The 117,235-nt window shown below is 41.7% G+C and overlaps 5 protein-coding genes across 6 annotated transcripts; 2 read left to right on the top strand and 3 right to left on the bottom strand.

The window, feature by feature from the left end:
* Nucleotides 1–3,583: 3,583 nt before the first annotated feature.
* Nucleotides 3,584–17,765, top strand: plpp1a (phospholipid phosphatase 1a). Of its 2 annotated transcripts, none has more exons than XM_083983494.1 (6): nucleotides 3,584–4,257; nucleotides 9,274–9,425; nucleotides 10,624–10,904; nucleotides 13,903–13,960; nucleotides 15,636–15,812; nucleotides 16,551–17,765. In XM_083983494.1, exons 1-6 carry the CDS (start codon nucleotides 4,200–4,202, stop codon nucleotides 16,668–16,670), a joined length of 846 nt encoding a protein of 281 aa, XP_083839620.1. In that variant the 5' UTR covers nucleotides 3,584–4,199; the 3' UTR covers nucleotides 16,671–17,765. The 2 variants fall into 2 exon arrangements, with proteins under 2 accessions (XP_083839620.1, XP_083839619.1); XM_083983493.1 differs by lacking the exon at nucleotides 9,274–9,425 and adding an exon at nucleotides 7,568–7,722 and having other exon boundaries at nucleotides 3,589–4,257.
* A 316-nt stretch (nucleotides 17,766–18,081) lies between these two features.
* On the bottom strand, nucleotides 18,082–41,170 carry mtrex (Mtr4 exosome RNA helicase). The gene is made up of 27 exons (XM_083983490.1): nucleotides 41,048–41,170; nucleotides 39,837–39,977; nucleotides 39,512–39,578; nucleotides 39,361–39,423; nucleotides 38,864–38,976; nucleotides 38,576–38,750; nucleotides 38,378–38,468; nucleotides 38,127–38,251; nucleotides 36,869–36,967; nucleotides 36,559–36,679; nucleotides 36,192–36,323; nucleotides 32,917–32,996; nucleotides 31,148–31,258; nucleotides 30,164–30,265; nucleotides 28,543–28,668; nucleotides 27,769–27,919; nucleotides 26,667–26,839; nucleotides 26,509–26,577; nucleotides 26,303–26,428; nucleotides 26,001–26,111; nucleotides 25,711–25,899; nucleotides 23,731–23,894; nucleotides 22,709–22,814; nucleotides 21,214–21,270; nucleotides 20,962–21,124; nucleotides 19,195–19,299; nucleotides 18,082–18,337 (listed from the first exon to the last, which is right to left on the bottom strand). The coding sequence occupies exons 1-27, from the start codon at nucleotides 41,146–41,148 to the stop codon at nucleotides 18,285–18,287; spliced, it is 3,114 nt and encodes a 1,037-aa protein (XP_083839616.1). The 5' UTR covers nucleotides 41,149–41,170; the 3' UTR covers nucleotides 18,082–18,284.
* Nucleotides 41,171–41,464: 294 nt separating this feature from the next.
* On the top strand, nucleotides 41,465–55,395 carry dhx29 (DEAH (Asp-Glu-Ala-His) box polypeptide 29). Its single transcript, XM_083983489.1, has 28 exons — nucleotides 41,465–41,806; nucleotides 42,440–42,513; nucleotides 42,634–42,747; nucleotides 42,848–42,977; nucleotides 43,075–43,214; nucleotides 43,303–43,446; nucleotides 43,556–43,682; nucleotides 43,815–43,973; nucleotides 44,086–44,254; nucleotides 44,806–44,926; nucleotides 45,025–45,417; nucleotides 46,017–46,283; nucleotides 46,895–47,038; nucleotides 47,143–47,319; nucleotides 47,501–47,641; nucleotides 48,425–48,569; nucleotides 48,668–48,788; nucleotides 48,901–48,985; nucleotides 49,186–49,274; nucleotides 49,819–49,947; nucleotides 50,056–50,131; nucleotides 50,789–51,013; nucleotides 51,522–51,658; nucleotides 52,156–52,246; nucleotides 52,346–52,642; nucleotides 53,812–53,943; nucleotides 54,107–54,203; nucleotides 55,088–55,395. Exons 1-28 carry the CDS (start codon nucleotides 41,626–41,628, stop codon nucleotides 55,141–55,143), a joined length of 4,161 nt encoding a protein of 1,386 aa, XP_083839615.1. The 5' UTR covers nucleotides 41,465–41,625; the 3' UTR covers nucleotides 55,144–55,395.
* Nucleotides 55,396–56,475: 1,080 nt separating this feature from the next.
* pstpip2 (proline-serine-threonine phosphatase interacting protein 2) lies at nucleotides 56,476–64,773 on the bottom strand. Its single transcript, XM_083983142.1, has 14 exons — nucleotides 64,692–64,773; nucleotides 63,391–63,491; nucleotides 61,332–61,406; nucleotides 60,452–60,486; nucleotides 60,247–60,353; nucleotides 60,090–60,152; nucleotides 59,410–59,508; nucleotides 58,969–59,014; nucleotides 58,593–58,672; nucleotides 58,406–58,504; nucleotides 57,578–57,674; nucleotides 57,375–57,459; nucleotides 57,244–57,281; nucleotides 56,476–56,662 (listed from the first exon to the last, which is right to left on the bottom strand). The coding sequence occupies exons 1-14, from the start codon at nucleotides 64,722–64,724 to the stop codon at nucleotides 56,607–56,609; spliced, it is 1,014 nt and encodes a 337-aa protein (XP_083839268.1). The 5' UTR covers nucleotides 64,725–64,773; the 3' UTR covers nucleotides 56,476–56,606.
* A 7,029-nt stretch (nucleotides 64,774–71,802) lies between these two features.
* On the bottom strand, nucleotides 71,803–78,473 carry LOC310994727 (Golgi phosphoprotein 3-like). The gene is made up of 5 exons (XM_083983525.1): nucleotides 78,018–78,473; nucleotides 77,368–77,499; nucleotides 75,867–75,981; nucleotides 75,170–75,330; nucleotides 71,803–74,456 (listed from the first exon to the last, which is right to left on the bottom strand). Exons 1-5 carry the CDS (start codon nucleotides 78,234–78,236, stop codon nucleotides 74,193–74,195), a joined length of 891 nt encoding a protein of 296 aa, XP_083839651.1. The 5' UTR covers nucleotides 78,237–78,473; the 3' UTR covers nucleotides 71,803–74,192.
* Between the last annotated feature and the right edge of the window lie 38,762 nt (nucleotides 78,474–117,235).

The following is a 117,235-nucleotide window of genomic DNA, read 5'->3' as shown; positions in this document are numbered from 1 at the left end:
TGGTATGAGAGGGAAATGCTCAAGTAAAATAAAAAGTGATTTAAATGAGTATTGAAGTGCAACAGTTGAGTAAAGTCTACCATTGCCATTGTCTACAAAGCAAACCACCAGCTGCTGGACTGTGTTTTCATATTTTGCATACAGACGTGAGAGAGGTGCCAATCTGCTCCCGTAGCTCTCAGAAGGAAATCAAACACACATATTTCCCAAAATGTCAAACAACTACTCCCTTAATGAAAAATGTGAAGACTCTTTTACCAACTTTTCAAGGATCCAGAGCTTATTGTTGCTCTAATGTCGCTGAAGAAAGGACGATATGTAACGTTTCACTTACATGAACCAACTGCAGTGGACTTTGAATCTGTCTGATACATCCATGTGTCATGTAGTGTGTCAGTGTGTGTGTTCGTCTATTAGCAGATAGAAGACATGAGGCCTAATGTTGAGCTGCACCATGTGCCTTGTGTGGATTAAACCTGAACACTTTTCATTTCATGATGGCCAGTGAAAATTCAGCCAACCTACAGATTTTTTATATGTAGGGAAACAGAGCCACCTAGTGGACAGACATTTAAATATGTAGATGAATAAACAATGAAGGACTCTCTCAAAGCCTGAAATGGCCTTGTAAAACATTTTATAAATTATTGATTAGTGTCTGTATTTTTTTTTCTTTTTTAATTTATGTGAAATTTTGTAAATGCCACCATTTATACGTTTTATTTTTCTTATTTCAAAGTGCAGTATTGTGTGTCTGTGTGGGCCGTTCACCTCGTTAATGAAGTGAGAATTAGTGTTGAGTTAAAGAAAACCATGCCAGGAGTTGCTCTCTATGTATTTGTAAGATAAATGACTCTTTCTCAAATGCCTTCTTTGCTTAATATGTATGTACTGTATGTATGAGCACATTCTAGTTACTAAATATAGGAGTATTTTTCTAAATATTTAAACAAAAGACAAAACACAATGTAGAAAATTAGTTTTTTTGTTGGTCACATGATTAATATGTGGACACATAATGGATAGATAAAGGATAAATTATTGATTGACGATGACTTAACAAGTCAGAATGACCTTTTATGATTTTAATATTTTGTTTTCCCATCAATTAAATGTGACAGTGGATTCATAAATAAATAAATAAAAGTCCAGAGAGCAATAATGTAAAGAAGATGTGACAGTGCATGTACAACTGAGCAGTGACAGAAACTGATACAGAGATACATAAACGTGTCTTTATCAGCTGCCTCCATTGGCAATGGTTTTGATAGAGTCACTCAATAATCCTTCTCCAGCACTTCTTCAGTCCTCAGAGGCAACAATCAGACAGTCTGTATTTGTGGTGGTTCGACCAAAGATGTAAAAATAGGCACTTTTTAAATGTTTTTGTTGTATTCATCAAAACATCCCTTGTAATTATACATCAAATAACTTTTGTTGTGTTTCAAGTTATCTTTTTGTGTCATGTAAATACATTGAATAAAACATATTTGTGCATTGAAAGTCTTTATTGTTTAATGACCATAAAGTTATAAATTATATTAGAGATTATTAATGTATTACTTTTCTTATTGTAAAAAGTACATTATATCCATGTGTCCTCTTTTTTTCTATTAACCTTTATTTTGCACCCAGTAACAAAACTATACATAGCCAAAGTGATCAGTAATAAACAGATTACTTAAGCATGAAATTAACATTAACAATGAATAATGTGATATATCAATGTATACATCATTTACTGGTTTTCATCACCAGATTCAAAATAGTATCTTAGTGTTATTGTTTGTAATTTTACCTCCATTGCACTAGATGGAGCCAGTGAACTAATTCCGTGTGATTGTGATCTTTGCTGAGCTGATGCTGTTTTGACCATTAAATTAAATTATATATAACATAGCAGCACAAACAAAGATGTGTGATTTATAGGGTCAAACAAATGGCAAAAAATACACCCCTGTATTTATGACATTATCAAACCAATGAAAAAAGATAAAAAGGGAATCAGATGTTCATATAAGCTAAAGGTATGGAGCACAATTGGAGCCTGTAATATTTAGGCCACTCCCCTGTCATCTGAGGTCTAATGTCCTTTTTGCTGACATCATGCCAAAAATATAAAGGTTGTTGAAATAAGGGATTTAAAAGATCTCCAAATCCTTAGAAATAGTAAATGGTTCCAAGGTAAAATTATCTACCAATAGCAGAGATTTCAAAATGACTGCACCTCAGCAAATTCAGTCAAAGAAAAGAACCCTATAACATTTCATCAAAGGATCTACACTTATTTCTTGGACCTGTGTCAAAGTACAAGCGTATATCCATCAGAAAGGGATTTGACCTGTGTGGGAGTCGTGCCAGGAAAAAGCCTTTGCTGTCCAAAAAGAACATTAGAGCAAGACTGCATTTTGAGAATGACCATATAGGAAATCTAGTGCTCTCGACAGATGAATCAAAGGTAGAGTTGTCTGGCCACAGAGGACATGTTTGAAGGAGACCAAGGGGACAAGTTTTCAGCAGCTTTTGGGTTACTTTGCTGTTTCAGGGACTGGGGCAGCTTACAGGCACTGATTCAACAATGAATTCAAAGACCTTTCAACAGGATAATGATCCTGGAAAAATTGGGCTCAAGCTTATTAGCCACTTAATGTAGCTTAGATTAAAGACTGGACTCATTAGGAAACAGTTGTACATTCAAAAATGTTTCTTTTTCTTTCAGGATACAACCTCCTGTGCAACGCCTCTGCTGTTACACCAGTAAAAGCAAACAATAAGTGTGAAAGGGCATTAAGGCCTAGCCTATATGTTTAATGTTGTTTCTGACACCTTAGTGAAATCACAGAGGAAAAGGTCCAAACAGACAACAAAACTTCTTTAATTTACCATTTATATTCAATATTAGCACACCTTGATTAATAATGTTTCAGATTTGTGAAAACCTTTCATGTTAAAAACTTTACACCCCTTCAGACCAGGTGACGTGTAGGCTACTAGACTAGGTTAGGATGTACGGACTTGTCTGGATCACATTCACACAGAGATAGCCTACTGGAAACTGTTCCCAGTCCAACAGGAGTGTCGAACATGCAGCCCGTGGGCCAAAACCGGCCCGGCCGTGGGTGCAATCTGGCCCTCAGCATGAATTTGCCAAGTGTGAAAATTTGAAATTGCACATATTTTTATCAAGAAATTTCAGGTGGTTCATAATGTTTTGTAAAAGGATAGTTCATTAACTGTAAACATCTTAATAATGTACTAAAACAGAGAAAAAATTAATTAAAAAAAAAAATATGTATAGGTTATCATGCTATTGTTTTACTGGTTAGGCCCACTTGAGATCAAATTGTGCTGTTTGTCGCCCCTGAACAAAATTGAGTTTGACACCCCTGAGATAGGTGAAAAACCACAGTAGCCTAACTAGACTTTTCAAATGTTGACTGAATGTTTAAAACACAAATACAATTTGTGAAACCTTTTATTCTATATAGCCTATGAACAAACGAAATTGGCTATTTCACTTCGTTTTCACTTGAGGTGAGCAATGAGAGAAAGTTTTTAACGTTTTGGTCCATTTCTCATGCTCTAGTTAGGGGGCGAATCAACATTGAGGTCACGAACTAGGTTAAGCTTCTTATTTCCGATATTTCCGGTAGTCCTTGAAGGCAGCATCGGGCCTGGCGCTTCGGTCCCGCTCGGAGCTGCTCTCCCTGGATCCGCCAAACCGGTTGCAGACCTCGGAAGGTGGCAGGTGTCGTCCCCGCCGATGAGAGAAGTTGCGGCGGCTCGGTTGAACAGCTCCGGGCGGCTCTGGGACCACCATGGCTGCAGCCGTGTGGCGGTATCGGTATCGAGCTGCGGTTCCTCACCACCACCACCACCACCACCACCACCACCAGCAGCAGCCACTGACAGCAGCGACACTTAAAGACGCGTTTCTCTCTCCCCCACGCACGCACAAACACAACCAGCTGTAGTGGGCCTCTGCTCTGTGCTGCCTGCAGCCTCGGGGCCGGTTTGTTGCGTTTCTAGACGAGGGCGTCGACGTTTGATTGTGCTTTTGCGGTTTCGCACGCTCGGAAGCGGACACAGGGCGACGCACCGAGGAGGAGCATCCACAACCACATCCATCCCCCTGGTGTTTATTACAGCACAGGACGCAGTGAGCCGGGGACTCGACTCTGAGACAGACAAGAGCAAACATGTTCGAGACCAGAGGGATCCCCTTTGTCCTGTTGGACATAGCCTGCCTGATCCTGGGTATGTTCTTAAACCTCTTTTTTTTGCTGACTGTTTTCTTGCTGCTGCTATTATTGATTTATAATCCGATTTGTGTATTGATATAATCCTACTGTTCGGATATTTAACAGCTTGCCGTCACGTGAAGGGAGTGGTGAATGTTGAGTAGCTCGCGAGTGTGTTTACACTGAGACGTTACTGTGTTTGACTTAATATTTATTTTAACCTCTAATGGATTCACTAATCTATCAGTATTTTTATTTTATTTTATTTAAATCACATGTGATCGATTTAGTGCCTTTCCCATTGGTATCGATGGTTGCTGTTGATTTATTTCCTCATTACAATGAAGAATGAGCTGCTCTTTGTTTCCATTGTGTGCAAATGACAACCTCTCCAAAGTCTTTTCCATGGTTTAAGACGCTCACGGAAATCAAAGGGTTAATAATGATGCTGACTTGCAGAGTGCAACAGTTTGTGATTACACATTGAACACAGCACACTCCTGCAATAATTCTTATCATCAGGATGACTATATCAGTCATATTGTACTTGCCCTGTTATGCAATGTTTAATTATGTAATAATTCACTGACTAATGTTTAGTTCATTCATATAGTGAAAGCTGAAGCCCATAAACCTGACTGTAAATAAGCTATTTTCTACCCAAATTGATTTTAGTTGCAACTAGTTATACTTTTTTTTTTTTTTTTTTTTTACTATTGTATCTGCTGATTGTTTTCTTCAGTGATTGATTAGTTGATTTTGGCCAATAATATGTCACAACAACACTGAGAGATACATCCGACTCCAAGCTCCGAAAGCCTAAGGTGCTGTCTTCAGATCAGTTGTTCTGTCTGAGCACGAGCCTAAAATCCAAAAGGTGACTCATGCATGACAATGTAAAAGCATCATATCCCCATATTTGAGAGGGTATATGGCATTTATGCTTAACAATATAATTATATCTTCCATGGGTTGAGCAGGTTGCTGTGCCCCTCTCATAAATGCCACTACTTCCTGTGGGTCTCGTGACTGTCACAGCTGTCTGTGGTCTGAAACCAGTAAATGGCGGGCTCCTCCACTGTTCCCACATCGGGCTGAGAGTATTTTGTAATCTCTCTCTCAGCCAGCCAAAGTCTTTATGTATTAGATTATAGGAATCATTGTGAAAGTGCTCACAGGGCTGCTCTGTTTTTCTTCTGCTGCGTAGGCACAGACACTGTCTCTGTGGCTTTAAATCTAATTATGAATTATTGATTCGTATCGTGACTTCTACAGCTTTCCCTCAGCTGACACATAAAGAACCCATGCACATACTGTATACATAGTTACGCCTTTAAGCCCTATAGAAATACTGATCTGATACGTCTGAGGTGGTTTTCACACGAAAGGTTCAGTGAAACAATTTTTGAATCTAATTGAAAAAACTACTTGCCACTGTAAAGTCCATTCTCTGTGACATTAGGTTTACACGTTATGTTGCATATTTGGCCTCCAGACTAGTTGTAAACTTCAAGCTTTAACATGAGTCCTTCTCTTACTGAGCATCATTCTGCACAGTCAAAGTCAAAATTCACAATAAGTAAAAAAACAAAACAAAAAAACAAAACACTTTGGGCCTTTGACATATTGAACTCTCGAGGCTAGAGCTCTATTTTACATTACATAATTTAGTAAGCGCCTTACAGCAGCACGTGTGCGTTGTGATGCAGCATGACTGGGCAGACTGTGTGTGCTAGGCTGATGCAGTTAAGCAAACTTGGTTATTCTGCATCAGTCATGCACAGGTTGCATATTAGCAAACATGCACATACATGAATCAAGAGCATAACTTGATTTGAATAGAAGGGACTTTTCTATCACTTTCTGAAGGGTATAATTAGAGAGTAGACTGCAGGCTGCCAATGAGTCTTGTTAAATTTTCAATGGAAATGTTACTGTATGTTAAAATACCCACATTTTTCTTTTTCTTTTTTTTATGTCTGTTCTTGTGTTTGTGTTGTTGAGTTTATAGTTTCAGAGTTCAGCAGATGAAGAAGCAAAATCAAAGAGCAACGCTGCTGTTTACTGCATTTAGAAAATGACTCTGGGGGGTGGGGTCCTCCTGTTGGCCTCGGCGCGTTTCTGTCCCGACACTTGGTCATTTCCAGCTGTTGTAGCCAGTCAACCCAAGATGGCACAGCTGAAGGTGTCAACAGCTGCTGCATGGGTCAATGACAGGCGGGGCAAAAATACCAGGAAGAGTTAATAAGTCGTTCATGTAGGCAGTTCATGGGTGAAGGTGCATCTTCGCGTGATGTCATTTGAGCGTTATCTGCCGCCGTCCGTGGCCGTTGCGTGTTAATGTGCAAAGACAGACCTTCGTGTTCTGCTCGAGTGGATAAAGGACTGTGTTTTTTTCCCACTGTACAATGGGCTAAATGGGCCAAACAGCCAGAGAAATGACAGCTGCATTAAACTCAGACTTTGAACTGTCAAAACTATTTAGCATAATCTGTTATCTTTATCTGTAGGGAGTGTTAAGCTATGTCCACAGCTCCTCTCACACCAGTTTGAGTTAAGGCACCATCGAAAAACACTTCTCAACAACAAGCCTCCCTGTTGAAAAACCAGCCAAAGATAACGTCATATTTTGTTGGAGTGATGAAGTCATTGCTGCTGAGTGTTTTTACTGTGTAATACATCTCACTTAGCCTAGAAATACACATTTTCTGACTCAAGGATAAGGCGGGCAATAGTTTCTACTTTGAAAAAATGTTATGAAAAGGCCAAAAGAAACAAGGAATTGATGCTATGAACAAGTTTTGTCCATGTATCCAAATCCTGTTAGAGCAGTGGGTGATATGTTTCTATACATCACGGCACCTTGCTGTCATAAATTATCATTAATGGATCAAATGTGAATACATCCACAGCTGAAAAAAGCCCCCAACAAATACAGAATTTGGTCCAATTTGAAACATTTGGTGAAAATCTTCATCGTCTAACTGTTTAAGAAAATTATTTCTACTTTTTCAGTTTTGAACGTTTTCTGTATTCAGTTGGAATTAGGTATTTTCATTGGGTTCATTGGCGGACACACAGAATGACACCAGTCTAATCTTTTAAATCAACTTCTAGCAAAGTTGTGGTCCCTCATTTCTGTCAAAAATTTCTGTGAAAAAATACATATCTATATCTTTCTCCCATTTGTCACGATGCTAAATCACCAGAGTCACTTCCTCCAGAAAGATGACAGACTTGAAGACCTCAACGCTTTTCTTTCAGCACCCTCACTTTTCTCTGCTGTGTCTCTCTTGACCTCTGACCTCCCTGATCTCCGTCCACAGGAGGTCTGCCTCTGGCAGCCTTTAACCTGGGTAAGATCCGCCCCTACCAGAGGGGCTTTTTCTGTAACGACGACAGCATCCAGTACCCTTTCCACCACAGCACAATCACCTCCACAGTGCTCTACACTGTGGGCTTCGCCCTGCCCATTAGCTGCGTAAGTAGGAAACAAAACAAAGTAGAAAATGACAAAGATACATGATCTGTCTTGTAGAAAATATGTAGACTTGACACACATAGGTGTTAATAGTAGCGTTAAACCATCCCAGGGTGTGCCAGGCCCTCTTATATCATGTGCGAGGGTTTAACAGCACACCTGCATTGGAAAACAGAAATGATTGTCGTTAGTTAAACGTGTGTTTACTGATGTAAGAAATATCTGACAGAGCCAGCAAGACCAGTAAGTTCAGAACTGACACACTTCCAGAGCCTCATTCAGAGTTCACAATAAGTAGCTCCCTCCATTTGTACAAAGGCACATCTGCCTCCATTCAAACCAAAATATGCACAGTGGGTTTGGTTTCGTTCTGCTACTGCTTCCTGCCCAGCGTGAGGTTTGTGGCCTTGTTGGTGCTCACCCACAGGGGGAAGGAGGATGTCCACTTAAAGACCCAGAAAAACTAAGAAAAAACAGCCATAGAGTAAATACAAAGTCACTACAGACACATTAAAGAGTAACAGAGTACATTTGTTTCACCAACATCTTGCCAAAAATAACACATTTTAATCAGCTGTTGGATAATCAGTAGTCCAGCACTGAACGTTTGGTCCGACTAAACACTCCGACTCGACCTCGTACGAAAGATCCAAACCGCAAATTCATCAAAATACGGATGATATGAAATTATGCCAAGCTTTTATTTCTTCTTCTGCTTCTTTTGTTTTTTATGTCGATCACTTGGGAGAACTTTCTGTCACTGTTGTTAATTAGTGCAACAGACACGCAGGCTGCGTGCTTTGTCCCTCTCTGCTCCTTAAAATAGCAGGAATGCTCCTCTGGACCAGAGCGATTGTTTTCAGAGAATGACAGAGGCAGAAAGTTGCTGCTGGTGTGCGGGTTTTGCTTTCTTTTTCTTTTTGCTTGTGTGTGCGTCAGTGATTTTATCTCTTCCACAGAGTCTTTAATGCATCACAAGTAATCATGATCTCGATCTGTGATGGATTTATTTTGAATCTCATATGAAATGGTGTCATTTTAGATTTGAACCATTCGCTGTCTTGTCAGATGAAGGTGTGGGAATTCAGTTGACTGCGGTTAGAGCTTGAGAAGAAGCGGCAAGAGGAAATGAGTAAAAACATGAGAAAATGTGGGAGTTTCAGTCACGTATTGTAAAGTATTGTGTGTGAGACCACTGCTCCTTCACACACATTGACAGCTGCAGCCGCCCCACACGACCCATGCTGCTGCACCACATCACATCACAGCCTGGGAGAAAATAACAGGACTCACTCCTCAATAACCTGCTCAGAAATGTCTTTTTTTGTTGTTTTCTCTAAAGTTTAACTCTTCTATATTAACATCCTCTAATGAACTCAACCTAATCTGTGCCAGCACTTAACCATTCATTAATATCTGCAGGGGATGCAGCGTTTTGGTGTGACCCACTCACATGGCTGCCGTCTCCTGCTTCGCATCATGTGTCGGGGTCTGAGACCCGGTGACATCTTTTTTTGTAACCTGTATTTTCTCTCATTGCTTCTCTGCTAGCTGGACTCCCATTTGCAATACTCACTTCGCGGCACAGTCCTTTCCGCCGGGGCTTTTTCTGTAATGACGATACAATCAAGTACCCCCTTAAAGACGACACCATTTCCTATCAGTTGTTAGGAGGTGTCATGATTCCCGTCACAGTACTCACTGTAAGTGTATATGTTTTGTTCTCTGCTAACGGTTGAATGCTACTTCACGTTTTCTCACCTTCCCTCCCTTTTTTGTGTTTGCTGCTTATCTCTCGATCCACTTATACACTCTTCACTTCCCTCTTTTCTCTTAATGCATGGTTGCTGCTGTATACATTATTTCGTGATAATGTATGTGTTGTCAGTTACTTGCATAAGCCATCACCATCATTAACTGTGGCGTCATCTCCTAATTGCATGTGGTACAAACTGCTTTCTAAACTCTTTGGCTTCCAGAACGTGAAACATAAACTCTAACTTATCTCCATTAGATTGGTCTGCAGCTGCAGCGACAACTTGCAGACAAAAAACAGACTACACTAGAGTAGAGAACAGTGAAACTTTCCACACCACCATAGATGAATCAAATAAAGCCGACAGTCAACCTCCATTGTAAACACATAAAATACAGACTTAGAGTAAACAGCTACCTTCAACCTTTACCCAGATGTTGTTACCTCTATGACTTAATACTATAAAGCTACATAAGACCACGCAGGCCCGTTTTATGTCATGTGTCTGAGTCCTAAGGGCTGTTATCTGATGGCAGCGTTGCTCAACGAACACATTCAGAACGACAACCACAACCGACGTGGGGAATTCATGAGTCACTCCTCTGACGTATCGCACATCGCTATGAACACTGTACAAGGTCAAATATGAGATCTGACAGGAGGCATGACTCACTTTAAACTATAGGATCAAACTAAATTACACATAATTAGCTTTTTAAGTGGACATCATCCTGTGGTCATGAGCTTTTGAAACCTGCAAGCAGAAGCATGGACAGTTGTAAAGTTATACTAGTGTTTTAGGAGAAAGTTTTTAAAGGGATAGTAAGACAGTTTAGTTTATGAGCTTGTTTGTGCCCAGAATTAGGTGAGAAGACTGATACCAGGCTCCATATTCGCCCATATGAAATGTGACATCCGTCTCAAATTAGCCTGGGCAAGGGTGTTTCCCAAAAACTGTTCCATTATAATCTGAATACTTTAACATCAAACCCATTATTTTAGATGAAAATAGTGCTGATGAGATTAGGGAATATTGCTGGCTCTGATGTGGTATAGATTTCACTCACTTGCATTTTTCAGCTGTTATTTGGCATCTTGTATTTCTGTGCAGACCTCTAACTCTCTATCCCCTCCCCCTTTCACAGATGATCATTGGCGAGTGCCTCTTAGTTTATCTCAATCGCATCAAATCCAAGTCGACTTTCGGCAGCTACCTTGCCTGTGTTTACAAAGCCGTCGGTACCTTCCTCTTCGGTGCCGCCATGAGCCAGTCTCTGACCGACATAGCCAAGTACTCCATTGGTCGGCTCAGGCCGCACTTCCTGGATGTTTGCAATCCTAACTGGAAGCTCATCAACTGTACACCAGGGGCTTACATCGAAGATTTCAAGTGCCAGGGAGACTCGACGATGGTCAACGAGGGCAGGTAGGTGCTGTTGTATGTCAGAACTCCTCATGTTATTGTTTGAGGTTGACTTTCTCCCTGACGTATCCCTGAGCATTGTTTGACTGCTATCACTCAGTGAGAGAAGGTCAGAGGCTGATAAAGGTGTTCAAACACGTCACGCAGTTGATTCTGAGGAGAAAGTGCTGAAAGGCTTTTTATCGACTTGGCTGCTGAAGTTTTTCCCAAGAAGCCCTCAAATTAAAATTGAAACTTGTGCCACTCCAGGTTCTTATTTTGTTGCTCAATAGATTAATGAGTGCATTGTTTTGCAACATGCTCATGCTGCGAGTACAAAGGGCGATAGTTGAATGTGTCAGTATGTATAATTATATAATGGTTTTCTCCTTTGATGTGGTAGGCGTTTGTTTCAATCTACTATAATAAAGTGCTCAAGATAACAATCTGCTTTCTAAGCATGATAACATGAGAGAAAAACACAAAAATAGAAAGATCTGAGAGAAAACATGATCACATCTGACAAAATCATAAACACATGAAATACTCTAAAATGTAGAGTGACACCATGTATAGAGTTAAAAGTAATTTATAACCTGAGACTACCTTCTTTCTTTTTTTTTAAAAGAGGAAAAATCGCTTTGATTTGAGAGGAAAAAAATCCTGGCATTTCGGTTGGAGGGAGAATTTATGGAACAGCTGTTATGAGGAATTGAAAACAGGTAGCAGCCACGTGTGTGTTGCTGTGATAAGCTAAAGGTTACTGGAGGTTAAGTGAGAGGCTTGTAGCTTTGTTTTTAAATCATTATTGTGCTGTTTCAACTGTTTTGAGTTATTGACTTCTTTTTTTAAAATACGTTCTTTCCTTATTGTCTCAGTCATTGATTTACAAGTGTGTAAAAAAAGAAAAGAAAAAAAAATTGTTTGGATTGCACTAGACTGCCCCTGTGAAGTTATGCCACGCTGAGTTTCTAGTTAATATGTACACACAGAGGATGTTTTTAGTAGGATCAAGAGTGGGGTTTGTGGCTCATTAAACTGGACGTCATGGAACGGAGCGATATTGCAGGAATGTAAAGCTTGTTTTGGTTATGATTTCCGTTCCTTATCAGCTCAGAGCAGGAGGAAGCATGGAGGGAGGAGAGGATATCCACTTCTCGTCCTGATGTAGTAACGACCACCGAGAGCAGCAGTAATTATAGAAGCAGAGGCCTGAATAATAGTGACTCAGCTGTGCCAGTTGTTTAAGGTGTTATAAGGATTATTATGGGACACAAGGAGCTTTCTACTTTACTCTTCTGTTTCTTTAAAGGTTAGGCAGTTCTACTTAGCTATAGGTTAGTGTGCTTGTATGTTGCCCAGTCTCTTCTGTGAGTCTGCTGTGCTGTGGGTTATCTGCTGAACATTTACCAGGGTGTGGTGCAACACTTCCTGGAGCCCCAATGCTACTTTGTGGTCTCTGTGTTTTAAAATAAATTTTTTTTAATGAAGCTTAAGGGACAAACATCTACAGTATCAGCAGGGCCAAGATAAAGATCCGGTTAGTCGAGGAAAAATATCCACGGCTTTCAAGTCAGGAAATAGTTCATTTCCAGCTCCTCTCTCTCTCTCTCCCCTTGTGTGTGTGTGTGTGTGTTTGGGGATGGTCTGCTTGTCACTAATAGAGCTGGTGAATGCAGCAGGACAGGAGACAGCAGGTTGTGTGGGGTGGCCTGCTTTGGATCATCTTACAGCAATATGATTCCTCTCTCCGCTTAGTTTAACTTTCATTGGAGAGAGGAAGCCTAGCCTCCGAGCTGTCTGGTTGTTTTCATATAAAAGAGAAAAATGCTGTCGGTGCTCAAAGGTTTAGTGCATCCTGAAATTTATTAGCTTTCTTGTTAGGCAGGACATCATGAGACATTAGATATTTCATCCTAATAGAAATAAACAGACTCTCAGTGGGTCTCAGCAAGCTGCAGTTTTAACCTGATAGCACAGAGGATGTGGGTATGGTTACCAATGGAGAAGGCAATTTCATCAGCCAGCTGGGGCCTGTTCTCCATCAAGAAATTATCAGCTGATGAGTTTTAATCACAAACCGATCTTTAAAATTTCATGGTGATCTGCTAAACTGTTCTCATGTTTTAAATAACAAACACCACAGTATCTATGGGTACTTTTAGACTGAAACCATTGTTTTGTGATGAGCATTGTTAACCACTGTCTGGAAGTCATGTTAGTATCTCCTGTATTTTTGTAATTACACTCAGTGTTAGCTGATTGTGACAGTTTTGTCTGTTTATAGTTGATATTTCGACTAGGTGAAAATTTGTCAACCTGTTCATTGCATTAGATGGGAAGTTATTCCATTGAAATCTAATTAATTTGTTAAAATTCATGTTATATTTGAAACAAAGTGACCAACAGTGCTACTGTTGACTGCCAGTATGACTAGCATGGCTGCTAACAGTGAGCTTAATAACACCGATTTATGTAGGTGTACTTTTCAGCAGGCTTATTATAAGACCCCAGAACAAATATAATCTTTAGTTTTAGGGTTTTACTTTGAAAACATATCTGGATTAGTCAGTAAACCCCCTTCTTGGAACAGGCAGCAGGTGTTTGGGTCAACAACAGCGCTGTCCAGACTCTGAAAATACACACCTTATTTCATTCCAGCCTTCAAATCCTCATCAAGAGCCAGAGTGGAATATCGCACCAAATAAGCCTGTGTACAGTAACATAACACTGGTGGTGCACACATGTCTGTTGCTGCAGACAACAGTAATAAAAACACAGCGCTGTTGTTATAAACAGGAAGCAGCTTAGGCAGGGGAGGACTTGGGTGACTTAAATCCACCTCATCATATACGCACAACTACATCACACTGCAAACATCAACACAATTTGTTACCGGTGTAACTGACTAATTGTGACTGACCAGTATATTAATACAAGATGTGTCACTGTGTCTTCTATTGAATCAAGTACGTGCATAGCAAAAGTGTTGAGCTGTTTTTTTTGTGTCTTTCCGTTGCAGGCTGTCCTTCTACTCGGGACACTCCTCTTTCTCCATGTACTGCATGCTGTTCCTGGCAGTAAGTACCTGCACCAGATACTTATTGATCTGCAATTAAATCAGTCCATACATTTACTGGAACACTATTAAATAACAGATCCCATTTCTTTCTTTGTTTGATTTTGTTATATCATGCAACTGGGCAAAATGCTAAGAGATAATTAAAAGATAATCTATTAAAATCTTATTTAATAATCTTACTAAAGATAATCTAAAAGAAAATTAATACCACTTTCATACTTGTCCGATTGATGTAGCCACAGCCTGGCTGCAGTAGGTTAGCATAAAGACTCAAAACAGTGGGAAACAGTGGTAACGACTGTCTAAAACGAATCTAATTGGATTAAACCAAGATATAACGTAATTAGAGATGTAATGATCTGTGTCTCTACCTGTAGTTTACTGTCACTAATCTAAGATAACAGGCTACTGGCTTTAGCTTCATATTTAGCATACAAACAATAATTTCCCAGAATGCCACAGTTCCTTTGAACTTTTGGATCGAAACCATTGTTTTGTGATTGGTACTGTTTACCATTGTCAGGAAGTTGTATTAGTGTATACAGTAGTTTTATAATTTAACAAGACTAAACGAGTCTATAACCATGCCAGCTTTTAATTTTGGCTGATTGTGAGAGTTTTCTGTGTTTACTGTATCTAGATGATATTTCAACTGACTAAAAACATGTTGACCTGTTATTTGCATTAGATGGAAAATTAATCTGTTATAGTTCAGGTAATTTGAAAACGTATTTACCAAAATGCCATACAATTCCTTTGAATGCAGCGCTTCAAGATTATGTCACGATCAGAATAGATGACAGTTCAGATCTGCTCTGACGGTTGCAGCATCGTTGTGTTTGTTCAGAGCCCGGCCCTGATAAACTTTACGGGCTGCTGATTCATTCAGCACCAGCAGATATAAATAGACACAGGGACAAAGTCCTGGCACCGGCATAGAGCTCGCTCTCCCTCTGTGTGTGGGGTGGAAGTCCAAGAATGAGAAACAGCAGCTTGACATTTAAACATTTACCTAAATACTCTGGAGTGCCCTTCTTTCCTGCAACTGCCAATGAAAATGACGTCAGAGAAGAACTAATAACAGGAAAAGATTCATGCATCTGGATGAAGTGGCTGAACTTGTTTGTCCTTGGTTCAAACAAAAAGAAGAGACACGCCCTGTTTTTAATTCAAACAAAGTGATGTAGTCTGGTTTTATGGCACAATGGAACATGATGTTTAACTGACCAAAGATTGTTTCCATGATACGTCATCCAGCTCCAGAGGTGGTGCGATTATTAATTATCAGGTTTATACAGATTTCAAGGTCAGTTTAATGAACTGAAATGTGGCCTGGAGGAAATGTCCTCACCTTTAAAAGAAAGAGAAGGAAGCCTATAGTAGTGCTGATAACTTCATATTAAAAAAGGAGGATGTTTGTTTAGTTCAGGGACATTTGTATGACATTTTCCTGCATTGTGCTTTGTGTGGAAGAGGAATTGAGTTAAGTTGAGTTAGTTCCTGCAACTCTTGCATGATTGCCGCCAGCTACAATAATTATTCACTTAGCTGAATCTACATAAATGCTCCCTGGCCTGTTTGCAACCATTGCCAGTGTCACTGTTGTGCATCACAGCTTTAAAATGTATCTGTATTCACAACACATGTCCTGTGTGTGTGTGTCTCTCTCTCAGCTCTATCTGCAGGCGCGACTCCAGGTTGAATGGGCACGACTGCTGAGACCCACACTCCAGTTTTTCCTGATTGCTGCCTCAGTGTTCACCGGATTGTCCAGAGTGTCTGACTATAAACATCACTGGAGCGACGTGCTGACTGGACTCCTGCAGGGCGCCCTCATGGCCATCCTGGTGGTGAGTCAGTGCTCTACCTGTGATGTTGCTTTGAATTTAAAATGGGGAAAAGGTGAACAGACAGGTTTGGGCTTTTATTAGATGGTAAATAGGGAACAAACAGTTGAACTAGAAATTCTGCTTCCTGGAAGAAGTAGAGGACAAGTTTAGAAGCTGGTGAGTAGGACTGAACATGCAAAACAAGAGAGAAATGTATATTGTTGATTTTGGCATTGCACTTGGCTGTATCCCAGTTTCTAAATATTGTGATTAATTGTGGTTAGCTTACCGTCTGGAACTAGCCTATGGCAATACTAGCTGCTGTTTGTGGTTGCAGAACAGCAGAACAACATGTAACATCTGAGGAAGGTGCTCGAAACATCAAATAAGTTATTGCATTGGCGCTCCTTTGGTGTTGCAGACTTTTCTTTACCTTTATGTGGTTGCAGAATAGCGACATATTTCACTAAAAATTAAACATAACAGTGTCCTGATGGTGAAATATAAAAACTTGGTCATTTGAATCCAACCTCTGGAGAAAATATAGTAGTATAGTAGTTGTCATAGTAGTCAAGATATTAAAGTCTGCTTTTTAATTCACACCTCTAAAGTATCTGTGGTTTTAAAGGTGATTAGGTGTAGAGCTAAAGGTTAAATAGATTTGACTACCTCTAACTTGTAATCTCTTAAAATGGGAATTACTTCACTACAAGGAGTACAGATGCAATTATTTATTCCTATCTATGTCCCATCTTGCAGGTCTTCTTCGTGTCCGACTTCTTCAAGCCCCGTAAGGATGCTCATAAAGAGGCGGACATCCCCCACACGACTCTGCAGGAGACCCCAACGAATGGAAACCACTTTGAGAGTCCAAACTAAGCTAATCGAGAGGTGGTGGAGGAGGAGGAGGAGGAGGATGACGATACCTCTACTCTGTCCAAACGCACACCGAGGATCAAATGCTCTCTAGCCTTTCATCTTGCGCAAAATTCTCATCAGATACCCTGCATGGATTTACACTGGGGAGTACTTGATTAGCTAGTGGATGACTGTGCGTCCCAGAAGGAACTTTTTGGAAGCTACACCTCAGGCCTGTTTAACATTTCAAGACTTTATAATTTTAGGCAATTTGCCGTCTTACCCAGAGATTCCCCATTAAAGGGAAGTGGAGAGAGACAACCTGTCCAACCCCTTGTAGATATGCTAAAGTGATGGAAACAGATGTAGGTTAGAGAGGCTAGAGATTCTGGAAGGACGGGAACCATCTATCTACTGAGCCGGTGGGAGGACTTGCCTGCATGCACTCACTAAAGGGTCTGACCACTGCTGTGAGAGAGAGGGAGGGAGGAGGGAGGGAGGGAGAGGGGAAGGTTGGAAACCTGTGAATGTAACCCCGCTTTGTGCTTTTCCTGACCTGGAGTCAGTCTGCTCAACAATCTGATTTAGGGTCAGTTTTAGGACAACCCCAGCCTCAAGAGAGACGCCGAGTCTCACCACTTTCGTTGCCTTAAGTCCAGTGTTAAACAAAGGGCTAATTATAAGAGGAAAGCTCGCTTCTTAAGGCGAGAGCGCGCTGGAGTCTAAAGCTGATCCTAGACCAGAGGGCGACACTGCTTCGTAAGTAGAGCTGCTGACTCCAGGCCACTACCGCCGCCGTCCGATCCTTCAACCGTCCAACCTCACGCAGTCGAGGAGGAAGCTTCGACTTGAATCATGTTCGGTTGGACGGTTGAAGAGTCGACGGTCGGTTTGAAGTCCTGTGTTGCCTTTGCTGGACTGCTGCTGCTGCTGCTCTCACAGCTTCCTGTGTATCTAAGAACTAATATAAACATCAATGAATAGACAACAATGTACTTTTGTATAATCTGTATGTAAAAAAAAACAAATCACCATACAGACTTTTATTGAAAAAAAATATGTACAGATGTCTAAAATAAAAGTAAAAATAAAAGACATTTTACTTATTAACATGAACACCAATGAAAGATAAGTGTTGGATGTATTATGTCATGAGCCATCACTGATGATATTAAAAGCATGACTTGTTTACTTTCGCAGCCAGATATTCAATTTAGTTTGTTATTGTGCACCACTTTGCTCATGTAAGGAAAAAAAAAAAACACAACATACAAAAAAAACAATAAAAGTGTGACTGTTTCTGGCCATATAGATGCAAGAGAAACACTTCTGTTTACATCCTCAGACAAATGTAGACTCCCTCTTATTCATTAAATACAACTGAATCACTGTGGACACACAACTCAACAGGACAAAACTCAGGTAAGTTGGTGGGGGAAAGAAAATCAGAAAAGTATCTTTAAAAAACAAATTGTTTTTCCAACTGAAGTCGATCGTTAACGAACCAAATATTTGACCCCGAGAAGAAAATGGAGGTCGAGGTCAGGAGATCCCATCTGTGTTCATCATAATTACCAGTCCCAACACAGCGTGTGTCCTCCAGCAGCCACAATGTGCTGGGAAGCTGTAAGGCCACTATAGGTAGAGACTGGCAGCAAAAACAATGTCTCTCTTGATCTTTGTTATCCCTGCAAAAAAAAAAAAAAAACACAAATGAAGAAACTTTGTGTAAAACAGAGACAGATGTGTCAGTGAAGACCAATTTACCGAAATATATTTTGCAACTCTGGGGACAAACAAGCCAGGCTGTACAGTCAGTGGCCGCTTTATTAGGTGTGGTGGGGGTGTAGCGCACAGAAACACCTCTTGATGCAACACAGCAGCGCTGAGCGACGACGTCATTAACGATGACCTCGTCACTAAAGCATTATTTCATTAACACATCTGCAACCGTGTCAACAACAACTGAGCGTTATGGGCGCCATAAAAAGTCGACTTCATGGCAGAACAGCTGTGACGGAGTGGATTAGACTGAACAGGTGAACCTAATAAAGTGGACATTGAGTGACGTGTGAATTGCATTTAAGAAACCGAGTTGCACTGCGCTGCTTTAGGTGTGTTTAGGTCTGGACTATATTATCACGCTACACTGACTAATTGAACATGGCTAACAGCTCCAAGTCTCCTGGTTCAACTTGTGTTTAGTATTTAGGATCCACATGTTGATACAGAGCTGGTTCAGATTTGTGGCCGAAAAAAACACCACCGCAGGCTAATTCTATAGAAGAGGAAAAGCAAAATATATATAATCTTATAATCAGTCTGGCCTTTTGATCTTACAATTTAAAATGTTTCCTAGATTAGATTAAGGTTGGAACAGAGATCAAAAAGACTGTTACCTTATAGGTTTGAATGGCGGTGTCTGGTAACAGGATAGAAAACAACTGAAAATGTCCTTCACAACAGTGAATCTTTGGCATTTGGTAGCTCAATATCTAAAATGTCAGTTAACAACCTCCTGTGAAACCACACCGAGCTCTCTTACCTTCGGCGAACTTGTTTTCCAGCTCAGTGTTGCCGATGGCCTTGGCTGCAGAGCACATCTGTCTCAGCACCTCCTCCAGACGCCGCATGCAGCGGATGATGCTCCCTACGCCAGACAAGACACACACACACACATCACATGGTGTTTAGTGTGCGAGTGTGAAGAGGACACGCATTTATAAAAATCTAACCATGAAGCAGATCAGCTGACTCAGTCCAGAATCGATTCTCAGTGAATATTTCATGGGATAAAAGGAGATCAGGGAGGAATGTGTTTGGGACTACAGATGCAAATTATCTTAAGGCTATAATCTGGTATAGTGCATCAAATGGCAACATTTATGTTTTAACTGTACATTGTCCCTTTTTAAATAAATTAAAATTGAAAAAATTGAATTTTAAGGTTAACATTGTTGGTGCTGTGAGGGACCACAGCTCACTTCCTAAACATCTGAATCCTCTTTGATAGTCTTGCCTTATAATGTGTTTTATAGGTCTGTAATGAATCACTTTGTACGTCATTTCCAACACGTTTCCTGGAGATAACTTCAAATTACTACTAATTATAAGGAAAACGGAGAGAGTACGTTTGAATGGCAACCTCCCAGTTTCTCCTAATTAAGTGTGATTATAGTATAGAGAGACCTTAGTCGGAGCACAGCAGGTCAGCTGAACATGAACCCAACATGAGATTAGTCAAGAGGAAAGAACGCAATATGGAGAATGAAGTTTCCAGCAGTAAATGAATAATCGATGATGAATCACTGTTTTCTTGCAAAAGTGCCAATTGTTCTGCTACATAGTGACAGAATAAATAAACCCCTCCAACGAAACTCCCACTGGGATTATAATCAACCTGTTTTTTTAATTTGCAGCCTGAAATTTAAACAGAAAGACGAGACAAGAGGGTAGATATTGAAATACACTGAAAATAATGATTTTGGAAATGTCACAGCTCTCCGGCTCCGTTGTCAACACACACAAACACGAATGTGAGCGAGAGCACGAGGACATCTAAAACTCCCCGCAGTTTCCCAACTCTGCATTACTTACCTTATTGCAATGACACCCAATATTTCACAGCTGAGGTCATTGCTGGGAGTCAGAGATAGAAAACTATGGGGAGAACCATGGACTCTGAACTGGGTTCAACTCAAACCACACATCATAAATCAATTAGTGAAACTCTTCCAGCCTCCGAGGGGCTGCGTGAGTGACCGTGGAGAAATCTAGGGTGAAGTGGTTTTGTAAAGTTCACGTTGTAGCTCGGCAGCAGTGCAAGAATGATTCAGATCCTTAAACCCAAGTAAAACAACGTTAGTATTTAAAGTGGTAGTAGAAGAAAGTACTCATTCTGAGGTTACACTACCAAACCCTGATGTTTTTATTTCTATGAGACACTGAACAGTTTAACTTCTTTGAATTTCAAACAATTATTAAAACCCCATCTGAAAAGTTTAGAGGGGAAAAGTCTCTATGGTGGAGCTGTTCACAACTCGTACACGTCTGAAACATGATCAGGGTCTAAAAATAGAGTTTAATCCTCAACAACGTAGTTCAAGTTCTTTGTTTTTATGTTATTTTGGAAATGTATGTAGAGAGGTACAAACCAAACTTTGTATAAAGAAAAAGAAGGGTTATAAACAAGGCTATAAAGAAGCATGCATTTTAAATTATTTCTTAAAATACATACAACTCATGCACTTGACAAAATGCCAACAGTCTATAACATGTATTTCAACTTCCTGTCCTGTCAGTAGTAACCAACCTTCAAAGACGTCTGTCATCTTGCAGATCTGAGCGAACGTGGCGCCGTTGGTCCAGGCGTAGACCACGTCCATCAGGTGGGGCTTGAACTGGTTCAGATACGTCTCCTCGTCCACCTCCAGCTTGGCGTCCGCAGACACCTTGGCTATCCGCTTGGCGCACTCCTGGACACAGCAACAACAACAATCGCAATCAGTTCTCATTTTCCCACCAAATCTCAACTTTTTGAAACGTTTTGGATGATTGATCTCACCTGCATCTGTCTCAGGGGTGCGGCCAGCTGTTCGGTCAGTTTCGGCATCTCGCTGGCCTGGAGGGCGAAACGACATTAACGTTGTGACAGCGAATTGCAAACATTTGTTTTGGTCTCTTTATTGCGAGCTCCAGGCCAAAAACACTGTATGCTGCTACTTAAACCCGTTGAAGGCGTGTTTGAGAAGGCGGCAGCTTTCTGTTTTGCTCATGGTGGTTTAGATTAGTTTTTTTCTCAGAGGTCAGACATGTGGGAAATAGTAAACAACAGGAGAAGAGCGAGGCTGCTGACATTCAAACAGTCAACAACCGGAAAGCAACTTTCAAGAGGCTCTGAACTGTGAATGACTTTTTAAAGCCCCTGTATGGAGCTTTTAACTGGATATGCAAAAGTCTCTGGTTTCTGCTGATGTGTCTCTGTTACCTACAACAGCAAATGAGCCCATCAGTGTGAAGATACGCTATTTCTAAATAGTCTAATTCTATACCTCTGGAAGGCATGGTCGGGTCGGACCACTGACGAAACGATACGAATAGATACATTAGGCTGCTAAAAAAAAAAAAGTGCCATCTTCTTTCTGACGTTTCCAAAACAAATCTACATGCGCCGGCCAGACAAACGTCTTCATGACAGTGGGAAATGCAGTCTTCATTCTGCCGCTTTCGTCCACAGGGGCCGCCAAAATCAACACTAAATGAAAAGTCTGTACAGGGGCTTTAATTTTAAAAAGAACTAAATCAATCGATTAAGTTAAGTTAATGATTGTTGCAAATCCATTCATCTTCTAACTGTGAGCATTTTTTTCATGTCATAAATGAAAGATGTTTGTGTTGCATAATACGTAAGTAAATATATGTATAAAGTGTAAGTATCTGATTAAATGACATGAGTGAATGACTCCACTGGTTATTACTGTTCAATAATCCATCACAAAACTCTTACTGGAGCATTTTAACATCAGAGTATGTTACTGGTTTAGAGTCACACACAGTTTGCCGTCACCCGGAGCTGAAGAGCAGCAGGTGCTCTTTGATGACAGGCGACAGCTGAGCACACAGGAACACACACAGTAGTAAAGTGCTGCAAACATGACAGCTGCTTGTCATCATCCGCTCTCTCTTCATCCGAGACAGAAACGGAGGAGTGAGACGAGGACAGTCGGGGGCGCTGATTGAGTTCAGACAGGAATGTGTTGGGTTCAGGGGACGGAGCCGATGCGGAGCCAAAGAAAAGGTTTGTTAAACCATCTGATGCTGGATTGCCTCATTGAGAGAACAGGCATCATTAGGCAAGACAAACACACACATCAAACTCAGGTTTCTGTTTTGCTTGCAGAGCATGGGAAGACGCCAAGAATGCGACTGAAGCTCGAAAGTGTGGGAATGGGAATCAACTGTTTATCTTGGTGTTTGGGGAAAAGCTTCATATCTGTTTGTATGGAGAATTAGAGGAATTATATGTGTGTGTGTGTGTATGCATATGTGTTTATTCGTACGTTCTCCTGGAAGACGAAGCAGGACAGCAGGGCGGTGGCTTGTTCCACCGTCAGGTCGTTGAAGAGACCGTTGAAAATCATCTCTGTGAGCAGGAGCTCGTCGGCGCTGGAGAGATTAACACAGAGTTCATTATTAGTGACATCTCCCCTCATACTTCAGCCATCAGAAGACTTCCCTAAACCTAAACCAGGATAATAAACACAGCACTAACATTTAGACCATTGGTTCCCAACCTTTTTTGGCTCGTGACCCCATTTTGACATCACAAATTTCTGTCATTCAGATTATCATCATCAATCAAGATGCACCAGTTCAGATATTTTTATATGCTGCATCATATTTGAACTCGATTTATATTCGAGAAAGTGAAAGTATAGAATACAGTTGTTTAAGATAGTGTGTGGTGTTATTAATCAGAATTTAAAAAATAATAATAATTAGTTCAGTAATTTTTTTTTTATCAATTACTAGACATTTCAGGCAACCCCATTTGAATTCCAGGCGAACCCACATGGGGTCCTGATGCCAAGGTTGAAAAACACTGATTTAGACTGAGACTAAACACTCAATATTTTACTGAATCAGTCATTTCATCACCAACAGACAAATCTGTGATCTGCTTCTGCTCAGGATGAGACTGAAACAAAGCCTGAGACGACATCTATTTGCGGGCGGTGGCGACAGCTGGCTAATCCAAACATCATGCTTTCACTGTCAGTGTCAATCGGTGGTTTAATACACATCGGTGTCCCGGTTTTGAGCCTCATACTGGTTTCATTCATATCTGGTTTGGATGTTTATGTTTGTGTGGAACATGAGAAACCAGCGGCCCGATCACTTGGTAACAACAGATCTTAGGAATTAGGAGGATTTTCTGAGAATATTTCCACGAGCCCTCAAGTTCCTGGAAAAACAAATTCTTAAAAGTTATGAACTTAAGATGCTGTGGGGAAACAAGGCTCTAGATAACCCCCCCCCTCTCTCATGAATGTCCCCAGGTTTCTGCGTCGTCCTGTCCTACCTGCTGATTTCACAGGCGACTCGTCCTTTCATCTCGATCACGTCGGAGGGGCTGGCGAAGCCGAGGCGTCGCAGGACTCTCTTCCTGCACTTCAGCTTGTCCATCTGCAGGACAGTCTGAGCTTTCTTCAGCTCTCGCTTTGCCGTTCGAACATCTGCTGCGATCTGAAACACACACACACACACACACACATACACGTACTGTAAGACTATGCAGAATTGAATAAAATGTAACCTGGGGACACTCTTCCAGGGTTTCCAGAGAAGCACTAAAACCTCTTTGATAAGTACCAGCTGTTCTGTGCATGAGCTATTTTCAAACATTACACAGAGATGGAGAAGAATATGTGAGTTATTTGCCAACAGATGTTCATCTTCCTCCTTATCTGTCCATTATCCACTGCAACCTTTACCCCCTTATTATTACAACACACCTCTGGGCCAGAGAGGCAAACACAATGACAAAGATAGATTTTACCAGCATGGTTCATTACTCATGGGAAGTGTAACTTCTCAGAACTAGTGACTGCACGTGAGATGAAGAAATCACTGACATATGCACATGAGAGCAGAAAAAGATTTTGGAGCTTGTGCTGAGCAAGCACGCATCCAAATACACAGAAACCAAGTGTTTCAGTTTGAGTGATCACAGGAGGAACAACTATTATCTGCCATGGTGTGTGTGTGTGTGTATGGTTAAGGTGTGATCAACTGCTGCTTTGCTAATCAAATAAGGCAGGAGTGCTATCAGTGCTGGGCAAGCACAAGAGATGCTAAATGAAAAGCAGCTTCCAGCCTCACGCTGCCACTAAAACATAAAGTGAAGTTATCTAGTTTACTCTGTGCTGAATACTCTATCATTTTACAACACAAGCTCACAGAAGACCACAGAGAGATGTAAATGTTTATGCAAAGTGTCAAACACAGTCTGGTCCTGTGGTCCCCCGCCCAAACTGCTTGTTTAGCATATATGACACCGTGCCTTTGCAACAACCAAACTATCAACTAAGAGAGGTTACACTGGCTAAATGATAAACACTAAACAGGACATAATGGACAGACTTGGACGTTTATTTTGAAGGGACTCATATGGTGCTTCCTAAATTATAGGATCTAATTATGATCTAATGTTAAAATTGTTCACTTTTCCAGAAACAGGCAATATTTGCACAGCACATTTTGCATCATCAGTAGCTTTAATACTTTTATTCTGGACCTTTCCCTACATTTGCAAATTTACTTTGTTTATTTTTAGTGGGTTTTCCCTTTTCTTTTTTTCACTGCAGCCATTCAGTGGATGGCAATGTCACCCCATCAGTCTGTCCATCACCAGTGGATGTTATTTTGTAAACACATTCATGATCCTCAGAGGATGTACCCATCGTGCACTTTTCTAGTCTGGATTGATCGTCATAGACGTTATTTCAGGTTATGCTGGAGGAAAGGTGAACGATATAAACATCCAAGTCTTAATTTGCTATTTCTTTGGTTTATGATCAAAACTGACGAATCTCTGATTAGTTAACATGTTAAAACACTAAACTAAAAAGGTCAACATAGTTCCTTCTGCTGCTGCTGAGCATCATCATGTTAGTGCTGTATTTGTTAACACAGGAAGTTCTCTGAGCTACCTCTAGATAGATTTGCAGTTTAAAAAAATCTTAACCTTTTTTATATGTAAGAACAAAAAAAACCACATGGAACAAGGAAGTATGAGTGAGGTTGAGGCCCTGTGGTCAAGGTACAACTGCTTTCTTCCTGTGTTTGTCTGTATAAGTTTATATATGGCCAAAGCCAACCGGTCTGACAGGAAAAGACAAAGAAAGGTCACAGATTGACATCTAACAAAAAGGTATAGCCCATGTAGATGAATAGGAAAGATAAAAATATTAATAATTCAACAGTAACAAACGCCGTTAGTCACCTCAGCTTTCAATAGGCTTTGACATTTAGCACGAACAAAACACACACGGTTCCTCACCACAGCTTTCTTCTCGCACAGAGAATACACAGATTCCAGGTTGGGGTCGCTGTGCAGCGGGTGCGAGTACATGCGGTGCTCGAAAGCCTCCACTTTCTGGATGACTTTCTTCAGCGCAGGGTCTTTGATGCCCATGTCGTCTATGGGGTCGAGTAGAGGAACGCCATCTGGGAAACGCTTCTGCACCTCCTGAAGATGAAATGTTTGGAGGTAAAGAAAAGAGAGGGTCAGAATTCAGACACTGCTGTCAGTTTCAGTATCTTCCGTTTCAACATGGCTGCGTTTTGTACCATTATAGATTTGAGCATGAGCTGTCGGTTGTCGAACGGCCTGAGGTCTTTGGGGATGTAAAGACGAACGGAGCTGATGGAGGTGAGGAGGTGCAGCATCACTGGGACCACCTGGACAAAGACACTGATTATAATCACAGTGACAAAGCTTCTGGACAAATTTTAAACAATTTTCCATGGAAAAAAAAAAAAAACAGTTATGTGAATCTGTTAAGCATGTTTCCACTATACTTGCATCAAGTGTAGACATTTAGGGGGATTTGTTTGTGCAATGTTTGTTTCCATGTGTTTGTTTCACCCACCTGCATCTCTCCAGTCTCTCCGGCAGCAGCAGGTTTAGCGGCCTCGGTCGCGGCGTCTTTCACGCTGTCCTTACTACAATGGACCAAAACCTCCACCACATACAGCGGCTCCGAGTCGGTAGCGGTCTAAACAGTGGAAAATGTGCAAATTAGTCACATTCATGGTTTCACAAACACTTTTTCCATCCAACACCACGAGATCTTACCTTCACATTAGACTTCTTGCAAAAGTTCACAACAACCCCCCAGCCAAAGTCATCCTCTTCATTTTTCACCTGCGGGATATCAATAAAAATCGTGTAAAAATATGCAGAAGTAAGTAAGTAACGTCCCATCGTCAGAGTGTAAATGTGTCAGGTCCTACCTTGACAAGGCGCCCAGGCTGCAGGAAGGGTAGGCAGTACTTGGGTTTGTGGATGAACTCTTGTATCTCTTTAGCCAGCTTTGCCAGCTGTTGTCTGATTTTAAAGTACGTGGCAACACCCTCCTCATTGGGGATCTCAATGCCGTGGTACTGCTCCTCCAGCTTCTTTATTTCTACACAAGAAATAAATGGTAGGTTCAGATGGTGCCAATATGCTGTTGAAACTTTCTCCACTTGATTTAATTTATTTTATTGGATCTCCATTAGCAAGAGCACATTAACACAGCTATTCTTCCTGGAGTCCAAACATTAAGTCAAAATTGTCTCTTCTTCCGAGTCCATCAAGGAAAAAACAAACAAAAACAGCTAACAGCTAATACAGTCACAACACATAGATGCAGACATACATATAACACAAGACATGATACACTTGTACAATACCAATAAGAATCCGTAAATACAGTATATGCAAGGGGAAAACAATATAGCAAAACATACAAACAGATACCAAAATAGTAATCTCACAGGGCCGGGAAGAGAACAGCGACTACACCATATAGCATATATACCAACACCCTCAGGTGCACCTGCACAATTTAACTACTGCAGCTGCAACATTAGAAGAAACTGTTTGAGCAAGAATTTATACCTCTCTTTGGAATCTATTAACACAATATAAAATATTGATTTTCATAGGTCTAAGGAAAATAAAAAAGCCCATTTATTGGCAATGAGAAAAACTGAGTTGCAACCTTACATGAAACACATCATATACTTGATCATGTCATCTTAGGAGTGACATAAATGTTCATGTAAGTGCTTGTTAACATCTGAAACTGAATTTTGCCAACATGCAAGTACTGTACTGTGTTTTATCTAGCTTCCCTGGAGGAAGTTCACATGATTAACAATAGCAATAATGATTCATCCTAATCAGGGAAGTAACCACTAAAGAAGACCCATGTTGCAACAGAATCCAATAAAAAGGTCAAAACTAAAGAATCAGTTCAGTTCATTTTTCTCTCCATAAACCATATTCCTTCAACCTCTATTACCTCCTGTGACCTGCAGTGTGACGCGCTACATGTGGAGAAGTACTTACTCTCCACTACACCAGGCAGAGCCCTGTAGTGCTGGAACTGGTAGAAAGACTTCTCCAGCATGTACTCTGGGTTGATCTCCTCCACACGCAGCAGGTTGAGCACCATGTTGTAGGTGAGGTGGAAGGCACTGTTCAGTGGGTCTGCAGATCCCTGCACAGCACAGGAAGAAACACACACACATCAGAAACTACTAACCAGGATCTGATAGCATTGTTCGCATTTGACCTTAAAGTGCCAAGAGTGTATGAACTTTGGATAAACGCAGGCCGACGTCACCGCCCCCCAAAGTTTAACTCTGAGGAGCATTTTGCAAATACGACTTCTGAATCTCCAGAGATATGTGTTCAACATCTTTCTCCAAGAGATCCTGGAAGTTACGCACCGTGTCAGCGCCAACAAACAGTTTTACATTAACACGACGTCTTTCGAGAGCTGCGCAGATACATATTTATAGCAGCGCGGCTGTAAATGTGTCAAATCAAAGACAAAAGAGCGAGACTCCCTGGCTTCTCTGTGACAGTGAACTCAAGTGTTGAGCTCAAAACGACCTGATGATCCACAGAGAGAACAACTTAAGAGTCAATTCTTCAGACAACTGAACTCTCAACGAGACATAAGGGAAATGTGTTGAATAGTGGGACGATTGTAGCGCTTGAGGCACTGAAGCTGTTTGAAAACATATAATGGATGACTAGTAGCTGGGTTCTGAAGAAATAACTTGAGCTTAAAAAGTTAAAAGAAAAAACGCTTCAGAGCAGCCAGACTCACTGTACCTTGAGCAGCTGTTTGCCCACAGCTGGACTCATCTTCTCATCCACCATGAAAATAACAATCCCCCTGTCGTCCATTCCTCTCCTTCCAGCGCGCCCAGACATCTGGATGTACTCACCTGATGTAATCTAAACCACCAGAAAACACACAACACATGAAGAAGAGAAGGAGGTTTGTTAGTAAAATACTTTCTCTCCCACCTGCAATATGATAAATAATTGTTGTTCTGACAAAAACTGAAAAAGGGAAATGGCCCCAGAGAGAGAGGAAGTTAAAAACATTTAAATATGGAGCGGAAAAGTAATGCGATGATGTATGATAGGAGTGAATTGTTTTTACAGTGATACTACAGTTAGAGCCGAGCCAAGTGTCTGCATTATTAACATCGAGATCTAGGTGATGAAACGGTCTCGTGAGGAAGAGACTGGTGCTCGGATGATTGCGGAAAACTGGTCCACTCTGCCTCACACGTGGCTCTGATTAATCTCCACGTATCTATTGGTCTCTGAGCAATGAAAACGCAGCGAAAGCCAGGTCCGATTCTTTCTTTCTTCTCCTTTTTTTTTTGTTTTTTTTGTGCCGACTAAACGATCCGATCGTCATTTCAGGCATGCTGCGGGGATCAGCTCTTGATTTGAAACACAGTGCCGGTTCAGGAATGAAAGATTTGTGTGTACTGAAGTGTGCGAGTGCCTGCGTGGAGCTTTGGCATCCGTCAGAGGCACCAGATGTTCCTGATGAACTTCTTGGAGGGCAATTTCCTTCTCTCTCGCATTCTCTTCAACCCCTTTGTGTATGTGTGTGTGTGTGTGTGTGTGTGTTTGTGTGTACGACGTGTGTGTGCGTGTGTGTGTGACAAAGCTGGAGACCCACGCGCAAGAAGTGACGATAAAGGCTGCTGCTGCTTAGTGACGGCAGCTTGGCGCTCACAGCCCCCCATCTCTTATACACAATACGTGGCTGTTTATGTGGCTGCAGGACTTGAAGACCTTATAAAGGCCTCAGAGCAGCACGCCGTGTGTGTGTCTGTGTGTGTGTGACACGGCTACACACTGCAGACAGGCCACAGCAGCTTTAAAGAGATAGCACTGTTTATAGGGAGTACTACTACGGAGAGACACAAACATTTTCTTGCTTCTCACAGGTAGAGTCATGAGGAGGAACTACAGTTACGGGTTAAGCAGAGGCTGTGTGCAAAAAGCATTTTTTACACTCCTCCAAGAATGGATGAGTGGTCTGGATTACATTTTGGCTCGGTCCATGTTCAGCTTTTATGTGGCCATAGGATTTCGAATGCGTGATAAATGTTTTATTTGTTTAAGAAATAAATCCTAATTCTAAATAAGTGCCACTATGAAACTCTCGGTATTGCAAATGAGCATCTAGAGGACATCCAATAATAGACTCCAGCTCAGTTAACACCATTTAGAATACATTGAAACTACATGTAAAGACTTCATAAGACATCAGGATGTTCTCACGCTGATCGAGAAGGATAAAGATTCATTATAGAACAAAAAAATATCTCTTTTAGGGTTAGGGTTTTAGGGTTTGCAGAAACTAATCAGATAAAACAGAAATACAAACATGTGAAAGCAACTGTGTGTGTGTGTGTGTTCTTACAAAGCGATGATTCTTGCCATCAAACTTGCGTGCACTCGTGAAGAGCACGGTGCGAGCTGGCATGTTGATGCCCATGGCGAACGTCTCTGTGGCGAAGAGAGCCTGGGATGGAGAGGAGGAAGCGTCAAGTCAGATCTTATCTTAATACTGCGTTGGTCTCGTTCTCAATGCAGCGGAGAAAAACGTTTCCCTGAGGAGATTTTTCTTGTAAAGTTATGTTTGCGTTCTGCCGCTCTCACCAGAAAGCTTTGTGTGCGTCCTTGAGGTCTAATAAACTCTCTGAATGTGTTTCATTCCACATAAAACATCTGCAAAGCCAATTTGTCCGACATGATAAGTGGTGAGCTCAGACGGTAAATCTCAACACCCGCAACAAAGAAGCGTTGGCGCTTTCATAGAATTTATTAAAAGGGTTGATATCTTCAAAATGTGCAAAATGTGCCTTCACACGGGGGAGCAGGAGAGTGGGCCGGGAAGCTTTAATAAAAAGACTTTATTATCAAAACTCTGCATGTGATTGCTCCTCAATACCCAAGTGACCGCAGTTTCTATTCTGAAGTATTTTGAAAGCTGCATTGTATCCAGAATAAACCTGTCTCACACTATGCTGCAACATTTTTTACATTTATATTTCTTGACTACTTTGCTATTTTAACTTGTACACTTTGAGTTGGAGATGTTATTGTAACAAAAAGAAATTTCCCCTTGGGGATCAATAAAGTATTCCAATTCTGATTTTGCTTGTAAGTGAGCCTTTTAACTCTTCTAGTTTCATTCCAACTGGATTATTTCACTGTTACCTGAAGCTACAAGACCAGATCACACCAGCCCCCTGTACTGATTTAAGGTCTGAATGACTGTAGATGAGTGGGATAACCTGAAAGTGGCAGTGCAAGAGTGAACCAAAACTCCACAGGGTTGCCTTTGGGTGCTTGTGGGAATGTGTTTGTGTATATGAGCATCTTGATGCAGGGACAGTGGCACCTTGATCAGGCCTTCAGAGAACAGGATCTCTATGGTCTCTTTCAGGATGGGCAGCAGGCCTCCGTGATGGATCCCTATTCCCCTCTTCAACAGCGGCAGCACGTGTTCCACCTGAGAAACACAAACAGGAGGGAGGAGGTGAGTGTTTGTTGTTTATTTGTTGTCACAGCGCAAAGTTCAGCAGTTCATAGAAATCGCAGCGATCGTCACCAGAGAGCAGGAAAAAAAAAAGCTTCCAAAATCTCATAGTGGAAAAAAGAGCGACACATTGTTGTCGCTGCTCCTACCGTAGCGGTCTAACCACTAACAACTATTACCTCAACGCGGCTGCTTCTCATAATGCGCCTGCACACAGCAGGGTCGGGTAACAGAAGCGCAGTGTTGGGAGCCTGTGTTGACGTTATCAGGGTATATACACAAATCTTTGAGTCAATTTACTACCATTTAATACCTTTTTTCACTACCTTCAGATTTTTTTTAATACCACCACGACATCGAGTTGCACCAAGTATCAATCAGAAAGATTTTATGACATGTACATAGATTTTATCATCCAACACTTACTTACATCATTACCATTACCCAGGAGACTCGGTTGCACAACAGGGCATCATCCATAAGTCATCAGGAACATTTGATCAAAAATAAAATATCTTATCATGCCTTTCTCAATCACCAGCCTCTCTCCCCTGATCCCCCCCTCACCTGCCCCCCCCCCCCCCTCACTCACTCACCTCACTCCACCTCCCTCCCTCCCTCCCTCACCCAACTCACCTCACTAACTCTTTAAATAAATACCTGGTTCTGTCTCTACCGTCACAGAACACAGTGGTAGGCCATATATATGTTTTTTTTACATCAGTGTGAAAAGTTTCAACAATGTCCGCACATCTGCACCGTCGGTCTGTGTCTCACGTGCGTTCCATCTGACCTCAGCTCTCAGTAGAAGCTGCAGCTGCTGCAGGTGTCTGTATCTGTAGCGCTTCGGGGCTTCCTGCCCTTTCAAACGGAGCAGACCCGGACCCGGTCCGACTAAACACCGGGCTGGCGGTAGAAGGTTCATGGAGCTGTGAGCCGCGAATGCATGAAAAAAGAGCACATCGGATGTGCGGCGCGTGACGTGCATCTACATTGACACACACATAGGCTACATCAAGGCGCCTGTCATCTCAATTTAAGTCTTCTGCAAACTTGCATTTTCCCATATTCGAAACGTTTTGCCACACGCTAAAATCCGAAGAGATTCACTAGCACTTCTATCCGCCTGACAACTATGCGCGCGAAGACGATTTTAGATTTCTAGCGGCCAATGAATACAATGAATTGATATGACGTCAATATCATTCCTTTTTTTTTTGAAGTAGCGGCGCAAGCAAGTAATGCTTTATTTATTTTATTACGCCTATTTCATCAAAATAAAACCAGTCATTGTCCAAAAGAAAAAAAATAATACCTATTCTTTAAAATTAATACCTTTGGACCAAATTTATCACTTTTTAAGGCCATTAAATTTTGCTTTTTTGATTTATCACTTTTTAATACTTTTTAAAACCCCGCGGACACCCTGGTTATGTGTGCGGCTATTTACGTTCAGACTTGTCTAAACTGTCTCCATCTTGGAAGAGAAAAAGACGACAGGGCTTTTTCTTTCTGTGGCTTTATAATAAGGTGACAGTGCTGCGTTGGAAAAAAAAAAAACAGGAGGCACAGTGTGGATGTTTACACAAAACATGACGACGGGAGCTGTGAGAGAGTCCAGCCCTCCTCACCTGAGGGAGTTTCTTGTCTTCGTCAGAGAGACAGTCCACCGCGTTGTTGAACACTTCCTCCACGAGACGTTTCTCATCATCTGGAACAAAGAGAGGAAACAAAAAAAACAAAAAAAACTTTTTATTAACGTCTTCTGATGGCCGAGCGCAAATCTATTTCTTCTACCCTGGATATATGCGTTTCGATGACTCAACATTCGCTCGCACACAAACACAGACTCTTGGGTGATTTCAGAACGTTTCACATATAATTTCTGTTGACACGAGAAGCTCATGAGGGACGTCGGGTGGGGGGAAGAGGAGGAGGGGGGGGGGGGGGGGGGGGGGGGGTCTTATGTTTTTTAAAGAATAGCTTGCAGGAAAACTTCAACCACCCAGAGACTGAGCAAACAAACGATGCTGCTATCGTCACTACGAATCTGTGCTGACTCTAGATTTTATCTCAGTTCGCTGTTTGTAAGAAAATCTAGCGTAATTACACAAATCAGACAAATATTCATATTGTTCCACTGATTGCTGGTTTTTGAGGCCTCTGGTTTTTCTAACTAAAACAAACACTACCTGGAAAACGGCTGCCTGCTGCTGCCGCATTTAAACCCACTAATCTATTAATAAAATCTGCTAAATATGAAATGTTCCAACTGTGCCACTGCCACCACCAGTGTCTTGTTGTTGTTATAACGTTACATTGTTTGTTGCTGGCCGTCTCTTTCCGTGTGGAAACTTAGTCACAGTCATTTATGAAACATTCTGGGAAATCTTCCTCCTCATGTGCCCGTGTTAGTCAGAAACTTGGACTTGCATGAAGTCTGTGTGCCTCTCTGTTTATTGTTAATGCCAAATGACTTCACTGTCAATAGGAGTTTTTTTTTTTTAATGGTTCAATAACAAAGCAATGCCACGGACAAACACACACTGAGAGCCGGCGTAACAAAGCAAGTTGGCTCCACGGCTCCATGAAAGAAATGTCACAGCCAGGACGCAGAGTTTATATGAAGATCACAGGGAAATGTTCATCTCATCAGTTAGTTAACTCCTTGATCATCCAAACTACAAGCTGTGTGTGCACAAGTCATGCAACCACTATTAGTCTAAATATTTGGCTCTGGACCAAAGTGATGGATGCACTCTATCAACCTCATGCTCTGCCGTTAGGGGAATAAACAAGTACAAGAGGAGAACATGGGAACAGATCTGCAGTCGGTCAGTCGTTGTGCGTCTCGGCACCAGTCGGTCCCCTGACTCCAATGTGGCTCTGCCACTGCACATACACTGCCCAGAAACTATGTGTCACAGCACACAGGGGGGAGGGAACGAGAGAGGAAGAGAAGGAGAGAGACAGAGAGAGAGAAGAGGGGGGGTATTTTGTCTTTTTAGTATCAAAAAAGTGAGATGAAGATGGAAGGAAGAAAGCACAAGAAGAAAAGGTAGAAGAGAGGGAAACTACGTGGCTCCCTGTCGTCATTATAACCCACCTACACACACAGACACACAAACAGAGGGACTCTGTAACACCAACAACCTGCCTACACGCAGCTCAGCCTGCTTCTAAACAATCTGGCTTCTCAATTGTTGGGTTCAGAGAGCTGGTTGGTGCCTGCCGGGGTTTTAAATGACAAAAAAAGAGAGAAAAACTTTCCCGGTGGAAATTTCAGAGCAGCAAATGGTTATTTCAGACGTATCTTGACATGTACTTTCTCCAGAGCAATCAAAAAGCACATCAATCATATTTCACGAAGGCTACTCTGTGGTTTATATAATTCTATAAAACTGAATATTTGACTACTTTTACAAATGAGATTTATCACCGATTTTATTTCAACATTTTTCCTCATTCTAGAGAAATTTTCTGCAATCATATGAAATTATCCGGCTGTTATTACTGGACACAATCTGCCTCATTTCCTAAGAAAGGCAGTTCAGTTTGTTCAAGAAGATTCTCACAACACACGAGAACTGCTGGAAATTAGGAGTTATTTTTGGCAGCAGTTTTTCTGTTAGTTTTTTTTTTTTTTTTTTTGTGCAATTTTGATGAAAAAGTTGGCAGCGTTGACAAGAAGAAAAGGTTTTCAGTGTTGGACGAGCTCTGCATTAAAACAAACCTCCTCATTTATAAGAATGTCATGATGCAGGGAAAACAAACCGACGAGGGAGGAAAATGTTTCTGTGAGTAAGACTTCAGTTCATAAGCATGTTTTATTTCACGAAAAAAAAGCCCAGAGCAGGTGGAGAGGAGCCAAGACCCATCTACTGCTGGATCATCTCCCATAGTGCAGAGATTTGTCCTCATGAAGCAACTTCACTTATCCACTGGACCAAACAGCAGGACTGGCTGTGCTCGCACAATAAGCCATATTCATGGCTCTCGCTCAGTGGGGAGGATTCATTCAGCCCCTGCTCGCCAACTATTTCGCATTTTGGTGACTGGTTTTCTCTTGCCTAATTTCAACTCCCTCCCAAAAAATGTCTCAGCAATTTGTCACAAAAAATGTATCTGCTTTGACATTTCGGTGAGCAAAGACAGACTGCAAAAAGACTCCACACTTAAGTGGAAATGTTCTCACACTGTCTAATCGTTTTGTTCCTTAGAAGAAGTGACAAAAATAGTGGAAATACAGCTCAAAATAAATAAAGCTGTACAGTTAAAAACAGGTTCATTATGCCAGGTTGACATTTGAGCGTTTTGCTGCTGGCTGAATAAGCAGTAACCGCTGGAATAACAGATGCCCGAGTAGAAAATATCATTAGATCATGAGGCGTAAAATAAGTGAGCTATGAATCATTGTAACCAGCACAACTGCGGAGAGTCAAATCTGAAAAGAGTCTTTTCTCTCCATCGCATGTCGATCTGCAGTATTTACCCTCAGTAAACACACCAGGCCCAATCTGCTCAACACACAGTTTGACCTCATTCAGAAACGCCAAGAACACATCACCTGCCATTAATTTCCTGGTTGGAGGGTGTGACGTGATCCTTTCACTATGCGTGTACAACCTCCGGGTCCTTTGACATACAACACAACACACCCACTCACACTCAACAAGTGCAGCAGCAGGAGCATAATTTAGTATGTTCATGTCAGTTTGGGCTCGAGCAGCTGATTTACTGCTCGTGTTGTAAATCTTTCCAAAGTGACAGGCCAAGTCCACGTTTGCAAAGGAAATAAAACACACACACACACACACACACACACACACACACACACACACACGCGCGCGTTCAAGTCGTAATCAAAGCACGGTTTTCTGCTGCATCGCATCTTGAGCTCACGTACCTCTGTTGAAGTCCAGTTTGGCCACCTGCAGAGCGTAGGCCTCGCACTCTTTCTTGCTGAAGCTGAAGATGATGACAGGCTGGAAGTTCCTCTCCATGATCATCTTCACGATCTTAAACACACTGGATGGACCTGAGGAAGGATCACAAACAGGAAGAGGGCATTTTAAGGATTTTAACTTGTCAAACAGCCTTGTGCACACTGAAGCGCTCTTTAACAGGCGCGTAGATGGAGCAGACTGCATCAGAAAAAGGAGGACAAACACCAACGCACTGTCTCTATACTAAAGAATGTTACTACAGTTTCTGTCTTGGACCTTCCTCAGGATTTTAACTTTGAAAGTGGACAGACACACACAGACACACACCTTTAGTGCCTCCTTTGCGTCCTCTCGGGTCCCACTTGCCGCCTCCGCTGCTGCCCCCAGAATCCCCTGCGTCTCTCAGCACCTGCATAGCTGTGTTGAAATTGTCCTCTCTGAAGTCTCCCTGAAGGAAACAATGGACATAAAGGTATTAGAGGAGACTTGTCACAGACACTGGTCCAGAAGATGCATCAAGAATAAGGAGATAGACCAATAATCATCTTGGTCTAATGTCACACCACCACACACATCAAATCTAAATTCAACTCATTTATCACTAATCTCTATAAGTCCAGTCTGTGGATGTACTTACGTTCTCGTCAACCACCAGGTGGAGACCGTCGCCCCCTGCTGGAAAGATGTAGTGCTGCAGCGGAGTGGGACGGTAGTCTGTGTACACCACATGGCACGGCTGCAGGAGACAAAACAGAAACACTTCATTATGTAAAACAGCACAGAAAGACACAGTGAAGTAGTACCTTGGTCTCTTTGTATAGACACACAGACACATGATGCCTCTAACTGTTTATGCAGGAATACGCAAACTCTACTTTACTAGATTGCATTAGATCAACAAAAACTTTTCTCCCGACCTTTGTTTACACTTGGCAGAGTGGCATCGCCATTAAAACGACATTATGCCAAATGAGCTATTCTGTGTCTCTGCATCTGGATGTACCGACAACAATCAGTGGATTATTTAAAAACATGCCAATTCAGAGGAGTTCTGTTGTTTGCAGGTTATCAAAATCTATTTATGGACATTTATTCTTATCATCATGAAGTCCAAGTCACACTGAAACTAAAAATATGTTTATTATACCTTTGTGTTCAGAATTAAACCAGTTATGACTCAGATGATAATAATTACTATGGTGATAAAAAGAGACAAATTAAAGCAGAAGTGAGTGATCCGGTCGTTTTCACTAATGCTGCGTTCCAGGCAGGCTTTTGAAATCATAAATTACAGCTTCAAGTCACAACTTACGACTTTGTAGCGTTCCAGGCAACCCACTCGTGTTTTTCCGACCTGTTTTACCGGTGAAAGTCACTATAACGGCCACTCGTAACTTCCGACCCGTGAAATCCTAACAGTACGTCTTTTTGTACAGTCTATGTACCAGATCGAACTGGTACGACGTCACAGGTCGGAAAAAAACGAGTTTCCTTGAACGCACCATAACAGTCCTCGTCCCTACGTCGCCACATTCACGGCGTTCCTTGGCTGCACACACAGCCCTGCATGCCGTTCTCTCTCCTCATTGGATAAAAACTGTAGGATACGATAAATGTTTTCTCCTCGACTCAGAGCAGAGCAGAGGGACTGACAGACCCGTGTTTCAGACCAAACACTCTATGTAAGTGATTGCTGTCGGAAGATATAACTATTTAAGACTTATGTTAACACAAATATATCACTCACTTCTGCTTTAATGGTCAAAACTTCAAATCCAACTTCCAGCTGTTAATTAACATCTGCTTGAACCCGTCTCTTTCACATCTCTCCTTCGGTGTCTACACTTTGAATACCCTATGCAGGAGTAGACTGTTCACTATGTGCAACATCTCACCTGCTTGTGCAGGTGACAAATCCACTCTGCAAACTGTCTGGCATTGGGGATGGTGGCCGACAGGAAGACGTAATGTACGTTGTCGGGCAGAAGAATGATGGTCTCCTCCCACACCACGCCACGCTCTGAAAAGGAAACGAACGACAAATTAGGTTGCATTGGGTCTCTACGCTCAGAAACCAAAATCATATTAGCTTTCCTGTGAACAGGGAGTTTGTCATTAGTTTGTCTGTGCTGTTTGAGTCACACACCTGAGTCTCTCATGTAATGGATCTCATCAAAAACGACCCACGCCACCTCCCTCATGATCTCGGAGCCTCGGTACAGCATGCTCCTCAGGATCTGGGGGGAAATAAGTTTATTGTGTCAAGACAGCGCCGACAAATAAAAGGGGATATCCGACACATCTAATAAAACCTCCACTGGTTTTAGGACCGACTGTGTCTCACCTCTGTTGTCATGACGAGGCAGGAGGCCGTGGGGTTTATGGTGACATCTCCAGTCATCAGGCCCACGTCCTGAAACTCCTCGTACATCTCTCTGTATTTCTGATTGGAAAGAGCTTTGATGGGGCTGGTGAAGATCACTCTCTGCTTCTCTCTGAGGGCCAGAGCAATGGCATATCTACAGGGAGGAGAGTACATAGAAAACCAGGTTAGATCACATGTCCGTTGTTTGGCTTCACCTGAAGGATGCTGTTGCAGTAAAACTGGATGGAGATGATTGGGAACACTCACTCAGCACAGACAGTCTTGCCGGCAGAGGTGTGAGCAGACACAAGCACGGACTCATTGTTGTCGATACATAAGATGGCCTCACGCTGGAAAGGGTCAAGAACGAAAGGGTACTCCTGCAAGAAAAGCAATAGCAAAAACAAGGGAGTAAGTGCCAGCAAATATTGGGATTGGAAATTTATGAAGCATTTTTTTGTTTTCCGTTTTCCTTTTTGTGTGTGTGTGTGTGTGTGTGTGTATTTTTTGTTGTTGTGTGATGTGCTTTCTGTGTTTGTGTACTGCAGTGGAAGGATAATTGTGTTGGGTATGTACTCCAGGAAGAATAGCAATGGCCTTGCCAAAGCTAATGGAGATCCCCAAAAAATTACATGAAAAATTAAATGAAATAAACTTTTTTTGTCCTGCATACTGAATAAAAAGCAAATTTAATTTTTGTATTCGGACATTTTGAACAAATTAAGTCATACAAATAGAAAGCCATAGTTAAACGCTCATCATACCTTGGCTGCTTTCCCCACTCTCGGTTTCAATGGTTTATATTCATCGCTGGCGGGCAGAGCGACCTATTGGGGAAAGACAAAAGCTTTAGCAAATTCAGGTTTGAGGAATTACAACAGAAGAAACACAACAGCTCTGATTTGCTTCCTTTACCTCATGTGAGCATCCTTCCACCGTTTCAACTTGCTCCACCTTCACCTGGGGCATAAATTCTGCAAGACTGAAGCAAACAAAGGTTGTGTTACTTACACAGCAGTAACTCTGAAAGCATATTCTGTAGCATCTAAAATTCATTTTACAACCAGTGTCACTCAAAATCATTACTTCATGTTGTAATCTGCACATGGGTACAATTGCATCTTGTGTTTTAGTAAATACTTTGTATCTGGTAACCTGAATGTACATCGACATAGATATGTAATAGCAGCATCTATGCAACATGTACAGGCCTACAGTATTTAGCTGTAACTCATCTCACTTGAGGTCATTAGCAGAGGCCGCCTCCTGCCGGGGTTTCTTTGTAAACACCATCTCCTCTCCACCGTCACTGTCTGCCTCCCTCTTGACCCGAGCAGCCGGAGCAGCATCCTTTTCCGTGACATCTTTACCTAAAGGTTTCCTGGGAAAAAGAGGACAAACAACAAATGTTGTCAGACAAAAATAAAAGTCCAGAGTGCTCAGAAGGTTCATCTAATCATGTGACGAAGATGCTCTTTGGTGGGAATATAGACTATAGATAGATTTCCCTTTTTTTTGACGTTGAAACCCACTTTCATTATGTTTTTATCTTTTCTAGTATATGAAATATACTTTTAAATAAAGGCTTTTACACATTTAAAGAAGAGTGCCTTGGATTTCCCTTTTTTTAAACAACAAAATGTTGTTAGCTGAAACTGTGGGTGTCATAACAACAACAACCATGACACTTGTTACTTTGATATTCCCAGTCTCACAAATGGAGATATCTTGCTAAACTTTGAGACAGTGCAAGTACATTTTTCATCTTGCACATGTGCAACCAGTAAATTTGCTGTGTTTTGTTTTGTTTGTTTGTTTTTAACGCACAAATAATCTGAAATCTGTCATTACGGGTGTAAGATGTATGAAGATCATGAATGAAAAGAAAATGTGAATAATATTTGCTGTCGACTATTTGCAAGTCGATTTGTGGCCCTAAATTATCTGTTTACGCCCCTAAAATTTTAGGTTTAGGGGTCACTGTGCTCCTGGCACTGACATTTACTCAAGAACTGCACTTACGTCAAATTTATTTCCATTTCTGTTACTTTGTTCTTATACTTAACTACACATCTGATCAAAAAATATTGCACGTTTTACTGCAGTTACAATCATTTATAATGGTCAAAGCTCCTAGCTACCTGGGGTATTCATAGGTTTCTATTCGAGTATTTTTACTTGAGTAGCGGCTCTACCACTTCCACCACTGCATAGAAACAATCTAAACATGACAAAATCAAATAATAATAATACTGTCAGTCGCCGTTTATCAGGAACATAGGTTATATAGCGTTTTTATAACAAATTAACGAAGCTAACTAACTAGTCGTCTTACGTTGGGACCGTTTCACTATCACGGGCGCACATGATGCTGCGTTCATGTTCCCTGTACGACCGAACCTTTGACTTCAAACACTAAATATTGACATGCTAAAAGCCCCAAAACTTTACCCTGTTGCCGGCGGTACGGGGGCAGGTATCTTTTTGGTCGTGGTTGATTGTTGTTCATCATCAAACACGCTGAACAAGCCGTCTCCAAAAGCGTCAGCCATGATTGCTGGGGGCACCGCTTCCCACAATTCAACACGAGGTTGTGTCGCGTTCAGGACATCGCGTCAAATACGTTACCTTTCGCCAGCAGTTATGATGGAAATATAATTTGAACACTATTATGAAGCCCATCTTATATGAGATATACAATATTTGCCTATGTCTAGATTTATTTGGCAACAATATGGTTCAAAAACCAAAGGTAAATAATCGTTAGCTGTTTTTGTTTAGCTGTCGGTTGTTTTTTTTATCCTGTGCTTCCCATTCTCCTTGAACGCAGCATCATACGTCCACTACGGCAGCCGGGTGGTCAGCGGTTCAACCGCGTCAGGAATACGCAAGAGATGGGAAACGCACACTAGCGTAATTTTTGTTCTCTAAAAACACATTCACCGGTCTTTTATCACCTCGCCGATGACTCGGCCTTCCTTAGCCGAGATAAAGGAGCCACATCCGGGTTGTGTTTCGGTGAATTAATAATGGGCGGAAAGAAGAAGAAATCGGCTGCTCCGGTGGCCCCGGCGGCGGCGGCGGTGGCAGCGGCAGCAGCGGCGGCCAGGAGCGGTACCGCTGCAGCGGGGAACAGCGTGGCGGAGGAGGCGAAGAAACAGCCAGCCAACAACAAACCGGCTAAACCGACCAAAGAGAGCAAACCAAAAGGTGATAGTAACCGCTAGCGGTGCAGATCCTGTCCAGACTTTATTTGGCTTCACGCCATAGCTGTTACATTACTCGGGCACCTACACTGCGATGTTACCTGCACTATTTACAAGCTCAAATGAAATCGTGTTCATATGGTCAGTTCTCAGCCTGATAATATAACATCTGTAAGTGATTTCTACTATTGTGCATCTCCCTGCATACAGTGGCCTAACCATGTTTGTATTTAAGCTGTGTTTGTCGATACATTTGCTGTCTGAACGCCAGGCTGTGCACACTCACTGCCATAACTTTTGGCACATGGGGCCTTCTTGCTGTCAGTGCTTTGACACGCAAAGATCATGAACCTCTCCAGACCACACCTTCATGAAATCCCTTTAGCTTCAGCGTGCTGCTTGTTCATCAGACTGGTAATCATGTCAACACAACAACAACAGTCTGGTAACTTGTGAATCCATCAATACTGTACATCCTTACTAACTATTCACTATTCAGAAGAATAGCCATAATGCATGACAATATGTGTCAGTATCACAAATTTGTGATTGTGCGATCTAAAAATATTTGATTATGTGTTATGTATAACTGAGCACATAATAAATACTTCCCTGCTCTGCTGTGTCCTTACTCCAGCTCCAAAGACCTACAGTCTTGCCAACACTGCCCAGGTCGACACAGGAGGCGTCTCAGACAAGTCCATTCTTAAAGTAAGTCTTGCCATGCAACATATTAGATGACTGACTATGTCAACTGCAAATCTCAACCATTTTGTCACAACATACATATTAGAAGTGCTGTTATTAATGTGATTTGATGCATTTACACAGGTTGGTATCCAAGCGGACCTGGAGAAGAAGATCATCAAGCTGATCAATGACTTCAGACAGGAGAATGGAGACAAAGGGCCCATATCAGGCCGACTTACAAACAAGAAGCTGCTGGTGACGACAAAACCCCCCTCTGCTTCTTTTTTTCAAATCTTAATGCACATATAGATTTGTTCTTGTGACAGATTTTTGTGTTTATTTTGTCTGTTTGCAGGACCTGTACACAGCTCTGCAGAAGTTCAACTTCAAGAGAGAGCACATTGAGGAGGCGATGAAGAGCAGCGTGCTCTACGGAGGAGATCTGCACTCTGCCCTCGACTGGCTCTGCCTGAACCTTAGAGACGGTAACAGAGCATCAGCAGCAGTCATTTAGATATAATGTACACACACTGTACACAGTTCGTTGTAATGATCTTAATTTCTTGTTGTCTGTTTTGCCAGATGAGCTACCAGAAGGTTTTACCCAGCAGATGCAGGAGGAGAGTCAGAGGAGCCGGCCCAGGTACCAGCCTCCTGCTCAGCAGAAACCGGCCACCCCGAGCCCCAAAGCAGCCAACAACACCCGCAAAGAGCCCACTAAGGTTTGTATGCACATGTGACTGTAGCACGCCGGCCACATAGATGTGATGATACCATAGCTTACAGGTGTATGTGTGTGGTTTCTGCCAGGCGACAGAGAAGGATGAAGCTGCGAGCATGAAGGACTGGATCCTGAGATATGCAGAGCAGAGCAGTGATGAAGAGGAGGAGGAGGAAGAAGAGGAAGGAGGGAAGAAAGCGCGCAATCCCGAACTGGATGAAAAGTTTGACCCAGTAATGGAAATAATAATAAGATTTATTATAAAAGTTCAAATGGTAAGTACACTATATGTGTTGATGATGTAGTTGTTGTAATGTTGTGTCGTATTTGTTGTTTGTATAGAACGACCGGTATTTGGCCCTCACTGCTCAGCTGTATGACGCTAAAGAAATGGCCGCTGCTGCCAAGACCAAAGGAGACAAGGCGGGTCAGAGGATGGCACAGGACAGGATACGCATCATACAGCAAGGTGTGTGTGCATGTGTGTGTGTGTGTGTGTGTGTGTGTGTGTGTATGCTTTTACTTTTTCTTGCTGAAATAAACAAAACTCCTTTAAGACTTACTGCACTTGGAACAAATCTGTTTCTTTTTTTGTTTCTAGAAATGAAGCAGCTGGAGTCTCACCCCGTGTTCAACCCGGCTATCAAAGTGGCGGATGAGCCTAAGAAGGAGAAGAAAGTCGTTTCTGTCAGTGAGGACAAAGACGGCATCACCTTCAGCTTATTCGAGCAGGCTGAAAAGGAACCTCCTCCAGAGAAAGGTTCACAAAACACTAAGTTAAACTTTAAAACACACAACTCACAACAAATGTATTCTGTATTCGGTCACCTCTGATTTGGTCGCTGATAGTTTTGTTTTACTTTTCCTCACAGTTGTGAAGAAGAATGAGCCGAAGGACGTTCGTAATTTTGACTACACAGCTCGGAGCTGGACGGGAAAGTCACCCAAACAGTTCCTCATCGACTGGGTCAGAAAGAACCTGCCCAAGAGCCCGGCGCCGGCTTTTCACAAGGTTGCTGCCGGTAGATACTGGAGATGCAAGTAAGTCTGAGTTTGTGCTCAGAATGTCATAAGGCAGTATGTTACGCGGTTAGAGATTCTTCAACCATGTTGTTTTTAATAGTTCAGAAATATATTGTATTAAGATCATATTTTTTGTTGTTGTTTTAGACATATATTTATTGTTTTTTGCATTTATACATTAACATCCATCACTTTGAACATAATGGCAGTAATGAAAATAATAATGATGATATTAATAATACTGAAAACGACTTAAAATAAATAAAAATAAATAAATTAAACCCCACTAGTTAGTTAATAAATTACTTTGCAAATAATATTAAATAAAAACTAATAAAGTATTAAAAAAAACAAAGAAAAAAACAATGGTACTCTTAGTGTACATTCCCCACAGTGAATTTAATACAGTATATTCCCATTACCTCACTCTCCCAATGCCTCAGAGTCCTCGATATCTCTATTTCTAATCAGTTCCAGAAACATCTTCCAAATGTTATTAAATTCAGAAGTCCTCTTTCTAACAATATATTATGTCAGTTTCTCTAATATGATGTTTTTTTTTACATCAGGGTGCGCGTTCAGAGGCCAGATGATGTCCTGGAGGTTTGTCCCACCATCGTGACGGAGGACAGCATGCAGGCTCAACATCTGGCAGCCACGCTGGCTCTCTACACGCTGGTTAAAGGACAGGTGCTGCTGCATGTATTGTTAAACATAGCACAGTCCCACTCTTCTTTAATCCTACTAGTGCTTACAGTGAATTCTCTCCCTCTCTGTCTCTGTCTCAGTCAGTGCACCAGCTCCTTCCTCCGACCTACAGAGACGTGTGGCTGGAGTGGAGGGACAGCGACCAGCAGCGGCAGGAGGAGAGCCGCACCGCTGCCAACAAACCTCGAGACCAGTTCATCTCCCGCCTCCTGACCAGACTCAAACAGCAGCAGAACCAGAGCCAAGAGCAAGGGTCCGGACCTCAGAGCCAGGACGGGCTGGGCCAGGGCGGGGACGAGGAGCCCGAGGAGTCCTGGGAGAACCTGGCTGGTCTTGATATCGGAGACGGAGGAGAGGAAGTGGAGGACAAGAATGATAAAAGAGGAGGGAGGAAGGAAGGAGCCGGAGCGCTGCAGGCTTCCAGAGAACTCCTACTGAAGCTGAGGAAATCCTCACTCGCCCACAAACTGCAGGTAAAATACGCTCTGACATTCCCACATATTACAGTTTTCTTTAAATAAAACCCGATCATTCAACATGTCTCCTCACTAGGGATGTCACGATTACTTGTTTTCACAATTAATCATGATAAAGATTCCTAAATACCGTTACTTTCACAAAAATTTTATGTTGGAACCTTATTGGCAGATGTCACGTGCGCAAAAATAAAGGTAAATGCACAGATACTGGTCGATTTAACTAACTTAACATTGAATTGGTAGGAATTTAAATGTTAGCATGTCATTTTTAATTTAAACAAAAAAGCAAAACAAAACACAAAACGATTACAATAAACGCAAACATGTGGTATAGATAACAATTCATGACCTGAACATTTCCCCCTGGGGATTAATAAGAATTGGTCATATATTAATAGATACTTGAAATATGAGTAATGTAGTTATAGTTTGACTATATTTGATTTTACACATTCATAGTGTTTGTCATAGTGTGTTGAAATTAATTAGTAATGCATAATAATCGTGATAATCGTAGTACCGTGATTATTTCTCTGACAATAATTGTACCAAGAAAATGTATAATCGTGACATCCCTACTCCTCACCTTTAAGGCAGAGCGAGAGCAGCTTCCTGTCTTCCAACACCGGCACCGTGTCCTGGAGGCTCTGAAGCGCCACCCTGTGGTGGTGGTGGCCGGCGAGACGGGGAGCGGGAAGAGCACCCAGATCCCACAGTTCCTGCTGGAGGAGCTGCTGACCAGCGGCAAGGCGGCGCAGCCCTGCAACATCGTGGTGACGCAGCCGCGCAGGATATCTGCCATGAGCCTGGCCAGCAGAGTCAGTCAGGAGCTGGGATGTGAGGACGGACCAGGGTCAAAGGTGAAAATGTGTTATTGTAATTTATTTATTTACTTATTTTTCCTCTCTTTTGTTTTCTGTTCAGTAATTATGTTACTTTTCTTTTTTTCTGCAAATATATTCAATATATTTATGGCTGTAAATTAGAATATGTAACAGTATTTTCTTCTTCCCACCTGTGCATCTTTCTTTAATAAATAAACTAAACTTAAAGGGATAGTTCAACATTTTAGCGAATTCGCCTATTGCCATAATACCCATAGCCATAGGTGTAGGTTCATTACCTTTAATTGTCGGTGCATGTTGTTTTGAGATCTGCGGGGCAGAGACGTGAGCTGCTCAGTGAACACAATTGAGGCGAACGGTGCAGGTCCCTTGTACCTCATCAAACTCATCAAATACACAATCCAACAACTCCAAAACACTCCAGTGGAGAAGTTGTGACCTGTACATTCACCATGCTATGAAATAATCATGTAATATTATGAGACAGAGTTGTTTTCGAGGCAAATGCGTAGCCGGAACTACATTTCAAACTTGGCTGCTTGATTTCAAAAGCGCAAGTAGCGCCGAATGTTGAACTTTCCCTTTAACTAAACTTATCTAATGATCTCTTTGAAATTATGTTTTAGTCGTCGCTGTGCGGATACCAGATCAGGATGGAGAATCAGTCGGGGGAGTGGACCCGTCTGCTGTACTGCACCACCGGGGTTCTGCTCAGGAAACTCCAGCACGACCGACACCTCGGCTCCCTGACGCACATCATCGTAGACGAGGTACCGACACTTTCTCTGTACGCGTGTGTGGTGTTGCCATTTTAAAAAGAATCCTGTTCACTCTTTGGGTTAATTTTTATTTCCCACCTCCTCCATCCTGTCAGGTCCACGAGCGCAGCGTCCAGTCCGACTTCCTGCTCACCATCCTAAAAGACGTGGTCATGAGGAGATCGGACCTGCAGCTGGTCCTCATGAGCGCCACCGTGGACTGTGACAAGTTCTCCAACTACTTCAACCGCTGCCCGGTGATCTCCATCCCTGGCAGGACTTTCCCAGTGGAGGTGAGAGGAGAGGATCTGTTTTACTGAATCTCACTGTCTTTCTGTTGTATTTGCTTTGGAAGTTGGAGCTGCATCTGTTTTTAGCATTTAGTCGTATGATAGATGCATTTTTGACATTTAACCAAAAACCTGAACAGAAAGCAGGACGTACTTCGCTGAGCCCCTGTGGTTCTGTGTGCAGGTGTATCACTTAGAAGACATAGTGGAGCAGACGGGCTACGTCCTGGAGAAGGACTCGGAGTACAGCCAGAAAATCCTTGAAGAAGAGGAAGAAGTCAGCATCACCGTCACCCAAAAAGGCGGCAAGATGTTACAACACCAGGTGATGACGCTGGCCCTGTGTGAGAGTGGCATTTTATTTTGTGTGTGTGTGTGTGTTGTTTATTGATTTTCCTGCTCACATCTCCAGCAGTGAACCCACAGTCTGAGCAGCACTAGAGGAACTATGAAAACATGGCCTCAGATCTTGATAAATAGTTATAATTAAATAATCAACAATTAAAACGTAAGTTTGGAGAAGAAGAAAAATATTGTTTTGACTTCAGCAGATTATTTTGCATCCATGTAAGAGCACATGATTCATGGTGCGAAATTAATGAGGTTAATGAGGTTACAGGATATGTTGCTTAGCAGCGATTGTTAAAGGGATTTATCCTGATTGGTGGATGGTGTCTCAAACCAATGAATTAATGTCAGAGATAGAGTGGATTATTATTCTGTTGTGATCTGTGAGATACTGCAATATACAGAGCCATTATAGGATGGAACACATAACCTAAAAACATCAAAAATATTAACTCAAAACAAATGTTTAAAAAGGTAGTAATAGACTATTTAAATAAATTGCAAATCCAATGAATAAGAAATCTAAGAATAATTAATTGTAGGAATTATTTTTGGGTTGAACTGTTCTAATGTACAGTAATGTGATGTTTGATGTATTCTTTGTACCTAATAATGTAGTTTAGACTAAACCGTTAATTGCATTGGGGACCCCAGGAAGAATAGCTACAGTAACGTCATGACATCAGCTAATGGGAATCCTAGAAATAAACAAAACAAAAAAAAAATCTATAATAAGTGAACATGTCTCTGTTTGTCCCAGGAGGTGATAGTGAGGGACTCGTCCTCGGGCTGGGACCTGGGTCCGGACCTCGACCACTTCAGCAGCCGGACCCGGCAGGTGCTGCAGTACATGAACCCCAATAAGATCAACATGGACCTGCTGGTCGACCTGGTGGATTATCTAGGTAGTAGACAAACATAATCTTGCTCATTTGAGACCATATTCATACATGTTCTGGTCTTTTCATGGGTGTTCAATCTGCATCTTTTTCTCTCTGCTCAGATAAATCGCCACAGTTTGCATGTTTGGACGGAGCTGTACTCGTGTTCCTGCCTGGTCTGGCTCACATCCAGCAGCTGTACGACCTGCTCTCCTCTGACAAGAGGTTCAGGGAAAAAAATAGGTGTGACACACATACACACACACAAACACGCTAATCTAACCCAGTACACACTCACCACAGAAGCAGCAGCACATGAAAGCGTCACACTGTGAGTTTTGTCTCTTACTTTTAGGTACAGGATCGTTGCCCTGCACTCAACTCTGTCATCGAAAGACCAGGCTGCTGCCTTCACAGTGCCCCCTGCTGGAGTGAGGAAGGTACTGTGCAATGTGTTACACTAAAATAAAGCACTGAGAAATGAGAATACACAATCAATTCTGTGTAATAAACAGTAATGTAATAGCACATTTTTTTCACACCACCACCTGATATTCAACTCATGTTTTAAATATTCCTCTTACATTAATGATTTAAAAGAGCAACTGAACTAATCCCCTCTGCTCTGCCTCTTCTTCAGATCGTGTTGTCAACCAACATCGCTGAGACAGGTGTGACTATTCCTGACGTCGTGTTTGTCATTGACACTGGAAAGACTAAAGAAAACAAGTATGTACTTATTAACAAGGTCAGAGAAGCCTTTAATGTGATACATCTGTTAATATACGTATATTGTGTGTATCCTGTTCCAACATGTCGCTGAACCCAAACACTAAATTATTTAAGGTTTCGTGGCTTCAAAAAATATCTTATTATTTAATATATATATTAATTGTGTCTGTGAATTGAGACTGTAAACAACACAGCCATGTAAACACATTAATAAGAACATGCTCACAATGACAGTGCAGCTTTGCAGGTAATTTGTCATTAACTAAAGTAGTATACACATTAACACGTGTGAACACAGATTAAGTAGCTGGATAAATCAAAAAAAAAAATTAGTTTATTTCATGCAAAACCATCTTATAGTTGTTTACACATCTTAGTTGAAACTACAGATGTCAGCCTCATGGTGGCACCAGAGGAAAACCAGAGCATCACCAAGATCAGTAGGATTCATTATCTGGCAGCCACGACTGTCTCAACAAAACAAAACAAAACAAAACAAAACAACACATCACACTTGACTCTGTTGTGTTGTGTCGATCAGGTACCACGAGAGCAGCCAGATGAGTTCTCTGGTGGAAACGTTCGTCTCCAAAGCCAGCGCCTTCCAGAGGCAGGGCAGAGCAGGACGAGTCCGAAACGGCTTCTGCTTCAGACTTTACCCCAAATTCAGGTAAGGAGCTCATCACTGACTTTATACAGAAGTAGTAGGACATAATTATTCTTGTTTGTTTGGTCATGTGCTGATCTGTTTTGTTGTTCTTTAACTGTCTGACCTCAGGTTTGATGCCTTCATGGATTACTCCATACCGGAGATACTACGTGTCCCGCTAGAGGAGCTCTGCCTTCACATCATGGTAAATAAAATAAACCATAGTCAAAAAAAAATCACTTCTACCTCACATGGGAACATTATTGAAGCCTCTGTTTAAAGGGATAGTTCAACATTTTGGCAAATTGGCCTATTGCCATAATCCCTATGGTCATAGCAGTAGGTTTGTCACCTTTAATTGTCGGTGCAAGCTATTTTTACAACGGCGCGATGAGATAATAACGTTATAATAACGCTATGAGATAATAACAAACTGTTACGAGAGAATTGTTTTTCAAAGTAAATTCATGCAAAACTGCTGATGCGCGTTCCTGTCAGGGGGAAGTTTTTCAGCAAGCAGTCTCTGCATTTGCCTCTAAAACAACTCCGTCTTGTAACGTTACATTATTATCTCATAGCGTGGTGAATGTGCAGGTCACAACTTGTCCATGAGAGCGTTTTGGAGTTGTTGGATTGTGTATTTGATGAGTTTGTTGAGGGAAACCAAGAAATCCCATTAGCTTCTGTAGCGTAGCTCTGAGCAGCTCGCGGCTCTGCTCCGCCGTTCTAAAAATATCTTGCACCGACAATTAAAGGTAATGAACCTACTCCTAAAGTTATAGGGATTATGGCAATGGGCCAATTTGACAAAATGTTGAACTATCCCTTTAAGTGTCCTAACCGCTTCCCTCCCCTCTGGTAGAAATGTCAGTACGGCTCCCCGGAGGACTTCCTGAGCCGCGCCCTGGACCCCCCTCAGCCCCAGTCGGTCAGTAACGCCGTCAACCTGCTGAGGAAGATCGGCGCGTGTCAACCCACCGATCACACCCTCACCCCTCTGGGACACCACCTGGCCAGTCTGCCGGTCAACGTGAAGATCGGCAAGATGCTGATCTACGGCGCCATCCTCGGCTGCCTGGAGCCCATAGTATGTTTGTTTTATAATTATATATATCAATCAATCAATCAATTTGTTTATTTCGGGCATGTCTATTTAAATAATCATCATCACACTTCATCTTAGTTCAAATAATACAATACACATGGCCGAAAGGGAAAACGGGAGAAGCAAAAGCTTATCTAGTCCCGCCCCCATTACCCACAGAATAAAATCTTTTTCATAATCAGATCATATCATAATCTTTTTCTTTTGTTTTTGCTTTTTTACGTTTTGATATAACATTCTTTTACTTATGACATTTGACATAACATGTTACAGCAATAGGTAGTATGCAGATCATATCATAATATTTTCGTTTGTTTTTTCTTTTTTACATTTTGATATAGCATTCTTTTACTTATGACATTTTGACATAACATGTTACAGCAGTAGGTAGCACACAGAGCTGCTGTATATATCGCTACTGTTAACTTACCACCACATTATGTCATAGTTTCACATTTTAAAATCCTGACTGCTTTCATTTTTGTTTCAGGCAACGATCGCAGCAGCCATCACTGAGAAGTCTCCGTTCTCCACACCAATGAATAGAAAGGACGAAGCTAATTTGGCCAAAGCTGCACTGGCATTGGCCAACTCTGATCACATCACCATATACAATGCATATCTGGGGTATGGACTCATTGAAGGCTGTGTATCATCCTAAAAGGGGATGTTTGGCAGCCTCTCCCATTGATCACACACTGATATGGATTTTATGTCACAGAGATGCTTTTAAGAAACATCTGAGCTGTGGTTCTGGTCGGACTGCAGGGAGAAGAAAAATGACAAGTCATTTTTTTGAAGGGTTTAGAAAACAAACCATTAGACAAACCTTCTTAGACAGTAACATAAGTTACAACAAATGTTTCTACGGGGTTACCATCTGTCAGGTGGCATTATATATCAACCAAAAGAGACTGATGTAACGATATTTTAGTGGATTTTGAGTCTGCATCATCAGACAAAGTGGATCATCTCCTCTATATCATCTACATCCATCTGTTTTCTTCATTATATTAGCAGAAATTAATGTGATGTAAAGTTTGGAGCATGATTTTGTGGCCATAAAGATCCTAAACACTGCAATCCCTAAATCTTTGATGATGTGTCTGAACTGTTTTCTCTAGGTGGAAGAACTCACAGACAGAGGGACAGAGATCAGAGATGTCCTACTGTCGGAAACACTTCCTCAATCGAACTGCTCTCATTACTATAGAGGTATACACACACACAAACACACTGTTCAATTATTTTAACACAAATAATTTCTCCTCCTTCACCTGTCCAACGGTATCTTTTTCCACATCTTCCACCCAGGACGTGAAGTACGAGCTGATGAGGATGATGGAGCAGGCGGGTTTCTGGTCGTCTCGCTCCTCCTCTCACTCCAAGCTGCAGACGTCCTCGGTGTCCAAGCAGCAGATCTCCATCCTGAACGCGGTGCTGGTCGCAGGGCTCTACGACAGCGTGGCCCGGGTCCTGTGCACCCCGTCTGTGGATGTGTTGGAGCGGATCGCCTGCACCGTGGAGACGCCTCAGGGCAGAGCGCAGGTCCACCCCTCATCGGTTAACCGCAACCTGCAGACACACGGCTGGCTGCTCTACCAGGAGAAGGTATGGATGAAGAGTGTGTGTTTGTGGGTGTATATATATATATATATATATATATATATATATATATATATATATATATATACAGTACAGGCCAAAAGTTTGGACACACTCAATGCATTTCCTTTATTTTCATCACTATTTACATTGTAGATTCTCACTGAAATTCCACTAATGAACCCTGACAAGGCACACAGGTGTGAAGTGAAAACCATGTTCAGGTCAGGTTCACCTCTTGAAGCTCATCAAGAGAATGCCAAGAGCAAAAAGCAGTAATCAGAGCAAAGGGTGGCTACTTTGAAGAAACTAGAATTGGAGGGGTCAGAGATAGAGGAGGAGGAGGAAGAAGGAGAGGAAGAAGAAAAGAAGAAAGATAAGACAAAGAAGACAAGACATGTTTTTAGTTATTTCACACTTTTTTTGTTAATTCCACATGTGTTCATTCATAGTTTTGGTGCCTTCAGTGAGAATAAAGGAAACACATTGAATGAGAAGGTGTGTCCAAACTTTTGGCCTGTACTGTATATATATATATATATATATACACAGCTCCGGAAAAAATTTAAGAGACCACTCCCAAAATGATCAATGTCTCTGGTTTTACTATTTATAGGTATGTATTTGAGTAAAATTAAATAAAACATTTTTTGTTTTATTCTGTCAACTACCGACAACATTTCTCCCAAAATTGAAATAAAAATGTTGTCATTTAGAGCTTTTATTGGCTGAAAATGACTAAATTAGTCTAAATAACAAAAAATATCAAGTTCTTTCAGACCTTGAATAATAATAATAATGTAAAGAAAACATGTTCATATTTATTTCTAAAGAACACAGCAAGAATATTTTAACTCAGGAAGAGTTTATAAATCAGTTTTTGTGGGATAATGTCAATGTTTAATCCCAGCAGTGGTTTTTATAATCTTCCTATAAAACCAGATGTGGTTCAGGTGACGACCTCATCAGTGTCTCTTTAAGTAGAATGAGTTGTGTTTGTGTTGGTATTTAAAAAAGAAAAGAAAAGAATGACTGTCATACATGTAGAGGTGCTTTTAAGAAACATTTGTGAAAGTGGTCTCTTATTTTTTTCCAGAGCTGTATATTTTTGTGTGTGTGTGTGTTTTCTGTTTATCTTAAGTCTCATTTGTGCCAATATGTGTGCTCATTCACAGGTGAAATACACTAAGATCTACCTGCGAGACACCACTCTGATATCTCCTTTCCCCATGCTGCTGTTTGGAGGCGACATTGACATTCAGCACAGAGAGAGACTCATCACACTCGACGGATGGATACACTTTCAGGTCAGATGTCCGTCCCTTCCTGAAGCAGCTGCAGCACCTGGGTCTTTGCGAACTTGTCTTTGTCTGCCCAAAAATAAGACACTCAAAGCCACGGTGTCTGCAACACTTAATGTGTCAGAGTGCTGCTGTATTTATTTAATTTAATCTCTGTTCCCCTTTAAAGGCTCCTGTGAGGATTGGAGTGATCTTCAAACACCTGAGGAAGCTGATGGACTCTTTGCTCGAAAAGAAATTGGAGAATCCTAGGATGAGTCTGGAAGGTAAACCCACGCATCAATTTTTAAAAATCTTTCTTGGATAAAGTTGAAAGCATTTCCATAGTGTTACATGGTTGCACTGAAAAATGTCATGTTCAGACTTTATTGACATTAATTTATAGATAGATAGGAGCTCCCTAAAGCAGGCTAAGCAGTGACTTATAGCATCAGTGGTGATATTACACTTTTTCTCATTGTCAACAAATGATACAACCAAATCTAATACAGATTTGATGCCTACAGTAATAACAAATTGTGTAGATTTAGGTTTATTTTTAGGCCTCTGTGCTGTAAAGTTCAGTCTTTGTTGAAAACATCTCAGTGATTCATCATCCATTCATCATAAACACAGGCACTGTAATCTATCTTGAGTCAGTCCCACACAAACTATTTGCTGCTGTAAATAGATACCGCTGAAAACAGGAACCTCCAAGTCAGTGAGCTGAAAGCCTGAAAGAGAGACTAATGCATTGTGGGTGAAGTTGTGTCACAGATTTGTTGCAGGTTGCTAAAATCTTTCAGAAAGTTGTTGTAGAAGATGATCTTTTTTTAGGAGGAATTACTGAAATGAAAAATCAGTCATCCATTTCTATTTTTAAAACAAACACTTTGGTTCAATATGGAACATTTTTGTATTATAATGTACAAACATACAGATGATACGTACAACGCTGAAAGCGAAACGCGTTGTTCATAATAAAAGTATATCAGCAGAGTCTTATCGGTGTGCGGTGGTCGTCCTTTTCTATTGAATTTACGCACTCTTGCTACCCACCTGCACCTGAGGAACTGTGGCTGTGCAGGGAGATTCGCTTTTCTTCTCTTTATACAGATGATACACTTAATATATAGATAGATCTGATCCAGTTTCTCTCTGTCTGTTGCAGGTGAGAAGACGATCCAGATGATTCTGGATCTGATTCGATCGGAGCACGCTGCCTGATCTCAGACCAGCACGGGTGATATTTGCTACAGAAGAACCTGTAAACCAGAACCTTTTCATACACGATCGAACAGGCTCTTTTGATGTCCAGTCGTCCTGCTGGCAAAGTGCTTCCCACTTCAGCTCTGTGATTCAGGATTAACGCAGCACCCACTGGACAGATGTGGGGTGAACTCTTACTCACATTGAGGAGGACTGTATAATATGAAATGCAAAAGGACATCCTGAAATTATGAGTCAATAATAAATCAATAATGAGATAAGAATAATAATGTTGCCAAATGTGGTGGAAATAAAGCTGTATTGGTTTTCATTTGAGCAATTCATTGCATCAGGGTTGGTCATGTGAATGTTTAAAGGTGAGCAGGTATCATGGGGGCAGAATTAAAAGATCAAAACACCACGTGAGCTTCACAGTCAATGCAATTTAATCCCTCTTTACTGATGCAGTTTCTGTTACAACAACAATCGCACTACAAATGTTGCGTTATTTACATATTTTAAGCTAAAAGTGCAAAAAATTCCAAAGATCTCCAGAATCGAGAACATATTTCACATCCTCATCACACTGTATGTGGATTTAATTTGCTTGAATGTCAAAGCAGAACATTTAACAGTAACTTTCTTACATTGGAAATAAACCTACTGTTCAGGACTGAATAGGTTGCAGTTAGGATGCAGGGTAAGTGACAAAGTGCTAGATCTTAAACTGTGAAACGGATGCAAAACAGGATCTGCAGGCAGTGGCGTGCACAGACCTTTTGAAGGGCAGGGGCGAAAAAAAAAAAAAGGCACATACAGCGCGTCCTCACCACTGAAAAGGGCCCTTTAGTGCGTGTTTTGGCTCCTAAGAGGGCACTTCAGCATGTATTTTTCAACAATTGGGCCACGAGGGGGTGCGACCACCACCCCTCCTCCCCTCTGTGCACACCATTGTCTGCAGGAATCCATGTAGGCTACTGCAAACTAGATACAGTTATTTTAGGTGGTTCATAAAATCGCCGTCAGCTGACACTGTCTTCTCACATAAGAGGAAATGAAAATCAGTGAGCAGATGACACGCTGCCTTATTATTTCCGTTTTTAGAATCTGAAAAGTACAAAAATAAATTGAGGATAAAGTAAATTGCAACTGCTGCTACCTGGACAATAAAGAGATAAGTTAGCCATCACTGGATTATGTGGCTTTTTTTAATCAGCTCCTTACCCGATAGTAAAGGCACACAGATAAGATAAAATAATAAATTTTATGTTGATGCACTGTTTATAACACAGTGGTATGCTGTATGCTCAAAATACCATGTAAAAATACCCGCTCTACACTTTGCAAATACACAGTTATGACACTCATTTTATATATAATATGACCACATCTTTACAGAAGAACACAAAGAAACAAGTCATGGGATGTAAGTAAATCTCATGTCCATTACAAAGCTCCAGCACTGCTCCAGCCGATGTGTGTTAGTACTGGATAACACTGTAGCCTGCGTCCTGCACTGTAGAGTACACTACGTCACCTATAATCAAAGTAGAGATCAAAAACACTGTGGTTAGATATGAAAGGAGGAAGCAAACAGCAATCACGCAGTAGATAATAAAGCCACAACCTCCACTCCCTCTACTAAGAATGCCTTTTACATACACTACACCACTAGTGGACTGAAGGGAAAATGTGACGATTATAGGTCCTTTAAAAAATAAAATTTTTCCTGTGTTTTATTTAATGTGTTGATATGATATCCATATGGTTTCAGGAGCCAAAAACCATCTGAATGTAGTTTTACGTCTTCTCATGTTTTTCTCTGGCACTCTCATAATGACAGATTAGTGAGCCAATCAGAAGTGAGGAGCCTCTGATCCTCTGCTCTGATTGGCTTCAAAAAGAAGTGAAGTGGATTTGAGGTTAACACGCAAAGAAACCAAAACTTGCAAGACTAATAGGCAGAGTTTTGCTTTCTAACCCCTAACCTTAACCCTAACCCTTTTGATACTTTCATAGTATAAATATAGAACCTGGGCCTCTTTATATAGTATTTATAACACTCACTTTATATAACATGGGACCTTTTAACATATATTAAAAAAAATGAAAACATACTTTGACTGTTGTGTGCTGGATCAGGTAATGCCCCCCTCCTGTGAATACACAAAACAAGGTACACAATAAGCACTGATAGTTAGTGAATAACTGCAAATAAATGACTAAACAGACAGGAGTCTCTTCTCTACCGGATGATTGGTGGAGGCTGGCGAGGGGGCGGACCAGTGGTTGGAGACTTCTGACCATTGTAGAAGTTTTCATACAAAACTGGAGCTGTTGGGAGAAAGAGAGAGAGAGCATCACTGTTACTGGGAACTGATGTGTTGTGTGACAAGAACTACCATTGTTCACTAGTTAAAAGTCAATGACTCATATTTCATTCATACAGTACCTGGTGGTTTATCACCGGTTCGCCTGAGGTTTACAAAGTGCTCGATATCTTCCTGGACGTCACACTGTTCCAGTGATTTTCTCACTTCCTCATACAGCTATGCATCCGCCCACAAGCAGACAAACAATGAAAACAAGGTCAGAGTCCAGTTAAAACACACCTTTATAGACACACAAACACTTGCAATATGTTTGTCTAGCAAACTAATGAAAAAAATAATGATAGTAATGATAGATTTATATGACAGTGTTGCTGGTACTGATTTCGTGTGTGAGTTTGTGTGACAATATGTAGTCGTGGAGATGCCAACAGAAGCAGGAACCACCACGGAGGCGGTTCTGTGAACTGTGGCAGGTGTTTTTTTGTTTATCTCAGATTTCAATAGCACAAATTCAGTGTACACAAAACTTTATGGGCGTTCAAAGTTTGCAGATGGGTGTGTTCATGAATCACAAGGAGTCATGTTGATGGGCAATATATACGGTAGCTTGTGCAGTGGGTGGCAAAATAAAGCTTTACCCACAATGCTAATACATTGTTACTCTAGTTTTCTATTCAAAGATGCATCAGCATTAATTTGATTGTCTACATCCAATATTTACTCTCAGTTTAGTCTCCACCCATCCACTCTTTACTATGTACACTGGTTAGTGTTTTGGGGGCTGGATTGTGGATTTATCAGGTGAATCAAGTTAAAGTATTCTCTGTATAGCTGAGACAATGAGTGTGACCTTTTCACGTTATGCACACTTGTTTGATCCATCGCTGATAAGAAATCATTGACTGCAGCAACTTTAACTGTCGATGTAAGTGTGGGTTTAGTTTTACCTCATCGCTGGTCACACACTGCTGGGAAAGCTGGTTTAAGTGGGTCCAGACTGTGTTTCTCAGAACGTTGATCCGCTCCACTGACTGTTTTTCAAACATCTATAACAGAAAACAATTCAGATTATTCACATGACGGTCGCCTTATTTAAACGTAAAGACTCTTAATGACGGGTTGGTATAGTCTTACCTCACAGGCCTTGACATGCTCCTTCAGCCACTCGTCTCTGATTTTTCCCATTGTGGTCACATTCTGGTGATATAACCTGTCTGCCAATCAAACACATACAGTGCATCAGTATAAATATCAAATAAATACCCAAACAGATCATTACAAATATACTATTTTCTTTTAAAAATCAGCCAGGTTTTGTCTGTCAGAATCAGAGAGAGACCATTACACCTGATGGTGCCATTAAAGGAAAGATCAGAAGGATTCATCCTCTGGGGAATATGAATTTTATTTACATGTGAAAGTTATTTCACCCTGGACCACCCGATAAATGCTCTGTGTCTTTGTGCAAGAATTCAAAACCCCATTTTAGCAGAGTAGGTTGGAAATGTACCTGCTTCCTCTGCGTTCTGTTTTGCTTGCTGTGCTTTCGAGTAGAGCTGAAAGATGGGCAAAACAAAAATAACCCATGAGTTATAAGTCTTCATTAGTGGGTCAAAGGCAAACTGGTGTTAAAAACTGGTGTTGTTATCAACGTTGTCGATCTGGCACCTCCTCCCACATATAGCTCAGCCAGTCCGCCACACAGTAGACAAAGGAAGAGATAACACTCATATATTTACTGACACCAATGTTCTCACAGGAGCGTCACACGACAAGACACTACCGTTACGGGACAGACACAATTTTACACCAGTGGCTCAAATGTTACATGGAAAATAAGCAAATCCTCAACCAGTGAATATATAATATAATTTTGCTGCTTATTTGTTGTTCGATCAGCAAATAGAACTGTACTTAAATGTTTGCTGATTAAAAACACGCTCCTCTGTACCTTCTCCATGTGCTTGGTGTTGTTGGTGTTGGCGTTTCGGTTCACGTTCTGATCCGCCTCCTCTTTATCTCTGCACTTCTGGTCATAAGTCTTCTTTGACTGGGAACAGCACCACATGAGAGCTTTTTAATGCAACATCATCATCATCATCATCCTCATTATCAGGTTTGATGTCCTGTAGTTGCCTCAGCCAGACTCTGTATCTATTTGAACACTTCTTCTTTTGAGTCAGGGTTTTCGTTGTGCTACATGATACATGCCTGTGGTTTACTTCCCAGACCGGTCGACACAACTTCCCCCCCGCCAAAGAGGAAGAACAGGGGGTTGCTATCAGACTGGTATTTCACTATGGTCAAAACACAACTGAAACTCATCTGACACAAAATCTCAAGTGTCCTGTGCCACTGTGTTTCAAACACTTCTGGTTTTCTCTTAACGTCGAGGTGGCACAACACCAGGAAAAGCGCAAGCTTGGCTCTACCATATCTACAGAGTCATTTCACTCTGGTTTTCAGGTCAATCACTATGTATCATTAACTCTGAATGTGAGTGTGTCAGCTCAGCTTATCAGGACACATAACCATTAAAAAAATAGAAAAGCCCTTGAGTGATGGTTTAAAAGCACTATTGTAAACATTTATTTCACACTGACTTTTAATAATTAACTTTCTTTTACTTACATCCATCGTCTTTTTGAAGTGCGTGGACCTCTGTTTGTGGAGAGCATCCATCTGCTGTTCGAGCTGAAATTGCAAAGTTAGCCTACATTTAGTCACCAAACTTTTTCCGTGCAACCCCAAAAATGCATCGGTCACCTCAGTGCACCACAGTACCGACCTTCTTCCTCACTTCCTTTTGCTTTTCTCTGAATTCTTCCAGTTTCTTGGCCTCTTCTCTCATGCTCTGAGCCAGATGTAAGTGTGACAGACTCACATGTTCCATCTCTGCAGAGAGATCAGTTGAATCACGATCAACACAGATTAAATGAGCCAACAACGTACAAGTAAATAATGCTGGTGACAGATATTCAACAAGCACTTACGTAATTTGAACACATCCAGGGATCTTTTTAATGTGCTTAAAGAGCAAAGGGAAATATATATTATATAGAGATTCCATACATTACATAATAATCATAAAATGGGCATCTTCAGTACATTTTAATCCTCACTAAACCACATTCATATAGAAGATATTAAAGATACCCTGTGTAGTTTTTGACAAGCAATTATGCGACTTACAAGATAGAATGAAGACTTTTACTTAAGAGTATATAAAAAAGGCATACAGGTATGAGGAAAAAACAGTGGGAGCTACAAGGTCTATACGTGTAAACAATTGTATAGTTTTCTTCCTATTTTAGTTTTAATACCTCTGAAATATCATGAATTCCAGTGCAGCAAAAACTATTCAAGACTTTTCAGACCTGCAGATACTTTTCCCAAGAATTCACACAATGTCTCTTGTAGCTTTTGTTTCTTTAAAAACACAACAAAAACTCCACTAGGCACCTTTAACATAAGTTTTGATTAATGGTTCACTATGATTCATGATCAGTGCAGCCTGCCCCACCCTCCTGCAACAAATCTTATGTCTCTCTGACAGAAACAAAGTCACAGTGACCACATGACCATGAAAAGAATGGGAACTAGACAGAAGACCATGTCAACACTCACACATAAAAACTGGAACAACATTATATAGAAATGGTAAACTGCAAATTAATGCTGGCACATCAGTTTGCAGTTCCACATTTTAACAGTCAGGATTATCCCATGCATGGCTCTCTCTCCCTCTCTCTCACTTTCTCTGCATTGTTCTTGAATCCAAACTTAAAGGCATTATGTCAGCTCTAAGGGAGACGGATTCATTCATTCATTTCACTGGTCAGACACATACAAACTCAGAGGTTTCTTCCTTACTTCATCTCGTTGTGTCCACACACCTTCTTGGACAAACCGAGGAGATCTTTTGCATACTTCTCTTCAATTGAGGCCCTAAAAAAAACAGGGGAAAAAAAAAACAAAAGTGCATTCAGCATGTCAGCACAAAGAACACAAGGGAACAAACAACACAACCCTTTGGCTGATAAACTGAAAGGGATTTGAATGGAAAACTGCACTGATGTTGGTGATATGTAACTACTTTCCATATGCACCCAACTTGGTCTTCACTATCAGCCAGTGGACAAGATGAACATCATACATTTGTGTCGATTAGCATGTTAACTGATTATAAAAAGATATTTGGTCATGACATAGTACATGATGCTATTAATGGAGTGTGCGTGGCTCTCTCCAGACACACTGGCTATGTTAAGTTCCACGATAGTCTCTCCCACAACACCATCAATATCTGTTTTACACCAAACTCCTGTTGAAATGGTGTAAGTAAAGTGGACTAAATGTCATAATCTTTAAGCAATGCATGCATTTGTTAATAACTGTAACTCTTTTCATGTGTACCACCAAGTGAAAGCTGGTGAATCAACATATCATTCATGCCAGTGTTGTAAAACACAGCTGAACTGAAAGGTTCCCAAAGGAAAAATTACATCTGTTTATAAAACTGTAGGTTAAGAAACACTTCATCTGTCATATGTTTATTTATAGGTCTTAAATGTTATTATATAGGCTTGCATTGAGCAGTTCTCACAGAGTGGAGGTCCTAATCTAGATGTACACACCATGACCCTTCTCATTGTGATCTACAATGCAGCATGTTGAACACCATGCATGCATGTATAGGAGAGTTTGAGGGCAACGAACCAGGAAGTAACTACTTGGACTAATTTTAATCTTAATGGCCTGACTTCCTCATCACTTTATTGAGTCTCCACAGAGGGAACAAGCTGGAATTCACTCAACACAGATGAAGTTTATATCCCTGGCAACTGGACTTGTGTGTTTGTGTGTTGGATAATGTGGCGGCGGCAAAGGGCTTAATAATTATCATATGAGGAAGGAGGAATGAAAATGTCAGACACTATGTGAATGAAGGTTGATTAGTTATTTGATACAGTAGGACAGGCTCAGAGCTGCAGCACTGTGGGCTAAACACTCGTTTTCTGTTCCTTTTCTGAGGAGAAGTCATTTCTGCTGGTCTAACATGATGCAGCAGCCTGCAAGGTACAGTAAACACTAATTTACCTGCACATTAAAGGCACAAGTTACATTTGTTTTTTAACACAAATCACATTTGCGGTGTGCATGTTGGAATTTTTTCTGTCATTTAATTGCAGCAGTATTGGTGGACTGCAGGCCAATGCTAGCAAAGCATTTCACCTTTATGCTTCTAATGTTTTAAGATTGCTTTTGGTAAATATGATGAAATAATTATTGACCCATCAAACACAACAGATACATCAGACATGTCACATCAACATATCTGAGAAGTTTCCAGTTGAAATGAACTCAGGACGTCAGGTTCAACCTCATCTGTTATCCAGCCGTCAACATGACACACGCTGCTTCTTGTTATGTTATATGTAAACATCATTTCTCTGTGTGTGCACAAACCTCAGTGTTGCAAGGAGGATTTTACTTGTACTTCTTACATCTTAATTCATCTGCTCCACTTATCTCACAGTCAGACCTTGACTGCAACTTCCCACAAACATGAGAGTCTACAATTCAAGTTCCTCCTGCTTCTCATCTTTCATTTTCACCTTCCTCTCTTCACAATGACTCTTTTGCCTCAATGATTGTCCACTCACACTGCCAGAATATTCAAATAATATGAAAAGTTTCTGAGATAAAACGCAAATGATAATTTTTTACTGTCTGTTTTAAAGTCATCAAGCTACAACCAGACCTATCTCGTTGTCTCAGTATGTTTCTGTATGCAGACTCATGTTATACTGTCATATCCATCATCCACAGCCGGTTATGCCGGTAACCACAGTGGTTGAGCAGTTTAGAGCCAGTCAATAAAAAGGGAATATCATCCATCACTCACTCCACATGTAGATCATGGTGTTACCTTGCTTTCATGAAATCCTCCACCTCCTTGCACGTCCTCTTTCCATCATTGAGGTACTGGATGATGGCGTCATAACCGCCAGTGCAGGTCAGGTCAGAGTTCTGTCAACAAGAAGCCGAAAAGTTTTTATTCTCTTCATCCTCTTTGGTTATAGAAACCAAATTACAGCTGAGGCTATAACTAGTTCATACGTTCACACACACACACACACACACACACACACACACACACACACACACACACACACACACACACACACACACACACACACACACACACACACACACAGAGACGTTACATTATTATTTCAAAACAGGTTCCTTTTCCATACAACTACCTCTAATATCACTTCACCTTTACAGTAAGACAGGCAGACAACACTACATACACACAGACACAAGTCAAACACTTTAGCACTAGGAGCTTTCATAGAGAGTGTCAATTGATGTTTTGAACTGCACGTCTCCGTAATTTAGGTCTTAAGCTCAGCCTAACAGAACTATAATCATCTCTTTCTACTCTACAAGCCATTTGCAGACCATGTGTAACTGTGTTGCCAATTTAATCACACAAAAGTCTATAAGGAAATTTACTTTTTCAATGTAGCCTAACAATGTCAATTTAATCAATGTCTGTGCTGAAGTACAACTTTACTTGGGTATTTCCATTTTTATTCTGCACAGTGAGAGGATGATGTACTTTTTACTCTATTATATTTGTCTAGCAGCTGTTATTATTTTTTAAAAAGACAAATTATAAGCAGTTTACAAATTTAAGATGTTACATAAAAAACATCATGCATTTTCTCAAATTATTGAAAGTTGGCTCCACTTCAACTACCAGTGGGCTGCTTCTTACATATGAATTCATAAGGAACAATAATGCACATAATGCAATAATGACATTTAACAATCACGTTAGACTGTGCTTGTGCTTTTGCTTTTACTTTTTATAATTTAAACAAGCATTATTTTATCAAACATGGACACAATGTGAATAATATTAACTTAGTTTTGTTACAGTGGTCCTATGGTTTGTAACATGACGAAGAGATCTGGATACATTTTCCACCACTGGATAAATTATGTATCCATTGCGGGAAAGTGGAACCGGCTTATTGTCTGATTCCCATCACACATATCGACTACAATAGAAACAGAAACTACAGTGGGGGAACAGAGAAATTATCAAACACATTTAGTGAGTTTATGATGAAAAGTGTTAGTAAAAGTAAAAAAAAAATAAAAAAAATAAAATAAAAAGGTAATAAATGATCTAAAAGCACAGAAAGAAGAACTCACCCAGAAGAAGTCCTTGAAATGTAGGTTCTTCATTATTGTGAGGTGTAGCGGACTCTCTGTGACGGAGCAGCGTCTCAGCAGCTCTGACTCAAAGACCCTGATGTTTTGTCTATTGAGCCCGAGCGCCGCCGGTCAAACTCACGCATGCGCACTGGTGATGACGAAGATGATGACGAAGATGACCAACCCGGAACATTCACACCTGTACCAAAGCTAGTCCATCACCATCATGTTGGTATGGAAGATTCAACATGCCACATTAAACAAAGAAATAAAGTAACATAGTCAAACTCATAGTAGTAGTAGTAGTAGTAGTGGTAGGAGTAGTTAATCAAAAGTGCTCCTTTTTTTTTCTGGTGTCAGTTTCTCAAATGTGTATATTTGTTGGTTTCTTATAATATTATAATTTCATAATATAGCAATTTTGACCTTTGGGCTCCACTGCTGTCAAAATAAAAGCCAATATTAACATTATCCTTTAAGTTCATATAGGAGCTCCCCTCTGCACTGTTTGTTGAAATATGTTTATGTGTTATTTAAGGTGATTGTTCTCAGTGAAATAAATAAATACATAAAAAACAGTGTGCCAACACTGAATATGAATGTGCTGCCATCTAGTGGCAGATTGGGGTATGTACAGGGTTTACAGGTGGCTGCTCAGGTATTAAAAGGAGAAATGTGAACAGTAGTAATGAATATAGTTAGTGGTATGTAAAAATGGAATACCACATATATATATATATATATATATATATATATATATATATATATATATATATATATATATATATATATATATATATATATATATATATATATATATATATATAAATGTAAAATGGTTAAAAGAAGTCCTTTTTTGTGGTAGCAGTTGTATTCACCTAATTCCCACAGTTATGAGTACACAAGGGAGGAAGGAAAGTATGAGTTTACGTAAGGGCCTTCCCTTTTTTCTATCAATAAAGAAGAACTAGTCCAAAGATATATGTATCAAAAGCAAAAGTAGTAGAGAAGTAAAAGAATGATTCACGCCAGTGTTACTGTATTTTGTGTTATCATCACTCATGTAAACAGTAAACACATATACTCGTCGTATGCTTTTAGATAAATATGTATTAAAGTTGATTGTTATGTGAAATCCTGATACTGTATTGAATTCTGAGTGAATTCATATAGGCCTAATGTAGTAAATAATATGTACAGTATAATACAATATTGTATCTGTACATAAATTAATATTTTCAGTTTTTCTCTGTGCTGTTCTAGCTTTGTGCTTTATTATACATCATCTATTCACTCAGGACTATGTAAACATGCCAGAGAAGAACAGTTCAGACTGATTGGTTTAAACCAAGTGTAACTAGTTAATGTTTTATCAATGATCTATTCTTTCTCCAAAAGTCATACAAAACACACCTTCGTGTGGCCTGCTCCACTTCCAGAGCTTGAGAGTGTCACGGGGTCAATAAATCTCAGAGGCGCCTTGCATAAGATATTTTCATGATAACAACAACATGTGAAACGTCTGCTGACGTACAGAGCGCTACCTACCTGTCTAAAACATTGTGTAGGAACAGTGATAGTGATAAGCATGTTCAAAGTATATTTACGTCAACAGACCAGCTCCCCCCTCTGTAGCCTACCACTGGACCTTCAGGATGTGGCAATAAAAGACGACACTTTACAACACTGTTATCAGCAGCGACGCATCATGTGTCCACTGTGCATCACAGATCAACAAGACAGCGATGGAAAAATAATTTACAAACAGAGATGGACAGAGTAGGTCAACCCCAGTAGGCTACTTGAGTAAGAGTACAAATAGGTACTACTGGTCAAAATTTACTCCGTTACAAGTAAAAGTAGCTCAGTTGACATGTTACTTGAGTAAGAGTAAAAAAGTACTTGCTTCTAAAGGTACTTAAGTATCCAAAAGTACATGCTTTTAAATTAAGTAAAAGTAAGAGTAAGAGTAAATTTCTTATTTTTCACATCAATGAATTACTATAATTTTTTCTAAATTAATTTAAGGACCTTTTAACTCTTGTTTCTGAGAATTAACTATTTGAAACCACCTGCACTGATGTGCTGCTTTTAGGGGTTAGGGTTTCCTTCTTTGACAAACACAGCTTGTGTCCAATAGTATTTTAGAAAAAAAAAAGAGCAGACCTGAAAGCATTTCAGCCTTTCTAGAAATTAACTCGAGTAAAAGTAAAAATATTTGTCTTGGAAATGTATTCAAGTAAGAGTAATAAGTACCAAATAAATCTAATACTCAAGTAAAGTACAAATCCTCTGGATATGTACAGTACAGTATTTACTCCATTACTGTCCACTACTGTTTACAAAGTACATACATTTCCTTTTATTTGATTAAATAACATTTCATAAGGAGATAAAGTGCGTTTTATCACATGGGTCATTAGTTCCTTGACAGATGGAGATATCAGCTGTATCATGTGAAGAAATCTCAAAACATTGGTCAAGTCTACACCAAATGTTCACAAACTTTTTGCTGCGACACGTTGTCAAGTCACATGTTGGCCGTTGCATCAAAGTGTGATTTCCTCTCTGAGCCTCTCAGTTGGTTTCAGTTTAGGACTGTCATTTTCACTGTCACTTGTATTGAAATGTCATCAGTTAAGCAAATCTAGAGACCTGTCACTTTCGAGAAACCTGAACCAGACTTGTTCAGAATTTCAGCATTTACAGCAGTGGTTGGTTCCCAATCTTTTTTGGCTCGTGACCCCATTTTGACATCACAAATTTCTGGCGACCCCCGATCATGTGCAGTCATGTGATCGCGGCCGTCAATCATGTGTCAGCTCAGATATTTTTATATGTTGCATTTTATTTGAACTCGATATACATATATTCAAGAAGGTAAAAGTATAGAATACAATTGTTGAAGATTGTGTGTGGTGTTTTTAATCATAATTTCAAAAAGAATATCAATTAGTTAAAAGAATATTTTTACCTGTAATTTTTTTTTAATCAATTACTTGACATTTCAGGCAACCCCATTTGAATTCCAGGCGACCCCACGTGGGGTCCCGACCCCAAGGTTTAAAAAACACTGATTTACAGTAAAACAAGTAATAGATTAAAGCAGATATCAGTGGAATGTTTTTGTTAATATAAGTCCTAAATAGTCCTATTTTCCGTCAGCAATCACTTACATGAAGTATTTCAGCCTAAACACGAGTCTCTCCGTCACTCTGCTCTGCTGTAACCCGAGGAGAAAATTTTCCTTGTGGGATACAAGTGTTATCCAATGAGGAGAGAGAACGGCATGAAGGGCTGTGTGTGCAGCCAAGGGATGCGCGTGAATGTGGTGACGTAGCACGAGGACCAATTGATGCCTGACAAGGGCGGGGGCTGCTAACTCATGGTGCGTTCAAAGAAACTCGTACTTTGTGTTTTTCCTTCCTGTGAAGTCATACCAGTTCGATCTGGTACGAGTTCACGGGTCGGAAGTTACGAGTGGCCGTTATAGGGAACTTTCACAGACAACAGGCTGGTAAAAACACGAGCTACGGGTTACCTGGAACGCTACCAAGTCGTAGTTGTGACTTGAAGCTGTAACTTACGGTTTCAAAAGCCTGCCTTGAACGCAGCATTAGCCGAAACGGCCGTGAAGCTGATATCTGCTTTAACAAAATGGATATCAATATATTTTCTTTCTATTTAAATGACTAATACAAATCCGGAGCCCAGTAAGTTAAAAGCATCTTGACTAGTGAGGACATTATATTGCATTCATGTATTAGCTCTTTCACTTAAAGCAGAAGTAAGCGATCCAGTCGTTTTGGCTAACTTCCTGTCAGCAGATGGAGTTAGCAGTCCCCGCCCTCGTCCCTACGTCACCACATTCACGCGCATCCCTTGGCTGCACACACAGAGAGGACCGCCCCTTTATGCCGTTCTCTCTCCTCATTGGATAAAGGTTGTAGGATACAAGGAAAGTTTTCTCCTCGGCTTACAGCAGAGCAGAGAGACTGATAGACCCGTGTTTCAGACCAAACACTCTATAGAAGTGATTGCTGTCGGAAGATATAACTATTTAAGACTTATATTAACACAAACATTCCGCCTACTTCTGCTTTAAGTAAAGGAGGTGAATCTGCTTGGCTCCTTTCTTCCCATGTTTGCTTCAAAAAGTTACAATTGTCAAAACTTTAATCAATTTTCTTGCTAATACCAAGAAATGTATGTAAATACAGTGTGAGTGCAGGTCAAACAGTTGTGTTTGGATCATCACCTGACTTGCGGTAGTGGAACAGTATAACAACAAATCAACCCGCAGCGTTCAGATCACCTGACTGCAAACCACTGTGATTACAAGGGGGATTTCCCTTTCCTCAGCTGCAACTAAGGCAAGCCTTAACATGTCCACAGTGCCTTTTACTGTACAGGGAACCCAGACTATATGAGACTGCTTTGAACCACTCATTTTTTAAAAAGAGTGTACACATACATGCAAACACAAAGCTTTCACTCAGTTCATGATGTACTTTGGTCACTCCTCTTGGTGTGTGTGTACTCAAGTCAAAGTCGATGCCACTTATGGCATGTGTGATTGTTGTCATTGAGGGCCGCCCTCTAATGTTGCTCATTCTCTGAAACCAGATAACATGGTTGTCTGTGAAATCCTCTATCCATGTCACAGTGTTTATTTTGACTTCTCAGAGTTTCACAACCTGTACTGTATATCAGTGCCATGGTGGCGCTGAACGTTCAGCAAAACAACCCATGTCTTATCACCATCAGCACCTGACGTTGTGAGCTGTTGTTCTGTTGAACTGTAAGCCTTACTCAACTACTAGAAATAATGACAATTATAGCTACTATGAATAATACATAAGCGCGTTCTTCTTATTCATCCTCTGACACTCAGACAACGTCATTTGGGATGATGAAATTTTCATGTGACACGCTGGAGCTGCGTACGTTTAGGTTTCACTTTCTATATGTAAAGTTTAAGTTAACATTTCCTGCTTTGATCAAAACTTTGTAAGTGTCTGATTTGTCTATTATTATATTACCGCTACATATATTTATGTAATTAACTTGCTTCAGTGCTTTTACTGTATATGAAAATACATGATCATGTTTATGATCAAAATTAAAAGTACAAAACAGTCCCAAGCAGAAAACAAACAATACAGGTACATGATGTGTTCTTTAAGGAGTACAAAAAGATACACATTTTATGTAATGTTGCTGATTAAAGGTGGCCATAACAATATTGTAAACTTGGTCGTCCACCTTCAAAATAGGAGGAACTTGGCTGCGAGCGCAGGGGATTCCTGTCGTAAAACTTACGTCAGCGCCCGTATATAAGCGGAGCTGCTATCAATAGTTCAAACCTGTTCCTTCTTGTCAAGACTCAACTACACAGCTTTATAAGCGTGGAGAGAAAAGAAAAACTGAGCCTTTAAAACTTTCTACTCTCTCTTGGACAGACAGAAGAAATACGAACAATGGCTACGGCTACCTATGGTGAGTTGTCATCTAAGATTTGACTGAACTTTAACTAGTTTTATTTAAGTTTCATCTATGAATTAGATCATGAATCCTCAGCCTAACGAACCGGTGTGTTTTTTTTTTCCCCCCACAGAAAAAACTGTTGTTGATCTCTGCGCACACGAGCTGCGTCAGATTGGAGACAAACTCTACTGGAGATACAAACTGTTGGGGATACTGATAAAGAACTACAAGACTGTCACCAGAATCAGATGAGACTTGACATCCAAGTTCATCACTATGGATGGATATCAACTGGAAAAAGTTTCCCCCTCAAAAAAGAAGAGCTTTGGATTTGCCCTCCTCTTCGAGAAAAAAAATGGTGGCTTTCCTCTGGGATGTACATATCTGTAAATCTGGTGGGGACACCTTCATGGAGTTTTCTGGGCCACGGGACTGTCGGCCGACTCCTGTCATATGCACGAGTCAGGCCCAGATGAGTGGGATGCTGATGCTGCTGCCCCTTCAACTCAGTCCTGTCGGTGACCAGAACAAAGAGGAACTAAAGGACATTAGCTGCTGTCGATGCTGATTGTCACATGTCCTCTGTGCATAATTATGTATGTGGATGTCCCTGCATAATATGCTAAAGCTGTCACATTTGTGCTTGGTGAAAAGCTGTAAGAATTCTGACTGTGTATTTACTCGAAGAAATCTGAAGAAGAAAAAAAATGTATCTCTAATCTGAAGTACTTCCTGATTTGCCAATAAATGATGTACGTATATAATTCACTCAGTCTAGTGTGTGATCATGTGTTTTACAGTAAAGTGAATGTGAAAGTTAACAGCTTCATTCCAGCAAAAGGAATGCTAGTATAGTATATAATTAGCACTACCAGGCAACATGTAACAGGAACAGGTTATCTTAGCTTAGCATAGAGACGTATCTGTTTACACCGCAGAAAAACTGAAGTGAAAAACAACAATGTTCAGTTTTACGTTGGATCATGTGGCAGATTATTTTGTGGTCATTACCACTAACTATCATAGCTACATACAGCTTTGTCAACATGACACACTGTCATAATAAATAAGCTTTTCCAGTACTTATGAACTTATAAACTAACCCGCTACTGGCTCACAGCAGGTTTGATGGCAAAAAAGTGAATAATTTACCAAAATTATAGCCTACTTTTTTTAGTCCTTGATTATTTCTCCAAATCATCATTTACTTAAGAAATGTAGGAAAATGAACATATGATCACAAGTTGCAAATCTATAAATCCAATTATCCAGATATAAAAAGTACTATAATCAATTACTAAGCAAATTATGTTCTCAATTATTCGACTCATCTTTTGGTTTCTAAAACATCTCGACTGTTTTGCCCAATCAATAATCCAAAATGTAATCTTTATTTTTACAATAATGTTAACAAATTTGAAAACATTTAAATGTGTAACCATCAAATAGTTGTTGGAATTATGATGATGATATGATCAATTATGGGATCAATTGCAAATTCATATTCTTTCAATTTATCTATTAATCAACAAAGTGCTGCAGCAAATCAGATCCTCACATTTCATCAGTAAAAAAAAAAAAAAAAAAAAGAGGCCCTTTTTTGCGTAACAAATCAATTACATAGTTTAACATTGTGTTAAATTTCTGTCAACTTACTAATTATCTTATTGTTTAAACAATTCAACAATCATTAATGAGAGTATTTAACAAGCTGAATGGGAGAAGACGTATATATAATATACAAAAAAGACAACAGCAAAACAGTGCTAAATTCAGGCACTTAAAGGATCCTTACTTTATTTTGTGTGGTAATACAAAAGCATACAGAACTATAGAGGATAGGAGAGAAGATCCCTTTCATTAAATTCCATTAGATCATACACATAAAATGACTAATAATTACATACAAGCCTTTTTCTCTGTAGCTACATCCACAAGTACCCAAGCCCTCCACCAATAGCATGCACGGTCTCTGCTGTAAACGGATCTCAACTGTTCTTCAAACCTACAGGTATTTTGCAGTTAGAAAAAAAAAAAAAAGACAAAACTATAAGTATGGCATGAAGTGACAAATGATGTAACTTCATACATAAATCACACCGATCAGAACAGAATGATGTTTACAATCATGAGTTCATATTGAATGTTTCTGAGACCGCTGCACTAAAGCATGATGGGAAAACCGCCTGTTCAGTCTTAATCAAGGATTCATCTGAGGCCCATCGTCTGCCTGTGTTAAACAATACAACACGCTCCGGTGAGCCTGTTAGATTGAAACATCTCATCATAATGTGACGTATATAAACTGAAAAAGGAAACATGAAGACTTGGCTCGCCCAAATTACACAATAGGTTCTCTCATTTACAGACACTGGTGTTATCTAGTGGTAAAATCCATTGAATTTACTGTTGATGAGTTTTCATAAGGGTGATTCCTTCACCAGAAAGTAGTTAGAAGGAAAACTGTTTCCAGTAAATCCTCTGGATAAGTCACTGGATATTCTCCACAAGATGTTGCATCATCCTGCTGATGAGCATCTTGGAAGGAAATACTCAGGGGCAGGTGACTCAAAATATATTCAAACTACCTGCAGGAGTTGTGACCACTTGTGTTAGCCTGGAAAATATATTTTTTTATATATATGTAATTTGGGTGAGTTGATGCGTTTTAATATTTCTAAACTGATAATAGTCCTTTTGGCTAAAAATTCCCAGCTCTCCTAATCATCATATAGTATCTTGTGAGGGACATTTGGAGAGCCAAATCAGTTTTTACCACATTTTTCAGCTCAAGTCATACTTAAAAATAAAATGTTTTTTTTTTAAATATATATATTTATATGTATATATATGTCCAGGAATGATTTTAAAAGTATTCAGCATCAATAGCTGTAGACTAAGTAAGTGAGACCTTTTTTTTTTATTTTACCATGGATGCTAAGGTTCATAATTTTCAATCCCATCTTCACAAGTGGGTTATTCAACCCAAGAAAAATCCCTATAAATACTATCCTACCTACAGGGCTATTGACTGTGCAAAATACTTGATAGATGGCAGGCTAGTCCAAGCATCGATAAGCAACATAAATAGTAATGGAAGACTAATCTTGTTTTATGAACACAGAATGGACCCTTGCAAAAACAGCAAACTAATAAGATAAAAGTTGTGTTGTTGACTCAAGGTTTAATTCTTCATTTAGGTACGGTAAGTCTGTGAGGGCCAAATTACCCAGCTCATTGTGGATGACGCAGCAAATAAACTCGAGTGTTTCTTTGGGTCCTCTCTTTCCTCCTCAAAACGCAATGAGGAGGAAAGGAGAAAGGTGAATTTAATGAGAAGACAAAGGGAACCAGAAGAAAAAACATTCAGGTAGAGTTTTCTAACAGTAACCCTAAGCAGGAGCGCCCAGCACAAGTGGGAATGAGGAGGTGGAGGCAGGATGGACCTGCGTTGAGTGCAAAGAGCATCAATAGCTGTGTGACTCGCTATCCGTTATCCTTGCATAAAGCATGGGGAAGAGTGTGGAGACCAGATTTTGATTCTGGCCGGGTCTTGAAGTAATGGAGAGATGATGTTTCCATAGTATAGGAGGGGAAACTTGGCCCCAGTCAGAATCTTCATATGCACCATGACTACCTGCTTTGTTCTTTGATGCCACCTAAGATTAACAGAAGCCCATCTGTTCGTAGTGTCGATGTTAGAAGTATATCCAGCCTCGTAGTGGCAGGTCACTTACCTCACACTGTGAAAAGCAGCCAGTCATTTTTCATTTAGAGACCTTTCCAGCCAATCAACTGTTACTTGGTGAAGCCCACCACCAATCAGATTGCACTGGGTTAAGATGGACTACCACCATAAAATGTCATCCGGAATAGATGTACAAACAGGCTCCCCAACCAGAATAGATTGTCTCATTAAAGTGAAGTCTGTCTCATTAACTTGAAGTCCTTCAACCAATTAAATAACACAGACCATTGCCAGATCTTCCAGTCCAGACCAATCAGCTGTTTTCATTTTGTGAACGCTGCCACCACCGCCCACATGAGTTCATTGGCGTTGGGCTTTGCGCTCTCTTTCTCCGGCTCCAGCTCTAGCAGAGTGTGGACTCTCTTCATGCCCAGGTCGTACTGGTCGTCTTGGAGTGGGGCGAAGGCATTCTCGAGAACGTCGGACGAGTGGGCCAGGAGGATTAGGGCCAGGACCCGCTTGTCCATGCGGTGAGGATCGTTGACCCACTTCTCCAGAACGGACTCCTGGACCTTCTTGACGAGGCGCTGTGGGGCAACAGCAGGAAAAGAAGCGTTAATAGCCGACGTATGCATCAAACTTAAGCATTTAGGTCTTCACTGGCTCACACTTCGCCACTTACAACGTTCAAGTTCCCCTCTCTGAGCTGCTCTCAGCACTGACAGGAAGTGTTGTGACAAATTTACTCACACACATTGAGAACATGCAACATTTTTTTCATGACCACATTTTTTTTTTTTTTAAACATATGAACTGTAAAAACTATTTTTTTAGGTGACTCACAATTCTGCTAATAATCATCATCATCAATAAATACTGGTCCTCACCCCAAAGTCAGCTGGAAATAGCTCCGGCCCACTCATGACTCCATAATAATCTTCATAATTGATGTATGGACATATAAATACTACTACTGTGATATTTAATTTGCTCCATATTCCTTTAACGCTGTCTTTCAGGACTGCAGCCAATGATTATTTTCATTATCAATGAATGTCCTGGTGAATCTATGTCATAAACCAGTTGAACGAAGAAGTCGATGACTCACAGGAATTTAAGACTGTGCCCCTTACTGTCATAAAAGTTGAATGTCTCTGTTTGCAGACTGGAAATAATAAACTCCTTGTATCGTAACTAAGGTTTCCATTTCCCATTCACACAGCACTCATCTGCTATCACTTGAAAGAGATAAATACACTACTAGATCGCACAAGAAAATTATTTGCATTTTGCACCTCACCTGTTTAATGGTGTTGTTGGTGAGCGGATGTGTGGTCATGTCAAAAAGCAGGAAGTTCTGTTTCTCTGTGGTGAGGACTCCTTTCTCTACCAGGTTTTTCGCCAGGCGTTCTCGGACATTTCTGAGCTGGTAGTGCAGCTTCAGGGGATTCCAGGTCTCTCCTTAATAAGGCAACAGAAAGATGGTGCACTTTAGGATAATAAACACTTGGTAAATGTAATTTTACCATTATTGAGTTGACCCGACGTGGATAAGTAGTGAGAAACAGATCTGCTCCCTCTGAGGTATCATTAAATGTGAGAGAGTGTTATTGATAACAAGCCAATAAAGTAATGAATGAGTAGTTCTTTGATGCAATACACAACATTCAGCTACAGGATTAAACCCAGTCACTTGTTTTAATGCTATGACTGTGATCAGTGTAGGTTATTATTATGTTAACTGTTAGTAAAGATGTTTAGTTTTCTGTGATGAAACACAAAGAAAAAAGAAGATAAATAGGAACCAGAAAATAGTTGAAATATTTGGCTATTGGTTTTCTGTCTATCAGCTCAACCATACAACATCAAGCGTTATATAAGAACTACAAACAGCACGAGCTATGAATATGAAAACAGGTCACACGCACACACTCTACAAGAGAAGCGAGTAGATGATTGCAAGCTTTGGTTTGCAAACTTGGTGGGGTTTATCTCACCGCTCAGCAGCTCTATCCAGCTCTGGACAGTCTCCGGAGGCTGGGTTTCTTTAACGTGCTTCAAGGCCTCGTCCAGTAGCACGTCTCCAGTCGGGGCATCTGACTTGCATATTATCTGAGCAAACAAAAGGACACATATTTGAACTAGCGTGACTACCAAGGTCTGTCTTACTTAACACCGTAATTCACATCCTGAATAAACAGGGATCTGGAAACTTGTAGTACGTTGACAATACAGGCTTTTCAGTCAAAGCTTTGCTACACGGGTGAATGTCCTGCATCCCTGTGCTCACAAGATCAAAACCACAGGGTATCGAGTGTCTTGCGCCGTACAAGAACATTTTAGCAGGGTTCACTGAACACCTGCAGACGTGAAACAAGCACTCACATCTGAAACTTAAGAATTTAAGCAGCAATACCACAGAACAGAAGCACTGTGATTTAAATATCTCATTATCGCATTATTACCAAAAGTAGAATTACAACTTTTAGAATAATACCGCATTATATTATTCGATTATCATTCCTGATCCATTAAGTTTTATCACTTTACTGTTGCAACTATTAACGTATGTAACATTAGGGGTGGGTAGAAAAAAATCAATACAGCATAGCGTTGTTATATTTTGTGTGGCAAAATTGTATCAACACACAGGTGTCATGTCAATTGCAAATTTGAATTGAACTTGTGAGTAGCAGAATACTTAATGCGTGTGAATGTGTATGAATGTTTGGTGGTGGTCAGAGGGGCTGGCAGCCACGCTTCTGTCAGTCTGCCCCAGGGCAGCTGTGGCCACAGTCGTAGTTTACCACCACTGAAGTGAATATGGTAGAATTGAGTAATGGTTTCTGTAAAGAGCTTTGAGTGTCTAGAAAAGCACTATATGAATCCAAGCAATTATTATTATTATTATTATTATTATTATTAAGTACTTTTTGTGACTGTCAGTCTACCTGCTTTTACAATCCCATGCATAAATAATAAAACAGATTTAATGAGATGAACAGACTGAGGACTGTATCTTATTAGATAAAACATACGGTAACTTGGAGTCACACAAAAAAGGTCATTAATCACAGTGTCACAATACTCAATGATATTATTGGTATTTTTTAAACATTTTCAATAATATCTTGAGTCAGGATATTATTGAAAATGTTTTTAAAAAATACCAATAATATCATATCATGACTGAGGTATTATGATACAATCATATTGTGGACCTCTGCTGATTCCCACCCCTATACAGGTGGGTAAATTTGGCTTTATCTGTAATAAGTTAATACTTTAGTTTAGAATATATTACTTGTTATATTTGTGTTACTGAGTGCTACAAGATACTACAACTGTAGCTGTGTAGTAAAGTGGAAAGTACTCAATGGAAACACTCATAACTGTTCACAAGTGGAAACTGCCAGGTGAAATGTAGTGGTTGTTAACTTCCCACCACCACATCAGCAGCAGCAGCAGCAGCAGCAGCAGCAGGCTGGTGGTGCTCACCTTCCTGGAGAGCAGGCTTTTCCTCCTCACCCCGCAGGCCTCCAGCTGTAGCCTGCCTCGGAGGGCCAGCTCGACGAGCATACACCCACGAAGCCCGGAAGAAATACAGTCGTTCCAGAAAGACGTGTAGCCCTAAGGTGGGGAGGAGAAGGGAGGAGAAGGAGAAGGAGGGAGGGAGGGTGAAGGACAACAATGAGCCGAGGCGAGGTGCAGTACTACAGCGTATTAACTTAGCTGACGTGTAGTTGATAGTCAGGAATCTGCTGTCAAGAGTTGTTGAACAGGGGTCACGTCTACTGTCAATATAGCTAACAATACAACACCGGAGCCACGTAGCGTAAGTTAGCGGGAGATATAATTGGACAACTGCCTCGTATTTACACATAAACAACCACAAATATGCAGCGATTTTAATATTAACTTAGATATAAGCGAGACGTGTTTTGTGACAGGCAGCAGCTTGGCTGGCAAACAGTTGCTAACTAGCTTAAAACCAATAAAGTTGCTCTTCAACTGCAAACAAAATGCAAGAAATCGATAAAATAAACTAAGTTAGCGTAGCGTAAACACGAATAAGTGGGGGGAAAAATAAAAAATAAAATAAAACAAAAGGAAAAGATAACGAGATCATAATCAGCAGCAGCCCACACCTCTCGGTCCTTGAGGCCCAGCAGCAACACTTCCTCCATCAGTGTGAGCCTGGTTTCCTTCGAGTCCGCCTTGTCCTCGTCCTCCCCCTCCTCCCCGCGGCGCGCCTCGTCCTCCTCGCCGCCCGACTCCCTCTCCTTGTCGGCGGCGGCGGCGCTGCGAATGGCCTCGGTCCTCCGCTGGACGAGGCCCGAGGTCCTCTGCGTGATACTGCTACTCATAGCTGCTGCTGCTGCTGCTGCTGCTGCTGCAAAACGGGGCTTTGATGCGGGGAGGGAAAGCGCCTAGCTCGACCGGCAGCGGGGAAAGCCAGGCAGCATGAAACCTGGACGTGGAAGAAGCTGGGTGAACGGTGAAACGGTGGTGGTGGTGGTGGTGGACCACGACCGATCGGATAAAAAAAAAAAAAACAACCAACGGCCGTCAACGTTTAAGCCCTGCTCGGGATTCCTGCTCCGACTCTGCCCACTTCCTGATCCAACATGGTGGCAGCGAGCGTGACGTCACGGTCGGATGTGCGCTGAGCTGAACCGTGAACGCACCTCTCGCGTTGCCTTCACGGATTATCGGAGACACCGTAAAAACTGACAGTTGAACATTTAGCAATTATATTAGGTATAATTTTCCATATATTATATATATGTATGTGTCTTTTTTTTTTTTTTACTGAATGTAAATACAAACATAAAGACATAAAACATTAGCAAAGTGTTTGGTCAAATGGACTAATAATAGGAAAGATAATAAAAGAATAAAAACTGGCTTGACGGGTAGGTAATAACCAACCCATGATAACCATGAAAATATTCTTCATTGAGATTGTGTGGCAGCCAGTGGCATATATGAAATGCAAAAACAATTTGGAGGATAAAACGACTGAGAGCTGGATTATACAATATACAACTGAAGAGACAAAAAAAAAAAAAAAATGAAAACAGGATTGATAAACCCATAGTGGTCATGAAATTTGATTTGCTCTTCTGCGAAGTTTCAAAATAGAAAAACACAGCGTACTTAAACTATTATGACACAGACAATAATTGTGTCCTGATAATATTCTTATTTCATGTTGCTGCTCTGCCGGTAAAACCTGATCGGTGACCAGTGACCTCTGATGAACTCAAGTTGTAGCTGCTGATCATTCTTGCACATTGTTCAAGAGAAATTTTTGACACTCCCAGATGGTGTAAACACACCCTCCTATAGGTTTCAGCTGATCACTCCACATTATCCCTATTGGATTAAGTTCTTGGCTTTGACTGGGCCTCTCCAACAAGTGGATTTTCTTTCTCTGTTGTCGTTCTGCATTACATTTACATCAATCTTTACAGTCACTGCCCTGTTGCATCACCCTGCCTCTACTGGAAATTAGCTAGTGATAATCACGCACACACAGAGAGAGAGAGGGAGAGAGAGACAAGGCGGGATAGTACTCTGTAATTTGAATATAGACAAGTTTGGGAATTGGTAAAGATGCCCATCAATGTCTTTTTCTTGTATTCTCTCATCCCAGAGAAAACAGAGGTTTGAGATAAGGGCCTTCATGGGGCAAAACTGTCTAATTGTGCAAAAAATTCTCTAAAGACAAAACAGCAGAATCTAATCTGTGTGTGTTTTTGTTTAATAAATAGAGCTACTGTACTAATAATTATTTGAGGATTTAGGGTTTCAGGATTTAAACGGTGTTTACATGTATCTGAAGTACTCATTGTACATGTACTGGCACCATCATATTTTCATGGTACATAGTTGCAAGCTTTTTTGATCACACTATTCACCTTGTTTTTTGCCAGAACTAGGGTGCTGCCATATTACATCATTTTATAACTTCTGTGTCAGAGCGGCCTATGGTGTCCTGATGCCACGTGCACCCTTATGCTTGAACATGGTGTTTGTTATGGACAAACTGTCGTTCCTCCCAATCACACCCCTCCAGGTAACACTGTCGCTGCCCTGACCCTGAGAAATGGCTCGGCTATGATGCTCCGGTGAAGAAGTCACGTCAGGTGTTGAAGAGGTTGTTATCAGATTCAGGTAAACTATAGTTTTTAATGCATCTGTCTTACACATTTTTAATGGTTGCCATGCATTATAATTTATTCTCATGATGACTAACCTTCAAAACAGTCGCTTGACTTGTGGGACCACTTGGTTGAAGTTCTTAGTCCCAGTGTAACATTATGTTTATCGTTAAGTTTTTTCAATGCAATGCAGCGGAGGACTGTGAGGATGAGGATGACCACAATCATGTGCCTACACACTGCGACGAGGAAACCCAATGGGAGGATGAGGATTTGTCTGTCTCTGACCACAGCTACTCCTAAAAAGTAAAGTTACTTCACCCGAAGCCCTGTACATCTGGACAAAGGACCACAATGCATTGAGCCGGCTGCATTGTATAACTTAACTGAGGAACAACAACCTCCGTCAGGTTTGAACAGGGTTATCTTTGGAAGTCTGTTGCTGAGCACCTCACAAAAGTATACAATGACAGCTTTCACTTAGACCCGTTGGATCAGCTTCTGATGACCCTGATGAAGCTGCTTCTGAATTTATTGCAGGGAGAACTTGAGGTGTTACATACCATGGCTTCCCAGGGAGACAATCCAACAACAATGCCTCAGTCCTTCAAAGAACATTATCCAAAAACAACGTGTGATCGACTGTTCAGAGACACCCCTTCAAAAACCAAGTAATCTTGACTCAAAAGGTGAGTCCTATAGCCACTACTATGGCCAGAGCACCATAAAATACTTTGTTGCAGTGGCACCATATGGACAGTCATCATGTTCATCTCACCAGCAAATTCTGGGTTCCTGGAATACCTCCATCCAGGCGATGAAGTCTGACAGAGCCTTTACCGTAAATTATCTTCTCTATTAAAGGAAGGTTAAACTTGTCATTCCAGCATTCACAAAGAAAGAAGATGACACCACCAACACAAGACGCATCTCCAGCGTACATATCCATGTCCACGAGTGGGTCATTTGAAGATTGAAAAACTTCAAAATACTTTCTCACACAGTTCCTATTAAAGCAGAAGTGAGTGATCCGGTCGTTTTCGCTAATGCTGCGTTCCAGGCAGGCTTTTGAAACCGTAAATTACAGCTTCAAGTCACAACTTACGACTTTGTAGCGTTCCAGGCAACCCACTCGTGTTTTTCAGACCTGTTTTACCGGTGAAAGTCACTATAACGGCCACTCGTAACTTCCGACCGGTGAACTCGTACCAGATCGAACTGGTACCACTTCACGGTCGGAAAAATACGAGTTTCCTTGAACGCACCATAACAGTCCTCGTCGCTACGTCACCACATTCACGGCGTTCCTTGGCTGCACACACAGCCCTGCATGCCGTTCTCTCTCCTCATTGGATAAAAACTGTAGGATACGATAAAGTTTTCTCTTCGGCTCAGAGCAGAGCAGAGGGACTGAGAGACCCGTGTTTCAGACCAAACACTCTATGTAAGTGATTGCTGTCGGAAGATATAACTATTTAAGACTTATATTAACACAAATATATCACTCACTTCTGCTTTAATCTCACCCCTAAAATTGACAATATTTTGATTTGTGCAGCCCTGTGCAACCTTTGAAGCAATATAATTTCTGATGTAAAAGATGAGTCTATAAGACTGTGCAGAGTTGCTTGCTTCTAAGGTGTGTTGCACATCTGTCCACATATTTTAGTGTAAATATTTGTCCATGTGTTGGGTTCATGTACTTGTATGATTTTTTTTTTTTTTAATACAAGCTCTGTGCACAATGGTTTTGAAATATAGAAACTGACTGCCCTAGGCCAGACTTTGGACGTCTGTATTACCTGTTTGTAAATGTTCCATATTTTTTATAAACATAACACTATGATATGGATTAACTTTTAAACTTTGAGGAATCAACTTTGGATCTGATGAAATTTGATCTGAATGATGAAACTCGTGATTTTAATAAGGCATAACAAGTTTGCAAGGATTTCATCTTGGTTTATTTCATATAATTGTAGGGCTCTCTAAAAATTTAATAAAAATCATCATTTTTATTTTACAGTGTTTCTGTATGGTAAAAAAAAACATTTAGTCTCCCCTACTATGCTGCTTCTATAACGTGCTTTCAGGTCCGAGTCTCCATACCAGAAACATTTATAACAACACCGGAAAAGTCACAAGATTTGTCGCTAGTCGCTTTTGACAAAAAAAAGTTGCCAAACTGGCAACACTGGATAGAAAAAGTCAATGTGCCCCACATAGTCAGGCGTAGCCTACTGTGAGCTGCGCAGACTCCGTGCACACTTCCCGCATACGAGCGTGCGGTGTCACATTTAAAACAGGTCGATGTGAAGATTTCCCGCCAAGCAGTCTATTGTGTGACACCCATAGTCATAGTGACATCGAGTACGCGTATGCGGAGTCCGCGCGGTCGTATTAGGCTTTGCTCGAGTATGTGCGGAAGTTCGCAGACTCAAGTACAAGGGAGTATGTGTCACAGAGTCGGGTACTGTGCGGATACTGAGCCATGCGGACTCCACATGCACTGTCCGCGGACGTTTGAGGTTTCATAGTTGAGTGTACGGTGTCACATTTAAAATAAGTCGATGTGAAGATTTCCTGCCGAGCAGTCTATTGTGTGGCACTGAATACGCATACGCATGCTTTGGGTCCGCATTGAATCCACGCAGTCAAGTAAGCCCGAGTACGTGGGGGCCTTTAAACTTAATGTTGGCCCAGATACTGTATGGCCGAGAGGGACTTCAGACAACTTTTTCCATGTATCTCAGTCCACCCTGTTTGGTTTACATAACGGTGAAGTTATTTTCTCCTCGGGCCACGACAGCGTGGTCTCCGCAACTAGCTCCGACATTAGCTGTGTTATGAGTTAGCTCAGCAGCGGAGAACTGGCCTGCTTCACGCCAGGGACACAAGCTGGTCATTCATGTGGGTCGTGAGGACAGAGAAGACGATGGATGAGAAACCAGCAGATGACGAGAGTGTGCCGCAGGTAGCCTGGGCTACGGGAATCGTTGCAAGGGCTGTCTGGACATCACTCTACTGACTGGTTGGCTACGCCATATTGCAACGGGAGGTTGTGTGAGTACTTGACATTGAACGGGGAATGAGTGCAGGATAGCGGCAAGGTACTGTGTTAAAGCAGACTGTGTGCACTGTTCTGGTTTCAGAATAAAATGTATTATTACTATTAAGAAACCACTTCCACCACCATGTAAAAAGGTTGGCATTGATCCAGCCGTTATCTGACATCATCAAAAGGGTATTTTGGGGAACCTTGAAGAACCACTCTGGCTTCACCTGCTTTCCTTTGAAAATGATCATTGTGGGTCCATACCACCAGCAGCATTTAGGCTGGCCAGGCAGGTTGTTGTCCCACCCTTTTCTCCACTAGTGAGCTCGAAACAAGGTGTTCCGACTTCGGCAACCACAGCGGTGGAGAGAAAGTGGTCTTGGAGTCCTGTTTCGTCGCAGAACCAGATATGATCTGGAACGTTTTCTAAACCGGGTGCCTCAACTAGCCTACTAAATGATATTTTTATATCAAACCAAGCACTCCACACGAGTGGGGTTGAATTCAGTTGCCCTTGCGGCTGAGAGCCCCTCTGTTTTGCGGATACTGAGGTTGGGATTTCACTTCAGACATCCCCGAAACCATTTGTAACCTGCCTTTTTTTTTTCAATTCACTGAAACCTTTAATTCCTTTTTTCTCAGCAAACCGGTATGCCAAAGCTTGCACATCATTCATCCTCGGGGGGAACCCGCGTTTCCCTAGGCTGAAGATCATGTGTCACACACTGAAGAAGACTGGCCGTCGAAACCGATGTGTTTAGCATGTAAGGTATCCAAGTGATTAGAAGGACACTGAGTGTTGCTGGCTTCTTTGTCTTCTCAAAAAGGCCCACCAGCTTTCGATCCGCTGATTGTAATTATTGGAACCAGATATAACAGTTGCTGACGAGGTGGTGATCCGTACTCCATCGTAAGAACCTCTGCATTTCTGCAATTGTGACATTTTCTGTTCCAAAGTCTGCATGAATTCTCTCAACTTCCTTACCAGCGATGATCTTGGGATTACTGTACAAAAGGTCGTCCCTCTGAGCATTATTCCTTTAAGTTTGTTGATAATTGTTGTGCATGTGAATTCCTACACTGCTGAGGTCCTTGAACGCACCACATACGTACTGCTCAGCTCGGAGCATATCGGCTGAACTGTCCCTCCATGTGTCTACAGTGTGTGCGTCCATTGAGCCGTGAGTTATGTTGTTGTATTCATATGTTACACTATGTTGATATTTCTGTTCTATTTATGAGTCAACTGATGACTGCAGTAGTTTTGGCCATCAGATTTCATTATGTGATAAACACTTAGTTGTTAATGAGTGTCAAACAATTAGCCGCTAACTAGCAATAGCCTGTGTGCCTTATGCTAGGTTACTGTACTGCTAATCTTTTGCATATCAATGCTCATTCTCTGTTTATTGATTAATAATGATTTAAGTTCATAAATCATTTGGAGCTGTAGTTGTTATCTGATTAGAGATATATTTAGCTCAGTGTATTTTATATTTAAGTTGTACCTTATTTCTAATCAATCTGTATTGTTGTGTTTAACATTGCAGAAACCACACACACACACACGCCCACTGGAATTCATAAAGGGTTGAACTTTATTGCTGGCTCTGTCCTTCATTCTGCACCTACCTGTGTCCTGACCCGACACCCTGAAGTGGTTGCTGCCACCTAAGATCCTATATAGTCAATCTGTCATACAATTTTGGTCCTTCGAGCCGGATCGGAGCAACTACTTCAGCCTTACCTGTTCAGCATGGAAGAGAGAGACCTATACAGAGAGTCTGATCGCCCGCGCCGACGCAGCCAACTGCCACCATATCTTGAGGACTATGAGGTGGGTTACCCAGCTAAGCACCGCAGCCTCCCATATGATGAGCAGGCCAGACAGACTACTCCTCCTGATGTCCTTCAGTACATTCATAATATGAAAGAGGAACATGACCAACTGAGACGAGATGTGCAACGCCTTACAGAGGTAATCTCTAGCTCTCCTGTACTAGCCCCACAGCACGCCATGTCACAGTCCAGACTGCGTGAGGACGAGACGACATCCACACCTGCGCACGCTAGTGAGCTGGTGCCATCCAGAGGTCACGAGGACTCACATCAGCCTCAGAGTGCCATAAAGGTGTCATTCACCGATAAGTCTTCACACCAACACGACAGTCAGCATGACGAGATAGAGGAGCTCACTAGCAGTCTAAAGGGAGCAGGGTTACAAAGCAAGGACGCAGCACAGTCATCATCATCTTCCGGTGAGTCATCTCCTCGATCTCAAGACTTCCCCCCAACCACAACAAAGGGTGAGAAGCTTCCTCCACCTCAACATTCAACCGCTGAGGGACAGTCGCAACAACTCTATCAAGAGCAACGCACTTCGGGCTCTACACCTGGTGCTGTTTACAGTCAGATTATGGACAGTCACCGCCCTCATCATAGTGCCAGCAGGTATCATCCCCAGGTTGATGATACTTATGATCAGCACGTCAGCAGCTACAGTCAGCCTGCCAGATCCCATAGACTGCCTAGTCCGAGAGCCCGCTATGATGATGACTATTACAGACAAGATCACACATATCCTTCTTCTGATCGCCGTGACAGTCGTTACCGTCCTGCTCATGGACATGGCTATTATAGTCATACAGATCAGTACAGGCACGGGGATAACCGCTACCCCGGTGATCCACGTAGGTACTCACCTGATCGCCTGCCACCAGCTGAGTGGCCTCAGACTCCTGCCCCCTTCAGCAGACGCCCACCAGCAGAGACCTATCGTGGACCTCAACCAACGATCCCCGATCTTGTGCATGAGGACCCACGTGAGTTTGCAAGATTGAAGTTAGCTTTGGACAACATACTCCCACTTGAGGCTCCAGAGCACTTCAAGTTTCAGATATTGACCGATCACCTCAAGTGTGAAGAAGCGCTGCTCATCGCTGATTCATACAGCAACAGTCCATATCCATTTAGTGACAACATGAGAGCACTTACCGAGATGTACGGTCAACCTCAACACCTGGCCTTGAAGAGGATCACCAAACTCATGGATGGACCTAACATCAGGAGTGGTGACATCAGATCCTTCAAGTCATTCGCTCTTCAGGTCCGTGCGCTCGTTGGTATGTTGCATCAGTTGGGAGAACAGGGTCGGACGGAGTTGAGGTGTGGCTCACACGTATCTCGCCTCTTAGCCAAGTTGCCATACGACCTAAGAGCCAACTTCCAGAGATTTGTGAACCCCATCCACACTCCTATACCAACACTGCTAGACCTAGCTGAGTGGCTTGAGTATGAGGTGCGTGTCCAGGTGATTGGAGACCAGTACTGTGACCACTCCGACAGAGAGAAACCAGCTCCACGGAAGGAGAGGCGTCCTGAGTACAAGCCTCATAGGACTACGACTATTCTCCACGGTAGTGAACAGAAGGGAAAGTCAGCAGAGAAAGACACGACTACCATACAGGAGAAACCGAAGAAGTACTGCCCATTCTGCGACACTGTGCAGCACTATATGAATCAGTGCAGTAACTTCAAACTCTTGTCGAGGGAACAGAAAACAGAGTGGATCAAGTCAAACAAGAGGTGCTGGAAATGCGGCCGTGAGCACCAAGCGGTCAAGTGTAACCTCAAAGCGAAGTGCAAACAGTGCGAACGACGGCACCTTGAGGTTCTTCACGAAGTCAACACCAGCCAAACTGCACCTGCATCTGCTAAGCCCAGCTCCACTGAAGAAAGCGCCTGCTTGGTAAGTTCCATCTCCGAGACGCTTTATGTAGATCGACCAACCAGCAGCAGCCAGGTTCTACTCAAGTTGAGTCGTGTCATTCTCAAGAGTGGTGCCAAGGTGATTGAGACCTACGCTATATTGGACGATGGTTCGGAGCGTACCATCCTCTTATGTGAGGCAGCTGATCGCTTGGGGCTTCATGGGGAACCTGAGGACCTAGCACTCCGCACCGTCCGGCAAGAAGTCTGCACCATCCATGGTGCCACTGTGTCATTCTCTGTAGCTCCTGCATCACAGCCTGGCAAGTCCTTTCAAATCCACAGAGCCTTCACTGCAAAGGAACTCGGCCTCGCTCGCCATACTTATCCAGTGAAAGCTCTACAGGAGAGGTACCGTCATCTTAAGGACCTGCCACTGCCGGACATAAGGGAGGCCCAGCCACTGCTGCTCATTGGGTCAGATAATCCACACCTTATCACTCCAGTGGAGCCAGTACGCCTGGGTCCCCCTGGTGGACCTGCTGCTGTGCGCACCAGACTCGGATGGGCCCTACAAGGTCCCTCAAGATTCCTGCGTCACCGGTTAACACCACAGCAGTGTCTTTTCACTTCCTGCTCCTCACCAGAAGCCGAGCTCTTCAGCCATGTCGAGAGACTGTGGCAAATTGATACCTTACCGTATAGGAGTGAGCGGCTCATTACCAGGTCCAGACAAGATGCTGAGGCCGTCCGAAGGCTTGAGGAGAAGACAATCAGGGTTACCGTGGATGGAGTGAGTCGCTACGCCACTCCGTTGCTATGGAAGGAGAATCTTCCTCCGCTCTGTGCTACACAGGAGGCTGTCTTGGCTCAGCTACGTGGGACGGAGAAGCGGCTAGCCAGAGAACCAGAAAGGGCGGCGACCTACTCCAAGGAGATCCACAAACTTCGTGACGCTGGCTACGTCACACCTGTGTCACCTGCAGAGGCTGCAAAGAGCAACCATTCGTGGTTCATCCCGCACCACATGGTGCGCCACAATGGTAAAGACAGGATAGTCTTCAATTGCTCCTTCACATTCGAGGGTCAGAGCCTTAATGACCACCTCTTGCCAGGGCCCACACTCGGAGCCACCCTGTTGGGAGTCCTCCTCAGGTTCAGGGAACACCCAGTCGCCATTACTAGCGATGTGAAGGGGATGTTCCACCAGGTCCGTCTGCTGGAAGAGGACAAACCCTTCCTCTGCTTCCTGTGGCGAGACATGAAGGTAGACGAGAAACCTACTGTCTACAAATGGCAAGTACTCCCCTTCGGGACTACATGCAGCCCGTGCTGCGCTGTCTTTGCACTTCAGTCCCATGTCCAGAAGCACACCGAGCCGGAAGAGGATGCGCGTCTGTCCGTGGAACGTAATTTCTACGTTGACAACTGTTTGCAGAGTCTCCCCTCGGAAGTGCAGGCTAAGAAGTTGGTGGACCGCCTGCAGTCTCTTCTCATGGAAGGTGGATTCGAACTGCGACAATGGGCTAGTAATGTCCCTACAGTCATCGGCCACTTACCTGTGGAGTCTCAGTCAGAGAGCAGTGTACTCTGGTTCTCCCAAGAGTCAGCCGATCCTCAAGAGCGCACTCTAGGACTCGTATGGCAGTGCAAGTCCGACACACTGCGGTACAAGCGTCACCAGAGCGAAAGTCCAGAGCCGACTATGCGCAACATCTATCGGCTGCTTGCCCAGCAGTACGACCCGCTTGGGTTCCTTATCCCATACACAACCAGAGCCAAGGTCATCGTGCAACACCTCTGGAACAAGAAACGGGGATGGGACGATCCCCACCTACCAGAAGACCTGCTTCAAGCCTGGCGTCTGTGGGAAAGTGAACTGTCCCAGCTGTCGCAAATAACCCTGCCAAGATGCTACACCGACCCAAGTTTGGACTGCAGCAGCAGCATTCTGAGCATTCATGTGTTCTGCGATGCTTCCGAGCGCGCGTATGGTTCCGTAGCTTATCTGCGCACCGACAGAGGTGAAGGCCAAGTCTGTGTGGCCTTCTTGGCTGCGAGGTCAAGAGTGGCGCCCAAGAAGCAACTCTCAATCCCCAGGCTGGAACTGTGCGGAGCTCTAACAGGAGCACAGTTGGCTTCGGTCTTGAAGAAGGAGCTCACTCTCGACATCCAGGAGGTGGTGTATTGGACAGACTCGACTACAGTGCTCAACTGGCTCCATTCAGACTCATGCCGGTATAAAGTGTTCGTGGGAACCAGAGTCACAGAAATACAAGAGCTCTCCGACCCAGCATCCTGGCGCTATGTTGACTCTGGAACAAATCCCGCCGACGACATCACGAGAGGGAAGACATTGGCTCAGCTGGCTGGAGAGAATCGCTGGAACCAAGGGCCACAGTTTCTTCAACTGCAGGCCAACCACTGGCCAAAGGCACCGGCGGGAGAACCTGCAGAGGAAGTAGAGGAGTTGAGGAAGACAGTGTTCTGCGGCCTGTTGACAGGGTCAACCAGTCCAGCAATACCCGACATACACCAGTTCAACACTTACCAGGAACTCCTGAAAGCCACCACGCAGTCACTGCACGGGGCGGCCGCTACCACCGGCCATCCTGCTGCTGATGACTTTCAGAAGGCAGAGCTGGCCCTGCTGAGCCATGCTCAGATGGAGAGCTTCCAAGGAGAGTTTGCACTACTAAAAGCCGGGAAGGCCATCCCATCCAGCAGCCGACTACTTACCCTCGCTCCTGAGTACGACGAGTCTTCCGACCTGATCAGAGTGGGAGGTAGACTCCGTAGGTGTGATAGCCTAAGCTCTGAAGTTCTGCATCCGGTTCTTCTGGACCCCTCTCACCCAGTCACGAAGCTCCTAATCCAGCACTGTGATGCGCAGCTGCATCATCCTGGAGCTGAACGTGTCTTCACAGAGCTCCGCAGGAAGTACTGGATTCTGAGAGGTAGAGAAGCAGTGAGGAAATATCAACACCACTGTCCTGAATGTAAGAAGTGGAGAGGGCAACCAGCAGTCCCAAGAATGGCAGATCTGCCCCCCTCAAGTCTGAGGCTCTTCCGACCTGCCTTCTACTCAACCGGGATGGACTGCTTCGGCCCTATGCTCATCAAAGTAGGACGACGCAATGAGAAAAGGTGGGGCATCGTATTCAAGTGTCTCACCACTCGGGCAGTCCACCTAGATCTGGTGGCGAACATGGACACCGATTCATTCCTGATGTCGCTCCGACGGTTTATAGCTCGTCGAGGGAAGCCTTTTGAGCTCCTATCGGATCAAGGCACCAACTTTAAGGGTGGAAATAAGGAACTGCATGAAGCTTTCAAAGCCATGGAACCAGCTCTCCGAGAACAGCTTGCAACAGAACAGATCCGATTCCGTTTCAACCCCCCCAACGCTCCCCACTTTGGCGGGTCATGGGAACGAGAGGTGCGATCCGTGAAGGCAGCCCTGCGCACCACATTGGGAGCTCAGACTGTGTCGGAGGAGGTGCTGAGGACCGTCTTGTTGGAGGTAGAGAGTATCCTCAACTCCAGGCCTTTGGGTTACGTCTCCACAGACATCGCAGACCCGGATCCTGTCACACCCAACTCCTTGTTGATGGGGCGGCCAGACAGTTCTCTGCCACAGGTGGTCTACCCAGAATCGGAACTGCTCAGTCGCAAGAGATGGAGACACACCCAAGTCCTGTCTGACCATTTCTGGAAGCACTTCATAAGACACTTCCTACCCACCTTACAAGCACGGCAGAAATGGCAGACCGAGAAGGACGACATTACTGTCGGAACTGTGGTTCTCATCGTCGACCAGCAAACTCCAAGAGCTCTCTGGCAAGTAGGAACAGTGAAAACCGTCATACCTGGAGCTGATGGTCGGGTGAGAACCGCGGTCGTCCAAGTCAAAGACCGGACCTATACCCGCCCAGTGGTACGACTCATCAAGCTACCTGCTCTGCCCCAGGATGTTACCAAGATCTAGCGAAGTGCTCTAGCAGTGTCAAATTTGCACACCAAATTTGGGGGCGGCTGTACAAAAGGTCGTCCCTCTGAGCATTATTCCTTTAAGTTTGTTGATAATTGTTGTGCATGTGAATTCCTACACTGCTGAGGTCCTTGAACGCACCACATACGTACTGCTCAGCTCGGAGCATATCGGCTGAACTGTCCCTCCATGTGTCTACAGTGTGTGCGTCCATTGAGCCGTGAGTTATGTTGTTGTATTCATATGTTACACTATGTTGATATTTCTGTTCTATTTATGAGTCAACTGATGACTGCAGTAGTTTTGGCCATCAGATTTCATTATGTGATAAACACTTAGTTGTTAATGAGTGTCAAACAATTAGCCGCTAACTAGCAATAGCCTGTGTGCCTTATGCTAGGTTACTGTACTGCTAATCTTTTGCATATCAATGCTCATTCTCTGTTTATTGATTAATAATGATTTAAGTTCATAAATCATTTGGAGCTGTAGTTGTTATCTGATTAGAGATATATTTAGCTCAGTGTATTTTATATTTAAGTTGTACCTTATTTCTAATCAATCTGTATTGTTGTGTTTAACATTGCAGAAACCACACACACACACACGCCCACTGGAATTCATAAAGGGTTGAACTTTATTGCTGGCTCTGTCCTTCATTCTGCACCTACCTGTGTCCTGACCCGACACCCTGAAGTGGTTGCTGCCACCTAAGATCCTATATAGTCAATCTGTCATACAATTACTGTTTGTTGAATAGGCATGTAGCCATATCATGAGAAAAGTCACCCATTTCTCCATTTACACACACCAAATGGCTTCAGTTTGTCGTAAGAGTCAACATGCCACATAAAATTAGGCCCAGGGTTAAAGTACATGCACTGCATCAGGCAATTCCTCAGTGTCTGTTCAACACCATGGGTGTCGAGAAACTTTAACAAATGCCTCACCGTACTTTGGGTGACAACATATCCAGCTTGAGATGGTGGAGCTTGTATCCATGGAGCCTTCCGTACCTCTCCAGTTGATCAATGAGGAATGACGCTACCTCAAGAAGGTCGGATTCGTTCTTCCTTTGAAATAACCCCATGCATTTCAAAATCCTTCTTATGCCCTATTCACATGGGATTAGTATTACCTGGGGGACGTCTGGTAATTTGTAAATTACCCACGTCTGTGTTTCTTGCGGTGCATTCGCGCGGGTTAAGTGAAGTCTGCATTTTACTTTAATTTACTGACATTAATTATGAATGAATGAATTATGACGTCAAAACTGTGCACGTCGAATACAGTTGTATAACTGTAAATAAAATGTCAAAGCAGCAACGTGACTCTGGAACAGTGTGCCGTTGTTGTCGGGATAACGGGCCGTCATGGCGTTTGTAGTAAGTCTGTTGAAAGAGAAAAATGTTCCTTATCGCATGCTGCTACGCATGGCATTAATAATGTGATAATAACGTGACATGAAAAGGATATTGTTATAACAATAAACTTTTAACATAATTATTTTTTCCTTGGTGTGGCAGCGATACGCTTACGTATTTACGTAATAATTCAAAATGTACAGAATATTAAAGGAATAGTTAACCAAAAAATGAAATTCAGTCATGACTCACCCTCATGCTGATGAATACTGCGGAGTAGTTTTTTATTCCTCAAAGTGCATCTGGAGACCTGGGAGGCCAGTTCGTATTCCAACGAAAGCTTTATATGGGATAATAGAGGGTATGCGTTTACGTCACGTTGCCCTCGGCAACGCCCCGTTCGATCGGACTGAGTGGCAAAACAAGCGTCCCTCAACATGCTGGCGGATAGCGGTGGACTCATAAATTGGATAAAATATCGTATATCAAAACAAATTGATGTCAAAAGGAATCGACAACCAGCTCCCCAAAAGCCTCTGCTCCACTGACACTTCCTGTAACACACAGTGTGACCGCGGTACCTGCAGAGTGACTGACAGGCTGCTGTTACTGTGCAGAGGGACGAGATTACAGCTGTTACTGTCGCCCTGACAGTGACTCCCGACACTAAAACACGAGCTGCTTTTATTCTGAAAAACTCTGACCAGTCAAACTGTAGGATATGTTAGAGGATTAATTTATCTGTCTAAACATCATAACTACGACACCTGAAACTGTAAACACAGCTGATCGATCGAAAAAAATGACCGCTCCAGTGAATTTACTTTCCGTCATTGAGAACAGGTTCTTGAATGTAACTCGGTCAAAGTGAGACGTGTCCTCAAGATTTTTAGCAGCTCTGTTAGGTCATGCATGCTTTACATGCTGGCAAAGCTAGACGTGTCAGACTTGTGTGGGCTCGGAGGAAATCGCTCCGTTACTTGCTCGTTTTTAAACTTTGGCGGCTCTGCCACTCGTCTTTTTGCCACTCAGTGGACGTTCCACAGCGACTTCCGAGTACCGTGACGTCATGTGCATACCCTCTATAGGGGCCGACACAAAAACGCCCATAAAACTACACAAAAACCTTGAGATATTCCTCCACGCCACCTGTCCGCGGCAAATCAAGTGTCCTGAAGGGAATTTACTCGAAACAATGTAATTTACGACATTTTTACAGCCTAAACAGGTCTGTATTGAATTTGCCTGGAGCGCGCTCTCACGTTCACGCGATGCACGCGGACGTGACCAGACTTGCCTCAATTACGTCGTTTCGGGTAAACTCTGGACTATATCCCTTCAGGACACTTGGATTGCCGCGGACGAGCAGCGTGGAGGAATATTTCAAGGTTTTTGTGTAGTTTTATGGACCTGTTTGTGTCGGGCACGATGCATGTGTGCGTCGCATGAACACAAGAGCGCGCCCCAGGGAAATTCAATACAGGACTAAAATTTCCTAAATGACGTTGTTTCAAGTAAACTCTGGAAAAAAATTACAATATATAAATATATATACATACAGTAAATAATATCATTTATAATGGGTGTGTAAGCGTCTAACGAGCAGATCTTAGAGTGGGTGACATCATCGTTAGAGTTGGAGAGACCCAAAAAACATTCTGGAATTTTTCTGGCTAAACTGTCACCACATCCACAAATTAAACTCTAGACACATGATTTTCTCCATGTTTGTAGCGATACTTGTCCTGTCTCATGTGATGTGCTCAAAACAGCAGACAGACTTACAGAATTTTATTACTGTTACTCTTGTTGTTACTCTATCCGCTCCAGTGGCTCATTGACTGCAATACAAAAAAGTAGGAGCTGATATTTTGAGCAGAAATTTTTATTGTTCACGAAACACCTGGCCTCAGTCCCCAGTAATTTTCTACCATCTACCGCAAATACCGCGTATACCGCGCAGCCCTAGTTTGGAGGTGAACTGATCATTATTTTACCTGTAATGACCAAAGTTAAATTTATTCTCTCCAGGAAATCTATGAGGAGGTTATATGGAAAGGACCCATACAAACTAATTCATCATCACACAATACCATTGAATTGACTTTGTGTTACTTCAGGGGGATGTAAAGGATGTGACTTGATAGTTTTAGTCTCTGCGTCATTGACATGTGAATGATTCAGTAGATCCATTTTCACATTTTATCAATTAACTGTCATGATTACATTACAGCTGTTCATGTACTGAGGTAATTCTTCCCATTGAACACAGGATGGCAGCAAAGACCAGCCCAGAGATTAGATGGTGCCGTTGTGATTGTATTACAGAAGAACCCTACATAAATAAGTTTAAGGCTGATGTCATCCCACATTTTTTGTAACTGACTAAAACCAATATCTTGATTCATGTAATACAGAAAGTCTCAGTCATTTCCTGAAACAATTGGACACTAGTTTGTTTGTTTTTTTAGCCAAGTTTCCCAGACAATGGAGACAGTAAAGCTACATGAAGATGCAGGTAAAGTTCATACCAGGACTATGGACCCAATATAATTTTCTATTGGGGGTCTTTTCTGTAAACACTAGAGCTGAGCCTCCGTCTTCTTTATCAGAGAAGCGTCATTCAAAGAGCCACTTCTGGATTTGGTCTTTCATCCTCCATACTGTAGTTAATTTGCAGCAGCTTGTACCAGCTGCTTGTCCTCATCTTCTAGCTCCTGTGTACAGGGCAGGCTTCATTGCTTCATGATTCATCCTGTGTGCGGTCAATTTACATCATCTGAATGTAGACAACTACCAACTCACTGTTAGCCACAGTCCTGTCTGTCACTCTTATTTCTCACCTTTTTTAAATCCATTTTTTCTGTGTTTCTTTGTTCATTAAGGAGTTTATCCCACGTCTGTTCAAAGTAACACATTGACCGATGATGACCCTAAAGTTTCCGGTCGTGCACTTGTACCTTTTCAAATGTCCATTTGACGAAGCCAGTGCATATTCTATGTGTTTGTTGTATGTGTTTGATTGTAGTTGTGCGTCGACTCGGCCTGGCTGTAACTTCGACAACATCTGAGGAGCTGCCACGCGCACGTAACGCATTTAGTTTGTTCCCTGTGAAGTCCAACATGAAAACATTCGTTAGCTGCAGCCCGACTTGAGTTTGAGATGTTCTCCCAGAGGTTCACCCACACCACCCGCACAAAGTCTGCCCTAAGCTGTAGCTGTCACTCCCCCCCCCCACCGACTGACGACTGCCTCCTCAGCTTATTAACCCCCTCCTCTTCGTCCTCCTCCCCCTCCTTTCCCTCTTTCATTAACAACACATGCTCCCTCCTCGTCTGCCTCCACACAGACCGACAGACACACAGATACTGACACTACCCCTCGCTATACCCATCAGTCCGTCCAGTCCCCAAGGTGTCGGCCATCACCATCTCTCGTTTCCACAGCAACCACTGCCTCCCCTGTCAAGACTTCAGAGAGTGCTGCTCTGTTTGCTTTGATTTCTAAAGGATTAATGGACATGCATCATAGTTGTGGTGTTGTGGACATCACACTGAAGCATGTTAGACAATGAAAACACACCACACCGTATCAGAGCAGCAATGATCTATAAACTTAAAGTCAAATATCTAATATTTATTGATAAAGAAGATGACATGGTTTATCAAAATAGTTACAATTTAATCGGTCGATCATATAATCGTTTGGATACCTGATAAATGATCAGAGTTACTTTTAAAGCAAAAGAAAGACCCAAATTCTCAGGTTTAATCTTCTTTTCCCAAATTATATAGACAAAACGATGAGAAAGATAGATATATATATGTATGTGTGTGTGTCTCTAAAAGGAGGCAAACTCTGGAAACATGTTCCTTAACTAATTCATCGGGTGCAAAATATCATCTGAACCCAGACTGACTATTGATGCATATTTCTGGGGACCATTCGCATTATTTTACATACCAATATTACATGTGGTGCAGCTACTGCAAAGGATCTATTTTGCAGTCATGGATAATTCATGATCTGCACAGACGCTGCATATGAAAATCCTTTTGAAGGTGGTTCGGGACCGGGGAAATTCCCTTTTCATTCACTTGCCTTCGCTTTGTAAAGGCCTTGATTCTTGTGTTTCAGTGGCTGTAAATTCTCACAGTGAAGTAATGATCATTTCATTCAGATGATACGACTCACCTGTGGTGAAGAAGTTAATATCATCCGTCTGTTAAAGCTGGAGTTTCATTTGAGCTTCACATGAACCATGTTGACAGCTTTACCAGACAGAATGAGAGGGGCTGGTGGGTGATATGGAGAAAAGTGTGTGGGTGTAATGGTCAGGAGTTTACTGGTTATGTCCAGTATTGGATGAAGTACTAATAATCACTTACTTAAAGTAAAGCTTTATCCACACAACTACATTTTCAGTTTTAAAACAGCGTTTGTTTTCAGCACTGGTGGTCGATGCTGATACGACCCAATCAGGGAGCGACTGGTCTCCATCGCTCCACCTATTAAGATTTCAATTAGGAAGTCCGTGATCTCTTTTCATTATTTGCTCAATTTCTAAGAGTTTTTAACCCTTTAATAATATCAAGTGCAGCAGGAATGAGTCGTAGAAATAGTATTTTAGCACGTCTCTTTTCCTTATCTCAAAGGTGACTCGTTCTTCAAATGGGCTTTTAGTTAGATGGCTGAAATAAGGTCTGTGGTTACATTTTCACATTTTATTCTAGAACAAAATACACATGGAAATACCCTAATCCTGACTTCTTTATGCTTTTGATCTCTGATATTGGCCTTTGCTAAGAAATGGCTGAATGTGACTTACAGGAGCAGCTTTTGCAGAAGAGGTAAGCCTGTGTTGACCATGTCAGCGGTCAGCACGTTGTTGACTCCAGGATGACCCAATGCAGACACATGTCATCTACTGAATGCACCGTAATGGCACCAATTCCACTGCTAATTAATAATCACTGTCAAACCTGAAGATCCACGCTGAAGAATCAGGACTGAAAGGTCTGAGGACAAAGGAGACAATCGAATTACCGTCCATTTTACTGATTTCATTTCCATGGTGGAGGCCATGGCTCGCGGAGCGGCTTCAGCGCTTAATGGTTTCTGGCAACGATGGGGCCCTTAGTCCTGTTCACTGGAGCTGCAACATCCCCCCGGGGTTTCATTGGCAGTTAGAGCTATCATTTCTCTTCTTTCTGTCATTTAATGGAAAAAAAAAATAAAAAAAAGTTATGCTTGTCATTAACCCACCGGTCTGCTCTTTTATGCATATAAGAAAAAAACAAAACAAGCTATTGTCCCAGCTAAACAACGACCTTGTGTAACTGTGTAGGTCAGTTGAACGTGCAATGAGATCATTTAGGGACATATATGAGAGCTGCAAATAAACTGAAAAGCTGCACCGTATTACAGAGCTTGTCAGGGAAGAGGCCAGAGACCTTTAATTGGAGGAAGAGGAGGAAGAGAACGAGGAGGAAGAAGGGGCAGGATGCTGTGGCAGTATTTAAAGGCTGAGATGGGGAAAGAGAAAGACTTCTTCAAGGATGGGGTGCTTTACTTTGAAGTGTGTGGTGGGACTGTGTGCAGCGCAGAATCCCCCAATCCTTCGTCTATCAGGCTTTTCTTTACTGCCATGTTTGCTCATTATGTTTTCATGGGCTGATTCTAGACGCCTGAGTCGAATCTTCAGGCCCAGGAGAGAGAACTCCAGGGGAATAGGAATGAGGGAGAGACGCTCATGTATTTTCAGGTTGGCTGTCAACACCGATTGATGCCACTGACATCAGAAATACTCCTTTGAATCCAGTTGATACCTCGACATGTAAAGAATATGTTATTGTGATTCGGAGATTGACAAGTCATAGTGAGTTGTCTCAGACGAACAAAGCTGCTTCTGGATGTTTCCTTTTAAGACCAGATAATGACCTTGAACCATTAACATCACACAATATTTCCTAGTGCTCGCTCGTTTCCCCACATTAAATCTTTTCCTCTTTGGTCTTGACAGAGAGCTTCTGCTTTCTTATCCAGCCCTGTTTTTTTTTGTTTTTTTTATGTTTTTTGGTTTGTTCAAATTATGTCACACAAATATGTATAAATAATGATGCTTTGTGGAAATATGACGTTCTCTAACAATGTTTGTTAAGGTCCTGAGTTCGCTTTGATGTCCATCACAGGCATTTTTAAGAAGACACATTATAGATGATGTAATGAGACACAAAAATGTCAAAGATACATGAGTCATCACGAAAAAGACAATAATTACCAAAACTAATTCTGGGCGCACGTTGCATGACGGCTGCATCTCTGCTACTGCTACTACTTACTGTCTCTCTACATGCAGTTAAATTTATTTATTTTTAATTTTTGACTAAAGTGCCACCATTTACACATTTTTTCATGGCTGTGACATATGCAGCTTCAGACTAGACATAGACAACTATAGTCGAAGGTGTCAGTTTGATGTAATGTCACTGCACTGGTATGATGAATATGACATCAACAAGTCTTTTCTCAGTCTATTTTTGATGGGAGATGTGACATCTGTAAACGTAGCAGGACGCTGAATATCGCAGGAAAGAGAACCAAGACAGCCATCATGCACACACCAGGCATCCTGTGTTCGTGGTCTAATAAATATAAACCTGTCATGAATTTTAACTTTCAGACAAACCAATTAGACAGAAACAAATATCACACATCCACTCTGAGACCAATAAACCCAATTCGATATTACGTAAACAGCAAGTTTCATTTAAGTTACGGAATTAAAAAGTAGTTTTACTTGACCTATTGTGATAATTGTGCTGATACAAGCATACTAAATAAGCAAAACCCTGTAGTATATGGATTTAGCAGAAATACAAATATAACCTGGAGATGAAAGAAGTATTTCAACTATGAAATGTAAACCAGTTACACAAACTAACATTAAGTGGCGCTAATCGTTTTGTAACTCAACTAGACTGCAGGAATCAGGAGTTGTTTGTATTCAACTTTAATTGATTGAAAAAAAATGTCATGTTTGCTTTGGGAAACCATACTTAGCTGGATTTGGACTTAACATAAAGGCAGAAATACTGAATATAATGCACATTGAGAGAGACTTTGTATTGCAATATGTAAATGAATTTACTATTTTGTTGAGTATTCAATGCAGAATTTACAAAACGAGTCTATTTGAATTTAGATCCAGTTGTTGCAAGAGGCTGTTGTCGTCGATGGGGGAGTTTATTTTGAAAGCAGACACTCAGGCAGCTGATGGAGTCCATCTAATGCATTTCTTTCTGACCTGATATTCACTCTGAACCAAATCTGTGTGGACTAGCTCTGTAATGAGATGCATTAGAGTCGTGTGGCACAGAAATCTAATACCCCCAGCAATCCTCTCTCCACCAGCCAACCCACCATCAAGCAGCCCATAAACCGAGCTAAATTTAGTAGAGTCTTTTGTCTCTGGCAGCTATGAAATCTTATCTTTTTTACTTCTGAGACTTGTCAACATGCTGAAAATTGATGCCTCGTCAGATGATGTTCGCGCTGTTTTAAACCTGATTTCATCGATCCCCTCCCTGCCAGCCCCTCTGTTATCCACGGCTCTCGTGCCCTTCCTGTTGCACTGCTGCTTGTCACTTATTTCACTATGACTGTTTCATGGCAAGATGATAAAGCCATTATCCAGCCCATTCAAAACCTGTCACACCCCGTCGCTGAGCGGGTAACAATTAATTTTCTCCAGTGACAATGCCTCAGCCGCTCCCCGAGTTGAGATTAAATTTCTTTGTCAATTTTTATTTGAAAATGTATGTTTCACAACCGGGTGTGTGCCGTTCAATTTGGCACACATCGCTGTGCTCACAATCCATTTGATGCCTCTCAGTGGGGCCCCAGAGCTGTCAGCCGGTGAGTCAGTGGGATGCTATGGATTGTGACAAACTGCAGCAGATGACAGTTGAAAGATGATGGGGAGTGATTGTGCCGCACTGCTGGCAGAAGGGAATGTACCGTTATATAAGGACTGCATCGCATTTCACATACATGTAAATGTGTGCATGTAATCAGGCCGCCCTTCAACATCAAAGCACAGTTAGCCTAGGCCATATGCTACTAGCTATATTTAGGTAAAACTGGGTTCAATTTAATTTTTCATAGTAATTTGTCAACATTAGTACTATGCAATGTTTACAACACACTCTAATGTTGCATAGATACATTAATAAACACTCGTTCACATACAGCATTAAAGGGATACTTTACCCAAATTTGATAGGAAATTACTATCTATCTACTCACCGTCATGACAGGGAAGGGTTCGGAGAACTTTTGGAGTTATCAAAACGCTTTTGGAGTTCCAGGGGGGGTCCGACTAGCAACATATTTTCATATAATGGCGGCAGATTGTGCTCACTTTTGAACCATCCAAAACACACACTATGAAACATCCAAATACCTCCATAGCCTACTGCTCGTCCGGACTGACAAGTGTGCTGAAGCCGCAACATCAAAAAGTTGTTCGGAAAAAATTAATTTGATCTGTTTTTAGCCTTGTTGTTGTAGTAGTAGCTCCCAGTGGCTGCGCGAGATGCGCGAGATTTGCTGCGAGATGTTCTTCCGTGTTTACATCATACATGTAATGGTTTACAACGACGAACTAACATCTCACAGCAAATTTCGCACAGCCTATAAAAATGATAAACATTTTATGCTAATGTAGCCGATGTCGATCTGGCCCTCTGCGTTGTGTTTCTCACGGCCTGCCCTAGGTGGGGTTCGATCCCACGACCTCCCGCACCGGAGGCGACGATGCTAACCTCTTCGCCAAGAGGTTGACAACCACTTGGCGGGTTGGTTAGCACGTGTTTTATGGGTGGAGTGAGTGCACATCCGTTACACTAAGATGAAAAAATGTATAGCCATACGTACTTCAGAGCTGAGACAATGCTAGCTTGTAGCAATATGTTGTTTTAGACCTAGTAGTGTTATTTGTAAAATTACTAAATATGCAAACTCAGCAACATTATCACAAAAAAAGAGCAAAGTTCCCCTATTTTCCATTAGTTAAAGATAATAAAAATATCAATAATCAAAAACACCATGTTAATGTTATGCAGTATCTAAAATGATGCAGCAGCTTGACTGAATCATGAAAGAGCAAGAACTAATCTAAGCTAAAGAGGTAGTAATGCTAAAGCTAACTTTGTGTCAGAATAGCTTAAGCTGCTGCATCTCTGTCTCTGAGTGACATTCATCAGATTTAGGTTTGAAAATATATTGTAGGCTATATTAATCAGATATTTATCATTTAACTATACAGTGCATGTTTGACTTTGTTTAAAAAAGAAATTGATCATTGATTTTTGATAGGCTAATCAGCTTTACAAGTCATTACATTTAGGTCTATAGGCTACTTCTTTATAGGTGCTGCTCTGGCATTATAGTGATTTTGCTAAATTAAATTCAATGGAAATGTTTTAAACAACACATGTAAAATAAGCTACAGTGGAAAAATACTGCAGTTTTGTTTCTGGCCAAGTGATATAAGATGTCTAAGATTCAAAGTTATGATTTATGTACAAAAACAAATGCTTAACAATCGGGTCTCAGATGAGTACCTCCACTTTCTCACATTTCTTGGTGGATGAACAACACTCGATCCCTCTCGAGTCTGTGCATTGACAAAGCTGGTGGAGAGAAAACATTTTTCTGCCATGAAATATGCATGGTGTGTTCAGCACAAAAAATATGTCACCGCTATCCCGCTCCGAAACTGCTTTCCATGATCTGTCGTTTATGAAAAATGCATGTGTTATTGTGCCTGAGAAATTTTTGTGAATCCAAACTTCAGTTCGATTAGGGAGAAATCAAAGCTCGGTTCCTGGGTGACTTATAATTCATCCTCATTGAGATGCGTTTTGGTTTCCCCCTCCAAAAAAAAACAAACAAACAAAAAAACGTACATGACATTGAATAAAATGGAGACTGGAGGATTCCTCTCTAAGTGTGAGCGGCAAGAGGAAACACAAAACAGAGCCACAAGCTACAATAAATCTCCCTCTGTGTGGATGGCAGTGGCACTGATCCTGAAAATACACTAATAAATCAATAATTACAGCACGTCTGAGGGATAAAAAAGTTTGAAAAGGGCCTCATGAAATAAAAACACATACTTTGGAGTGTGATTGATCGATATAGGTTTAGACAGAGATGCATCTGAATGCTGTGTTTGTCCGTCTCTCCTTGAGAAGTCTAGATTTATAACAGTGTTAGACTCTCTGAAGGCCTCGTCCTCTGCCTCCCAGACTACTATTAATCACCTACACCTGGATCAGAGCTGCCTCAGTCGCTTTAATTAATAACCATAAAGCTGTGTGAGTTTTTAGCAGCCTGTGTTTTGGACGCTGATTCACAACCACACCTGTGTGAGAAACCCCCCCCTGAGCCAGTCGCTTGGTTCCTATAATAAACAATGAAATACTGATGCTTTCCCTTTTCCTCGTCTCTTTCTTAGTTGTGGCTGCATTTACAGTTTTGAACCTGTGAGTGGCGCTGTCAGCCACTGAACTTGCATGAACTGTGCGTGTTTGTGTGTTTTATGTGTAGCTTCTTCCTTCAGCGATCACAGGACACACGATGCTGTGACAATTAAGACAATGGACCAGACAGGAAGAAGCCATATATGACCTCCTCTCACAGCTTCACCACAATCCATCAGTCTTATTCATTAACTTCTACTGTTGCACTGTGTTTTGTTACAGCTCCATGCAAACTGGTTTAAAATGTGTGGTTACGGTTGTAAAGCTATGACTGATTGCTGCTTGAGGAGGGTCTTATTTAAAAAGATATGCACAGAAAAGTAGTTTTGGTGCTCGGAGATTCCAGTTGGAGTCATGTGGTTGCAGCTTTGTGTTGTTTTGCCCACTGTGAACACTGTATCTGCATGTGGTGGCACCCTGTCTCCTACTTCACACTCATTTTCGTCTGCTGGCAGCTTTGGTAGCAATCACAGGGATGACCTGGCCTAATGTAGCGAGGAGATCAGCAGACCACGGATGAAAACCATCCAGCGTACTCACTCCCCTCCCCTCCACACACACACACACACACACACATGCGCACAGTGGCAGAAAACATCTGCGACAGTCTAAACAAAGGACCAGAGAGCCGAGAGTCAAAACTGGATCATCAGCGCACTGAGCCAACACCTGCATGTTTGCTTTCAGCTGAGCAGCAGCTACTGTATTTCCAAATATTAGCTGTACGCTCCTTCTGTTGCTCTGATATATCTGGCCTTTTCATACGTACAAACCCCCCCGCCCCCTTCAGAAGCAGCTTTGATTTGATGGTAGTTGAGTAATGCTGCAAAAAGAGCCCGGGGCAGTGCTCTTGTAAGCATTAAAATGCGTGTTTCATCATGACAGCACTCTCACAGATGAATATTGCAGGCAGAAGGTGGGAAGGCGGCGGGATCGGGTGTTAGAAACAGGAGGCATGGCGTGAATAGGAAAGGCAAGAAACAAAAACATACAGACGAAAGTGGCTCGAGGAGTTATTTACTTCATGATTTAGCTAAGATTGGCTGTTAAATGTGATTTTCAAAGCTGTCCAGCAAATATATGCAGTTATAGTTGAATCTTTTGAAAGACATTGTTAGATATAAGACTAGAAATCGCCAAGAACACACATGCTTGCATCATTAGTTAGCCATGCTAATGCAGCACAACATCAACGAAACGTAGCTAATGATCTGTTAATGTTGAGCATTATAAGCTGTGTCTGCAGATTCACCGACAGGCCTTCAGATACGGTTGAACGTTCATGGCCTAACATGCTTTGGGCAGACGCGGTTGGTGAGGCAAAGAGAAAAATCTCCATAGACCAGATTGTCTCATTTCAGTTTGGCCTCAGCAGTCTACAGGAGCAACACCTCCTCCACAGGATGCAGCGTCTGACTTGGCTTTATAGCCATTCTGAATACGACATACTTTCTTTCTTTTTTTTCAGGATTTTTTTTTACAAGCATGCAAATTTCTCACCTTGCAGCAAAATTTAAAGCTAAAGTGGTTTGTGTTTCGTGCAGATTTGATAAAACATGTGTTTCCTTGTTGACAGATATCTGGTGACCTGCTGTGGCCGCAGCTGATGGAGGTAACGGTTTTCCAACAAGCAGTTTGTCTTTTGGGCGCGTTCACATGCCAACCTCATTTGGTTGGGACTTTCAGATTTTTCCGGACCAAAGACCCAAAATTTGGTCCAACCAAAAGAGATGGTCTCAGCCTGGACTTTCGTACATTTAACAGGAAGTACTTGACTCCGCGGACGTCCGCGCGCACTCGAGGCAGACTCAATGCGGACCCAAAGCGGTCATCCGCCAGACCCATCCGTGCAAAGCTCAATTTTTACGACCGCACAACAGACTGCTCGGCGGGAAATTCTCACAGTACGCGCACAGTCCGCCCGACTATGTGGGAGCCTTAAGTAAGCCACATTACGCGGGACTGCGGATGGAAATTACCTTTAGAGCTAAATCTGGCGTATTTACATTTTGTATGTTCGTGAATATGCAGAGTGGGGAGCATACGTCAGTCCGACTGCCCACAAGTCCGACGGCTCATTTCTCCGACTACCCATTCTACAGTGTTGAGGTTAGGTTTAGGGTAAGGTTAAGGGTTAGGGCTACTTAAGTCGGAGAAGTGGGAGGTCGGACTGATGGACCCAAAAATAAAGAAATGTATGGTCGGAGTCGGAGAAATGGGTGGTCGGAGAAATGGGTAGTCGGACAGACGTCATGCGCCCATGCAGAGTCCCGTTACAAATAAACAAATAAATGAAATAAGAAAGAAATAAAAGTTCATCTTGTGTAATTCTGTAGATGGTGGGCATTCAAAAAGTCATTAGAAATTACATTTTCTTATTTTCAGTTTTTCTCAGGCATGCAAATTGGTGAGGGATGAAAAAGGTTCAATAGTTTTTGTGTGGCTTGGCTAACAAGTGATCCTACTCTGTTAATGATTCCACACTAAACATGTTTTGGTTGTTCCGTCACACTTTGTGGTGATATCAGAGGACAGTGGCGGTTTTGATCTGTTTGTTTACCGTATCATGTTATAATGTCCTTCAGATCGAAACCTGGAATAAAAAGGTGTAAAAAGAGGGAATATTAACAAAGTAAAATGACCGTGCGAGGTGTTGTTATTTCACGGTACAGAGCGACCTTTCTGAGAAGCTTTACAATATTGAATTAGGGGATCAAGAGTTCTTTACACAATTCATATCCACTGACATTTTGTGGGCTCACGGGTTGCACATTGTGCCCCTGTGGAGAAAGCAATCGATGGCCTCAGCATTTCTCTGTGGACCGGCCGCTGTTCCGCAGCACAGGGAGTGTGTTTGCCGCACGTCCACTTCCTGTAGCGGCCCATGGGAGATCTGTGCACACACACTCACACACACACACACACAACTCTGTGGATTCACACAAGGTGAAAAAGGTGGTGGGGATGCTGCGTGCTCCTCTATTCTGCTCACGTTTTGGACCAAGAAGTGCAGACAAGTCGACGAAGAGGAGGAGGAGGAGGAGGGGAAGTGGTGGTGGTGGTGGTGGTGGTGGTGGTGGTGGGCATCTTCCCCTCACAGCTGAACCCCCAAATGTCACGGAGGGGGCAGCATGTTATCGCCATGGAAACCCAGCCTCAGTAATATTTGATTTTGATCAGAAGCAATGCCCTGATGAGATCCCTCTCGCCCGCTCCCCCCGCGCTCCAGGTGACTGGATTGAGAGGGAAACCTGGAACAGATTGTAGTCGCCGAGCTCTCGCGGCCGCTGGGATTAGTTTTAACTCTGGTGATAATTGGACTGGGGAAAAGCCGACTCCATCTTCATGATTTCTTCTTCCCTTTCCATACTGCGTTCTTCACAGTCCATAGGTTTGTCCCAACCATCTCCCCCTCTCCCTCTCCCTCTCTCTCTCTCTCTCTCTCTCTCTGTCTCTCTCTGCTGACTGAGGCACCACAGCTCACCGGAGGCTCCAACTCCCAGCTCATAAGTGCGTACCGGTATACTAGTATATGCTGCTAAATTACATCATTTTCAAAACTGACCCGAAATACACAAAACGCACACACCCGAATCACGAACGACATGAAGATTACAGTATCTAATGCTGCACCGGCCGCACTGCCTGCAATATGAACCCCTCTGTCTAGACGCCCATTACCCGCCTGCACCTAAAACAGTGGAATCAATACCATCGCTGGGAGTTATAATGGCCCAATTACTGTTTGTAGGTTTGTCAATGCCACGTCTCTGAGGACGCCTGCGAAAGGCCACACGAACATACTGTGTGCAGGAGTAATGCCATACATTTGTAATAGTGTGACCATGTGTATGTGTGTGTGTGTGTGTGTGTGTTGGATTGTTTTTCCTATAGCCTGCACTGCACTACTGTGACATTTAAGAGAAAAAGGTGAGCGGGCTCCTGTGTGTTCATATTGTGGCACAAAACAACAGCTCGGTTCACACACTGCACTTTAGTGTAATGTAATGAGATGTATAGACGTCCAGAGTTTAGCATTTAGTCGATAACGTCTGTTGTTACAGTTATTTAATGTTCTGCTCAGCACTTTATCGTGTGTTTTATGTATTTATTAATGACAGGAGCTCAACTTGTACACGCTTTTATATCCTTAATGTCCTTGTTCTTTAATGTGTTTTTTTATTTATTCTTGATTTGTTTTTCCTGTATTGACGTGTGAGGGAAGGATATGGGTCTAGCAATAGGACCCAGGTGAGGAGAGTTTATAAGAAAAAAGGGGGAGGGGCTTACCTGGGCCTTCCCCCCTGTTCTGAAGCACACCTGTGCTAGCAGCTGAGGCTACTGTCTTTAACTTGGTGGTTTGCAAGATTTGTCAAGTTCGCTACGGGATAAAAACTTGCAGTAACTCCTGAGGCTCGTCAGCAAGAAAACCAGGTATGCACAAACATAAATGTTTATGAATCAGTTTTCGATTCTTTATGCAATATACGATTGTTTTTTTATCAATTCAGATTCCAATTAACTGTATGTCTCTAACTGGGGGAAGAATTTGTGCCCCAGTAAACCATGGTGTAGTATTTACTTTGCATATGGTTTTCTTTTGTGTGTGTTTGTATTTGTGGATAGTTGTATGTATAGTTTTAGCCTTTTTTATGTATTTGAGCTTTACTTCTGTCTCAACATATTATTGCTGTTTGTATTTATTGACTTGATTGAAGTTTACTTTTCCACTGTCTTGTTTGGTAAATCTGTTACTACTATTACCAAGACTTTAAGGGTTTCTTATAAAAAAAAAATGTGGTTATGTTGTTTGCTATTGTGAAAAATAATATTGGCCAACACATTTTAGATTTACTGTCTGTTTTGATTTTTTATTTATAAAACTCTGGATCTCGGCATCAAAGTTCCCACATCAGTCAGGCTCTGCTACGATAGATAAAACTCACTTGACTTCAATTGACTTGACATATTGATTGTAAGACACACACACACACACACACACACACACACTGCTGCACACTTCAAGTAAAAACACATGCTGTTGAGCTGCAGTCACAGTTTTCATACCTTCTTATCACAGTTCGGTAACGTGGCATCGTCTCTGGAGGTCAGTGTGAATGTCGTTGTTCTAATGTATGAATGGGAGTCATTTCATTTTATACAATGTCATTAATTAACATGTGTGCGTATGTGTGTGTGTGTGTGTCCCTGTGTGTGTGTGTGTTTGCTTTCTTTGTATTAGCAGTTTTCTCTGCCCTCGTCAGAGCCTCCACCTCCTCCTGTCTGTGAAAAATGGCTTCATATCAAACACATAAATCAACAGCCACAGAACAGGAACCCGCCTCCAAACAAAGGACGTCGCTTTGGATTCACAAGCAGGAGGTTCCTTTAAATATTTCCTGCATTGGTATATTTCCAGCAATCTGACAAATAACATAATGGAAAGTGGTAAATCACTGAATTCCCCCCCTTTCTTTTTTCTTTTTTCTGTTGTTAAATTTTTAGTTGCTAAATCAAACTTAAACTTGAGACAAATATTTAATTTGGAAAAATAAACCAAGAGTCTTTACGCATTATTTGCATTATGCTCTATTCTACTTTAAATCCACTAAATTCAGAGAGAAAAATTGCACTTTTTTGCAACAATACATTGATTTTGTAGCCATAGTTGCTGCCCAGATTAATAAAAACATATACAATTGTAAGTATTTAAAGATTAAATCTTGCATTGTTGCCATGTTTCAGATGAAAATACAGGCTTCTGTGGTATCTCACCTACCTGTCTTTGAGGGGCTGATGTAAAAGGTTCGACCTGAGCCGCCCTTGTTGACCTCTCTCCGGTGGTCTGCATGCGACACAATTGAAGAGGCGATCTGTAAGAGGCTTCCTTTTTGGGAGGGCCATTAGTCAGAGATGGGGACACTATCACGGCTTTGATTACAGTGGTGTGGAGGACTATCCCCTCAGGGTCCTCTCCTCTTCATTCATATTCTGCTCTTTAAACATCCCATTCATCAATTACCACCAGCACCGCTGCAGCCACATGGTCGCTATTGTTCCTGTGGACGTAGACTCACACACACACACACACACACACACACACACACACACACACACACACACACACACACACACACACACACACACACACACACACACACACACAGTATGCAAGAATACACATTACCATCACCAAACATATAGTCCATTATCATCCACATGCAAACAAATGTTGAACGCAACGATTCACAGCAGGATTTAATGTGTTTGTGCTCATTTTGTTGATATTTTTCTGGTCTCAGTTGGACAATGCGAACATGTTTAACCCTTTGTAGGTTAGCTAACAACATGGCTCTATAGGATTGTTGGTTTTCTTCACTACTTCAACTGTAATATCCCAACAGCAAAAGGTGCAATCCTTTTTTTTCTGCACAAACTTTTACATTTGGTTCCTAAAAGTACATTTATGCAATTTTTTAAAAGCATAATAACAAAATGCATCTGTTGAGCTGTAATTAGATGTATTTGCAAGTCGACATTTGATTTGTTCTCCTGGTGTTTTCTTGATCAGTTGCACAAGATGTTACAAACAAGGAACATTTAAGATGTCTGCAGTGTTAAGATTCAGGATTTAACTCCACAGCATCTCCCAGCGAAAAAAACAAACAAAAAACACATGATCAGTAAAGTCTCATACTGCGTGTCAAAGGCATTAGTCACCAGCTCAGACACATAACGGAGCATTTGGGAAACACTGCTGACTCCGGTTTTTGTTTCAAAAACTCTGGAGGTACTGAAAGTCTGGATGGGCAAAAACTGAGACAAAACAATGACATAGATACGCACAGTCACAGCTTGATTGGATTTTACCTGATCTATTAGTGAAATTAAAGAGGAGCTATGCAGGATTTTTAGCTTAACTATGCTACATTATTTTTTTTACCTTACGTAATTACCTCCCAGCTCTTGTCTCTGTGGCATTGCGACACAAATGCGCCTCGTAACCCATAAATCTCTTGTTTATGACGGGTAAGACTACACAAATATACAAATCCTTACATGTGTATGATATATAACGTTATCCTCCACTCTTTTAAGTGTTACTGTCCTTGTCATCTTTGCTTGTAGCTGTTGTCCAGTCTAACAGATCTGCATTGAAACACTGCAGATCTTTTTATTGTTCCTTGTTTGTAACGTTATCTGCAGCTATAGGCTACAAATGCAAAAGAGTAGATGATCTACTTCCTGTTTACAGCAGCTGGCACATGCTCAGTGTAGGTGATTGCTTAGGTATGTACCGTATGCATTTGAGGTGTGGTAGTCTGGGTGCAGGTCTTTTGTGTTTAAAATGAAAATGGAGTCATGTGGACGTGGCCTCAGTTTTGAAAGCTTGAAAACGTAGAAGTGTGGAAACACAGCCACAGGATACTTCTTCTGGTGTCATGTGTGTGAGTTTCATGTAGGCCGGTTAAAGCAAGCAATATCACAACAACAAAATGAGAGGAGCTAACACCAGCGCGCTGTTTCATTTTCATGCAACTATACAGCAACTTCACAGCTTTGTAAAAACCTTTATTGACACAAACAAAGACAACATCCACAGTGTCTTCACCATCATCCTCTTTTTCTTCCTTCCTTTGCATCTCACTCTCCTCTAATGTGTGTCTACGGCAGGTTGCAGCAGCTGGCTAATGCTTTTCATTTGGACGTGTTTAATTCGCAGCAGAGAGGATATACACATGACGCCTCGTCGTGTTCATTACAGTCACCAGCCGCCGAACACAACACAACTCACCTGCTACATTAATGAGTGGATGTAAACAGAGCGGAGAGCGGCACAGTCAGTGTGATGCCGAGCTGGAGTCTGCTGCCCCCTCTGAGGCGGACGGCTTCACAGCCCATTTGTCACTTTACAGATCACTAGCTCGTCTAAAAGACACAGAGGCCCTGAAAACCAAATACACAGCACAGTGAGACGTCAGACTGGGACTGTGTGTGTGTGTGTGGTGGAGGAGAGGAGGTAGAAGAGGGAGGAAGTATGGATGTGTGCACTGGAAGACGAGCCAAAATTATTATGTAAAGTGTGGAAGCAGATAGATAGACAGATAGATAGATAGATAGATAGATAGATAGATAGATAGATAGATAGATAGATAGATAGATAGATAGATAGATAGATAGATAGATAGATGTGTGTCAGTATCTGTATTCACATTTTATCCAAAAACGGGAGGGGCCTATATCAGAAGTGGGCGTGGCTTCTATCTTAAATTGTTTGTTTTTTCGCAACAATTATTGTTTGTAGATGAGCATGGATGTAATCAGATTACAAAGGAACATTAGATTAAAGGACGTTGGCAATGCAGAAGTATTCAAAGCATCAATGTTATAGCCTACATTACATTTCAAACTGTTTTTTTCTTCAGTTTTGTCTCTATTTCTCGATTTAACTCAATTAATTTCAATTATGTGTTTTAAATGAAACCACTTTTGTTTTTTTCTAAATGAACACATCAGCTAAAGTGAGAGGTTTGACGCCATCGTTTGATTTATGTGTTGCAGATCCACACCTCTACCTGCACCATTAGAGTATATTAATGTAATAAATAATCCTGAAACAGCACATTAAGGTGATCAGGTGATCGTTCTCTGTAGCTTCGTCGCTGCAACACACACACACACACCTTTGGCCACCTGCTCTGTTTCAGCTCTACGTCGTCCACCCTGTCGGTTGTGGCCTCCTCCTCCTCCCGCTGCTGCTCCTCGGCCTTTCATCCTCTCTCTCTCCTTCATCCTTCTTTTTTTGGTCCCCTGGTGCCTCATTTGCCCTCTGCTCTGTTTGTTTGCTCTCTGAGACGTTCAGGTGGGCTGGACCTCAGCGAGTCTCCTCCTGCTCTCTGGAGGGTCTGCCTGTGGAGCAGAGATAAGTTTAGGGTCAGAACTAATTTAGAGTAATAACACAGAGGCTACCTTTACCTTCAAATAGAGTGAGTGAGGGAGAACGTCAGTGTGTGTGTGTGCTCAAACCTATAGCACGCACGTGCAAATATATATCTATTATTACTACAGGGCCACACAGTTCAGCCGCGGCTCATTCGGCTCTTCTTTGTTTGGCTCCAGTCTTTGTGGAGCTCCTATAGGATGCAGAAAAACAGCTAAACAAGTGAGAAAAATAAATAATATAGACACAGAATTCACATTATAGTTAGAAAACACCGTCAGGAAATCCTCCTAATTTATTCTAGTTATGTAGTTTGTTTTTCCACAGCAATCTGTGTATTTACATCCAGTAATTATCATTAAAAAATGATATATAATAAGCTATTCCAAGGCTGGATTAAAAATGCATGCATCTCTCCCATTGCTACTTGATTTGACCTCATTGACATCAGTAGATCAATCTCCCTTTCCTCCTACTACTCCTTCACATTAAAAGCCTTCCAGCAAAACACAGGATGACTTTTACTGTGAAGCCATCGCAGGAAACAATGTATTTGTTGCCATGGTCATTGTCGACCATCATGATTATTCATCAGTGATTCATCTGCAGGTGACAGGCTGCACACCTGAGTCCAATCAACCCTGAACCTGAGGGATTATAACTCTGCTCAACATCATTATAAATGCATCACTGCTGTGGTCACACTGTGAATTAAACATTAAAAATCAATGCCGTAAAAGATTCAAAATCAATGTAAATATGCAGGCGAGACATAAAAATGATTGAATAAGCAATTTGAATGTAAAAAAAAAAAAATCATAACTAAATAAAATTGCATGGTTAATTATAAATAAGTATATTTATACATGGGCTAATCAATTCCTAAATCCAATTCCATTTCATTCTCGTTCCTGCATTACAGAGCAAACACCTTCATACTAATGCACTATAATAAATATACAGAGAGTACATTATAATGAACCAAACACAGCTGTCTACAATGTGATGTGCTCCACTGAGCGTCTAATTAATCAGGTTGGGATAAAACTATAAACTATTATTTCTTACAATTTCTGGTTTGTGTCTATAAATAGAAAGGGTGGTGGTTTTATATTTTGTTAAAATGGCAAAAATGATGAAACTTGTAGTAGATTTATACTTAAAAGAGCCAGAGCCAGGTTTGTGCTGAATAATGGATATCAAGCATGTACAGGTTTAGATGAATGTCTGTGAAAATGAACCAAAATAAACCTGGATCTGGAGCGTTTTTTAAAGAATGTATCACACGTGTGACACATCCGTGCTCCAGTCCACCATATTTCTCTTTCATGTCACAGCTCCAGCCCCCGGGTTCACGTGGAGTGTCCGACTCTGAGACGCTCTGAGGGGGTTTGAATCACTCGGGAGGCAGAGTTTCATCTTTTGTCTTCTCTCCCTGTCACCTTTGTCTCTGCCTCAGTCCTCCGCCGCTGACAGGCTGACACCAAAGCCTCGTTTCATCCCTGCTCCTCGAGCCGAGATATGACACGTCATTCAGGTAGAGAAACACGCAGCGAGTGACACTTAACTCCTGATGAACAGAGGGGAGCGCTGCTACATACATGAAATCACATCCTCAGGCAGAGACGATCGAGGCTTTAGTTGGGAGATGGAAAAAGATCAGGATGGGGCGTCATGCAAGATCCTCCAGCGATGGAGATTATTGTCACGGTATCTTGTCTCATCTTCCTACACTTACAGGCGATTACGGTGCTAGGCCTCAAACAGTCGTTTTGAGATTCTGCCCCATCAACATCCATTTCTGCACATCTGTCAGCTGCACATTCAAGCTGCCAATCTCCTGCTCCACCACGTCCCAGAGGTTCAGATCTTAGGAGACTGAGGACGAGGCCTCTGAAGCTCACTGTCATCTTCACTAAACCAGACTTTTCCACATGATGCCGGAATTAGTCTTTAAAGCGTGGTAAACTGGGATGGCACATGGAAACATTCCTACACCATGACACCACCACCTTCAGTCTGAACTGTTGGGTCAACTATACTACCATCTGGTTCTTCAGCAGAAGTCCGGATCCATCAGATCAGGCTAATGGTCCAGTCCAGCTTCAGAGTTCTGTGGAGGGGAAGCTGACGTTGTCTTCAGCTGTTGTAGTTCATCCACCTCTGCTAAAGTCTCTGTCAGCCAAGTCTGCTCTATACTCTCCACCAAGGAAGCTGTAGTAGGCTATAAGGGGTCGTGAACCCTGTTAAGTTAGATCTTGCAGACTACACGCAGACTTTCTGGCCCAACATTTTCTATGCAACCATAATGGACATTCATCCTTAACTGCATTGAGAATTTTGGTTTTGTCTGCAGCATTATAGTTGCACATAGGATAAAAATTGTAAATGTAATCACGAGTTTGACTTTACAAGTGTCAGTAGTTGTATGAAGAAGCATAGAGGACCTTCTTGTCATCAAGAGTGTTTGAAAGTGTAATTTATTGTGCAATTCTTTGTTGCATCCAATTCAAAGCTGTACTTCATGTGATTCAAATAGAAATAGTTATAGCCCACATGAAGAGTTTGGAAAAACAATCTGGGTCGTCTTTTTCTCTTGATATTACAATAAGTCAGTCAGGCTGAGCTCAGGGATCTTTGGCTGAAAAAGCTTGACGATGACCAGATCGTATGTGAAACATCTCCATGGACTTCGGTGGCTTCTCCACTGGTTTATTTCACAGCCAAGCACTCAGACTGTTTGTGGGTTTTTTCAGACTGTAAATGAACAGGACGGATAAAAAACTTGCAAGTGAAATTTTCTTTGCAGATGAACGGGGGGAGGGGAGGAAAGGCGTGGTCTGGTCACACCAGAGCGCGCTGCTGCGCACTTAGCAGATAATTACACGGTCAAACATTAACACCAATCTTTGAAACAGCCCACTAAGCTTGAGATAGCAGATATAGTCTGGTAAAGCACATTAATTAACTGCCCCTCACACTTTAATACAGTACAAAGGTAATAGATACCCTCAGGTGAAATTCCTCAGCTTTAACAAAGGCACATAAATTAACTGTAATGCATTAATTCCTTTTTATTTTTTTCTTTATCGTAAATCTGGCAGGGGAAGTTGGGGGGATTACATTACACATTTACATCGGAAGGCAAAGAATTATTGCGGGGAGGTCGGACATTATCAAGAGGGGCAATTTTGATGTTAAACGCAGGCTGCTTCTTTTCAGGTGGTAATGGCTGTAAGTGAAATGATCTCTTAATTCTATTAAAAGCTGAGTTCACGGGCTTGTTAGGTGAGTGAATAAATGGCAACTATTAATCACCTGATATAGGGACGATGAGGAAGACACCACCAGGGCATATTAATTAATATTTAATTATAAACAGTGGTCATAAATATCAATTTAAAAATAAACTGTCACGATTGGGGACAGAGACCTCTAGGGGAAACTCTGTGGTAGTTCAGGAAAGGACAGAAGCTGTAAAATCAAACCAAGATGATGCAACGAAGGTGAAAAGCTTTTCCAACCAAACTAAACGTCTCCGCCTTTGTCACATCGTCACATTTGCATAAAATATATTTTTAGCAGTACAATGTCTGCAGGACAGATTGTGGAGGCTGCAATGTGGAGGTTAGCAGCCTAGTTAGGTTAGCATGCTAACTTAAGTAGAAGAAAACACATCATTTCCATAATTTCTGCTGCTTCTACACAGCTCTTGGTGAGTAAATGAATCAAATTCGATGCTTAAAGCAACTATAAAGAACTTTCATTTTGTGTTGATTTTGGCGACCCCTGTGGTCAAAAGCGGTAATGTTTTGCCGGAATGAAGACTGCATTTCCCATGAGCTCTAGCGCGTATTGTTGTAAAGATACTGAATCTAGCTTACCATAAATAATTTTGTCCAGTGGACCAACCCGACCACTGCTTCCCAAAGGTTCCCAAAAATAGCTTATCTTCCCACCGATGGTCTCATTTGCTCTTGTAGGTTATAATACATTTGCATATCCAGTTAAAAGTTCTTTGTAGTTGCTTTAAAGGGACAACGAGGAGTTTCTATTCGGTTATAAAAAAGTCTCACGTTAATGTGGATGAATCTCCGCTACCCACACTTGTTAATGGGCCCATTTTCGATAAATATATCGTTCTGTCTCTATCGTTATTTTGTTATTATTAGTGGTGGCGGAGATGCTGGTCGAGCCGACCAGCGTTTTTTACTTTCGGTTTCGCAACGAGTCATGAGAATAACGCAGCTGAATCGCCGTTTATGGTCGGAACTACGCCGGTATGTGAACCTCTTTGAACCTCTGACTTTAATTATTGATGAATGAAAACATGAGTCCGTCTTGCGCCGGTCAAAGAATTTTACGGTGCGCGCGGAGGCTCATAAATGTAGTGTGAAAACGCTTCGCTTTTCCAAAACTCCTCGTTGTCCCTTTAACTTGCAATTTGAGGTATAACAACTGACTCAATGCATGGACTTTCTTTTAATTAGCTGATTTTATAGTAGTTTTGCAACATTAAGCATCTGTTTCTAGTTAGTTGCATCTTTTTAAGACTGTCTTTTTGCAGTTTTCTGCCTCTTTTTTGCATCTTTTCCTGCTATTTTGTTGTTTCTCTTTGTTCCTCTCATGGCTCTTTGGAACCATATTGCATCTGTTTGCGCTCATTTTGCGAGTATTTGTGGTGACTTTGCGTCTTCTTCTGAGGTGTCTGTCTCATTTTTGTTTCTTTGAGGATGTTTTTTTGATAAAGACATTCAGTATTACAGTAATTATATCTGTTACCTGTATCTATAAGATGATGTGTTTCAAAGCCTGTCCTGTGTTTACAGTATACTGCATGTAAAGCTGAGCTAAAGTAAAGTGTTTGCCAGGCGCCCTCTCTGCAAAAAATAGATTTGATTACAATAATTGACCGCACTTGGGTGTCAATGAGGTATTTCTTCTTCTTCTACCATGTCATTGTTCAGATGTTTTTCTTTTCCCCAGCACCTTTCAGATTTGAAAAGGCTCCCAGTGAAGAGATGATACTTAATACAGGGTCCAGAGAGCCGCGCTATCAGCAGCACTTGTTACTGCCAATCAACAGGCGGAAAGGACCTCTCTGTTGCTAAGAGACTGGAGAGGATATTTTCATTGGTCCGGCGAGACTCTGAATGAGCAGCCATTACTGGCTCCTGATGTAACTGACCAGCAGTGTAATTACTCAAGTTTTGTCTTGAGATTAATCTTTTTTTTTTAATCAAGCAACATAAATTGAGCCAAAATACCTGTTGCACTTTTCTCATCAGATCAAACGTGTAGGCTAACCACTGTTTTGAGAGCAATTCATAAAGCACAGAGAGGCATAAACAACAGCTCCTTTGTCCTCCATAAAACATCAAACAAATGAAGAAACTGAATCAATTAATAGCTGCACATCAGGAAAAAAAGATCTTGACATAATTACGCTGCTTATTGAAATGGAAATCGCCAAAAAATAATTAGACAAATTGTGCCGGCTGTTTTCACCATACTCTCCTTCTCTCTCTCTCTCGCTGTGCTTCAGTAAGAAGGATTTTGTTGTGAAGAGGTGGCCTTTCAGGAAATATCTAA

This window comes from Trachurus trachurus (genome assembly GCF_905171665.1).
Source record: "Trachurus trachurus genome assembly, chromosome: 12".
NCBI classification, from domain to species: Eukaryota; Metazoa; Chordata; class Actinopteri; order Carangiformes; family Carangidae; genus Trachurus; species Trachurus trachurus.
The sequence above is the reverse complement of the archived record's forward strand: the minus strand, read 5'-3'. Positions and strand labels throughout refer to the sequence as shown.

Bases quoted from the DNA above. Each gene is read 5' to 3' on its own strand.
- plpp1a (XM_083983493.1), top strand. From the start codon at position 4,200: ATGTTCGAGACCAGAGGGATCCCCTTTGTCCTGTTGGACATAGCCTGC. The intron at 10,905-13,902 runs GTAGGTGCTGTT...TTTCCGTTGCAG, and splicing joins ACGATGGTCAACGAGGGCAG to GCTGTCCTTCTACTCGGGAC. The intron at 13,961-15,635 runs GTAAGTACCTGC...TCTCTCTCTCAG, and splicing joins ACTGCATGCTGTTCCTGGCA to CTCTATCTGCAGGCGCGACT.
- mtrex (XM_083983490.1), bottom strand. From the start codon at position 41,148: ATGGCTGACGCTTTTGGAGACGGCTTGTTCAGCGTGTTTGATGATGAA. The intron at 36,324-36,558 runs GTGTGTGTCTGT...ATCCTTCCTCAG, and splicing joins ACGCAAAGGAGGCACTAAAG to GTCCATCCAGTGTGTTTAAG. The intron at 18,338-19,194 runs GTAAGAGAGCTC...TTTTTTTTGCAG, and splicing joins GGAAAACAAGTTCGCCGAAG to GGATAACAAAGATCAAGAGA.
- dhx29 (XM_083983489.1), top strand. From the start codon at position 41,626: ATGGGCGGAAAGAAGAAGAAATCGGCTGCTCCGGTGGCCCCGGCGGCG. The intron at 43,683-43,814 runs GTGTGTGTGCAT...TTTTGTTTCTAG, and splicing joins GATACGCATCATACAGCAAG to AAATGAAGCAGCTGGAGTCT. The intron at 54,204-55,087 runs GTAAACCCACGC...TGTCTGTTGCAG, and splicing joins TCCTAGGATGAGTCTGGAAG to GTGAGAAGACGATCCAGATG.
- pstpip2 (XM_083983142.1), bottom strand. From the start codon at position 64,724: ATGAAGAACCTACATTTCAAGGACTTCTTCTGG. The intron at 60,487-61,331 runs GTAAGGAAGAAA...TTGCTCTTTAAG, and splicing joins TGTGGACACAACGAGATGAA to CACATTAAAAAGATCCCTGG. The intron at 60,354-60,451 runs GTAAGTGCTTGT...ATCTCTCTGCAG, and splicing joins CCTGGATGTGTTCAAATTAC to AGATGGAACATGTGAGTCTG.
- LOC310994727 (XM_083983525.1), bottom strand. From the start codon at position 78,236: ATGAGTAGCAGTATCACGCAGAGGACCTCGGGCCTCGTCCAGCGGAGG. The intron at 77,500-78,017 runs GTGTGGGCTGCT...TCCCCACCTTAG, and splicing joins TGGGCCTCAAGGACCGAGAG to GGCTACACGTCTTTCTGGAA. The intron at 75,331-75,866 runs GTGAGATAAACC...TGCCTTATTAAG, and splicing joins CTGGATAGAGCTGCTGAGCG to GAGAGACCTGGAATCCCCTG.